Genomic DNA, 104,559 nt, shown 5'->3' with positions numbered 1-104,559 from the left:
CAAACAGGTATAAAATTGTTGTAAAATAAGAAAAAATTAAATTTAATTATTTAAAAACCGCAGCATTTCAGATATTTAATAGTTGTAAGATATTTGTTTTAATAATAAAACTATTTTCCATCTATAATCAACTTTTAAAAATATACAGATTTTATTGATTATTTAATTGTCCATTTAATATTGGTCCTTTGGAATTGAGCCACCCTAAATGACACTCACACATACACGCACACAGAAACACAGACACTGACAGACAGACACTGACACCGAATGTTACGCAGTCGGCGGTCTTGTAGGCAAAATACCGAAACATTTTGCCAATTGGCTGATAATCTTCGTTTATATAAGCTCGGGAAATTATAACATAAAGAGGGTTCTTGAAAGAATCCTTTTTCTTCATTTTATAAGTATTATTTTCTCTCTTCTCACCTGTTCAACAACTGTCGACATTTTGATGTATGTTTTTCTTTATTTACTGCACTTCTCGATATTTGTCTCACTTTGTCGCTGTACTCTCTGCACTTTTTGTTTTAAAAAGGATTACAAAATTTATTTTTTTACACCGCACCGCATTTTGGTTGTTTTTTTTGTATTTTGCTTCGATTTTAATTGTACGAGCTTAAGGGGAAATTCGCGAACTTAAGATACGCAACGAATCCGACGAGTTGCTGCTGCTGAAATCAACTAAAAATCCTTTTTTTGGCGAGCAGGATACTCACGGATTTGTATCCTGCCTAAAATTTAAGTGTGACCAACCTGAACAACATACCAAAATGTGTTAAAGGAGGTATTTAGGTGGAAAACTTCGATACAATACCGTTAGCTCTGTTAAATAACTGGAACCTTTTGCATTTTGCGATATTTATTTGGTAAAATTTTAAAATTGTAATAAATAAAATATAAATTAAAATACAAAACAAATATATAACAATATATTTAAATCTACAAATATTTAATATTTGGTATATTTCTGATTTCGTTTTTTTTTTATATTGCCGCATGGTATATTTCAGCACTTAAGCAACGGTCATACCAAAATTTTTCAGTGCCGTCGTGCCGCACGTTTTTCTTGTAAATAAATAAATAATATATAAAACACTAAGATGTTCCGCCTGCAACAATCCCAGCCCGATCCCGCCGAAGAGCAAAAACGAGTTGCATCTGAAGTCCGCTTCAATTTCATCCTCTTTGGAGCTATAATCGCAGCTGTTCGATTGGGTACATCGCAATTCTTATGTAAATTGTTCTTCCTTCTTACTAAATATTGGTTTTCTTTATTACAAACAGCGCCAGTGGTCCTACAGCATTTAAATACGGCATAGGAATAAAGTAAATAAAGGAAATTTAACTGTACCAAGAAGTTATCAATTATCTAGTTGTTCAACAACTGGCACGCAAAATGCATTTATTTAAAAGCACTTTGGCAATTGGATAGCGTTTCAAATTTAAATCAAGGCATTTTTTAAGTTTGGAATAAATTAAGGACGCTCCTAAAAAAATGATGTTATACAAAATGTAGAAAGTGAATAAAAACAAGACATACCCATTGGTTTTTAGTTTTCATGATAAAAAAGTTAAATAGCAGACGTTTTAAGATAATGACTCCTCTTACAAAATAACACTATTATTTATAATTCTATAGAGAAAATTATCTGCTTTATTAAGTTATCTATCGTCCTCAAATTAGTCAAAATAGATAATTTTTATTTAGAAACAATTCGATTCTGATATTTTAATGTGAACCTAATCAAAAAAGAGAATTCTGCGACAAGTCTTTTTCTTATTTGTTTCTTTTTTTTATATACAAAAACTTGAATTACTTTCAGAAAATATAACTTTAAATTCCATTGTTTTAAAATAAGTCTCAATATGACTTTTTATTTGGGCACCATAGAATTTTATTATTCTTATTTTGTTTTTAATTATAAAACAAAAACAATAAAGCTTTAAATTCCAGTGAAAGTTATTATTACTTAAGGAATTCTCATTATTATCATCAAAAATATAAAATAACCGGTAAACAAAATCTAATTAAATTAACCATTTTAGCTGCCAAATGCCATGTAGGGTTAAACGTAAATAAAAAATGACGAAACTCTCTTTGTTCACAAAATCTGTTTAAATAAACTGCCAAGTTGTCGCAATCGATATATATCGATGACCGCACACCCACCAGCCGCCAGAGCTGTCACTTCTAGCTAATATCGCTGTACTCGCGCAACCACGCAAGTTAAATCCTGCTAGAAACTAGCCACCGCGCCACCACTGCCTGTGTATAAACAGTTGGCAAGAAACGAAACCGAAAAACAGAAGTTTTTTTGGTTGAAATGGCAGCGTAAAACCCATTAAAACCATTTCCATTATTACACAAACCACCGGGAATATACATGTGTATATAGAAACGTAGCAGATAACAAACGAAGAAGAGGAAAAGGCGTAAAATATCCGGAACATATGGACGTAGACTTCAAGATAACAAGAAAGAAAAAAGAAGTAAAGTTGCCGCGTTTGCGTTTGCGTTTTCCATATGTATTAACAGTATTTATTATTATTTCAGGAATTCCCAAGCGTGTTTCCAATAACATATAATGGTGGCTGCCAAATACGAGCGTTTGAATTCCAGTGGTGAAGTTGGTGCCCTTGGAAATGCCAGCGATGCTGATGAGGAGGAAATTGAGCTCGATCTTGCCCAGAAATCGCAGCTAAATAATGCAAATCGCGTGCGGCCGAGCAACTTTACGTACAATGGTGCAAAATCTGGATCGGGAAATGGTCCGGAAAACAGGGAAGCCTCAACTATGGCCCAAGAAAACATGTTGATGCAAATGGCTGTGGGCACTCTGTTCTTCATACTGTTGTATCTAACGCTGTCCATTTCGCTGACATTCTACCAAACGGACATCACTCGGCAGATGCCATTTCCCCTGGCCATTGTGTCCTACCATCTGGTTGTTAAATTCCTGCTGGCCGCCCTGGCCAGAAATATCTATAGGATGTGGATGGGCAGGTCAAGGGTTCAACTGGACTGGCGGGTGTCCCTCAGGAAAATGGCACCCACGGGTGTGGCCAGTGCCATCGATATCGGATTCTCCAACTGGGGACTGGCTTTGGTGCCCATTTCGCTATACACCATGACCAAGTCATCGACCATTGTGTTTATCCTGCTCTTCGCCATCGCTTTGGGACTGGAGAAAAAGGTGAGCAAACCTGGAAACCCTTTACCGTAGATAAACTTTCTGATATAAACTTTCTGAAACTTTGATATAATTATAATATAGTATATCAATAATAACCATTTAAATAGCTAGTTTGCAACTTAAACTTTCGAGTTGAAGAACTTTTTTTGTAGACCTTTATCTTAATAGTTATGTTTTCAATTATATAAAATCAAACCTGAAAACCATTAACAATAGAAGATTTAATTATAGAGAACTTTCAGTTATATGATTTATAATAATATTTCGTTATGTTTTTTATTTTTATAAGCCTCAATAGAAGAACTATCTAATATTTACTGTTTAAAGTAATAATAATATGTGAAACCATTTTAATGTATTTATAGATAGACAGTGTTTTTTAATTATTGAGAACGTTTCATGATATGAACCCATTTAAATGTCTATCTTGCTACTAAAACAGTCGAGCTCAATATGTTTTTCTGTATAACAATTGCCTTTATCATTTTGGTTTCAATTATATTAATGAAAAAAAATCCTCATATCTATGAAGAACTGATAAAACTGCACAATTTGTTAAGCTTGTTATCAAATGTTAACGATTATTTTCTTGTGTGTCAACTCAACTTTTTCAAAGAGGGTACACCTGGTGTGATATGTAATACATTTCTTATTGACTTGGAACTAAAAGTTTACTGGTAAAAAGTTCGATTCTATTCTTTTCCTAATTATATTGATAGCCGTATAAAATACAATGTTTGAAAGATTATTTTACTATCCTGCTATTATTTTCTAAATCAAAACAAAATTCCAATTAATGAGTAATCATTATCTAAAGATAAAATGAAATCAATATGTATTTGTTACCAACTTCATATATGAATATAAGAAGTATGTTTTACTTTTAGATAAGGAATAATTTATTAATTTATAACCATGGGGTGATTTTGCTTTTATTTTTTAATGCATATATTTATCAGCTAGATTATACGAAGTGGTTATAAATAGCTTTAAACAGGTTTGATTTATGTATATTGTGTTTATCCAAATCAAGTTAGGTTTATGATTATAAAAGCATTAATGCTATTTTTAAAACAGGTTCAATTTAGTTCAATAATTTAAGGGTTTAATGATCAATATAATAAAGAGTAATAGGATTTAATTATTTTTAAAAATTCATTAAAACCTTAATAATGTCTCTTTATTATTAGGTTTATTCAAATCCTTTGCAGCATTTAATAATTATACAAAGTTAAAAATTATAAATAAATCCAGCAAATAATTGAGATATTCCCAGGTTTTCGAACGTGACTTAAACTTATTAGGGGTATAGTGATGTTTCTCCAAAATGCGTTGCAGCGAATGTGATTTTTTCGCACCCCCATAAAGATGATTGTGCGTTAATGGCATTATTTACTTTCAGAGCTGGTATCTGGTGTCGATTGTGGGACTGATAGGCACTGGGCTGGTGATGTTCACCTACAAGTCCACGCAGTTCAATGCCCTGGGCTTTTTCTTCATTCTGTTTGCCTCGCTGAGCAGCGGATTGCGATGGAGTTTCGCACAGTTCATAATGCAGAAGTCAAAGCTGGGATTGCACAACCCCATCGACATGATATACTACATGCAGCCGTGGATGATTGCCTCGCTGTTGCCTCTGGTTATGGGAATTGAAGGTGGGTTTCGAGCAGGTCTTATTATGTAGCTGATAAGAACGAGGAAGGCCAGCTTTGAGTATTTTTTTCATCGCTAAATATATTGGATATAAAATTAGTGAAAATATGCATCTAATAACTCCATATACATTTTACAGGTCCCAATCTTATAGAAGTGTTGGCGGATCTGCACAATCATACCTCAACTAAGATAACCTGGGCCATTTCGAGGATTACAGCTGGCGCTTTGCTGGCCTTCCTCATGGAATTCACGGAGTTTTTGGTTCTCTGCAAGACATCCAGCCTAACGCTCTCGATTGCGGGGATCTTCAAGGACATCTGCCAGTTGGCCCTGGCTGTGACCCTCAAAAACGATCACTTGAGTGTGATCAATTACATTGGATTGGTCATATGCCTGGCGGGCATTGTCTGCCACCTGCTGCACAAGTACACCAGTATGAAGGAGACGCAGCGGCTGCAAAAGGACCTGCAGTCCGACAACGATGTGGAGGAGTCCACATCGCCGGGCGAGTACAAATTCAACGAGGGCGGCAGTGCCATTGTGGGTGTCCATGTGAAATCGCACTCCACGCTGACGGTGCCATTGCTGGAGCAAACCGATTCCGAGGACGATTCGGGTAATGATCCCAACAGCAACAAACAGAACGCCTCCGATGTGATCTTCGATGTGCTGAAACGACGCGACATGCAGCGATGAAAGCCGATCTCGCTGCTCAGATGTCCCTGTAAATGTTGTATAAATTCAAACGAACTCTATGTTAACAAAGCCACTTTCCCCACGAGAAAACTACTTACGAAACTACTGGGATAGCAATGCAGGTTTAAGTATTCAGTTAGTTTGAGATTTTCCACGATTTTCCCGTCACGCATTCCCGCTTTGTGCATTTGGCATATATATCAAATTGAAAAGCGTGAGCTATCCTGGTACAAAAAACATTCCAAGGGACGAAAAGTTATCTTTGGACAACGTTAATATACTGTCATTTATTTTAGTTCATGGAATTTCAAGTTAAAATTACACGTTTTCCACTTTCTATACATATAAAATATTTTAATAAATCTGTTGCAATTTTTTTTTAAACTTCACTTCAATTTCCGTCTCATAAATTAATAACATTTGTCCAATTACGACTTCTAGTCCCAAAAACTATCTCGCTCTTTTTCGTAAAAACTCACCTCTTAAGTCTTAAATCCTATGTAAAAATAAGAATGCCTTAAAGACCTTTTTATTGTTCCTTAATCGCAAAATTTAATTGTAAACCCTCTTTTAGTTATAGAAAGTTTTGAATTTGAGCAGCTCACAAAAATGTCTGATACAATTAAACAAGGGCCATTGTTTTTGAAGCAAATTATAAATAATGTCTTTATTGTTTTTAGTTGATAATGCTTCTTTTTTGTTGAGTTTTTGACATTGTGTATCCATAAGTTTATAACATAGTTTTCAAATATATATTAAATATAATATATTAAAGCAGAGTATAACGATTACGAGATATGTTGGGTGGTTCAAATCAATTGAACGGAGGCATATCTTTGTTCGATTTTTGAAAGGCACCTTAAAACTATTTGGTTTTTCTCCAAATTGTATTGGTTTCGAGTTTTTTAGGTTACTAATCTAGGGAGTTGGGTTCAAATCAATTGAACAAGGAAATATTTGTGTTTTTACGTTCTTATTTAGGCACCTTGAAACTGGTTTTGACTTTTAAGGTTTCCTAATCTATGGGTTCATAATCAACTTTGGGTTGTTTTAGGGCCGGCTGTGTTTCGCCATTATCTTCGATCCGCGGACGTTTAAGATTCGTTTGAGCTTCGGAAGCCCTTGAATCCTGCATCTGAACAGTGATAATGTTATAGGTGCCCACTCCCAAGCTGACCACTTCATCGGAGACCACCAAATCCGTGCTTTCAGTGAGCGATTGCTCGAATCCTGAATCGGGACTAGATAAATTCTGATTGCTTTCTTGGCCAGAGGAGGAAATTTCGCAAATTGGCTGGATGGTTTGGTAGAAATGGTAGCCGGCTATCACGTCTATGAAGGGCTCCACCTGGGCCTCGGTGTAGGCGGTCAATCCGATGAGGTAGCCCGACCAGCGCTTCACGCCGCTCACCTGACGAACTGCAGCAATGCAGGCGGCGGCCAAAAGTGAGGGCGGTTCATTGGCAAATCTGAAAACTAAGGGGGGTACGTTCTATTATAAGTTTCTCACAGTATATCATCCACTCACTGGTTAATGTATAATCCGCCATGCGGAGCAGCAACTGCGCCAAACTGGCCAACATTTGTTCGAAGCTTCCATATCGCTGATATGGATGCAGATTCTGATTCCTCTCGAAATCGTCCAGCATCCTAGTGTAGGCCGCGAAATCGCAGCGAGTGAGGAAACTGCAGGCGAAGAGCTCCACAAAACTGGCCGTTGTGGGACGCACTAGCTCGAAGTTGAGGAAGCACAGCAGCTTCCGCTCCACAGCCTTGTACTCGAAGGCTGTGTAGGCATTCCTCACCAGCTGGTTCATTTCGCTGTAGCGCGGTATAAAGGCATCGGTGTTCTCGATCTGGGCCGCAATATGGAGGCAGGTGAGCGCCACCAAAGACAGCTTGTCCACACGGATTTTGTAGTGGTCCGAAAAGCGATCCATGTAGTACATACCTGAAATTATCAGGACATTTTAAAGAAATTTCACGGTGAATTCAATAGTTTTTGTACTTTAAAAAATCTTTAAATACGGCAATTTGAAAAATTTATTAAATTTCGAATTAGGAAGGCTTTAAAGTACAGTGCACATATAAGTAAGAAGCACAGCAATTTGATTTGTAACTTTTGTTTTACTAAATATATAATTTAATGAAGGTAATAAGGAATTTTACCTCTTTGATATTTTAGATAACATTGAGTTTACATTTTTATTTACTTTTCTATAAAAGTTAGTAAGGTTTTTCTGTACTTTTTCAAGCTTTTTAACAGTTAAAATGATTAAATTTAATTTAAAAATAGAGACTATAGCTGGCAAAATATGTTAGGGCCTTTTCCAATCCACATTTCTTAGAAATTTCTTGTATTTGCAGTTCGGGGGGCTCTACTGTAGTTGCTCACCCAAATGCAAGGGACATAGACTGAATTTGTAGGTTTTAGAAACCAATTTTGATCTACACTTCAAGGCTTTTTCCGAGCAATATTCCTTAGACATCTCCTCTATTTCCAGTTAGGGAGGCTCTACTATAGTTGCTTACCCAAATGCAAGGCACATCGACTGATTTTGTGTGTTTTGGCCACCATTTGGAGCAACTCCAGCATCTTTTGGCGTTCATCAATTTGCGGCGAAAGGAAATACATCGGCAGACGACGCTTTTCCTGCTCCCTCATTGTGAAAAATATATCCCGGGCATAATCGCTGAGCCAATGGGTTTTTGCCAGGCGCTAAAGTTTATGGAAATGTGTAAATCCATTGGAATATATTACATTCAATTAAATTCCTTTACCTCGTTTTCAGTTTGATAGCGATTCTTCTCCGATTTTTCATTGACCACGAAGATGTTTTCTTCGGCAGCCAGGTTCTGGTCCATTCTTTTGCAATTTCCTGATATTAATCTTTAATTATTTCACTATTTAACCGAGAAGTATGCGAACGACGAAGAGAAAACAAAACACCTAAAAATATGGCGAGGATAACGGCGCTTGCAAGTGCAGAGTTGCCAGACTTAAGAAAACTTGAGATATAACCTAATTTCCAAAATGACAATATTGCAGTAGTAGAATATTAAAGCCTGTTTACACTAACGCGAGTTTCCTATCGTTATCGGAATTAACGCAGAATGACCGTTGTCACTTAGCAAACTAAAGTATATGCGTTCGACTGAAGAAATAAAGCGAATTTGTTCTTTGATTTCTGAATTAAAACTCGAAATAAATTGAAAAAGGAACTGTAATGACAAAAAAATTATATTTCAAACTTCTCCAAACTCAACTAAACGCACTAAAAAATCTTTTGCGGGAATCGCAATAACGCAGTACAAGTGTAAGTGCGCTATTAATTTTTTGTTGTTGTTGTTGTAATTAGAAAATTATTTAATTTAAATTTAATAATATTAAAACACAACAAAAAATCAAATTTTACGTATTCTTCTGATCTTGTTGGTATACATATAAGCATAGAAATAGGGTATTGTAAATAAGTAATCCCCAATAAAATGAGTTTATCATTTCAGTAATTTTAAAATACTAGTTTTTTTTATTTGTTGAATCCACTTCTGAAGAATACAATAAACTGAGATACAATAAAGCCGACTGTATGTACCCAAGTTATAATACTCAAAATTATGTTTCGGTAACACCAATTTAATTTATTTGGCTTTTAAAAAGAAAGAAATTTCTTTTATTTTTAAAATCGGAGAATTAAAACCATCGTTTTCGAATATAAATATATATTTATTTGAAATCGGAGGTCACTTTGAATTCTTAGAAAATTATTTTATAAATTCGGCAAATATCTTTGATTTCTTAAACAAAACATAACCCTTGTTTCAATTAAATCCAACTCAATTGGAGAAATTGTATTGTATAGTAGGTAGCACTCTGAATGCAGAGAACACATTTTGTCTAGTAGTCTTAAGGATATTTGGCAATAATGTTAGGGCACGAATGTGTCAATATCTTCATCCTCCTGATTAACGACAGCTTGTGGCAATTCACATCCAAAGTAGGCGTTGTTGTTGGCACAAAACAAGATGAGTTGCCGCCAACATTCGTCGACGGCCAGGAGATAAGGATTTCCGAAGACAATCATCATGGCTCGAGCCCGGGAAATGGCCACGTTCATACGTTTGTTGCAACGTACGAATCCCAAAGACAAACGGGCATCAATCCGCAGGATTGATTCAGTCGATCGCACTGTAGAAATCAGCATTATGTCGCGTTCCTGGAAATTGGAAATTATTAAGAAGCAAATTCAGAAGTTCTCCGACACCCAAATCCAGACGTACCTGTCCTTGAAACTCCTCGACGGAGCCAATCTTCGGCATGGCCACATCGGTGCCAATGAACATGTTGCGCAGCATCTTCACTTGCTTCACATAGGGCGTGAGTATGCCGATCTGTTCCGGTGTGACATTGGCGCGATACAGGGCAATGGTCATGAGGAACACCTCCCTTACCTCTTGCGGATTAAACCAGGATGGAGAGTCCGGTTCCTGCCTATTCTCGCCAGTGATTCCATAAAAGAACGTGCCATGCGCCTGCGGCATATCCTTTTCGGGCTCGAAAACCACACGTAGTTTGGAAAGTAGCTGACATTCCCGCGAATCCTTTTCGGAGACCATCGGTATCAGTTCGTCGTCGTAGAAGAGCTTGCTGTAAGTGCTCACAATCGAAGGCAATGCCCGGTAGTTGTACAATAGCTTGGTCAGCACAGCGGGATTGTAGCCCGAGGTATTGGGATATCGCTGAAGATCCTTTCGATAGGGCGAACGGTCAAGCAATCGCTCCAGAAAGGACATCGAAAATCCCCTTTCGCCCGCAAACTTATTGATCACAACGGCCTGCAGCTGGCGAGGATCTCCGGCCAGAATGACTTGACTGCGTTTCTTGGTGAGCATCACAATGGGCACCATTGTCTCCGGTTCGGTGCATTGCCCAGCCTCGTCGAAAAGTGCATGGGTAAAGTGTCCCGTCGGGAATCCCATTTGCAAAAAGTTACCCAAAGTAGCGCATGTAGAGATGGTGATTCGGTGACTCCCAATGAACTTCATCTGACAGCGCAGCTTCAGTCCCGATTCGGTGGTCACCATCTGCGGGAAAACATGGTAAACTATATTTTGTGTCATGTAAAAAGGATATACTACTCACAGAAAAAAAAAACATATTTGAAATCAACAAAGAAAAAATGTTACAATACTTCAATTAGTAAAATCAAAAAAGAACTATTTTTTGGGCCATTAGAATAGGAAAAAAAATAGTTAAAGAACGACTGATTTGGACAATTACTATTTTTCTGTGTTCTTTTAAATTTTATAAATAAATAATATTTTAAAGGCAATTACCTACATTGCATAGGTTGGTAGAGTTTGTAATGGTTGACTTTGCATGATATTTTTCTGGGTGTACTCACACTGTCCTCGCAGCTGCCGACCATTCCGTGGTCCACCGTGGCACAGTAGCTCATCAATTCGGGCGGGATTGCATCCCTCTCCACTTGATTGTGCGACACAAGACGGATGAAATCTCCCGGCAGCAACACATTGCAATCGATCAATCGCTTGGTCACCAAATCCGCTGAGCTATTCGAGGGAGTTCCCACCAAGATCCGAGCACCTGGTAGATTCCGCACCAATTGCAGCAAAGTCTCCACAAGGGTCACCGTTTTTCCAGTGCCCGGTGGCCCAAAGATCACATAAGGAATGTCTTCTGCTTCGCCTTTTAAAATATTGTAAACAGCCCGCTTTTGGATGATATTGAGCGATGGATTGTACCAGGGCAATTTCGAATCGTACAGGTACATATCTTCACCATCCATTCGCACTTCCAGCTGGGGATTCTCGCGCTTGGTCACCTTGCTGGGGAACAGAAAGTGTTCGCCCATCACGCTTCCAATTTTCGATACGGCATGGTGCTGCTTGCGAAAAGTAAAGCGGGAGAAGTAAAACTCCAGTCGGTAATCCTCGCCATTGTATTTCTGCTGGAAACTGGCGTTAAATTTCAGCAGTACCCTATTAAAAAGCACCTTGTGGATGATGCCCTCGTAGCACTTGTTTTCCTTGGAATCGACATTCGCCCAGGGATTTATGGCCCGTACTACATCGCCCACGACCAGCGATGGACGACGCTCGGCCAGATTCTCGATCTGCAGCGACAGGAACTCCCCGTCTCGCTGGAAATGGGCTCGATCCCGGTCGAAGTTGCGGAAGCTCACAAAGCATTCGATCTCCTCCAGGTGCAGGAACAAACCCCAACGCTGCACATAGTTGCGAAAGTCCAGCGGTTCCTTGATGCTGGAATAGTGCTGCTCCAGAATATCGCACAGTTCCTGGCGCCGTTCAACGGTCAAGTAAAGTTTACGCAACTTCTCAGGAACCTTAAAATTAGAAAAAAAAAGCTTATTTAAAAATTGTTTGATGAAAATCTTAATTTACATTGCATACAATTTTCTTGGGTATATTATTGGGTAGATTATTATTATATTACAATAATAAACAAGTTCTCTCAAAATAAATCCCTTCTTTTTTAACATTTTGTAACACTTTAGAAACGTTTTCTTTTTTTATGACTTTCTGTCCTAGATTTTAAGAAAAGTTTATCCTAAACTTTGTAGTGCTCGGTTATTAACGTAAAAAATGGGCTGAAATTCGTGTTCTGAGGTTTAATTTTATGTTGAGACCTTCTCACCTCAAAGAAACCCAAGCGAAGGGCTAAAAATCTGCGCTTGGTGACCACGTATTCGCCAGGGACCACATCCATCTTGTTGCACCACACTTGGTTGGCATAGAAGCGGGATCTCTGGTGGATCGTGCGTCCGGTTGCCATCAGACTTTCGGCGGCTATTACTCGCCTCTCGGCCTCGGCGGCTTCCTCTTTGGTTTCGCAAACGATGACCGTGAATGAGCGCTTCACTTTAAAACGACCAAAGTTCAGCTCGTATTTCTCGTTAGCCTCGCCCATGAACTGGGTGTGAATCTCGAAGACTATTGTTTTTTCGCCGCCGCATTCTATGTCCATGGGTTCCAGCGGTTCCTTCACGCTCAACTGGGACTCACTGTCGTTGGAGACTACGATGCCCTCCAGGCGGATCATCCTGTTCAGATTGTTGCTCAGTTTCAGCGAAATTGTGTGTTTTTGCCAGAGCTCAGTGGTGATGAAGCGGTTTGCTCCTGTTATCGAGACTGCATGTCCGCTGCTCGAAGATCCTGAGTTACTACCCTGGGACATAACCCTCGTTTCTCCAAAGTTCTTCTCCAAGGGTGTAAGTTTAATGGCGCGTCTCGAGAATTTGGACTAAGAAATAATAAAGATACTTTAGTTAAGGGGAAAAGTCTTATGGAATTAAGTTCTTATTCCTGCAACTCACATACTGACACTCGATGAGATCGGCCAGAACAAAGTCACCCAGGTGGAGGTCTGTTCCCGTGGGCAGGTCCGTTTTTAGGACGTAAATCTCCGGACCCAGAACCGCCAGATCCGTGTAAACGCGCTCCACAACACACTTCTCAGCCTCTTCGATGCGCGTGGGAAAGACCTTGGTCACCTGCAGAATTTCACCCTGTTTGTCCACGAAACCGTCGTCCAATTGAATGTTGCACTCCAGGCGCACGCGATCACCTGTCTTGGGAATGAAGGTCATCTCTATGTTGTCCAGCTCCACAGTGAGTTGTCCATACTCCGTCTCCACTTCGATGGAGGAAGCCAGGCGCTGGCGAATCAAGCCCAGAACGCTTCTTATCTGGGTGTTGAAGTAGGTGGGCTTCTCGTCCTTCAGTTTGTCCACAGCGTCATCGATCTAAAAAGGATTCTTTAAATTTGCTTTCTTGTTAAACTATAATGAAGTGCCCACCTGGATATGGTTTGTATTCTCCCAGTTTTGCTCCAGGACGCGTTTCACCTTGACCACTCGTACGTTCTCCTCGTGCTCCTGCTGATAGGTCAGATATTCCACCACACAACCGACATGCAACTCCAGAAATATATCCTCTGCCACCTTACTATCGAAGAAATGGACCTTGTCGATGGCTCCAGTGTTGCTGGTCAAACTGGTGATCACTCCCTTTCTCGCTGAGCAGTTTCCTATTTCCAAACGTGCGACTCCCTGCGTGAGTTCACTCATCTTGTTGGTAATAACACCATCCATTTCGGATGGATTCGCCTGACGCTGCCGATCGATCTCCTCTTCCAATAGCTTTTGGTCCAAGAAGCGATTCTCCTGCTCCATACGCTCCTCAAGAAACTCCCGCTCGCGATCCGCATTGGCGAAAAGTTTGCGAACGAGTGTCAACATTTTGGGGATTAGGGTTTAGGGTTCTATTTTTACTGAGCGGGTTTCTTTTCCAGACTGTCGTACATCCAGTCCGTTTCGCTGAGGTAGCCCAATTCCTTGCGCAGATTCTGCAGACGTTTCAAATGGCTCTCTGTCGAATCCACCACCTTTCCGCCCTCGGCTTCGCTTAATTGCGCCTTGTCAGCGCTGATCTCTGGTTTCTTAGCCTGAAATTGGGGACAAGAGTTATTATAAACATTTGTGGGGGTTCTGCACATTGGCGTTTCGGAAACCGAACACTCAAGTACCCTATAGTTTTCAAACTTATAATCGATTCATAGATATTTTGAATTAACAATGCCATTAAGGTTCAAAAAATTATCCGTCCACTTAAAACTCGCTATTAAATGCATATTTTATAAGGCCTTTGAGCTGAATACAATTTTTAATCCCAAAAATAATAGCTATTCAAGGAGACTTCGAAATAGGGTACTTTTAGTTATGGACCGAAATCATTTAATTTAATTTTCAAGTTCCCCAATATGCGGTTTAAACCTATATTTTTTAATAAATTATTTTATTTTAAAGAGTTAAAACTTAGCAACATATTTTTTAGGCCGCGTGTTTAGTTTAAAATAAAATCTATGTTTAGTTTTAAACCATATTTAATTTTCAGTGTAATATTAAGACAACTGTAAAAATGTCAAAATGAATGTCAATGCTGCCGCTTTTACAGTTATCCCTTTCAATAGTCTTGTCTTTCGCACTCACACAGCAACATACAGATTACAACAACAAACCTCCGTTTCGGTGGATTCTACAGGAATATTGGACGCCGTACCACTCGTTGATGCTTCTTCTTTAATCGTAATACTTCCAGACGCTTCGCTAGACATCCTCCAACCCCCAATTCTCCTGGAATGCCAAGCTATACTTAAAAAAAAGGGGAAAGTAAATAGTTTCCAGCCGGCTTTTGCCGATTTTACTGCCGGCTTTTCATTCTGCCTTTAAGCTCACATAAATTTGCAAAGTTCGTGAATTAATGAACGAACCTTTATAGAATTTACTATAAATCAGATAGTAAATAAATGCACATTCAAAAAAATTCTGAATAGAAATTAAGGACAAACCGTATTCCTCTCCGCGAACTTTTTAAGTAGAGGAATTTTGGTGTGCCCGTATCTTGAAGTCTAGAAAATACCCATGGGGCTTTGCAGTATATACTTAAAAAGTATACCTCTCGTGTATACCCTTAGTGAGGATATTACAACTAAGTCATTTGACAGCGCACTGCAAATTATACCTTTTCTTGATCATCTCAGCGGTTTTAAATATCCACTTATCTGTTTTTAATTAACAAAAAACTGCTTTGCAGTATATACTTAAAAAGTATACCTCTCGTGTATACCCTTAGTGAGGATATTACAACTAAGTCATTTGACAGCGCACTGCAAATTATACGTTTTCTTGATCATCTCAGCGGTTTTAAATATCCACTTATCTGTTTTTAATTAACAAAAGTTATTACGAATTGTTTAACCCTTCATTTATTATTTGTGTGTCAACAAAATTTGATGATGCTGTTATTTTTTCACTTTTCTATAACTTTTAGGATCAAACATTACAATCAGTTAAATGTCATTAATGCATAACCATAAACCTGTCAGAGAAATTAAAATTATACTCCAAATTATTTAGACTTATACCATCGCTGAGATTTTAAGAGTTTAATATTATGTTTAAAACTTCCGACCATTAAATTCGTAAGGAGATCTCTGCGACACATGTGACGAATGTATAATATATGACAATTCAAAGCTAATAAATGGTCTACCATAGACATTGCACGTCGTATAATTTTAGTCGTCAATGAAGTTTTATAATATTTTCAAGCCAATCCACAAATAAATTGGTGAATCAAAAACTCAAGACGTCATCTTAATATATGTGATGAATAGAAATACATAATTACCACGGCGATAAATGGTCCACCCTAATAAGCGCACGCCGGCGCCTTGGCAACTTTGGTTGCGAGACAACTAAAAAGCGACGGTAAATAATAAATAACTTAATTTAAACATAGATCTAGAGTAACCCCATTAAACAATTGAAAACCTCTACTTATTTTAACAGAGTTTTTATAAAAAATTGTAACCCAACTTTAACAACACATTTAGTCTCTATTTTTGCAATGTGAATTTTTTACAATTATATATTCTTTAATTGCAATAGGAGGTCGGGGCTTACAGTCACATAAATAAATGATGCACTTAGAAATCTATACCAATAGATGGGTGAAATCAAATCAAATAACCAAATGTGGTTTTATTATTAAAATTATTTAAATTTTCTGCAGGCATTATGAAATCTTGATTTTTTAACCCCTTTAATTCTATATATATAAAATGGCAGGATCAGCCTGAATGATCGGGAGTTATACACTTTTGTAACATACATTTCTGAAATTCAATATACCTCGCATCTGCACAAGCAAAGGGTTTGCGATAATCGATAACTTGTTTTGTGATTTTCAGTTGATCCACCGAATGGTCACACTGAAACCCCCCCCGCGTCCACCCATTCGTCCAACGTGTTTGTGTGCAAAATTTCTACGGTTAAATAAAAACCGCTTGAAAATTGGCCAGCTACCGTGCCAAATTCAGGATTAGAGTGCCTCGAAGCGCAGGACTAGGATCACGATTAGCAGGATAGGAAGATCAGCAGATCAGCAGCAGGACAACTAGAAGCACCCATCCAGCAAAAAAGTCCTACTCCTCAGTTTTTTTTTTCTCTTTTTGACTGCCGAGGCGTCACTTTCAGCAGTGAATAACCCAGGGTTCTTGGTTTTTGGCCAGCGGAGGAGCATCGTGTTGCAGTCGCAAACGGGAAGATGGTTAAAGCTAAAAAGGGCAAGAAAGAGATACTGACCAAGGTCGAAGGCGGTTCCTCGGCGGATGAAATGTGAGTGTCTGCCAACCACCTGCCAAGTTGGCAAACTTTCTACACACCATTGCATTTCTTTCAGCTCCGATGTGGACAGCGACCAGGTGAGCCTCAACAACAAGAAGAACCAGCCCCAGAAGGGCAACAAAGCCGGCCAGGATGATGTCCAAACGTTGAGCAAAGGTGTTGGCAAGCTCAGTGTCAAGGGAAAAGGCAAGGCAGCCAAGAATGAGGACTCCGATGACGGGGAAGTGCTGGCCCCCAAGGGTAAGCCCGCCAAGAAGTCCGCATTTGAACTACTAATGGACGACGACGACCAGGATGAGCCGGCTGCCCAGGAAAGCCAGTCAGAGGAGGAGGAAAAAGTGGTTGCCAAACCGCAGAAGCAGGAAAAGAAGAGCAAGAAGGCCAAACGCAAGGGCAAAGACGATGACGATGAAGATCTGGACAAGGTTTTGGCCGAACTTCAAGCAGAATATGCTGGAGAGGCTACTCCTGCCACCGTTGTCTCCCCCGAAGAGCTGGCCGATGAGTTCTCTAAGAAGAAAAAGAACAAGAAGCAGGCTAAACAAGCTCCTGCCGCAGAAAATGCTGGAGAGGATGAGGGCAGCGATGATGGTGAGGAGGGCAGCACCATGAAGTCGGCTGCCCAGAAGAAAAAGGAGAAGAAGGAGCGCCAGAAGAGGGAAGCTGCTCTGGCCAAGCAAAAGGCAGCCACAGAACCCAAAGTGAAGCCTGTAGAGAAACCAGCTCCCGAGCCAGAACCTCCAGCTCCCGAGGAAATCCCAGTGGAAGTACCCGGCGATGAGGAAGATAAGACCAGCAAGAACCAGAAGAAGAAGGGCAAAAAAGACAAAAAGGCCGAGGTCGAGGAGGAGAAAAAGGACACCAAGAAGAAGGGCATGTCCGCTGCCATGGTGGCCGCCATGCAGGAGCAGCTGAAGAAGCGCAAGGAGGAGGAGGAGCGCCTGGAGCGCGAGGAGGCCGAGCGCATGCGCCTGGAGGATGAGCGCGAGGAGGCCCGCCTGGAGGCAGTGCGTCTGGAGGCGGAGAAGAAGGAGAAAAAGAAGCAGCGCGAGGCGGAGCGCAAAGCTCGCCTGAAGGCCGAGGGCAAACTGCTCACCAAGAAGCAGAAGGAGGATCGGGCCAGGGCACAAGCTCTGCTGGAGTCCCTGAAGGCCCAAGGATTGGAGATTCCCGATCCCAACGACAAGCGACCCACGCGACCAGGTGATTTGGCTTACTCTGCGCTTGTTATAGCAGGAAATTGCAATTTGTTACAGCTTTGTGGTCTGGATTTTTAGCCAGTTATTAATATTTTATATTAATATTAATATTGCTAGTGATCTCCCTTATTAGATTCGTTACTTAGTTATATTTGGTAGTGAAAGTTATATTTAAAATCTGCATAAGCTACTAAACTGAAACACTGAATAACATTACTAGAAAATTGTGCAACACTTTTTATATAAATAGTTAAACTTTCTCTTTAAATTTGTATGCAACTGTCGCCTCTTCTTGATTTCTTTGTTGCGGTGTTTAAAATCCTAAATTAACGCAGACAATAATTAATGGTAATTTAAATTACATAAGAATTACATAACTAGTAAATACACGAAATGTTTCTTAGAAAGCCACGGTGAAATATCTAAATTTTTAACATGTTAGGCAATAGTAATTTCAATTGTATTATTTTGTTTTGAAATTTTTGCTTTTTATAAATCAAGTTTTAAAGCAACCTCTTTTGACTGAAAGCTTAAACTATAAATATATTTTTAAATATTATCTTTACTTAGTATTATATTATTTTGGTTTTTAATCTTTTTATAACTTAAAACTTAAACTACTAATCTGTTATTAAACTTAACCTTTAGTAAGTAATATGTTAGTTTATTTTTATAAGCAACTGATCACAATTCAGTAAACACAAAATTTCACCATATTTAACCCAGTAATCCCTTCCAGGAACCCGCATCCGTCCGAACAAGAAGAAGGGTCCCAAAGAGGAGGTCGCCGAGGAGGAGGCTAAGGCGGCGGAGGCTCAAGCGGCTGCCGCTGCCGCCGCTGCAGCTGCGGCCCAAAAGGCCGAGGAGGAGGTGGTCAAGGAGAGCTGGGATGCTACCGACAGCGAGGCGGAGCCGGAACCCGAGGAGGAATCCTCTCAGGCCACCAACAATGGCAAGGCGGGCGACGAAGAGGATGAGGACACCGACGAGGATAACGATGACGATGAGGATGACGATGACAGCGATGATTCCGATGAGGAAAGCGATGACTCGCAGGAAAAGGAAACGGCACTGGCCAATGACCCGGAGTCACGAAGACTACGCGCCGAAGCCAGAATACTAAAGCGTCAGGAAGAGGCGGAAAAGAAGCGAACCACCGATGAGCTGCGGGCAGGCGTGGTCTGTGTCCTGGGACACGTAGATACGGGCAAAACCAAGATCCTGGACAAGCTGAGGCGTACTCATGTCCAGGACTCCGAAGCGGGAGGCATCACACAGCAAATTGGAGCCACAAATGTGCCCATCGATGCCATCAAAGAGCAGACGAAATATGTGAAGTCCGCTGTTGGCTTCGAGCATCGCTTGCCTGGCCTGCTGATCATCGACACACCCGGTCACGAATCGTTTAGTAACCTGCGGAACCGAGGTTCCTCGCTCTGCGACATTGCCATCCTGGTGGTGGACATTATGCACGGCCTGGAGCCACAGACCCTCGAGTCCATTCAGCTGCTCAAGAAAAAGAAGTGCCCGTTTATAGTGGCCCTCAACAAGATCGATCGCTTGTACGATTGGAAGCAGCTGGGCCGGCGGGATGTGAGGGATGTCCTGAAGGAGCAGGCGAGCAACACACAGCTGGAGTTCCAGCAGCGCACCAAGAAAGTGATTTTGGAGTTTGCGGAGCAGGGATTGAATGCGGCCCTCTTCTACGAGAACACGGATCCCAAGACGTACATTTCACTGGTGCCAACCAGTGCGATCACGGGCGAGGGCATGGGCAATCTGCTCTTCATGATCGCCGACTTCTGTCAGAACATGCTGGCCAAGCGTCTGATGTACTCCGAGGAGCTGCAGGCTACCGTGCTGGAGGTGAAGGCACTGCCCGGATTGGGTACCACCATCGATGCCATTTTGATCAATGGCAAGCTGCGCGAGGGCCAAACTATGGTTGTGGCCGGAACAGACGGACCCATTGTCACGCAGATCCGTTCCCTTTTGATGCCACAGCCCATGAAGGAGCTGCGCGTGAAGAACGCCTATGTGGAGTACAAGGAGGTGAAGGCCGCGCAGGGCGTCAAGATCGCTGCCAAGGATCTGGAGAAGGCCATTGCAGGCATCAATCTGCTGATTGCCCACAAGCCGGATGAGGTCGAGATTTGCACGTGCGTTTGTATAAAATATTTACTTCATTTTGTATTCAATTTGTTTTGTTGGAAAATATTTAGTTTTTGTTAAATTTGATATAATTATTAATATTGCTATTTTTCAAACAATTTTTTTTGTACTTTTTCATAAATAGTTTATTTAGTTAATTATGGCAGAACATTTTAAAGACTTTGTTTATCTATTTAAGCTATTTACCATCATTATAAATTTAATTTAGGTAGTTTTTTATGTTATAAATGTTGAAATTTGTGTTTAATGCTGTTCTTTATGTGTGGTTTTCAGAGATGAAGTTGCCCGGGAGCTTAAGAGCGCCCTTAGTCACATTAAACTTGCCCAGACAGGCGTTCATGTCCAGGCCTCCACGCTGGGTTCGTTGGAGGCACTCTTGGAGTTCCTGCGCACATCTAAAATTCCGGTAAGTATTTAACTACTTTTAACTTAATACGTTGTGTTTTAATTACAAAACTGGTCGGAAAAAATGTAACATTTTTCGGCACAAAATTTTTTGATCAGTAGTTTTGGGTGTTAAAGGTACGATCGTCACCACTTTTTTTTACCTTGTTAAGAAGTGTTTTTGTTTAATTTATTTAAGTAAAAAAAGGTTCTCTTCCCATTCTTATATTTAAAGAGTCATTATTTTTAAACTGTATGTTATTTTTAAAGCCATAATTAAAAATAAACACATACTAGGCATATAGATGCAAACCAGATTTGGAATATTTTCTGATAAATTGATGGAGGCCCTTTTAAATCATCGTTATACCTTTCTGTTCTCTGCCAAATAATGGACCACACGTGCGCATGCAACAAGTCCCAAATGAATAACAACCAAAACATGGGTGTAAAGAAAAATCGCCCAAGGGAAAGATCTCAGACGAAGCGCTAACATAATTTAGCACCGTTTGTTTAGACAATTAGCCAAAAGAATATTTTCGGGCCAGCCACATAGATCCCAAAAACGGAGGGAGAGATAACCTTTTAATAGGTGAGCTCTGCAATTTATGTACACATTATTTATTTCTGCCCATGGCGGGATATTTCTAACAGCTCGTAAGTCCGGCGATAAACAAAATCTAGTAGCTAGTCGGAGAAACGGGAAAACAAACTAGTACGCAGTTTGGAAAATTACCCATTTTCCCTGTCTACTTTTTGGCTATATGGCAAATGGAAATTGGTGCGGCGACAAAGTTGTAAATTGGAACTATAAATACTAAACTTAAATGCATACCAATGAATTGCATCAAACTCTATTATAAACAATGAAAAATAAGATTCTTCACAAAAATTCTTAAGCTCTATACGTCGTTTTGTTCAAAACATATATTACATTTTTGTTGCATACCAATTAATTGTGTCATTCATATGTGGAAAAATTCAGCCTTTTATTTTCGCGAATTCTTTAGCTTATTCTGGCGTTTTTTTCATGCTTACTTTTCGATAGCTGACAAAGAACTTTAAATATTAAATGCATTCAAATTAATTGTTTAAAATTCTTGTTTGAAAATAAATGCGAAATTAAAAAAAGATTCTTCTCGCAAATTCTTAAGCTCCTTCCCTGGCTGTTTTTTCGATAGCTGGTAAATTGAGTTTTGGTGCGGCGACAAAGTTGTAAATTTTGTCGCTGGCCAAAAAACTATTTTGGATTTGGGAATTATGAGTGCGTGAGAAGGCGGGGACGACGACGAGATTTCTATGCTTCTGTCTGGCAGACTACGCCGTAAACATAAAAATGCGTATTTTTGTAAAATGCAAACCCGGCCGTTCTAGCCACCAAGATGATCAAGATGATGATAATGATGATCATGGGTATGATTCATGCCAAAAGAAGCCGAATGGCGGGCGCCCAGCCAACTGAACACGCACTGTAACCATTTCATTTCGCTGTCTGCCCCCCAGTCTCAAAGTCTCGAGAAGATTGAACACCCAACTAAAAATACTGGCCGCTCTATATAGCCACTATGTAGATACGCACACGCATTCGCAGATATATGTTTATTCCTTTATATACATATATATTTATATTCCGTCGGTGTGTATATATGGAAGCAGCGGATATGACAACTCAAATTCCAATTTAGCAAATATTTATTTTCTAGCAACGCTTCTTGCCCCTAATCAATTTCACACGCCTTAAATGAAATGAATTAATCGAGTTTGCTTGGCTTTTTAATGGGAATTAGATAATCAGAAGTGTTCGTTCGCTTTATTTCATTTAATTTGTTTTTTCGCTTGCCTCAGCTGCGGAAATGTTGCAACGGAAGCGCGGATAAAGTGAACAAAACAATAAACAGACGAACACATATGGGCCATTTGATCCAAGACCCCGATATTTGAGCGTTCTGTTGTTTCAGCAATTTTCTGTTTTCCAGTTAAGTTTTGTTTCTGCCACACACTATTAGGGTGTTCATTTAGATTATTTCAAATAAAAATAAAGACATGTCTTTCATATCAAATGAATATTACATAAAAATTCAAACAATTTAGTTTCTTTTAATTATTATTTGGAAATAAATCCGGAATTTCTTAAGCATTTCTTTATTTAACAAGTTATAAGAAGATTCTTCTCGCAATATCTTAAGCTCTTAACTAAATACTTAGAATTTAACTGTATTAATTTTGTATTTGGATTTAAGAAATAAGTCTTGCATTTCCTTACCTTATTTTAATAAAGAATTTATATTTTACACGAATTCTTCAGTTTTGAAATCAATTAATTAAATCTTCAGGAAGATTCTTCTTAAGCATTTTTCTTGTGATTCTTAATATTCGTACCTTGTGGCATTAACTAAACACCTACCTACATTTTTTCTGTTTCTGCTGACACTACAAGCTCATTAGCGACAGCAGCCCACATTTGCTAAGGTTTCCCACAGTGTCATCATCATCTCCATGTTGCCATCATTATCATCGGCAGGCCGCAACACTTTCCCAGGCCTTAAGGTTCCAATACGATACCAATACGATCCGGGCCGAAACGCCAACGCAATATAAAGCACACGGAGCTGAAAAACTATGCAAATTAGCCACCAAATGCAGCCACAGGGCGCGTGGTTGTGAACTGAATGAGTAAATGACTGAATGAATGAATGAGCGACTGACTGACTGAATGACGAGATGAGGCCAGGGACGTTTCAAGCCGCAAAGGGGTCATCTTTCAGATATATATATTCTAAATCTGCCTGTGGTAACACCTTGTATTTGAGGTGGCTTATAAAGTGGACTAATGGAAGTTGGCTGTTTACATTTTAATGCATACTCCTTCGCAGTTTGTCTAAAGTGGTATTTCAACTACTGTTAAGATATGTTCTTGTATAAGATGTTAGTTATTGTGGAAACTACTAAGATAAGATAATACAACTCCGCTCCAGTTAAATTTAGACCATCTAAGCTTCCTTTTGTCTTTGCGGCCCACTGAAATAATTTCCAAGTCGTTTTTCTGAGTCGCGCCCATTAGATTTGGTATCGTTTTTTGGTGGACGTCCACTCGAACTCTTAATGAATGAATTAACAATTTCTGCAGTCGCATGCACATGTTGTCCATATGGCCACGACGTTTTTGTCGGATTTTGATCATTTTTTTTTTGCCCCACCACCGATTTTGTCACATTTTAGACGAAAAATTTGTCGCCGTCATGTTTACTGCGCTCGTTTCGAAAATCAATTATGGCCAGCTCACTTGACTGACTGACTGAGTGAGTGACTGAGTGAATGAGTGACAAACGGACAGAGTGACAGACTGTATATTCATTCATGATTTTAACCAGAGATGCTGACCATGTGGGCTCAAAATCGACGACCACCGGCCGGCTACGTAACAAGTTTCGCCTTCATTTAAGCCAAATTTAGTAACTGGCTAACAGCATTCACAGACACTCTCAGAGTTTACCTTTTTTTTTTTGGACCCCGACTATTGCTAATGCTATGTAAAATGCCATAAAATTTTATGGTTATCGCTGCCAGAGTCATTTTTCTAGGCACCCACATATACGGCCTTTTGGAATTGGATTCAAATTCAGATTCAGTTTCGGTGCTTTTGCTTTGGCTTTTTGCTTGCGTGGCCGTTGAAATACGAGCAGGGTTGCCAATTTATTGGCACTGCCAAACTGACGGCCGGAAATTGTCATTTGAGTGGTCGCTGCTGCTGCCGTTTTACAAACAAACAACAAAAATGTCTAAAAAAAACCGCGCAAAAGTTTTGTCTCGCTTAGCCCATTAATTTCTGACACGTCGCAGGTTGCGTTGATTGGCGATTTGGCAATCAATCTTACGCTTGCGCTGTTCCATTAATTGGTATTCCTCCGATCTGGACCCTTTACGTTATCCGAGGCGTCAAATAAATCCACTCATTCTAAGTGGGAAATAAAAAAGTAAAACAATTGTAAATTTTACAAAATTTATTTGAAATATCTAAAGAATGATTTTTTTTTAAATTTTTTAAAAAGACTCTTCAAGTCTAAATGGGATATGAAAATGTAAGGCAGATGATATCCTCTTTTTTTAGATTGAAACGTAAAACATTGCTTACCAAATTTCTTTGTTATTTTAAAAAAGCTTTATTCAAAAAAAGACCAGTTTTTTTAATTTAAAAAAAATATTTGTGTTAAGCTCATCCTAAACAATTGGTACTTGTTATTTATATTTGTATTTTATTCGACTGGTTCTACGCTGTTTTTAAATTTATACTTTCCTTAAGCCTTAAAAAAACTCAGTTTATTGTTATAACTTTATTTGTTTGTTCATTCAATTATTGGACAATAAAGCTGCAAAAAAGAACAAATGCAGTAAAGTAAGAGTAAGAAAAAACCTTAATAAGTTTTCAAAAAGCGCAAATATAAAAACAAACCAGGCAATGAATTGCATTGAAAAGAAATCAATTACAAATGTGTTGTTTTCTCCCGCTTTTATTTTATTTTTGTTGTTAATTGCATCCCACATATGGAGCGGCATTTATGGATGTGTTATATCTATAGTTCTTATTTGTTGTTTCATTCAATGGATGTCTGCTTGTGTTTGTACAGAGACACAAACATACACATACAAATGTGCTCGTACAATAATTCATTTCATTGATCAAATAAACATTTGCTATACATTTCGATAAATTAAATACACCCTGCCCTGCCCTGCCCCGCCCCCTTTTTTCTAGCCCCTTTGCACAGCAGGGCGTAACAGTAGCAATAACAACAAACACAATAAATGAAGTACAACAAGAGCAACTGACCATTCGATTCATTCATAAAAATTGATTGCACTAGTGGCCCAGCACTTCGTGGCCATGTGTTTTGCGCAGAGTGTGCGTCACAATCACGATTAACCATTACCCCATCTTTCAACAGCATCATTTTTGTAGACCTACTTTTAATTTGGATTAAATTATATTATTTTCAATTGGATTTCGTGTTTAAAAATGTAGTATTTAAAGATGTAATCTTATCCAAAAGTCTTTAACATCTGTTTCCACACTACCAACTGGGAAACTGGCTATCTATTAATGTCTAATTCTGATATAATTAAAATATAAAGTTAAATAATAACAGATTATCATCAAAGCCAAACCATATCAAATGGTTTGTTTTTTTATTGTTTGATAAATTTAATTTATTTAATAAATTATGCAGTACCATAAACATTTTATTTTTTCTAAAGCCGATTAAAAAAGTAAACTTTTTCATTTATACATTTGTTTACTCAAAATTAGTCAATGAAAAAACATGCGTTGTTTATTCTTACACATGTTTATACCTTATGTTTTTAGCTTGCGGGGAACATATAAATTATCAGCTTTTTAAACGCTTAAGACGTTAAAGCCAAATTTGTGTTGGCGTTTTCCAAGACTTGCTTTAAAATAACAATGTGCAAGAAAAATGTATTCTTTGGGCCAAATAACAGAACTCGATAAAAACTCCATGTTAAAATGCATTTTTCCGCCTCCAGTCAACAGACATTCCTCGGTTACGTCATGGAAAATGTTTTCGCCAGATTTATGGTCCGTTGGCTGCACATTTTTATGATCGCCTGCCGGAAAAAGCAAGCCAAAGACAACATGAATGAGCGGCTGCTAGGCTGCTACCACTCTCCAATCACCCTGTCTCCCTCTTTGGGCCATTGCAAACACCGTTATGCATTTGGCCTGCAACTTCTTTATCCGTTTTCAGTGATGGCAACACCTATATAATAATGTAGGCCAGAAATTTTAAATGACTTCAATTTTTTAAATTGTTTGAAGCAAGTACGCGAATTCTTCAGCAATTTTGATTGACTGATATATAGAATTGGTGTTTCTCTATAATTTTTTGAAGGAATAATACGCGAATTCTTTAGCATTTTTGGTTGATATATAAGAACTGGTTTTCCTAAGCAAGTACACCAAATTGTTAAGCACTTGTTGCTGGTTTGTATAAATTAAATTCTTCAAGTTAATTTTCCGGATTCCTCAGCCTTTTTTGATCAGAAAGGAACATATTGTTATAGAATTGTAGCTTAAATAATAGGTTCTCAGAGATAAGCTAGTTGAATATTTAAAAAATAAAATATATTTTATTTTTTGTATCCCATCACTGGCTGTTTGCCGTTGATGTTGCAGTGTTGGCTTCATTAACATTTGCACCTCGTAGCCATCAACGGCCAAATATAGCGGTGTTGCTGCTGTCTGCCATTCATAAAAAGACTGTTGTGTGTGCAACTCTCTCAGTTGGTTAGCTTGCTATTTGGCTTACACAACAGGCTGCATTTGCTTTTGCTATTGCCGTTTTTGTACACCCGCAACGTGGCTGGGTTCATGTTCATTCATTCAATTTTGCAATCTACACACCACTCGCTCACATTTACCTGTATTTTCTTTGCACAACAATGCTTCCCGCAACTCTTTTTTGTCTTGTTGCACCTTTTCTTCAATGCATTTTTTCATGAATGAAAAAATTGCGCACTGAAAAAATTGTTAGACTCTGGCTGCCTTCTTCTTTTTCAACTGCCACTAGTGTTGGCAAATTTTAAGGTCGAAAGGAGATGCATTTTAATTTTAGTGCTTTTGTGAAGTCCATTACCTAAAGAAGACAGATGTATTTTTTATAAGGTTAGGTATTTAATATGGTGATTGCATTAAATTACATGCACTAATTTTCTTTTATTTAGCTAATTTAGAATATACATAGTTGCTTTTTTTGTCATACCGCGAATTCTTAAGCACACTTAGCAGCATGTTAAATCTTTTTCTTTATGTTATCTTAGGTTAAAAATAGTCGATTTATAATAGTAAATTTATAAAGTAGTTGTCTTTTCTGGCTTAACGCGAATTCTTAAGAATCCTAAGCGACTTGCAAATACTTTTTTTTTAATCTTTTTTATCTAAGGTTTAAAATAAAAGACCCTTTTTATAACATTTTTAAAGCCGACGTATTTTAGAATTTACAAAATTCTGAAAAGATTTAAATTTTCTTATTAATTTTTTTATGGATTAAAACTGTGTTTTTGACAATATATATAAATGAATAGCCCTCATCACTGCCAGATGCCGTATCACTGCATTTGGGTGAAAATGTAATTATATGACCATCAACTGTTCCTATGCATTCATTGTGCTGCAGTTGCCTTTGCCATAATTGTGTGCCACTTGTTGTTGCTGGCTTTGGATTCGGTTTTGGTTTTGGATTCAGATTCAGACTCAGATCCGTAGTCGTATATGTATTCGGATTCGGATTTTGGTAGGTGGGACAGGTGGGCAGACAGATCTACGCGGCAGTCCCTCAGTCAGCCGCAAATGTGTATGGCCAACGTAATTTGATTCCCACATGCATTTTAATTAAAAGTAAACAACAGAAAGTTTCGCAAATACAGCTCGTCATGCTCGGCGACTTGTCGTCCGTTTGGGGCCGCCATTTGGCAGCGCTTTTGCACGTTTGCATGCGAAATGCAAAATTCAAAATGCCAAACGCAGAACGCAAAACTATTCGAAACTATGCGAATCCACTGCCAACGGTTGCGGTTTTTTCGCCCACTCGCTGCAGAAGCTCTGCAGTTAAGATAATTAGCCACTTTTTGGCCGGCATATTCGCAATCGTCTGGGTGGACATCAATGTAACAGCGCAGCAGGTGTGGAAATAATTAGCCGTATTGGACAGTTTTCTTTGCGAATTCTACCTCTTAAGTGGAACTTTTACTTCTCAAAAGAAAATTATTAAAATGTTTCATTGTTTATTATTTAGAAAATAATTTGTTTATTTTTTTTAATTTATAAAAACTTAATACAGATTTGTAAACATTACATCGCAGCAGGTGTGTTAATAATGGACCTGATTTTCGATAGCCGAAATCTTAGCTTTTTAAATAAAAATGACTAAATTTTATCGATATCAATTTCATGCGTTTATAAAAATTAAATAATATAAACATTGTTTTTAAAATTGGTTTTCTATTATGTGTTAATGAATTATATTTATATATTTTATTTTAATACAATTATCTGATATATTTTAAATACATTTCTTAGTCTGTTCTTCTAAAGTCATAACTTTATTTCATATCACACAAATGAGTTGCAACTCAATTTAATTGTATCCAATTATTTATTTACAACTCTGCTCTTGTTATTTCTCAAATATTTTAGGAATTTGTATAATACTAGTAAGTGTTTGTTTTTTTCGCTGATTAAATTACGTTTTTTATATGGCGCAAAAACTACGCAATTAATGAGAGAAAAACAAAAATACCACGCACATAACTTGGGAAAAAATGAAGGCATTTGTATGCCTTATGACTAGATCGAGTAGCGTGACGTCTTCGTCTTCGGAGGCCCATTCATGAATAGTTCGACGGAGAGGGGGGTAGAATGCGACCCCGATGAAAAGACCGGACCCAGAAAATGTCCATTGTTGGGTGCTAAACCCTCTCCTCCGCCTTTTTGTGTTTTATTTTGTTTTTTTTTTTGGACGCTCTTCGTTGAATTTCATGAATGAATTTAATTTCGCTGCGGTCGTGGTTCTTGTTTTTTTTCTCAGGTTTAGCGTGTTTCGTAGTACTAGATGGGCATTACGGCGGTTTGGCAGGAAGGAAGTGAGGTAAGAAGCAGACAATGCCAATGTTTTCATTAATGCGACGCAGTTGCCAAAAACAACAAAAACAAATTGCCCCCAGGCAAGAAAAGAAAAAAAATAAAAATATGTCGGGGAAGGAAGCAAACTGAAGTTTCTATACGCTTGCAAAATTAATTAGAAAATATTTATATCAAGATAAATCAACCAATTAATCCCTTAAAAATTCTTACAAATACAATCAATAATTTTAAATGCAAAGGTAAACGTATTATGTAAGGGAAAAGAAAAATTAATCAATAATTATTTTAATTAACAATCATTTTTTCTCCTTTATGACAAACAAAAATTTATTTTATTATAAATTTCCTGTTTTGAAATATAATAACATTAAAAGTTTCTTATTGTGCAGATCTTTCCTAAAGCAGATGCAGCATATAGCCTTAAGATTTTAAAACATTTAAAACAAGTAGCTTAAATCCTATTAAAAGTTATATCTATATATATTGATTAATAAAGTTATAAATTAAAATAGTAAAGTTTAGACCTTTAAAATGGATAGAATAGCTTGCGTATCGAATATAGGGAATATAAATGATTTGTTAAGTAAAAAATAACCTTTCAGTTAAACTATAAAACCCTCTTTAAGAGTATAAAAACAGAAGGAAGGAAGGAACGGAAAAAACAATGAATGAATGAGTGAACCCAAGTGAATGAGTAAATGAGTGAATGTATAAATGGAAAGACGAAAACAAAAACAACAACGGAAGCAATTCTTCCTGCCCCACACACACACAGTAACACTATCACTCGCACACAATTGCACAGAGTATCTCTCAGATACTTTCCAGAGCTTATTGCTTAATTTTCATTCATAAACACGTAGCGACCGCGTTTTTTTTGGAAGCAAAGGAAGTTCAAAATAATAGATATGTGTTTGCATTTAAGAAACCCAAAAGCAAAACGGAAGTTCACAAGGAACGTGCGGCATTTTCTCGAAATCAGTTCCAATTTTCCAATTCCGTAACGAAGGCTACCCCTCGACATTAATCAGCTGTTTAGGCTGTCTGTCAGTCAGTCGCGTCGACATATCCCATTAATTTAGTTGTTTTTCATCAAAATTGGCATCATTGACGGCGTTTACAAAAAAAAAACTATAAACAATCGATTTGTGCACTTAAAAAATATGTTTTGAAAAGAAAAAGTTAAATTTCTGATTTGGAAGTAGACTATTTTATCATAAATATTCAAAACGAAAAAGATAATGTCATAATCTTTATAAAGAATATTTTAATAAATACACTAATTATATTTCTAACAATGTTTTGATTATGTTTTGTTAATATTATACTTGTGTTGTATTTGTAAGTGAGTTTAAAAATATGCAAAAAACGTATTAATCTTCATCAAGAATATTTTAAAAAGTCCCACTTACTTAACTTTTACACTTTTTGGATTACGTTAAAAGATTATTCTTGACAGTGGGTTCAGTTTTGTTTCTAACCCATTTTTGTTTATAATACATTCTATCAAAGGAAATGTATTATTATTTTAAATTTAATTTTATACATGCTTTAATTTAGTATTTGTATTGGTCTACTAAATATTTTGTAAGATATTACCATTAAAGGGGAAAATACATAAAAACTAAGGGGATGACCCCTCAAAATGCATTTACATTTTCTTATTTGAAAACTTTTTGTTAAGTGTACTCACCTGTCTTTGGTTTTCGCTCGTGTCATCGATAACATTGAGTGGCGTTGCCACTTGACGTCAGCAAAGAAGGGGCGGCAGGTGGGTGGTGTGCGGTGGGCGTTGCCTTCCACCTTTGGCTTCCAAGCTTTCCTAATTAGCTCAACGTTCGTTTGCGTTGTCATTTGCCACTTACGCACTTCCCGCCCACAAATCCATGCGCAAAAGCACAGGCAAACCCATTTTCTCATCTCCGATTTCTGGCTTTTCTGCCCGTTTTGCTGATGCCGATTGGGGAAATTGTGAAAATGTGGATTTGTGGATGCTGGTGCTGCGTCAGTCACAGTCGCACGTACTGATTGTTCGTGCGAAACGATATTCAGCTGGAAATCGAATGCCGGCTGCCACGTGGGAAGCCCACACACCCACACCTTTTTTATCTCCCCTAGCAACCCACTGAAAAATGAACTCAAGTAAAATTTAAATTTAATTTTTTTTTTTAGAAATAATATAAGGGGAATTAACTATAATTTAATTGTTTCCCAATTAAGTCTTATTGTATTTTATTGTTCAAATCTTTCTGAAATTAAATAAAAATTGTTCTTTTCTAATTAGACTTAATTAGTAGGTCGTTTATTTTACAATCAAAAATTTTAAAATTGTATTAAATTTATAAAAATTTTTTTGTTAGGTATAAAATTAGGTTAATTGTTAATAATTTAATTATTTCCCAATATCGTCATATTGTATTTTGTTATTCAATTTTTTTTTCAAATTAAAAATACATTTTTGAGTGCAGAAATGGGGCCATTTGGCTATCACTTCCGTTTGCACCCGTTTTCCGCTTTTTACATGCAATCGACGACTGCTCTCGTTCTCGCCTCCTCAATTACTATGCGTTTTCTTGCTCGCTTTTGTTGCTACTGCTACCGTATGCCACGATTGCATACAACAATAAACTTCCGATTTCATTCATTGTTTTGCTGATTGCAAAACTCTTCTCTCGTATTTTTTTTCCTATTTTTTCCTATTTGCTTTCCGTTAGTTACACACAATTTCTTTTATAACAGCGTCAGCAGCTGTGGCGTTTCGCAGTAATGAATGAAATGCTCATGAATGGGTTAAGCTGTAATTGAATTCAATTTACAATCGAAACACTTGAGCAGAAAGCCAGCAATTTCATATGACGTCAGCGGAGAATCAATGGAGTCTCGGTATATATTCTTAACATTTTTTAAGGCTTTGAGGTAATTTTAAACATAAAAAAAAAGAAACAAGAGTCTTGTTAGCAGGCAAAGGGTATTATAAAAAAAGCTGCTGAGAATACATATTTTTTTTTTTTATTAGAAATGTTCTATTAAAAATGCATCGTTCTGTAATTTTTAAAAATAAATGTCGTATATTAATATTTATTTTATTAATAAATATTTTTAAAAATCGCATGCATATTTTGTTTTTGTAAAAAAATAATGTTTCTTGATACCAGTAGTTCGTTATAAGCAAATGGTTTTCAAACCATTCAGGTTCAGCCTTAAAATAATGTTTAACTTATGCCAAGCGATAAACTGACATTTAAATTAATCCTATTAATCTAGCCGATAAGCTGACATTTCAATTTATCAGCCAGCTGTAAAAGAGAGAGTAAAACGAGTTGCACTGTGTGTTTGCAGTTGTTAATGGGTTCAATCGGGAGCCACTCATTATTTTGGTCTTATCAACGGCGCGTGCATATCCGGTGGCGCAATTAAGTCGCTATCGACAGCGAATTCCATTTGCCCCACTCATTGGAGACCCCTCCCAAAACCATCCATACCATTCAGACCATACAGACTATACAGACTGTACAGACCATTCAAAACCATCCAAACCAGCCGACCATCCATCCATTCATTCATGTCAGACTGCTGTTATTTTTATCAATGATCATTTGTAATCATCTGGCGACGAACAAAAAAAAAAACAAATAAAATAAAAATTGAACATCTTCGATGTGAATGAACCCATCGTCATGGTTTCCCATCTCTTTCTACTGTCTCCTGGCCATTTTAAAAATGTTTCACTTTAGTGGACTGCTTGTTTAGTTTAGAGTCTGTGTTCCTCTTTTCGATTTTCGATTTTTCGATTTTTCTATTTCGTTTATTTTTTATGTGGCCATGTGACTAAAAATAGCCAAAGTTTTCTTTGGGTCAAATGCTTTTGGGCCAACAAAAAGAGAGGGAAGAACACACAAAAAAGGAAAAGGAAAAGAGGAAAAGGAAAATTATTATTATTTTCGTTTTCTAGAGAATGACAAGTTTTTAATTTGTTCACCAAAAACAAGAGTGCCACAAAATATTTTCTTAAATTCAAAATAAGCTATTTTATTAATGTTTACTTTAAACCAGAACTTATAACAAATCGGAACCCTTTCTATTTACTTTTTCCAGTACTCTGCCATTAGGATTGGTCCCGTAGTGAAACGCGATGTGACGAAGGCCTCCACAATGTTGGAACACGAGGCGCAGTAAGTAAACCCAAACTTATCGTTTCTATGTTCACTTTCCCCCTTTTGTTTTGTTTGCGGATGTGTCATATGAAATTATACAATATCAGAGTTCTTGGGAATTTGCTGAATGCGGAAATTTGTAAAGCCGAGTTCCCCCTCCAAAAAAAATACTTCGAAGTAGTGGAACTTCCACTATCAAATTCACTTTCAAGGGGGGTTTATTGAACTCCCCCATTGGGGGATTTCGCAAAACAGAAATTGTGTCGACAGCTGGGAAATTGATCCGCTGGTTGTTTTCTATGAATGGCAAACGAAAGTGATGAGTGGTAAATTCTTTTAAAAATTATTCAGCAGAATTATATTTCATTCAATTCGGATAAGTATACTTCCTGGTTAAAAGATTACACAAAAAGTAGGGGAATTAACATTATAATAATCGGACTTTGATTTATTTCTTTGTGCTAAGAAACGGAAATAAAAAGTTCAAAGTTCTTGAACTCACTATCAGTAATTTAATTTTAACAAATAAAAACATTAATTTGTACTCAAAAATTATGAATCAGGGTAATACCGAACATTGATTAATTTCTGCGAATTATCAAAGTTCTTGAGTTTATTATTAATTACTTGAAAAAAATGATTTTTGGAGAACCTTAAACAAATAAAATTAGTTCAAATACATATTGTTTATTTATTTAAATGAAAAAATAATTATTTTTATGTTTTTAAATAGGATTTAAATATTTTCGTTTAATAAATAGGTATTAAAACACATATATCGAAACATTTTTTTACATTAACCTACAAAATTAGTAATGCTTTTTTATATACTTTGGATTATTTCTTTTTTGTTTCCTATTGTGTGTCTTATATTTATCTGTTAATACCATTTTTTTTGTTTATTAATCAGACTATTTCTTTCTTTCTCCATTCAATGAACCCTTACTTTTGTTGCCACCTTTTCGGTGTATATCTTTAGCACTTCCTCTCAAGAACGTGCCTAACTTGCATGTAACACCTTCCCCTGTCCATTTGCAATGGCACACATACACTTCGACAAATACTAGTAGTACCCGCAGTATCCCCATCCATTTTCGTCTACATTGTAGGCCATTGCCGCTTTATATTCGAACACTTAAAGCAGCAAGAGGTCCGCGAGACAGCGAGAATAAACGACTTTTTGATATATGACAACGGACAATGCAATTTTATTGCCGCTTAACTTCATTAACACAATTCCCCGTCACGGAACGCCCCGTATTCCACCCGCCACTCGATAAACAACGCAATATGGTCGGATCTTTGAAGATTGTGTGTGATATTAGCCGACCAAGAGGAAGGAGCTGATGCCGATGGTCGGGTTAAGTGATTCATTTAGCGGCAGCGGCAATCACAAAATGCACTTTACCGGGGGATAAAGCTAAGCGGGATGCCCATGATTTATTGTAGAGAGCGAAACCTTTGGGCCGGCAGCTTTGTCTCATTAGCGGGCATTAAGTGGTGCCAAATAGTCCCGTCCGAGTATCTATGTCTTTATTTTTTTTTTCTACCGCCAGTCCCAGTCCTGTCTCTTTTACTTTGCCGATCTCCAATTGCAAAACTATTTTCGTGCTCTGCTTGGCAACAAGAAAAGCTGCAGATGCAGATACAGATACATTTACGGCCCACTCAAATTACGCTGTTACAAGCGCGAATAGAAATGTAGGCGAAATTGTATCTGCGTATGCTTGTATCTGCTCTTAAGACATTTAAGAGCATTTCCGTTTCCGGCCCTTCTGCGCATGTGTGACTTCTCCCCCAAGTTATTTCCACTTTTAGGCACATATCCGCCCATCTGAAATATTTATGCAAGCCCCACTATCTTTTACTATGTGTGGCTGGGCTACTCTTCATTTATTTATGATTTTTACGCGTGTGGAATTTTCGAACCATAAAATTTTGCATTTTACGCTGCTAGCCAGTGACCATAAAAATCGTCTGTCCCACGGGGGAAACAAAATGAGTGTCTTCAATGGGTTCTACTTTATATGTGCATACGTATCTCCCTTCTGTCGCATTTACGAGTCCCATAAAATGTTTAACTGCTTTTATGTGATCTTTTATGCATAAAATTGGCTCGTCCACTCGAAAGTGATCTGATCCAACAAAGGTGGGCTATTTATTACCACTTGAGTGGTACCCAATCGATCCTCGTAAAAGATATTTATAAATTATGTTACTTATTAATATATAAACTACACGAAAGTAAATGGATTTTAGCTAAACGAAAACCGCTTCAGATTGTACAATTTTATAAACCATATTTTCTAAAATATCTAATCAATGTTTTTAATTTGGATTTAACTGTTAAGCCGTTCCCTGCATTCAAAAACTTACTGCTTAGTACTTTCAGTTATCTTTTTCTTATTTTAATTATTTGGGAAACATAGGGATCTATGAATTCGATGACTAATAAATTTGTTAACAAAATGAAAACCTCATTTTATAAACCATGTTTCAGACTATTTTTGATAATCGATTTTTTAATTGGAAGGTGTTTAACAAATTGAGGCGTTCCCCTGCACCCGAAACCTTACTGCATACCTAACAGATAACCCATATATCACAATTTAATAGTGTTCTCAGTTCTCCTTTTATAAATCTTCTCCATATTAGTTCCCCTCCACAAATGGCCCCATAATTCATAGATCGATTAGTCGTGGGTTCTATCCTAAACTGTTTTCGCCTCTACCCGAATAAATTTTAATACCCAACCCATTTTCATTCTTATATACGAGTATTTACGGGAGAGATCCCAAAAAGTGGTGCCCCTCATTAGCTGACTCCACTTTGGATTGGTACCCTTTTCCTGTCGACGCAGAGTTTCGATTCTCGAAATGCCAACCATTTCCTGTCATTGAGAAAAAAAAAGCCCCACACGGCAAAAGTTAACCAAGCTAAACAAACAACATCTTGCGTTGCGTTGCGTTGCTGGTTGTTTGTGATTTCAATTATTAACGCTTCCTGGTGCCTCACGAATCGCCATGTGGCCCGATCATTAGGCCAACTCAACTCTTCTGCAGACAGGAAGACCAGAAGAAAGCGACGAGGCAGTGTCATTATGCTTATTGTTATTATTATTATGCTCGTTGGATGATCGCCCCCCTCTTCGCTGATTGCATACACTTTTAATTGTTTTAAATCACTGTTCTTCATTTGTCTTTTTTGTATTAATCGGCTCCCTACAGGTATGCAACAATTCTGGCATTCGACGTTAAGATTGAGAGGGAGGCGCAGGAAATGGCTGATTCCCTGGGCGTCAAAATATTCCAAGCGGACATTATCTATCATCTGTTCGACAAGTTCACCGCCTATCGCGAGGAGCTCAAGGCCAAGAAGCGCGAAGAGTTCCGCTCCGTAGCCGTCTTCCCCTGCAAACTAAGAGTAAGTACAGTCATAAATTATTAACAAATTATGAAAAATAAATAAGCCGGTACTTAGACTGGAAAGTAAGGATAGAATTAAAAATTAGTATTTAAATCCAAGCTTAAATGTAAAGTTCACTTTACAAAGGTTTAAGTTATTTTTAAATGCACTCTAAAATTTATTTGAGAACTGAATAGTATCTAGAAATGTCGTTTGAGCTTTAATTCATGTTTTATCTTGGTTGCTTACTAAAGTATTTGTTATTTGAAAGTGCACTCCAAAATTAACTTAAGCTTTACTACGATTTTTATTTTGGTGGATTATGTGCTTTACTAAGATTTGTTTTAAAAGTGCACTATAAAGTTTAATTTATAACTTAATAGTATCTATTATGTTTAAGCAAAGCTAAAACTTCAACTTAACTTAATTAAGTTTTTAAAAATGTTGTTTTTTAATGCGATAAAGTGGACTAAAGAATTATTCCTTTCTTAAGGATAATTTTAATGTTGGCTTAGACCCAGTTTTTATTAAAGAAATTTCTATTAAAGACTACTTACTAGAATAATAAATTCATTAGTCCGGTATTAAACGAGTCTAGGTAACTAAAAGAATTATTTTTTTTTCAAAAAGCTAATTGCCAAATTAATAGTTTTTGTTCTTTTCGAAAGTTGCAGTAATTTTCTAGGTGTAGGTATCAGTTGTTACGAAATAAGGACGGAAACTGAAAAGATTCGGTGTCATTATGGGCATTATTTTAATGTACCCATGTTCGTGTTCCATTTCCTCCCTGCAATTACCCCCGAAAGCTACAGGTGTAAAATGCAATCTGCCGCGAACGGAAAATAAGATTGAGAATGAGAATGAGAACGAGACCGAGACTTTGCCTGCAACTTAAAGCCAGAATGGATCTCCAGCTGGGGCATGTCTCGTCTTGACGCTGGCTTAATGATGCTGGCCAACAAGAATGGAGCGGGCCTAAAGTCCGATGTAAACTGTATAAGCCGGGCCAAGACATCCACTCAACAAGCGATTAAAGCCTTAGATCCCAGCAGACGCCTGCATCACGTCCACACTTCCTGCTCAAATAATGTTTAAACAGCGTATTTGATTTATAGGCAATCATTAGATTTTGGTCGTATGCAATGTTGGGACCCAACACGCCACACTCCACTCCACTCCACTCGACTCTGCACTCCACTCGGGGCCACTTTGGTCCACTCTGGTCCACTGTGGTCCACTCTAGACCACTTCTAGCCACTGGGCTCCCACTGTGTTGGTAATTGGACACACAGCGCACAGCTGTTAGTAGCATTCGTTCGATCTTTTACACTTGAACTATTACGTTTTGAGTATTGAAAAATTGTAAGAAATTTTGTTACCTTTCTAATATCCTTTTAATATTCTTTATCAAAGCATATAATTAAATCATTTTTAGAGCAAACCATTTTTAAGGGCTACAATGGACAAAACGTCATTTCTATTGTTATTATTAACATTCAAACTAAACTATGTTCCAAAAAGTTTACAATTTATTTGTTTTACTTATTGATTTTAAAAGGTCGGTGTTTTTATCAATTTAATCAAATATAAACGCAAATTTTTTTTTATAATTTTTATAAAAAACTACTGTATTCCTACAGTTTTAGCATGGGCAAACATTAATTTCTATTAAAATTTTTTGTCTAAGCGTTGTAATTATGCATTTTTTACTACAATGCTTAGTAGTCTAATAAACATTTTCTGATTAATAAATTTGAGTATTTATTAAAATTCATTATAATAAATAACCTCTTTTTGGACGCCTACGGCTCAAGAATATTTTTTTTGAGTGCATACTGCCATCTGAAAAAAACAAAGATTCTCTGGAGTTTAAGTCGCAGGTCTTGTAATAACAATGACGTTGTTTAGTTTGAGTTATTAACTCGCCTTCTGTCTTAAGAAGTTTTAGCTGTGGAGCTGGGGAAATGTGGTCATGTGCATGTGGATCTGAGTCTGAGGCTTGAAGCTGGAGAAACGTGTTCTCTCGGCCACTTTTCGTTTTTCCCGGCAACGTGCGATCCATTTTCCATGCCGGCTGATTCTGATTGTGCCGCTTCTTCAACTGTTCAACTGCTGCTGCAGGCGGCAACCCATTTGAGGCCTTCTTCAACAGTTGACGCAACGGAAATTAAGTTGTTCTTGGCGTAGTCAAAGTTGTTTTTGGTCGGAGGTTGCTTGTGCACTCTACTGGGCCGCAACGATACGAAAATGCACTAGAAAAAGGAACTTTCTAAGATTTTATTCATTTTTAATCTTAAAAGAAGTAAAAAAAAACTTATTGGAAGTAGGGCCTTTAAATATTGAAAAAAATGGTGGTCAACTAACGCTAGAAAATAATGTTTGAATAATGTTTTCACTTTCAATGTGAAAATTTATTAAGCCTTAATTCATTTTCAGATTAGTAAAAATAACCGTAAAATAAAATATGTTCTTAAAAAATATTTAATTAAATAATCGAATAGGGCTTTTAACTTCTATGGTCAAAATAAGGAATTTAAAAATTTATTTAAATATTTAAAATTATATCTTGGTATAAGAAACAAATTAAAAATAAAGCAATGTACTTTCATTTCATGTATGAATCTAAAATTCAAATTTAATTTTCAAGATTAGACCCATAAAACCTAATACCCCATTTATAAAGTACTTCAACTGACATAAAGTTGTTATGTTATCTTACGAAATCCGTTGCTGGCATCGCCTTAGCCTCCATAATTATCGGGCATTATTTAAAAAGTAGTTAAGAGCCGGCCCATCGTTATCGATCGTTCCCGCTTCCCGCTTCCCGATTGAGCCGCTTATTAGTTATACCCCACAAAATCATCGTCTATCTAACAGTCATTGATCTAATTCCCCGTACTCTGTATCTATTTTTTTGTGATTCCATCCCACAGATACTGCCACAGTTCATATTCAACAGCCGAGATCCGATCGTGATGGGCGTGATGGTGGAGAACGGCATTGTCAAAGTGGGCACTCCAATTTGTGTGCCCAGCAAGGAGGTAAGTGCACTGAGAAATATTTATAAGTACCATATACCTATACAGCTTTGTTCGAAAAGATAGAATATTTTAATATAATGAGGTCAAATATTTAACGTTTTTCCCAACTTGATTGCAAGTCTTAAGAGATTTGAATAATGTATCATTAGTGTTGCCGGTGGGTAATATATATATTTTTAAAATGGAGATTAAATGGAGATATCAATACTTTACCAAGTGTTTAATTATAAAATAATTTAAAAACTGATTTTTATGGTGATAGTCATCGAATAAGAATAATATATATAAAGATGAAATATTCACATGAAAAATATTGTCTTAATTTAATTAAATTAATAGTTTTAAAATTATAAAATAGATTTCTAAATTTATCCTATTGTTTTTTATGTCTTAAAGTTAGTTATACAGTTTTTTTTTTTTTTTTATTGAAATATTTTTTAACAAATATTGTCTACAATATCTCTGTGATTTTCTGTAACCCATTGTTGTTTAAATCACTTATTTATGAGAAACTCATTTGATAGGATAAAAAATCTATTAAATTGTTAAATTTTCTTTCTGTGTGGCTGCAATTTGCTGGCAAATATTTGACTATTCTGCGCGTTTCCCTCCACAAAAGGTTCCGTTCAATAGGCACACATTTATTTAGGAGTGCTGCAGATCGCGATTGCTGGGGACCTGGGTTCTTCTATGCGCACAATGAAAGTCCTTGTCTCTGGATATTATGGATATATGGTGTGTTGTCTTGGAAATCGTGTCAAGTATTCTCAGGTATACAATAAGAAGGAGGAGGCCCGACGATGAGTTGTTTGTTTGATTTGCTACCTTTGGCTGGGCAGCTTTTCATTGTTGACACAGGTGGTGCGGCTTTATATTCATTATTATATTATTCTCTCTGGATGTGTGATGTGCGTGATGCACAAATAGTTATTAGCTCATCGGCCGAACGAATTGCGTCGCAAAACGTTTTCTGAATTCCAACGTAATAACAACAAGCCTTCAATTATTGTCCTTCCGTTGATGGGGATAAAAAAAGAGGAAAAAAAAGAAACGACGACGACACTCATTTCAATTTATGCGCCGACATGTCCTGTTTCCCGTTTGCCAAAGACAACAACTGTTTCCTTTCCACCTCGACTCAGTTGCTTTTTGTCGCTTCTTCGATCTTGTGGCAAATGGCAAATGGCAAAAGGGTTTATGTTCTGCTTCCCGTACCGCTCTTGACTTTCAACCAGGAGACTCAACAGCAGGAGGACCGACCATTCATTGGCAATTATAACATCCTCAATTATCCAAGAGAAGCGCTGCTAAGCTGTGCGCTTCCCGTCATTCATCGTCATTCTTTTTAACGTCTTCCTTCTCCCTCTCCCCCCCACTTCCAAACGGGGTCTCCCTTTTCACTTTTTGTCCAAGAAATACCCTTCGATTTGTTAAGATACATCACTATATTTTCATAGTTTCGACATATTCATTTATTTTTATTTTTTAGAGGATTAAAAGTGTTTTTAAATTTAAAAAAAAATCTGCTTACAGAATTAATATTTACTACAATTTACTTATTTTTAAAGAACATTTATTACTTGGTCTAACTTTTAATATTAACTTTTGTCCAGGAAATACACTACAATTGGTTCAGAAAGATCACTAGATAGTTAAAATAGAATTTTAGATAAAGAGAATTTTAAGAAAATATAAAGTGGGTTTTTTTAAATTCTTATTTATTTTGGATGCTTTTAAAGGAATTGATATTCTGAATGAATTCTTGACCATTTCATTTGTGATCCTTATTTATATAAACAGTTAATATGAGTATATTTTTTCTCTTAATCCTTTAAGGCCTGTGAGTTGAATTAGCCCTGAGTTAAGCTGAAAGTTTCTTCATAACCCTAGGGTAGTTCATCCACCAAGTCCCCACAATCTGCGCTTACACTCCGCGGACAGACACATGTGATCGTATGCTATCCCCTGCCCCAGACCCATATACCCATTCCCATTCACAATCCCCATTCCCAACCCCCCATCCTGATCCAATTCTACTTTAGATCTGCACTTCATTTCTGCCCAAGAATGCTGGGCCATCGTCGTCGTGGCTGTTTTGTCGCTTTTGCCTCGATTTGCCTCTTCTTGCCCAAGTTGCTCTTTTGCCTTTGCGATTTCCGTTGACTTGCAGCTGGGGGAGCTCTTCTTCGAAAGGGTTGGGGATTTATCCAGTTCTTAAAAACCATCTTCACTGATAAAAAAAAAATAGAATAATATAAATAAATTTTTCCTTATATAAAATGATAAATACGAAGCATATTAAAATGTTTGCTATATTTGAATTAGTAAATAAATAAAATATTATTTATTAGACTTTAAATGGGAAAGGTATATTTTTAATTATCTAAGTAAGGTAAAAATAATAAAAAAGGTGAAAAAAATACATTTTTTTATTAAATTGAAGTTGCAAATAAAATATAATATTTTGTTTACGCTCCGGCAAATAATTATGGTCAAAGAAACATATAAAAAGAAGCATCATTATATCTTGCTTATGCAATGGATTTAACTTATCTTTAAATGGCAGTGAAATTATGCTTTATATTTACGTTTTTAAAATAACCGCATTTTTTTTTTGTATTTTTATTATATGGTTAAACTCACTACCTTTGTTTTACCAGTGTCTTTTCTCCCGGCGACAACTTCCTTTCGGTTCTGCTGCGCATGCGTGCCGGTCTTTCCACCAGATGGTCTTGGTCTTGGTCTTGGTCTCAGTCTCAGTCTTTGGCCCTTGTCTTTGCCATTGGCCGTTGATTACATTTATTAATTATATAATTAAATCTGTAATAGCAGGCCACTCCGATCACTTGCTTTGCTGGCCTTTGTTTTTACGGACCGCGTAATTGTTTCGAGCTGGCCAAAACATCCGTTCTCACACACGAATGAAACGAATCCAAACCACTTCCACTTCCCGTTTTGGGGTTTGCCATTACATTTTGGCCACGGGGTTTAAACAGGTGACCAGTTGACCAGGTGACCAATTCAACCCTTAACCCCTGAGAATTGGGGACAGCAAGTGTCAAAATGTGGTAACCCGATATGCCCGCAGACGGTTCAATGGGGTTAAATTAAGGGTGAGGGATCAATGGTCGGTCAGAGGGTTCGTTGGATTTGGGGTTAAGCTGGGGAAGTAATTGGGAGTAAACTTTTTCTAAGGGATGTACCAAAATGTTCCACTTCAGACTTCTAACATTTTATTTATTTCACTGAAAAGTTGTAAAACCTTTAATAAATTTAACAAAAACCCATAAACTCTGGAGAAAAGATTTAATATTCTTATTCATTCCAGATTAACAAAATTAATAATGTCATAAAAGTGTGTTTATTATTATAGTAGGTATTAAAAAATACAAAAGGTAAAATCGAAAATGAAACCATTGCTTGGTACATTTTATCTAGGCAAGTAATATTCATTAAGAAATCGTTTCTCTTAGACAAAAATAACTTACTCATCGAATTCAATTAAATTTCTGCTTTTCCCCATCGATAATCTAAATGGTATATTTTTATTTTAAACAAATTTCATAAGTAAACACTTTAAATGTAGTGTTTAGTGTTAAGGGAAATGTTGTTGGTCTGAGGATCGTTTTCTTTTTTTTTATAAAATGAATTTCCTATTGAATTCAATTAAAATGGTATATCTAAAATTTATACACATTTTATTCAACCGTAAGAAACTTAAAAAACACTTTGTTTGTTGTTATAAAATTTTTCCCACTTTAAGGTAAACCATTTCCTGATTAATAATGTTAAGGGAAATGATGATGATCTCAGGATCGCTTCCTCTTTTTATTACAAAAACCTTCCAATGAATTCAATTAAAATGTGTACCGCATTTCCCCCGATTGCCAATCCAATTGTTCATGATCATGCCCACCTTTACATTAGCCTTGAGGGTCGCCGTGGCTAATTAAGCAGCGATCTGGGCATCTTGGCTGCTCTTTTATACCTTTGTGGCCGTTGTTTATCCTCCGGTACCATCAGATCCGCCTCGATCAGCCCCCGTGCTCGTACATCAAAGAGTTTCACTTTATCGAAGGCACAATCTAAGCCAAACACGCCCCACTCTCGCACATCCTCATCCGCGATCCGCGATTCGCGACTCGCTCCCACTGACATCACCATCATCCAAACCACCGCCGAATGGAGGTTCACCATCAACATCACCATCACCATCAACAGCAACATCAACATCAGCGATCATCTGCATCTCCATCTACCGGGGAATACATTTATTTCGCTTTTCCCTCTCGCGACTGCCTGCCTGCACTTAAAACCAAAAACCAAAAAGCAAAGCTAAAACCAAAACCAAAACAGCAAACGGAAGTTGGAGGCGTTACCCAGCGCCAAATCCAAATCCGTCAGTCACTTAACATATGGACGTTGCGATTTGCGTGTGTACGTGCTCGTAGAGCAATTTATACGGGGGAATATCTAGCTAAGGCTTCTACAGTCCCAACTCCATAAAGCTGAATTTTCTAAATCATTAAATTACCATTACCAATAAAAAATGTCAGTTGAATCGAATTTTTTTAATTTTAATCGCATACGCTTCAAATATACAGTATTATAAAAAGCATTAACAATTTAATTTTTGTTTTGTGATTACGTAAAGAATATATTCGTTTTCCCTGTAGAGTCTTCACTGTAATTGCCTGCAATCTTGTTGCCTCCTAAAGACGGTCCTTAAAGCCGGGCAGACAGACTCTGGCCGATCACTTGCAGATCGTCTTGCATATGTGTATATAGATATTATGTTGCCTTTGCTTTTCTTGTTTTTATTTTGCCCAAACCGCATGGAAACCAGAAATCTGGTGGCAGAAAGAGTTTGAGTTTGAGGTTGAGTTTTCGGTTGCAACCGGGTGGAGTGGAGTGAAGAGGAGTGGAGGGTGAGATCGAAAAGCGATCGATATCTTTTAATATTTTCATTCATGCCCCCAGTGGTTGGCTGCTGTAGCGGAAATGAAAGCTCATTCAGTGCGCTGCTACTGCTGGTTTTTGTTAATTAAATGGCCTCGGGGCTCTTGCACTTTTTCGATTTATATATACACGTTTTGTATTTATATAGTAGCAGTTTGCCTTGCCTCCGCCCATTTCGTATATTTTTTCTTCATTCTGCTGTTGATCTTGCCTAATTTATGGGCTGTGAGTTAAGTTTAAGTAGGTAAGGGTGTTGTGCCCCTCTCTTTTCTTCTTCTCAGACCTGCTGGGGCATTTAAGTGCGAGATTTAAGTATTATTTTTTATTTCGCCGGTCGCCTCAATTGTTGAGCCTTCATGGCTTACGACTTCCGTTGTCGCCGCAATAAGAACCGAGTTGATCTACGCGTTTCTTTTTCTGTGAATGAATGATTCTTCGCTGAGTGAAAAGAGTCTTATGAGCTTTGGCATTTTACTGGGGAAAAATGGTATTAGTTGGGCTTTCTGTGGCATTAAATATAGATTTTCTTAAAAAAACTTACAATTATTATTTTTTGCGGAGCTTATGAGACTAGCACTTCAAATAACCTAAATCTCTAATATCTTTTCTTAGAAATTAAAGTTTTGTTACAAGTTTCTGATTCTATTCCAATTTTATAAAACTTAAAGTAATATTTTGTCTATTGAAATAACATAAATATAAGAATTTTGATACAGTTTGAGGTATAAGTTTTTGTAATATCCTAACAATTCAAAATTAAAGGTCAAATACTTTATCTTTTGAAATAATATTAACTTTAATATGAAGTACAAGTTTTTGTAATGTCCCAACAATTAAAAATATAAATCTCAATATAACACTCAAGATAACACCTTCGTTATTTATTTTTGAAAACCCAAAATCTCTTAAGATCTTCTTAACCATCGAACTTGAGAACCCTTGAAGAGTATCTCACTATTCAGATTACAATCGATGATTTCCGGACACTTTGCCATAATTTTGGGAACTGCGTCATCTTTCGCCATTTGGAATTGCTAAGAATTCAAATCGGTTTTACGGATACGTGTGCGACAAAAGACTACTTTAGACAATGCAACAACAAGGGGCTGTAATAATAATAATGGTAGGGCGAGGATGGTGATAAAGCGATAGAAACAGCGCTAAGAACCGGAACCAGTAATTAAATACAAAAGAAGTCGGGGTGGGTATGTGTACTATAGATGGAGAAAGAGCTGCGGAAGCGGATTCTCGGCGTTCCAAAGACGGCCAGCCAGCTGCAGTTTTTTCCAGTTTTTTCAGCTGGCTGAGGCAGAGCGGAAGCAGAACGGAAGTGAATACTTCCGCACGTAGGAACCATATAATTGGCTCCACCAAGAAAAATAACTAAATTTCATATTGAAAAAATAACCTTTTGATACTAATTTAACTTTATAATTAAAAATTATAAATATATTATAAATATAAATATAAATGTAAAATAATGTGTACAATTACAATAAAACTATAGTTTTTTAATTTCAAGTTCGACCTGACATTATCGTTCCAATAAAAATGAACAGTTTTTTAAGAATTTCTCCAAGTGTATGCCCACAACTTTATGAATGAAATAGGTAGAGATAGCGAGCGGAGTTTAGTGCTCATGGCAGAAGTGTGCTGAGGTTGCCAGCTGGTCGGAGTCGAGGGTTCGGGTGTCAGGGGTCAGGGGTCAGGAGAATCCTCAATCGGAAGTGCAGGAAGGATCCGAGTAGGAAGTGCCACCGAATGCCGGTGAATAGTGGTAAGTGAATGGGCAGAGGAACTATCCCCGAGATAAGGCAGGTGTGCTCCTCTGAACGTGAACGTGCCGAAACGGCGGGAAAGCGGAAATTCTGCTTATGAATGAAATCGGATTTTTATGAATGGGAAATGGGCGGCCAACCCGGCTCTCGCAGCAGCAGCTACGAGATACATTTGTATCTTATTATGATAAGCAGGGGCAGGGTCGGAGATTTCATAATAGAAGAACAGTTGGAAGACATGTGGGCGCACTCTGCCGTGCCGAAAAAAATGTATCTGAAAGTGTGTGCGCCTGTATCTATCGGATACGGCCGCAATAAAAGCTTTTAATATAAAATAGAGCAAACAGACCATAACAAATAGTGGCAGCTACAACACGACAAAGCGCCCGCAACTCATGAATGGAAACTACAAATACAAATTTATACAACAAAGTATTTTCCCAAAATGGAAGAAAAATATTATCGTTTGGGTGGAGTGGCAAAAGTGGGTAGTGTGTTTAAGTTTTTGTAGCCATACTTAGATACGGGGATTTTAAGATTGATTTTTATTAAGAAATGTTTTTAAAATACGGTTTATAAAAATAATTAGAAAATAAAAAAAGGAAAATTTTAAATTTCATGCTTCTTTAAATGTTTCTTTAAATTTCTTAAAATTGTTTTACAATTTAATTATTTAAATTCTAAAAAACTCATGATTTAAATGAATAACAAATACCATTTCATACTAAGTTAAATACTGTATTTTAGCTAAATATTTTGCGCATAACTGTAAGTGCATTTGGCCATGTATGGGTTTAAATAGGTGTGTACATGTGTGTCTCTCTGTTTGTTTGTTTGTCTGTGTCTCGCTTTCGTTTCATTCATAAAAATGCTTATTTCCTGTTGTTGCCTTGACTATTGCCTAGGCCATTTGCGAATGTGGGGGGTTTTGGTGGGTGGTGGGGCGAGTTTCGTGTTTCGACGGCCATAAAATACATACACACACACATTAGGATAAACGACACACACAGATACACATATAAGCATTCAGGCAAAACGATAAGATAGTAAAATCCGCTTAGATACGCGCTTTTTTTGCCTTGTCTTCATGTGTCTGCATCTACACAAAAAAAAGATAGTTGATTTCAAATCAAAATATTGAGAAAGTTTTACATATTTTAAATTTTGTTTGATATTTTAAAAAATAATAATCGAAATTAACTCTGTAACTATGTCTAAAACAAAAAAATAAAATATATTTTCTGTAAATTTTAAAGTAGAAACAAAAAAAAATTAACTTGAAAAGAATTCTTGATGAAAGACTTGTTCGAATACTACTGCTGCCTAATATTTTATTTAAATCTTTTAATATTCATAGATTTAAATTAATAAGTTAAGTTTCGGTACCAAAAATTATAAATTAAATCTTAAAATTTATAAACTTGTGATATCAGTTTTTTTCTTTCTGTGTGCGCTTGCCTTACATATTTATTTTACTATGAAAATAAACAGGCAGAGGAACAGCAACAATGGCTGCGATTACAAATGGCAATTGCAATAAAAGCAGACCGACCAGCAACAACAAAAGAAATTAGCGTAATTAGCAAATTACTCGCCGCTCTCTGTTTTTTTATTTATATACTTTTTTTTGTATTTTCTGTCTTTGCCTTTGTTTTTGTGGCTTGACGTCGTCGTTTTCTGCTGTATTCTGTTGGTTTTATTTCGCTTTTGCTCGGTCAGTTGGTCGCCTTCGTCACATTTCAGTTTTTCTTAGCCGGAAATGCTGAATTTGCACAAAAACCGACGGAAAACTGGCATATAAACATTCTTATTCTCAGCTGCTTCTTCCCCATTTCCACCCATTTACACGCGCACCCAAAATAAATACAACTAATTGACGTTTGTTTAATCGCTAAATGTTCTCGGGCTGCAGGCCATAAAAATAATAAAAAGCGTTCGGTGTGGGGAGTAAAAAAATACAAAATGAAAAAGAGAAATATTATAAAGAACAGACATAAAACACCTACGCAAAAATTTTCCAACTAAGTGGAACAATAAACCGGCAGCAGAAAAGGGCTGACAAATTGTCTGGCAAGATTCAGCTGATGACTTTTTCCTTAATTACGATTTGTTTTCAATTGTCGTAATAATTCACATCTGCTTGAGAAGGCTGATTATCTTGTGGGAGGCACCAGACTCAAAGATAAATATTAAGAGAAATCAGTTGACAGAGAAAAGGGTTAGTATAGGTCAGGATAAAGAAATTGTCTACAAATACTGGAGGGTACACCCAAGAGAACAAATTGTTATAGAAACTAAACTATTGTAAGATGAATTTTAAACTATTGGAAATAACAATTTTTTCAATAAGATGAATATTAACTTAATCCCACGAAACTGTCAAAATAATTCCTATGTGGATTAAAAAATAAGTTTTAAACTCTTCGGTAAAAAATGAAACAAAGAGTACAGGGGCTATATTATTTATTATTGAATTAATACTTGTACTTTATTACTGTCTGTAGTTTATTTTCACGACACAAGACAACTTTCAGTTTTTTGTTTATTCAAGATTTATTTTACTTTAAAACATATATTTTAATTAATAAAGCACAAACAAAATTTCGATTAGATATAAATACTTTTATAAAATTTCCATAGAATCCCAAACAAAATGTACTATTTGTTTCCTCAACTTCAAGTGGATGGTGAAATAAGCAAGTTCCGCACTCTCCACTTTAAACAAACGGGGCAAATCTACTTGATGTATTATTTTATAAGGCGTGGAGGGAAAAAACCGTCGATGGAATAATATTTTATGGTCGCTCAGTGAGGCGCCAGAACCTTAAAGACGACTCCTAGGCCAGCCAATCAAGAAAATATTAATAATAGCCATTAAGTCAGGCATTGAACTTGATACGAATTTGGCTGATAACTCACCTACTCAACCTCAACTACTCGCATTCACTTCCTCCAGAGCAGAGTCCACATTGGACTTGCATTTACGATTTCTTATCGCATTTGGTGTATTTTCATATATTCTTTGTTCGATTGCCATCGTTGTTCATCAAACTGTTGCATCAATTTCATTCACCTGGCCGCATAATTGATTGTTTTGCACTCGGATTAATATACATTGGGGCGAGGCTAGAGGATGGAGCTCACTTTATTGACACAACTGATTAATGGCCATATGCCGAGCAGCTGGCCGGTATCTATCAAGCATTTCCGATGTCCGATAACACACGGCGTTAACCCAAACAAATTAAACAATAATCAATGGGCTTTAATTTTCGCTTTTCGAGTGGCGCAAACTACGAAATTAATAACAACAACCAGATACAGATATACTCTACTCCGTCCGCTAATCATTTCTAATCAGCGGAGGTCTTTAGCACCTTAGCAACAAAACACCCACCTGGGTTTTGCCTAGATTTGAATTTTGACGATGACGATGATGATGAGGTTTGCCCACCAACTTCCTGTGAGTGAAAGATTTTCTTTTTGGCCTCCTACGAGTTCTGCTTACCAAGTGTTGATTGTGGGCGTCCGCTGCACTGGAGTTTTGAGATTTGAGTCTCAAGATTCGAGATGCTAATGAGCATGACTAGACTTCTGCTGACGATGACGATGACGATGATGGCGTTGAATGGATGGCTCAGAGCGGTCTGTTTTGGCTCATTTGGTAGGTGTTGTTGGCATTGTTATTGCCGTTGAAAGCCATGTCGCTGGGCGTTGCATGACTCCAGATGGGCCCCGGTCGAGACTGCCAAGTTTGGGAGTATTTTAGGGATGGGTAACGACAGAAATACCTTATCGACTTCATTTCATATAAACTTAAAAGTAAAAAGATTGTTTGCAATTGAAAAAAAATGATAATTGCGAAAATGCTTTTGTTGAGAGTTAATCAACATTCCGTTTATACTTGTAACTGTTCAACACTGTTTGTTATCTAGATGAATGAATAACTTGCGGAAACATACAATCTCTTGGCAATAACATATTTTGAACACTAGATTATGATTAATACATACATTTTTTCAACTGTTCAGTACTGAATCACTAAAAGCTTTTTAACACAAGATAATGAAAACTTAAAATTTGAGAAATGTTTAATGACTAGTTAAATTGTTATTCTTGATTATATATTTATATTTCAAATACCTAAAAGTTTTAATGTTCCTCGACACAAAGAGATTTAAATATGGAAAGCATTTCTATCATATTTTCTTGATTTCCAGCCCTGTTGCACACCTACTCTTTCCAGATTTCCCCTGCCAACTTATTCAGCTACCAAGATCTCACCAGGTTGTCTTGCATCTTCCATCTGCCATCTGAAAACTCCTCCTCCTTCGAATGTTGTGGGCAGCCAGATGTGTGGGGTTATCTGGTGGTCCGTGGACGGATGGATCGTGATCATGTTCGTGGCGATCACGGCGATGATGACTATATAAATGCTTCCTCAAATTGTGGGGGCTTGCGGGCTTAACTCGACAAGTTCTTTTTCCCTCTCTTCCTTTGAAAAGCATGACGTAGGCAAAAGTTTGTGGGCTCATTTGAAAAGCGTAGATTAGTTGGTTGGGTAAAATCCAAGACCGGCAGCCAAGATTGGAGGAATTGATGTGGCTACTGTTTTTTCTTTTTTTTCCTTCGGAGGCCACTTGAAGTTGCAGCTGCTCAGACTGAAAGGCCCTGAAAAAAAAGCAGATAATAATTTTTTGGAGTCACCCCGCTCGACGGATGTTGCGAATTTTCGTCTTTGACACATATACATGTGTGCATATATATATATATATATGGGGTAATTCCCTCTACGGTCAACTAATTTAGTGTTTCCTGCTGACAACAGCATAAACAAGCTGCAAAGAAATCAGAGAATTGTGTCACTAAAATGTTTGCGCTACCCGAAAATGAAAAAAAAAGAAATAATGATATCAGAGACAATCTATTTGTTTGTCTCTCTATCAAACATTTCACAAAAAGCCAAATTGTTTTCAATCTCGTTTTGTGTTCGCTTTCGATTTGTTGTTTTCATACGTTCATTCATACAAGGCAGCGCTTTTTTTTCGAAAATAGACGACATCCGGTCTGCACGAAATATATAAATCATATTTTTAGATAAACGCCGATACACACACACACACACACACACAAACTAAGTCAAACGATCTGCCAGCCAGAAAAGTTGTAAAAAAAAATATACAAAATCGAAACGAACCGAAAAAAATGCTGCATGTAAAATGTTGTTTTTGTAGTCAACTTGTTTGGGATTTTTGGCGACACGAGACCGCCGCATCGTCATCGAATTTTTTCTCGATGCCCAATAAAGAATTTATTTTCTTTGGCATCGAAAACAGAAAATATATCCCGATTTTGTTGGGCTATTTTTGGTTGTTCTAAATTGTGATTAAATAGAGTAAATATGTAAAAATGGGTTAAAAACTTCTTTTATTTGATAATTAAAATATATTTAGTTAAATAATAGAAAGAGGATCGTTAACTATTTTATAAGTATTCTTAATTGTGGTTAAAGCAGACTAATTAAATGAAAATGGGAATATTTTTGTATTTTTTTTATATTTTTTTCTTAGCCCTGCTTAATTATTAAATCATCAATTATAAATATTTTCTATTAAAAGCTTTGGGCTTTGTTAATAGTCAATTATTTTTTTTGAGTCGTTAAAACCTAAATACGTTTCCTTTGTTCTAGTACAGAATTAAATGTGTGTAACAAAATTTGAATATATCTCCTTTTACGTCGTTTTTTTTTTGCCACTTGCATCAATAGGCCCATCAATTTCTCCTCTCATCATTTCGTACGATTTTGGTATGGGCCGGGTTGTTTTTTCACCCCATTCCTACGCGCCACACACCATATCTATCTGTATATCATAAATATCCCCCACTGGGATGATTTCGTTGCTCTCATAAAAGACGAAAATTGCCGGCTCGCACCGCAGAAGCGCAATGTTGAAAGAAAAAAATTGTGTGGAAATGGAAATAAATTAACACATTTAATGAAAATTTTTCGAAAAGAGCGCGCGCGAAAACGCGAAGACGCCGCGACAGCAGCGGAAGACGTGGAACGGGGCGTATGAGTAATCAACGACAGGAAATGGTGACAAATGCTGCACCCCCTCTCCTCTACTTCACCCTCCTTCTAGAGGGTGTGTAAATGTGCTATGTAGCTATTTGCACCGATAGCAACAGGCCAACAACAACAAATCCAAAAAAAAAAAGAGAAAAAAATTTCAATAATTTATTTGGTTTGAATGAAATACGAACTACGAACGAGGGCAGCGACAGCGACGTCGACCGCCATTGGGGCGCCCACAGGAAACGCGACGTTGGCAACAGTTTCCTGTTTTGTTTTTGCTTTCTGCTCTTTGTTTTTGTCGAGTGCAAACGGGTTACGACAACAGACATGTTACAATTTGGTTCAATGACTTTGTTAGGCCATCGAGATAGGAACGCAATGCACATTGAGAAAACTAGTGGTTCTAGAAATAATTTAGAACTAATTTAACTGACTTGTCAAAGCTTAGAATAACCATTTCTTGCATCAATATTTTTTTTTGAGTTTTAAGATCATAAAATAAAACTAGTTTTCTAGATTCAGAACTAATTTATATTAGTTAATTAAGTTTTAAAAATGCCTATAATTTGTATAACAGCTTTTACTGACAAAAATAAATACATTTTTCTTATTTCTCCAAAAATATTTTAATATATATTTTTAAAGGGAAGTTTGATTTTTGTTGCTTTGTTTTTTAGCAAGGAGTTTGTCAGAGTTTGGTTTAAATGTTATCTAGTAAACCCAACAAAAAGCATAGAAAAACAGAGCAGTGTACAGACAACTATCCACCCACAAGTTTATCAGTGGAATTGAGGAAGTGGTCACCGCACATGAAACCCGCGCCAGATGCGCTGATAAGGCCCACCCAGCCATTTACCCACCCACTCGGCCTATTCTACTTTTTTTCCCCCTTTTTTTTTTGGCAAACCTTTTATTTAGCGTTTAACGTGGAGTTATTTTACGGCTTTGGCATATGAAATGAGCTGGCAAAACTTATCAGCGATTCAGTCGATGACATGCGGAAGTCCCCAGCCCATAAAATTTCCCTCTTTCTCTAGTTTGCCGCTATATTACACATACGCCCCTTAAGCCACGAATGCAAAACACTTTCAAAATTTCTCTGACTAATTTCTTCTTTCTTTCCTTCTTTCTTTCCTTCTTTCTTTTATGTGATTGCAGTTTGTGGACATTGGAATTGTGACTTCCATCGAATCGAATCACAAGAACATCGAATCGGCGCGCAAGGGTCAAGAGATTTGCGTCAAGATCGATCCGATTCCCGGTGAATCGCCCAAAATGTTTGGTCGCCACTTTGAGGCCGATGACATGCTGATCAGCAAGGTAAGTTTAAATCAAAATCTATCGTTTTTGAAGAGCCAGCCACTTGAGGTTCCTTGCCTGCAAAACAAAACACCAAAGCCTGGCAATAAATTTATTAGTATACGGGAGCGGAAGACTCAACTTAGAACTCAAGATAGACTCGACTCGACTGCGTTATTGTTGGGAAGTTGAGAACGGCAATATCATTGCTTTGTGGGGCATGTGGTAGACGTTTATGGCTGGATTAGATATCTGGAGTGGGGCTGTTGTAACCTCATTTTTAATAAGGCGCTTTGTTGTTTATCAAACAATGGGTAATTGGTTTTTAAATGCTTTGAGTAAATTCTAGTTTAAACATGGAACTTGCTTAATGGTTTAAGCTGAGAAGAGTTATATTCTATAAATTTAAGTTGATTGAGAAATGTAATTTATTGCGAGTAACAATCATATTCATTTAAAGCAGTTGCTGTTTATTTAGATTAATTTTTTTTTTAATATTTAGGTATTCACAATAGGTGTTGTTTTTATAATCAATACTTTTTAAAGATTTAAAATACAATCGTTATTCTGCGTACACCCTTAAAGTATCTAATTTTCCCAATCAATTTCTCCAAATTAATTAAAATGTTTGCTATAGATAAAGGTTGTTAGAATAATAATGCATTTAGGACAATTAGTTTAGAAGTTCTACTATTAAATTTAAAATAGATACAAGTTTAATATTGAATAAAAGCCAATTAATTTAGAAGCTCTACTATCAATTTACTTTGATTACGGGGAGAGTCTGGCTTATATTCGGTACAAATTCGGGTGCAAATCACTTAAGTTCAACAGCAGTTGTCAATTGAAAGGGTGAATGTGAATGGGTGGTTTTGGTGGTTGGATGGAATCACTGGCCAGGTGCAAACCCATCCACTTCAAAAAAAAAAAAAACACCTCACCTTGGGCACTTCCACCCCGGCCAGTTTGGCTTATCAAATTACATGGCCAGGTTGTGTGTTAAGTGTTAAGTGGCTACAATATCGAAACGAATCGAATCGAATGCCATTCGACGACTGCCATTCGACGAGATGACTTAACTGGCTTAAGTGGCGTTGAAAGGTCTTTGCAACTTCCTTTCATTCAATCATTTGATTAACAATTACTTACCAGCTCTGACGTCAAGCGCCCTTGATGAGAGTGGGCGATTGGGTGGAAAAAAAAGGAAGGTGGTGGTGTTTCGCTGAAAACCAAAATCGATAGCTAACTTAATTTTCGATTCATTTTTTCGCCCCTTATCAGCGGGTGACATCGGTGACGTCAAAAGACCAGGCGTCGCTAATTGCCCATTGAGTTGCCAGCCAGCGCGCTTTATTCAATTAATGCTGCGTAAAAATAAAGATGAATAGATGTATTTTTAGGCCCACAAATTTGATGATAAAGTTTGCACTGCCCAAAAATTGTTACGTTTATCAGCTGCATCTTGTAGATTGTAAAAATAACCATACAGTTTAACAGTTATGTGTTTTGTGCAGATGGGTATAAATAACACAGGAGTCATAATTCCTTATTCCTTAAAATAGTTCCTTTTAATATTCCTTATTAATTATTAATTGCAATTGTAAAATGATGCTTCAAAAATTTATTGTATTATTCAATGGCTGTGGCTTATTGCTGGATTGTGGTCTTGTCGTTAACCTCTTGGGGTTTTCGCAGTGCAGTTTCCGTCAAAAGCCATCAAGTTGGATGCCACTAGCAGCCACCACCCACCACCCAACTGACACACTCTCCGTCTATTTATAGAACTCAATGCCTTGGCAAGAACCTGGGAGCCATGAAAGGGTATTATGTCATGGCTGACCTGATGATACGAACTTATGCATGCGGCCATGTCTCCCAGATCCCATCACCCAGATATATATATAGTATGTATATGTATATATATATCTCCGCCATATAGCGGTGTGTATTTGACCCGAGTCGAATCGCCCGCTGACGTCACGTTTTACCTTCCACGGCGAAATGCACTTGCATAGTTCAATGACCTTTTGAGTTCTGAGTTCCGAGCATCGTCACCACCATCATCGAGCTAACCCAGTTTCCTCGGATTTCGACCCAGTTTTTGTGTGTGTGGTGCTGTGTGTGTTTTTGCAGTGGGTTCGGTTTTCTTTTTTCCACTTATTTTTTTTTTTTTGGCTTTAATTTGTGCACTACTTGCCTTTTATCAGCTATGACGCATTCGTCGACCCAAAATGGAGCATAGTGCAGAGCACCCAATCCCCCCATAGCTCCATTGAAAATTGGAGCTGAGGTCAACCATAGACGACTTTGGTTTCGGCCTTGCGGCTGCGGGTTAAACTCGCCAAATTGGACAAGGCCTTTGGCCAGAGCTAAAAATAGCAGCAATTAGCCGAGCTTAGGATTGTTGGGGGGGGGGGAGCTCTACTAAATGGGCTTTCAGTGGAAACTAAGTGGGGTAAATTTCATTAGAATCGAGAAAATGCATTCATTATGCGGAAAATCTGTTCTTAATAACAAAGGCCATTGAAGTCCTATTCTGCAGGGATAAACCTTTAAACGTTTATGACTTAATTCGCTTTAATTTTCATTTAAGTTTTGAATTTGAGTTTGTCCTGATTAATAGTAAAATATATATAAAAGTTTCTGATCTTGTTCTATATTTATCTGCATTAAGTGCGTTAGTTTAATATATATTTGTTACTATTAAAAATCTTCGTTTTATTTATTCGAAAAATCTGTTCTTTATAACAAAGCCTTTTGATATCCTTGAAACGTTTATGGTTTAGTTCTCTATTAATTCGCATTTAAATTATGAGTTCAAATTTAGCAAACTCCTATTAAAATCCTATTTCAAAGAAAAGAATGGTTTATTGGTTTATTTCTACATTAATCATGTATTAAATTAAGATTTTGAATTTTGATTGTCTTTTTTCGGTATTTGCTATAAAGATTAAATTTATGATCCTGTTCTCTGTTTATCTGCATTAACTGCAATAGTATTTTAATTTTGTATATTTTTTTACTTTAATAATCTTGGTTTAAAGCTAAAAAAAATGATGTTTTTGTAACACACATTTAGAAAATTGTGAAAAATTATTTGTTTAAATAATATTATTGTTAATTTATTAATTTCATGTAATAATCAATTAATCTGCTATAATTAATTTAATATTTTTATGTTGTATAGAAGTAAAAAAGTATTTTAATTTTGTAACTTTGAAAGCATGCTTTCAAAATTAAAACAGAACTATGCTGTTTTAATTGAATATGTTTTCAGTTTCATATGCATTTTTCTTACGCAAAAAATTCTCTGAAGCCCAGAACTTGATGGGCTGTAAAACTAAATCAGCAAGTCAAATAAATTTCCGTATAGACTCTGCCATTCTCTGGCATAGATAACCAATCAATATCTACTTAAATTCAGGCTCTGTCTTTAACGATATCCTTCAACTCAGAGACGGCGGACAAAAGACGCGCCATTTAGCCATTTACCCATTTAATATGCAGGGCCATAAATGGGGACTCCTTGAGCGGCATTATTCCGCGCTTATCGTTTAGAGAAATCTTTTGTACATAAATATATACGGCTCCAATAATCAAAACCATTGATCGCGAGCCTAATTAATATGCGTTGCGCCAAAAAAAAAGAAACAAAAATCGAAATATAAAAAGGGATGAGAATGAAAATAAAAATAAAAATAGTAATTAAGCGGGGGAACAGCAACAAGACAGACAAAGGACAGAGTGCTGTCTTTATCAAGGGCGTGCTGTAATCAGAAATCAGACTTTTGGGGGGCCTGAAAGTGGAACTATTCATGAGGTCTTCAGACTTCAGACCATAAATGCCAGGCATTAAAAAACGCATTAAAAAGGCGCCATAAAAAATGGCGACACTAAAATTGCTTCGATAAAGCGTTGCCAAGAGGCGATTCGGTTTGAATCGGATATGAAAAAAATTGAAAAAAAGTATTGTTGAAAATGATTTTAATTGTTATGCGCCATATGTCGGGATTGCAGAGAGGAGGGGGCAAAAAAAAAACTACTGGAGACACGTGCCGCCCCGTGGTTTGATTGATGGAGCAGACATCCCCGGTTCCCGATCCCCGATCTCCATTTGGAGTTACGACAATTGGCACGTTCCAATTTTATACATTTTTGCTGAATTCAAAATGCAAATGATTTATGTGTAGCACAGCGTGTTATTAATATGCATATTAATAAAATTTCACTTTGGGTCTGACTTCATGAGTTTTAATGGACTTTTAATTATTTTGGTTTTATCAAATTGACAATCTGCAAGCATAGTTCGTAGAAAATTCGGTTTATTGGTAACCTAAATATAAAGTAGCAGAATTGGTTGGTCTACGCTAAATACAAAATATCTTAGATTATCATAAATTATTTAAGGTTTTAAAAAAAATTTATTTAAATATTTCTATGAAATATTCCTGTTTGGCATGGAAAGTGAGTGAAATTCAATTTTTCTTTTGAAATCTTTAACGTTAGTTTTTATAACTTCTTCATACTGTATTAAAATTCAAGGTTTTTACAACATTTTTTTGTCTTTTCCCTTGCAGATCTCTCGCCAGAGTATTGATGCCTGCAAGGACTACTTCCGCGACGACTTAATAAAGGCCGATTGGTCGCTGATGGTGGAACTGAAGAAGCTCTTCGAGATCTTATAAGCGAATTCGCTTGCCAAATTTTGCAAACGTACAACGGGACGAGAGATTTTTGCTAAAAAAAAAAACTAATTTAAAAAACTACAGACTGTGCGCTTGTGGTGTGTCCTTCTTTTGAAAGAAAAGAAGAAGGATCGTTTCTCTTAAGCTTAGTTTCATTTTTATGGTTTACAGCTGTGTAGCCGTATATTGTCATATCGCAGTTGTCGCTTGAAGAACTCTGTTATAATGGTTTTAAATCAAATTTTTGTAAAACGCTTTATGGCGAATATCCATTTTTAGCCTGCGATTTTTGTTAGAGCCAACTTAGAATAAAATGCATAAAAATGTTGTACAACGGATAAAGAAATGAGTAGACTATGCAGACGGGTTTGGGTTCGGTTGGGTTGGGTTGGGTTAACTATGTCACTGGTGACGTCACGGCAAAGGATATTGACCTAGTTGGCATGCGCACAGGTTCTTTTTTTCATTCATAGCGCAACTTGTGCTTGGTGTTTTGTGTTTTGTGTCATTGAACGCGACAAGGATGCCGATGAATGGGGGAGAATCTGCTGCTGCTGCTGCTGCTGCTGCTGCTACTGCTACTGCAGCCAAAAAACTGGGTCATCCGTCGAGCAGGTTCATTCACCCGACTGCCGCTGGAAGGACAATTGTGTCGCAGGGCTCTGCATACTCTTAAATGTATGTGGCAAAGTTACGAGCCGCAGTTTTGTGAATGACGCAAATGCTGCCAGTGCAAGTATCCTTCAAACTGCTGGGCTGAATGGGCTCAAGTGCCCTGAGTTCCAAGTTCCAAGTGCTCTGCTGCAGGATATATGCATCCATTCGTCCTCGAGGTAATGTTCTCTCAAGTGCCAGCCCATTACATTGGGCTGTTTCAGCCAGATATTGCTATTGCCCGAGGGCTGGACTTTGTCAAGGAGAAACTGTCTATTGGAATTGGATAAGCGACTTAAACGTGTCAATTAAGGACCAAGGTAAGATGAACTAATGACATATTAGGCTTAATCGGATTTAAAATAAAACGACTTTCTATTGCAATAGATAAATTAAATATAATAAAAATACTATTAAAAACTTTCATTGCGCGAAATAAACTCAGTATGTTTGTTGTGATAAGAATTGCTCAACAATTCCCCGAAAATCTTTTAAAAGAATTGTAATTAGTAATTTTTTGGTTTGTTAAGCCACAGCGCAGAAAATTTTATTAAGCGACTTACTTTACTGCTGTCAATATCTTGCCTACAATAAAACATTTGAGAATATATTTGTAAACACACAAACAAATCAGTCTAGTTTAGAGTTATATTATTAACATAGTTTATTTCATCTTAAAAAATTTTACAGTTAACAATAAATGTGCAATCAATAGCAGTACTATATTCTAAGAAATAATTCAAATAGTGTTAATGGTTTTTTTTTTTTGCAAATTTGGCATTAAAAGTCTGCTATTAGATTGTGTCTCTCAATTGATTATATTTTATATCCAATTCACCTGCTAAAAACTGATTCTAGGAATTATAAAAATGACCGGACGTGTTGCCCAAATGAAATAATCAAAATCGATTCGTAAAAAGTGCAATAAAGTTTAAAGCACCTAATGTTCGTAGAAGTTTGCAAGTGCCTTCGTATCGCATTACGTTATTTCTGGCACGTAATTGCGTTCTAAATGGCAAGAGGTGCTGTAAAAATGGCTAAGGAAATTATATTTTCTTTGCTATAAGTAAAACTCAACGTTCATTGAGGAAAAATATGTAGAAATCTAAACATATAAACATCCTTCGCTGACTACGTGTCTCACTCGTGGTTCATTCATTGATTTTCTTGGCCAACTTTTGCCACTTTTGCCTTGGCCAAAACGCGCACACACATGCGCGAAGATGGATGGAGAATTCAAGAATGGCATTCCCCGTCCGTCGTGGCTAAAAAAGGAAAATACACCCCAGTGCGAAAGCGTACAAGGATTTTCATTCACAAGCCGAACCTATATGGCCAAAATGGCATCCACACGAAACACGGGCTGTGTGTGGAACTAGGGCAACATTCTCTGCGGCTGTGGTAGGTAAGTACTGGCCCCCTTTATCCTTTATCCTTCGTCCTTTGGTGTTGCTGATGTTGCTGCGGGTTGCCGATGTTGCTGCTGCTGCTGCGTTCGTGTTGCTGATGTGTTTTTCGCGTGGGCGGCTTTTGGTTCATTGAGAAAAACGAATCGCAGGGCGAGGGACTCCATGGTCAGTTGAATGTCCTTGCTTGGATTTCTCTGATGAGGTGAAATAAAAGTCAAATTGCAAACTGACATGGTCTTTACGCTCAAACTTATATTTCAGCTTAGAAATGTGATTTACATGGAATTAAAAAGGTACAGTAATTATACAATATTTTAAATGCCTTTACATTCTTAATTTAAAAGATAAAAAAATTGAAAGTTGAAGTTTTAAGTAGTTTATAGGTTAGATATGTGATTTACAAAGGATAACAAGGACCTAAGTATTTTCACAATATTAAATATTTAAAAGAAAAAAAAAGGTACAGTAATTGTAATGTAAGTAATGTAATGTAAGTAGTTTTTTAGGTTGGTTTAAAAACTTTACATTTATGTCCTTTTCGAACATCGATTAAATATTTTAATAATTAATTTATTCATTGATATAAATTATTTAATTTTATTTTAATTTAGCTTTAACTTGTATTTAATAATATAAATGTCTTCAAGTCTGGAGGACAATTTTAAAATTACAATTAGCTTGTAATGTTGTAAATGCTTAAAAGCGTAAGTGTAAGTGTAAGTGTATTAAGTGTATATTTTTTGTTGAACGGTATAAATATCTTTGAAAATTTGTAGATAAATTTTGAAATTGAAGTTCCCATTATAAGCACGTTAATTATTTACCTTATTTAATGTTGTCTTGAAATATTTGTAAAAATAAATATCTAAGCAATACAATTTCATTAAAATATAGTTTTAAAAATGAATCCAACTTATCTTGTCTTTCTTTTTTAAACAGTTGATTAACTATTCAGCTAATTCATCACTACTTTTTAACTAGCATGGAACATTTGCAACCTCCCATTATTGCGCAAAAGTTTAAAAATAATTGGAAATGGTTAAATTGCCTGACCGCTTTGGTTCTAAGAATAAACTTTTTTTCCGGAAATTGAAAATTAAAACTCCGAGTAATTGGCAGAAGCCATCAATATCAATCAGCGGACGGAAGTGGGATTGGGAACGGATTTGCTTAGGCGAAAATAACGAAAATAGCAAATAACAGCGACGTCAATTGCAGACGGCTTCCAAATAAATATATTTTGCACGTGCGTTTCGCTGCCACTTGTGCTGCTGAGATTTTCGGTTTTATTTTGTTTTTATTTGACTGGCTGTCTGAAATCGCCCCCCAAAGTTCATGTTTATACATTTCACCTCGAGGCCGATGTGTTACCTCTGCCACTGCGGCGATAATCTAGGACACTTGTGACGTCAGGCAGGAAAAACTGATGGACTGGGGTAGAAAATTTATCGCGGAATGGGTGGCTGCACGAAAAAAGCCATCGCCATCAAAGCCAACAACATTCATACTATTCTCTCGTTGAGCATTTTGCGTTCAATGAAATCTCACAATGAAATTTCATTTATTTTTATTCTGTCCATTCTGGCATTCATACGTATTTATTTGTATATGTTTGCCCAAAATGTTTCGGCCCATATATATGTGTGGATGTTTTGTGTGTTTTTATTGAATGGCAGACCGCTTTTTGTAGGCCAGTTCGATCTGATCAGATGATTCACATTTTGTTGGCATTTCAATTTGCGGGCCAAACAATGGGAGATGTCCAGCTGCCCAATTCTCCAGCAATTCGAATGAAATTCCAATCGAATACTCTTATTTAAGTAAAATACATAGTTATAAGCGGAATTATAGACATTTAAGCATTGCATTGAAATCTATATTTATTTTACAGAAAGTTGAGGCAATTGTTTTAATCTTGACTTTTTTGGGTACCCCAACTATATTGATGTAGTGAATGTAGTATTGTATTGATGTAGTAAATGTTTAATTTTGTTTTGTTATTCTATTTTTCAATATTTAGTAGAATTTGTAAGTAACATTTTTCTTACCCAAATGTATAATATTAAAAAGTTCTTTAAGTACTCATATATGTAAGGATGGTTTTTGTTACTTTTGCTATTCGGTATTCTTGAACCATTACAAATTAAAAAAAAACTATGCTATAAGCAGAACTACAGAATTGTCTTTAAATTTGTAATTTTGTTATATTAAGTTAAGGCATTTCTTACTATTATAGTTTTATTTTTGGGAAATATACTTGTATATTTTAAATTGCCGATAATGATATATAATTTTCAAAGACCAAACCCCTTGTAGTCAGTGCTTTTTATTTTTTTAACTTTAAGATTGTATATTTGATTTTTGCAATATTTAGTTAATATTTTTTACCAAAATGCATAAGACTTACAAATTTTTAAAAACATGTTTTATAAAACTAAATTTTATTTAAAATTAGCTTTAGGAATCGTTTATGAACCTTGAAATTCGAAAATAATTTTGTACATAATTATATTATAATAACCATCTAAGCAAATAGTTTTTTGATTAGGCTTGTTTTAACTAATATTGTATTTTTAAGGCACCTAAGACACCAGCTTTATTGTCAGTATTTTTTGATCTACGTTCTGACGCTCCATTTTTATACGTACCATATACATATATATATGTATAATATATATATATATATATGTATAAAGATTTGTTGATGTGTCTCAACCAAATGTGGAGCTTGGCGAAGTGGCTGCTCTCCGCCAAATTTGGTGACGCCTTCGACCGGATGTCGTTGGAAATTATATTGAAATCTTTATTGTTTTCACTGATTAATTTATGGGGCACTAAACGAAATGAGTTTGTTGTGCCAGTGAGTGATCTGTTCATTTGGTTAGCGGCAAGTTTTGAATTTATGCGGCAGCAGGGCAACTCTGGCCGAACAGCTGATGGCGAAAGGATGACCTTGGGGGGTAATTGCAACAACCCCCAAGTGGAAATTCACTGCCAATGCCATTGTCAATGCCAATGTCGAGGCGACGCCTACCGAAGGTCGTTGCCAAGGCAACTGAGTGGGCTGTAGAGGCCAGCTCATTGGGCCAGGAAATGCAGGCGTGTGTAAGTGGGTGCATTCAAAATGGCCGTCAAAACGGATGACCTTGAAAGCCGAGCGCCCATTGGTGGTGTCGGCCAAATGGGGGGGGTGGGCCATGCAAATAGTTTGGGAGCTCTGGGAACAGGAGCAGCAGCCATCAGCCAGCAGCCAGCAGCCAGGATTAGTCCTGCAGAAATCGGAAATATCGCAAACGAATGCCACACGAAGCACACGAAGCGCACGAAGCCCACACAATTCGTGCTTTTTTGGGGACTTCGGCTGACGAATGGGGATTCCCCTCCAAAAAACGAACATCCTGTCGGCCATCTTCGGCCGAGGCTGCAGCTCCGATGCAAAAGTCGTGCAACTTGGGCTCAGTCACTGGACGAGAGTCAGGCTGCATTCAACGTGCAATCTCCGAGATATATATTCCACTTGCAGAACTATCCACCAAACATATATACAACCGATATATATATAGCTAGCTGTGTAGTTGATTTCCCAGACAAAAAGACACAACGCAATTAGCGTTTAACCAGGCGTATGTGTAATATTTAATGCCTACAAGTGAAAGTGTTTTTTGTTTGTTGGTTTTGTAATACTAAACTATCACCCCTTTACATCGGGCAAATAAATAAAAGCTGAGATTGCCATACTTTAATTCGACTCAATTGTGTCATTAATCAATTAACCAAAAGGCAGCTCATCCAGTACAGTTGCCACCAAAAAAACAAAACAACTCAATCAACCCCAAAAAGCAAACAAAAACGAACCGAAGCGAGCAGTGCCGAAACAAACAAACAAACTCTAATCAAATTATCTGCATTATCTGCAATCGAGTCGAATCGAATCGAACGAGCCGAGAAAACTTTTTTAACCAGAGCTCATCCATCAACGAACTTCAACGAACCATCCGCTGGTGAGTAGCTTCCTTGTTGGCCGTCCATCTTTATCAATACAATACACCTTCTTGGGTTCACAAAAAAACACAAAAAATACAATGGCAGTGGTCTTAAATGTCCCCAGTCCTTCGAATTGGCAATTGCAACTTTTGATCTTGACTCTTTGTTTCACTGTCGAGTGCTTATGGTTAAGTGGCCAATGCTCATCAAGCGAAAAGCTATTAAAAATAATGTAACTGCACTGGTTTTAGAAGCAAAGGTTTAAATAAATAAAAAGTATTTCGAAATAATTGCAATATTTATTTTATAAGCTACCTGCTTTTAATAGTATAGCACTTTAAACTGTTGCTAATTAAACACTTAGGCAATTATTTGTATGTCTATTAAATTATGAAACATATTCTTTAAAATTAATCAACAATACCCTCAAAAAATCAATATTGATATAATGACACACTTCACTTAGAAATTAGCTCTAAGCAAAAACAAGCAATAAAAATTTAGATACAAGCCTTAAGCTTATTTTGTTTAAAAGTAAATATTTTTAATATATGTTCAATAACATAATTAATAATAATTAATTTTACCTTATTGGCTTCCTTTGTGAACCTGAATTATTTTAAGCTGTTTCTTTCTATTAAAAATATAAAACAAAAAATGTTTCGCTGGTATACTATTAAAAGTATTTGCCTTAAATGGTTTCTTTTTATGGTTAGTCTTTAAATAACATCTTGAAATTTTTGTTGAAAAGCTATTATCTATAACTGTTTTATTTTCGCTTAACTCAAAGGCAAATCAGAAGCCGTAGCTCTCAAGCTTAAGCTTTTTGGAATGCCATAAATCATTTTCACTGCCCGAAATAAAAAGAAACAACAAATTCGGAGAGGATGAGTGGGGTAAAGTGGATTGAAGAAGGCTCTTAAGTTAATTTAGTACTTTGTGCGCTGTGCCAGATCATTAAAATTATTTGGCGACTTTGAAAAATTCGAAACAGTAGCCCACAAATACCGACAGCTGAACGAATCTCGAAATGAAATTGGTTTGGCTGATGAGCATGGAGTGAAGATGGAGATGGAGATCGTGTTTTCGCCGGCTACCCGCTGCGTTTTCTGCAGATGTGTCTCATAAACATGAATACCCAACCAGCCAGACCCTCCAAATACTTATATATCTTTTTACGAAATTTGTATAATCTGTATGCGAATCATAATGACGCAAAATCCAGATCAGTCTGAAGGCTGAAAGCCGAGACACACTTTTGCCTTTTATGCCAGCTCACACTGAGGCTGAGGCCCGCAAGGAATTTGATGATCTTAACCCATATTAACCACTACTTTTATACAATGAATAATATTTTATTTTAATTTTAAAAAGGTTTTTTTCTTTTCCAGCTTTAAGTTTTTGCTATTAGAGTTTTACTTTATATTGTAAGAAAAGTTTTTCAAACGAATCGAATGTATTTAAATAGCATCAACATTTTTATTTTCATTTTATAAAAAAAGAAAAATTAGATGCTTTTCCTTAAACTGTTTAATATCTTTGACAATTACTATCATTATTATAATTATTATATAGATTAATAACCTGCTTTATTAAATTATTAGATCGAAATAATTTATAAAATATGAGATTAAGATTTCTCTATAAGTCTTCTTTGGATATAGAATTTATATTGTAGATCTGGATACTTTTTAATAATATAAAATAATAATTTCAAAAAGGTATGCTAAAATGATAATTCCTTTTAATAAGGAACTCAACATTAAAACCAAATATTTAAATAATTTTTGAGACATCTTTAGATATATTCAATGCTTAAAATGTGTTATTAGGATATAGGCTTTTTAATACTAACAATTATTTATAAAATAAAATACTAATTTTAAATGGGAATTCTATGAAGATACTCTTTTGGCAGAAATTGGACTTGTTCTGTTTTTTTTAGGAACCTTAGTGGGTTAAGGTTTTCGCTGTATCTGTACCGTTCAATTAGTTATTTTTGGGACTGGCGTTGACCAAGACTAATGCGCACATTTCATGCTGATCGTCGCTGGAATTCCAATTCCCTGCGAGTTAGTTCTCCCTGGGTTTTCGGTTTTCTTTTTTTTTTTGGGTTCTGGGTTGGGATGGGCATTTCGGAGACCTTTTCTTCAGTTCGGTCGCGTAACATAATTGCGTGAATAACTGCGTTAATTTCCCAAAAGACTTGACAGCGGATGTGGCTACTGGTCTGCATTGGTGACTCCTTTTGCCTTCGGCCCTAACCAAAATCAGCAAAAGTTGTACCTTCTGCTTTGCATTGGCATTCCACATCGATCCTCGGTGCCCTGAATTTGTGGCATTTTTAGATGGGTGTGCCAACGTCTTTTTTTGTATTTTTTTTGTATTAATTTTTACTTATTTTTTGTGCCATAAATGGTTTTCGCCGGAGTGTCCAGTTTTTGGCGCATATGGAGCTCCATTTAAGGTGGTTCCGGGGGCTGGGGCTCTTCCAATATAATTATGAATAGGCCAGGTCATGTGGGCACGGACAACTCCCCCGCCTTTTGTGGCCACAACTACTCAAAACCAAAATATGAGCTATGCGTTCCAGTTTCAGCAGTGGGCTTTTCTCACATCTCCACTCGGCCTCTCTATTTCTATAGAGATTTACACCGCTCGAAACCATAAAGTCTTTACAAGTTTGTGAACTATGTTTTTTAATAAAAATAACGATATAAAGTTTGGGTTAAAGTTTTGGATTAGATTTGAGGTAAATCAAAACTAAACTAAAAAAAATAAAACAAAAGAATGCGTTGACTATTAGTTTTATTATTATTGCACAGTTTATGAGTGATTATTTGTATTTCGATTTTGGTTTTACTTAATTTAATAAAATTACTAAATAATGAAAAAAAAAAATTCTAAGAATATAATCGAATTTATATAAAACTGTTATATAAAAAATAAAAGTTTTATTTACAAAGATTTTTTTATTCAACTTTTTTAATTGTAAAAAACGATAAACCTTAGAAATTTTTGACTCACATTTTTATTCAAATATCAATCTGAAAAATATTACAACAAAATGTTCTTTAAAAATATATATTTATTTACTTGTTAAATTGCAGGAAACGATAAGCATAATATATTTGGTCATTAACTTTAGGTTTTATATTACCTAACAGAAAGTTATTATTAACGGCCACATTTTTACTCGAATATTAGTTTGAAAAAATAGTTTTTAAAAATATTTTTTTCTTTTTGTTTGTTTGATTGCAAAAGGCAATAAGCTAGTTTTTTTGTCATTATTGTTAAGACTTTTAGGACACAACAAGAAGTTATTAATAACGGCCTTATTTTTATTTGAAAATTTAGTATTGAAGCTTGAATTCCTTGAAGTTTTATATAGAAAGAGCATTTTAAATATATGAAATTCTCTGAAGTCAGACGTTCAAATTTTTACATAATATTAATGAATACGGTTTTATTTTAAGTTCGTTGCAATCAGAGATATTTTGGTTTTTATAAATAGGTAAGGCCCTTATAAAACTATACAAAATTTATTTAAAAAAAAAACAAATTCAACAGTTTTAAAAGTATGCTTGAGATTAAATTTAATGTAAAGATTTCTTTCAAGCATTTAACTGTTGGATATAATTTAAAATGTTGATAGATAGCCTATTTGTTTTTAATAATTATTTTATTCTCTTCTTAGTTTTATATATAACCCTTTATTTTTTTGAAATGGATGAATTAAATTTTATAAAAATCAGATTCTGGAATTATACCTATTTATATTATATATTTTCTTAAGTGTACTTTCATGCTTTATCGATGGCAACGGAAGCGAGTTGGCGTTGCCGTCGCTATTGCGTTTGTCACAAATTTGTTTAGCTAAAACATTGATAGAGAGAAGACAGAAAAAATAAACACACATTTTAAATAGTTTTTTAGTTTTTCATGTGGGGGTTCCGACGGCATGTGTTAATGATATGCAAAGCTCCGACGGGAGGGAAAGCCGCGGCTTCCACTTTGGTTTTTGGTTTCGAGCCTACTTTGTCCCAATTTGCCCATAATTTAAACATGCATTTATAATTCCTTCTCAGCAAATGTATGGCGTAAAGTTTGACATTTTATGTTGACATTTTCCTGATAACATTTTGGCTTACGTTTCATATTATAATCTATAGCTTCCGTTGGGTAAATTTTAAACAAAGAACTTGAGCAGATTAAATCTTTTGAACAAATTTAAGGAAAACAAATTATGACTAAGAACTGTCATCATTTATTGTGACCTTTCGTGTTCCTACAAAATCGCCGTTTAACATTTAATGCATGGCTTTGTTTTATTATTTCCGCTTTCGTTTCCGCCAAAGATTATTTTAGTTATATATTTTCTGCATAAGTACTTAATAAAAATGAATACTTGTTAAATTTGTTGATTTTATTTTGCTTTTAAGCTGGTGTAATTTTTGAACCATGAAAATTACAAGTTTTTACATAAATACAACATTAAATAGTTTAAACCAATTTTCTAAAAAATAATTTCTTTTTTCTTATGGTATTATTATAAATATTATATATTTTTAAAAAGGTCTTGTAAAAAACATAACCATTTTTAATACAATTAAAAATGTTTATAGATTTTTTTACATCATTCGATTAACCTTTTCAATGAAGCCATCAAACTAATTTCATTCATAACTTCTACATTCTACTTCTTCATTCTACAGAAATCTTTCCAAGGAAATACATTTCCCACAATAATAAATATTTACCTGCGGTGTTATCAATATTGGCAAACAACAAAGACAACGCCAAAACTGTTTGTTGTTTTGCATTTGGTCAAGTCACGAGTTAGCCCCGTGACTCAGGCGACTGATAACTGATAAACCATTATTCTTATCTGTGAGATACAGATACTCGAAATGCTGTTGTTCTGGAGGAAATTTGCTCAGTGCGAAGAAAGTTTCGTTTCTCCTGATTCCAGATGGGGTAGATATTCGATTTACATACGGCCTGGCCCGATTCCCAATTCATCGGGCCATGTTTGGGGGACTACTGGGGAAAACCTGAGCAACTTGCTTCAAATGAGGCGTGTTATGTAAATGTTTCTTTTTTTTCCCATCTCCATTTGATTTTTGCTTAGTTTTTGTGACTAGATCTGGCCAAATGTTGAACGCCCACATAGGAAGGCTGGAATTTTGTCAAGACTTCATTATGGCAGCCAGTGGCGTAGAGTGGATCTTGCAGAAGTTTTTGATCTAAAAAGGGGGTTTTATTTTATCTGTATATTATCTGAAAGATAAGAAGCTTGGGAACTATATGTATATACCTATTATTGGCTTAACATTTAAAATACATTGTATACATTGTGAACCAGATTTTTGCAAATAAATAATTTCGGTTTTTAGCAGGCAAGTAAACATTTTGCGTTGCGATAATTAAACATATATATATATATATATATATATATAATTGACCTTTTGACTTATAAATGCATGCATTTAACTTGGGTTCATAGTGAAAATATTTATTTATTGTAGCTTTGCTAGCTTTGACTTGAAACTTATTCTTACAATCACCTACTCAATTCCTTGATGAGCTATGATGGCCTTAAAAATCGGAAACTAAGCTTTCCTCTTTGATAATTATAACAAAACAAATTTCTTAAATATTTTACGATAAATTTTTTAAGTGTTTTTAATCCCCAAATCGGCAATCGCCACCTACGCCACTGATGCCAGCCAGTCTGCAAAATCTGGTCGAAAAAATGGCCATATACGGTGTATTTTTTCCGTATTGTAACTCTGATTTATGGCGACGACTCGTCTGCGGCGAAGACATCCAGTGAATACCTGCCTTAAGTACTCTTCAATGGAGTTAACTCGACAAAAAATTGCATGCTAACCAATATTCGATGAAAATACTTATATATAATACATGTTATAGGGCAGAAAAAAAACAAACACAAGATGAACAATATATATATTTAATTTGTAAAGTCAATTTTTGTGTTTGCCCACGAGGCCAGCGGCGCAGTCGGCGTCGACGTCGACAGAGCATCGGGCAGACCTCCAATTCCATTCATTATAATCGCGGCCCGTTCATTTCATTCATAAAAAAGACGAAGCGAAACGAAACGAAGCGAAGCCGAACGCCAGGCGAATGTATCTGTATCTGTGAGAGACAGACAGAGAGATAGAGAGAGAGACAGGGAGAGAGAGCACTTGCCATTTCGCCGCAAGTCGAAATGTTCTCTTGAAAAGAGTTGAGAATTGAGATATTTTTATGTGAGCGAGAAATTTGCATGGCAAATACGTGTATCTGTGTATCTGCGCCTATTTGGAATATGCCATTTATTTATTTTGTATTCTACAGATACTACGCCCCATAGTAACCGAAAAAAGGCATTCACTTCCCCGTTGGTTTCTTCTTTCGGGAAAGTTCAAACTTATCTCGGGATTTCAAATCCCAGAGATACTTTACTTTGTTTACTCTTCGATTGGCTTGGCTTATTAGACAACACCCATACCGATTTCATTGTAGTTTATCACATTTTCCTCTCGACGCGTTGAGAAAAATGCTACTGGTTTTTTGAGTTTGAGTTGGAGATTTACAGGCCAGAGTTGTCGAGCTTGAAAACCGCACGCGCCGCTTCAGTTTGGCCGCGACAACTCTGCTCGAGAGCAACAACAACAACAACAACATCAACTTGTGGGGGGAAAACAACAAAAACAACGACAACCAGTCGCGTTGTTGTGTTTGCTTTTTCAACATCATTTACACTCAAGATACACGAGTTGTTGGATTCGTTGGTTTCGTTTTGTGATATGTCAGCAGTTTAGAAATGTTTAGAAACTATTGTTCGGCTAAAGAAATATCAGAAATATGTTTGAATTCTAAGGAAATACATCTTAGTGATACTAAAACATAGTGATATTTTAAAGACATTCAATAATTTAGATGGAATACCTAAAAACAACGTCCGAATCTTCTATAAAAACTGTACCAGGAATTAAAGTTGTGTAAACTTTTTTGTAGATCAAAATTCGTACTAATGTTTGATTTACTGTTTGTTTTGAATGACTTTTGGTCAATGAATTTACCTTTTGGTGTGAATGATTTTCCACCTATGTCTCACCTGAGCCCAGCATTTCCACGCACACACGAACACACGTGGGCACAACATCTTGTGCTTACCTCATGCAACGTACTCACGTCCACACACACCATCTCAGTGGCTGGAAACCCAATCACACACACATGGATGAACATCTTGAGTTGTCCACGCATAGATACAATCCCCCACCCCCCGTTCGACACCACCCCTCCCCCAACTTTCTCCCTGTGTGTGCGTATTTTTCATTCATACAAAGCCAACGCGGCGCAGTTAGCAGCGCAGTCAGCGTTTCTTTTTCATACCTTTTTCTGTTTGGAAAATGAACTCACTATTTACAACGTTTAAAACATATCATTCAGTTTATTGTATTTGTTTTTAAAACAAATACAGTATTTGTTAGATATATTTTTTAAATTCTGGCTGCTACAGTTTGGGTGAAAACTTGCGTGGTGAAAAATTCATTGAGGGAAAAACGCAGATAATATGGAAAATGAGCCGAGAGCCGAGAGGTGATTGGCAAATTGGCGACGGGGAAAATTACCAAGTTTATGCACGCAACGGCCGGAAAAGCGACGACGACAGTACACCCATTCGTGGAAAACTTGTTCGGATCGGGATTCGCCGCGTAGGCAAGTCAGCTGCTTAACCCCATACAGACAATGGTTTTGGGATGACCAAGATCGGGTTGGTGGTCAAGATTTTAATTTAATATTGAAATTGGCATTACCAATCATTTTAGCTCTAAAAAATTGTTGTTTGTATAAAAAAACTCTTTCTTGTTTATCACTAAAACAAATTTATATTTACAACTGCTGGAATGTTAATTTTTTAATTTATTTTTTTAATATTAATCACCTAATTTAAAAGAATAAACCGACTTGTTCTCAAACAAATAAACCAAGAAACAGGTGGAATATTTATTTTTGAGTGTTTCAACCTTTCTTAGAGCTAACTTAACTTAACTTTACTTAACTAACTTAAAAAATTCGAAAAAAATGGTATTTAAAAGCAAAAAAATTCTTAGAGTCTAGAAGGGTTAATGGTGTGTTGAAGGCAGAGGCTGTGGGCAGGGGGGTCGTGGAGGGGCTTGAACATTGCGGGGGGCCCAGCTGTCGCTTGACTTTGCTGTATTTGCTATGGTTTTTGTATTTTTTGTATTTGCCGTATTTCGCTGTTGTTGTGGCTGCCTTTGCCTTTGCCTTTGCTCTGTTGTTTGTTTGCGCAGCGAGCTGTTCGCTGTTTGCATTTAAATTTAAGTGAATGAAAAAGAAACTGGCATGAATTCGCCTCGACCCCCCGCCCCACAGCCCCCTCTCAAAATAAACCCCCCTCGCCACCACCCACCGCTGAAAACGAACGAGCGCGCCTACAAGTTGGCATATTTTCAATTTCCGTTTTTTACACAAACACAAGAAAGCACACAGACACAAAGATAGCCGCGATGGGGGAGGGGTAAGAGGGGAGGGGCTGGTAGTGAGGAAGGGGGCGGGGAATTTGGGGGGCCAGGGGCGGCAACGTCCGGTTGGTTTTTAGTACGAAAAGTCGCTGGTGCTCTCCCTCTCCCGTTCTCTCTTTTTCTCCCTCTCATTCTGTTTCTCCCTCTCTTGATAAAAAGTTTGAGGGGGGCTTTGGGGTGGCGGGGGGGAGCTTGGGGGTCTCCAACTAAGGCCGTTCATCGCCTGCCATGTGCCTTTACAACAAAAAAACCGCTGTATTACATACGAATTCGCCGCCCGAGAGCGAGAGATACTTGCTCTCACATATACATTCGCTGTAGTTTAAGTGTGTGCGTCAGTTCAATTCGCCGCCAGCATTTCCTGTGCTTGTTTTTTAGTCTTATAAAAGGTTTCTAAAGTATTTTAACAAAAAAATAAATTTTAAATGATTTTATATAGTTTTTCCTAAAAATTGTATAGGAAAACTCATGAGTAACCCCTTAAAAACACCCGTAAAACACCCATTCAGCAAATGCTCTCTCACACACACCCGTAACTTATTGAGAATGAAAAATTTCGTTCAATTAAGAGGCGAAAAAAAAGAAAAAAAAGCGACTAGTGATCGCCGGTTGTTAATTCAAATTCGCCGCCTCTCTGAGTTAACAGGGGGGCTCATTTCGAGCAACAGCGCCTTAGCAGCGCGCCCTCTCTCTTTTCGCTCTCCCAAACCTGTTAAGAAACAATAATTTCTGTACTTCTGCCACAAAACGCTGTGTTTTAACACTGCTGTTGGGAAATCGCTCTTTCGGCTGACAGCACTCGGCTCTCACCCAAGTTCCCAACCAGCGGCGGCCCATTTCGCTTCATTTCGCTTCATTTCGCTTCAAAACCTCGTGACGAGCGGTTGCCGCGACTGCCGCGTTCGCTGTCTTTCCGATTTCCTCAAAAACCAAGCCACTTTTGTATCAAACTGCAACATTTTTTTTCGAAGCAACACAAACAATAACCTGTTAAGCAAAACAAAACACTACAAAGCCGCGTTAAACAACCGCATATATATATTTATATATACAACACAACACAACAAGCCGAAAATCACTTGAAAAATATTCTGTGTGTGGTGAAAAGTGAGTGTTTATTTTTGGGAAATAGAAATAGTTTACCAAACCACAATCGCTTCCAATGGAAATCATGTGCCTACAAATGCAAATTGCTATTTGAAAAAAAAGAGAAAAAAGTCCAACTCAAGCCAATCAAATACAAAACGTGTTGGTTAAAAGTCAAATAACAAAAAAAAATAAAATACAAATTCAAATAACAACAGTCTCTCTCTCGCGCACACAAATATTTTTATATATATGTACGTACATATATAAAATTGCATAAAAATATTTTTTACTCAAGACGAGACACACAGATACAGATACATTCGCCGCACACAGGCGACGACGACGTGGCCCCCGCTTTCAGTGTGTTGGTGTATCTGTGTGTGATTGTGCGACGCCAGCAGCGCAGTCGACGTCGCTGCTCCAACAACAACAGCAACAACAACTACTACAGCAGCAGCAGCAGCAGCAGCAGCAACAACAACAGCAACAGCAATAGCAACAACAATATACCACCGCCGGTCGCCAAAGTTGATTATTATTATTTTTTGGCACGCCAAAAATCGCAGCGAATATAAAATAAAACGAGGCTGGGCGAAAAATAATAACAAAATCAAACAACCGTCGCCGGCGTCGTTTTTGTGTTAATTAAATTTACTTTTGTGAATGAAATGCGAAAGAAAGCAAAGCGAAAAATCATCGTTAATAAATGCTAAATAAATCGAGCAGTCGCGATCGCGAGTAAGTCGAATCTAAAGAACCCCCGCTCCAAAACGCCATTGGATTATAACCAAAAATCTTAAGCTACATATTTTGGATACACGACGAAGCAAAAAAAAAAAAAAAGGATTACACAACATAAATTACAGCACACACATTTATGGTGATAAATTACGGAATTTGCACCACGGATTGCTTTTGAAAATCAATGTAAGTTTCGCCCCCACAGCTGCCAAGATATATCCCTCGGATACGTAGATACGTAGATACATAGATACATAGCCGCACTGAAATGCAGCAGCAATTTCAGTTAATCACGTTTTGGCGTCTAACCTTCGGCCAGATGGATTGCCAGGAAATGCACAATTCTTGATAGAAATAATTGGTGTATATGTTTATATTCCATGCAAATATCTGATTAATTTATGACTGCATCGTGACATGTTTTTTCTTTTTTGAAAATAAACATAATTGGTGTTCAGCGTTTAGGAAGAAATATAAAGCATCACAAGCACTAACAGATCTTCAAAAATCGGGAAGCAATATACAAATATTTCAGATGCTTTTGAATATTTTATGATTAGGTACTACTACTTGAATTTAAAAAATTAATAGATGCTTAAATCTAACAGAAATAAATAAAAAAACTGTTAACTATAAGGTAAACTGATCTTTCGTTTATGAATATTATTTTATAACACATAGTTTCTGTTCCACAGTTAACAATCTTCATGCTTATAAATAAAACAAAATTTTATTTTGATTCTTCATCTCTAAAACGTAATCTGTTATATAGTTGGACAAATTGATTGCTTTTCCTTCTTTCATATATATTTTGCGCACTACAAATCATACTGCCCTCTAGAATTTCATTGAAGAATACAAAACATTCTATAGATAGAATCGCTTTGATCTCGCCAGAGAGTGCTAAATATAAATATATATAAATGCATTAACTGTCAAAGTAAAATCAAATAAATTTTCCTGTTTTTTATTTGATATATTTTTTTTCGCGTCTGCTCCGAACAAAATGTTTAACTGACATTTCAAGTTGTTTGTTTGTCTGGCCTCGTCTCCCATCAGTATTCGGTATTTACTGATCGCACCAGACAGATAATCCCCCCAACACACTCGCATACAGGAGAATATCAGTAGTATCACTTTTTATTGAATATAAATTGCTCTCCAAATCAATTCGATTCGGCTTGCATCTGCGGAGAAATTCAGAAATTCTAGAACATGAATTTATAAAGTTGTTTCATTGTTGCCCAGCGATCGACTGATAATGGCCAGTCGATCCGATTCGATCCGATCTGGCGATTTAAACGATCCGACGAACCAACGATCCAGAGATCGATCGATCACAGAGAATTCCATTCACAAATCAGTCGACTGACGACTGACTTTAGCTAAACCCTTCTAATCAGTTGCCCACTTTTTCTTTGTACACTTTTTGTTTTGATGTGATGTGATGTGATGTGATGTGTGTTGTGCTGTGTTGTGTTGTGTGGCAAACCTTTGGACACTTGAGCCTGTTTTTCTACTCTATTTTTAAACACATTTTCGATGGGTTTCGATTTGGTTTTAATCTAGCCAAGCCAAAGAGTGTGTGAGGTGAGGTGAGGCAGTTTCGTCATCGATGTAGCACTTTTTTGTGGCTCGATAAGAGACCCCCAGAAAGGTATTAGGCTCGTTTTTTCGGGGCTTTGCCTGCTGCTTTTGCTTTCTTTTCACGCTGACACACGCTTAAAAAATCAGGAAAAAAAAGAAGAAAAAGAGGAAGACGGGGAGAGAACTGATAAACCAACGAAAAATATTTAAGTTTATTTACTTTTTGCTGGCTGTTAATTTTTGGGGCTAACGGAAACGAGAGGCAGAATAAATAAAAGAGGCGTAAAAACTTTTCAAGCGATAAGTTAACATTTTTTTGATCGATCGGCCGAGGGTTTTACCAATTTTCAATTGAATTAAGTGGCCTTCTTTTGCGTTTTGCTGTGAGTTCTCTCTCTGTTTTGCTGTTCTGAATTTATGTCATAGCCAAAAATACACAAATACACAAATACAAATTTCATTCATAATGGAAAGAAGGAATTCTCGCGTTTCGTATCTGCCAAAAACATGTGCACACAAACATATCTGAATAAATAAATTAAATGCTTAATTTTTATTAGCTAAATAAACAGCTAGACACACAGATCCACAATGACGTTGATGACGCAGACGGCAAATAGACAGCCAGATAGATGGGAAAGTCGTGAAGGTTTCCGAGATTTCTGAGGCTTCCGAGGGGTATATGCCATATAATATATACTATATACAATTTTGTTGCTCGTCCACAAAACTTTGTAGATCACCTGTAACTTTGTATGGTAGACTCGCGCCGCCTTTAACCAACCTGTGCTGCCAATTCCCGCGCACCTGATTTATAGCAATTCGTCTATATATATATCCATACCATGCATACATCTTCCTCTGTCTTATTCGGGATGTATCAAGAATAGCCAGCAGAAATAAAATTACACGAACAACAGGCGAGGGGCCGAAATGACAGCAAATTAATTGCATTCGCAACACTAAGAATAGATAATCACGAAACAGTTACCAAATGTAAGGCATGGGTATATATTCTATATACTATATGTACTATAAAGTACGCTGCTGACGACAACAACCGACGACATAATTGAAGCAACGGCTCAACTAAACATAGAAAACCAACTGCAAAGTGTTTATTATAATCTATGCATATGAATACCAGAATATATATTAGAACGATGGCAATTTTCACCCCAAGTGACATTTACTGAACTCAAAAAAAGGTATAGAATGGGTTGAGATTTCAGATAGGCTCTATATAGATAGTCATGGCGCATATATAGTAAAGTATCTATAAGATATGTCTGTTGTGCTGTGTTGTGTTGTGCTGCCAGCAAAGCAAAACGCCAAATGACAGCCCAACAAGAACCAAAACCAAAACCAAAACCGAAAACTCAACTCAACTGAACTGAACTGAGAGCAACAACAACAAGCATTTTTATGCCGCAAGCAAACATGTGATTTTCATTATTTTTGTCGTCGCACCGACGCTGAACAAAAAAAAAAAAAACAAATAAAAAAAAAACGCCAGCGAAAAATGGCCTTTTTATTTTTGAAAATTATAATTTTTAAAAATAAATCCCACAACAACAACAACAACCAGTCGGGTGTTTGTTGTGGGGGCCAAACACACAATTGCAATTGAAAGAGCTGACGACTAGTGGATTTATAAAGCGTACGAAGTAAATTCAAAGGGGCTTTGAGCATATAAAACATCTTTTTGGGGTTAATCATTAATTAATGGGTCTACGAAGTAATTACAAAAAGGCTTTAGGCAAATAGGAAAATGATTTTGATGTTGATTCTTTGCGTTTATATTTTTTGTGTAACTAAGTTTGACTGAATTGTTTAGTGAAGTATATACATTTAAAGGGATTATGACTTTGATGCAATTAAGTATTTTGTAAATTTTGGATTTTATATTTTATTTATTTTATTTTATATGTATATATATATAGATACATATTCATAAAAGTATTCCGAAAAAGTAAATTACAAAAATATTTGTTCTACACACTTTAATAAGAAATATAGTTCAATAAAGTTAATTAAAAAATAAACCAATACTTATTATAGATCTATTGGTATTACTAAAAAAAACAATAATTCTAATGAAGGTTTAAAGACTTTGGCTTTGCCCTACACTCTATCCCTGCAAATAATTTGCGATTTGATTACTATTACTATTTTTGCACAATTCCTCTTGTATATTCCCCTCGTTTAAGCTCTTTTCCATGGCTCTAACTACGTTTTGAGGCTTTCCTGGAAAATCTTGTCCATTAGCAAACTAAGACAATAACTGCACCCCCTTTTTGTTCATGGGCGTGGGGAAGGAGGGGCGTTTCCAGATCAGCCCACGCTCACTTCCGTTTATTTAGTTTGAAAACGAGGGTTCTGTTGACCACCCAAGAGGCGAGGCGGTGGTCGAGCAACGCATACAAAACGCTCATTAATCGAGCGTCTTTAGAAATGGCCTAAACACACAGGCACAGCTCGCTATAAATATATATAGATATCCAACCATCGGTATATATCCGACTATATGTGTGCGCAGCTAGCAAAAACAAATCGTTGGCCCATAGAATTGTCGTCAATGAATGGCTGACGCCGACAGCCCATGATAAAGCCAAAGATGTTGATGATGAACATGCTGATGATGATGATGATGATTATGATGATGCACAGAGCAGTCAGCATGGATATAGTGAGCTAAAGATGACATTCTTGTGGGGAATGGGTGGCGGCGGGCGGTAACTGCTTATGACAGCCCTTTGAATTGGACTGGCAACTCGTAATGCAATTGCTTGGGCGTGACCTTTGCCACCAGCAGGTGACAACTTGGACACGTCCAAACAAATGCGAAATGCTGCACTCACCCTTCGTCCTTATCCTCACTTCATATGCAAAGTCTGCACGAGTGCACCGAGAAAAAAAATAGTTGATAACAGAAAATCATTGAATATAATGATCTTTAGAAATTGAGTGACTTTGGAATTTATTTTCAGAATTTAGTAATTGTTAATAACAAGATAGACTTCATAACTAAACATAGCTCTTTCCATTTTTAGAATTTAAAAACAATTTATATACATCCTCAGAAATTGAAAAACTTTCGAATAATACTCGCAGAAACATAGTATTTTAATATTTAATAATAGAATTAAAACATTAATTTTTCAGTCTCAGGAAATTGGAGGAATATTAAAATAATATTTTCAGAAACAAACATAGCTTTTCCTGTTCATAGAATTTAATAAAAGACAATTTAAAGTAAAACTTATAGAAATAATAATTGCTCTTAAAATTGTAACATTTAAATAATACTTTTAAGCGGTGTATTCCCAAAGCCATTTAATAAATAAATATTCTACAATATTAAAATTACTTAAAATTAGTTGATAAGGAACTGATTTGATAGTGAAGTGATTAAAAATAACACATCAATTTAAAAACTCTTTACAACGCACATCCGAAATTCCTTTTAAGTAAATTATAAAATGGGTATAATTACCACGCTTTTAAGTCTAACTGGTATGGTTTTTTTAATTTTTCTCCACGTGGGGTCGAAAATAGCTGAGCGAGCGTGGGCCAGAACTTTGTGTGTATTTATTATATCTGCGTGTGAGCGTAGGTGACCTGAAGACGAGCCCACGCAGCCTTCCTTGGAGACCTCAACTGGGTGGAAAACCCATCCCCCAAACCACCCACCCCCCATAAAAACACTTTAAGAGTCAGTTTTCCCCGTCAGTCTTATCTAAAAAAAAAAATTTCAGGTGGGGTAGCGAAGCTCTGGGGATATGGATATTATGCACTACAAGACTCTGGCTTTCCGCTTCTCTTCCCCTTTTTTCCTTTTATTTTTTTTTGTTGTTTTTGTTTTTGTTCGTTGGAAAATCCGTGAGCTAAAAATAGATTTCGGTTGCCACGCTTCGTAGAAAATGAGGAAAATTAGGAGCGAGGCAGACGAGTCAAGTGCGTGTATCTGTGCGGCTTTTGTGGGCGGTTGGGTTGCATTGGGTTGTCTTTTTGCTGGTGTGTCTGGCATTTTGGGGGTGTGTTCGTGACACGAAAAGTTGTGGATTTTAATTGGGGGGAAATTCTTTAAGTTCTGTTATGCAAGAATAGCCCGATTTTGAAGTTATAGTTATAAAATTGAATATGTTCTTAGGATTATATTGTTTTTATTAAGAATATTTTTCGGCAGTACAAATACATATAAAAATATGGCATTAAAATACTCAGCCCCTAACATATATTAAATTTGCTGTTAGAGTTTTGTCACATGTTTTTAACCTGTAGTTATGACATTATCTCTAAATAGCTGATGATATTGATTGATTTTTAATAGGACCTTAGGTTATTCCGTCCAAACTTTATTGCAGTTGTTGAATTTATTACTTTACTATAATATATTTGTACCTTATTATTAAATTGATAAATAAACTGTAGTTAAGACAGTATCTCTAAATAACTGATTTTATTCATTTTTTAATATGTCTTTCGAAACTCATTTGAAGTTGTAACTATTTAAAATTTTAAACTTTTTCAATATATTTCTTCGATATTTTTAAATAGGTTCTCTTGACATCTCTAGCCATTGAGACAAAGTTTCCTGCCAAAGTCACGCACTTTTAGCCTCATTCTTTGATCAACTTTGGCTTTGCCTTCGCGTTTGTGTGGGTGAGTGGGTGGCTGGGTGGTTGGGCGGTTGTATGCTTCCATTTTTTTTGGGAAGATGTGTATATGTGTTTGTGTCTGATTCTGTGTTGATTCACATTAGGGCGGGTCAGGTTGTTTACATTGCCTTCTCGCCAATTTGGACTTTCTCTTTCTTTTTTCGGGAAGTTGAGGGGCGTTGGAGGCTTGAGAAAATTCGGGTGGTTTTTGCGGGCCTATTGGGGACCCAATTGTTGTTGCTATTTCGGGGCAAGGACTCTATAAATAGCAGGGAAATTTATATAGCAGACACAGAGACAGACAACCTGGCATTCGTTGTCTGTGTGTGTGTGTGTGTGTGTGCGTGTTCCATTGACGTCATCACCAGCATGTCATGAGTTTGCTGTGCAATTCTTATTATTTATTTAGTCTTCTTTTTTTGGGCCAACCCAATGAGTGTTGTCTGTGTGTGTGTGTGTGTGTGTGTGTGTGTGAGAGAGTGTCGCTCTCACAGATACTCACCAACACTCAGGCACTCGGCCAGCTGTCGCCTGTGTGTGGGCGTTTGCGCGTGTAAGGATGTGAGCGGAATTTTTGAATAGAACACGCAAATTAGATATAGAAAATTATGTGTATGCTCTATGCTCATGGCTCTATTAGTGTGCCTGTGCCTTTTTGCCCTGCCTTCATGATACATGGTACATTGTACATTGTACATTGTACATTGTGTGTTATATTCAGCATTCCCCGCTTTTCACGTTGAGAGGGTTGGGCCACAATGTCTAGCAAAGTGTGGGCGTTGCTCGGGGATCCGGGAGTTGGAGGTTGGTTCACGGGTTTCTATGGTATCATCGTATCTAGATATCGCCGGCAGGAAGGTAACTGTATTATCATGTCGAAATTATAATGCCAGACGAAAGGAGGGAGGCTCCACTGCGTGGGAAAACTTAAAGAGTTGTGGAAAACCGACTTCCAAAGCAGTAGCTTCAAAATGTGCTCTCCAGTTTGATTAACTAAAAAATTACAACCTATTTATAACATTCACTGTTAATAATCAAATATAAAGTTTTGCATAAAAACTAAATCCTATTTAAACGATGCTTTTATATTTATTTGTTTTTGTTGATTTGTAGTGTACTAATAAACTTCTGAGAATTCGCATTAATTTAAAAATAATTTAATATTGTACATCACATAAGATCTAAACAATATTTGACAGTTAAAAAAGTTTTTAAGGTCAGTAGGTTTTGGATTAAAAATGAAAATGGCTTAAAATTGTATAAAAAATAAGTTTAATTTTATTCCTAACATAAATTTGTATTTAGGTTGAAACTTATTTTTAAACCACAAAAATCTCAAGTTTTAGCCCAAAGCAAAGAAAACAGTCTTTTTCGAAGCATAAACATAACATTTAGGTGAAGTTTTTTGTTTTCGTTTTCATAATCTGATTTCGTTTGCCAGACGAAAAGCAAATAAATCATCCCACATATCATTCCCTGGCAATGAAGCAACCGATCATTCAGTTCAGTCTGTTCTGTTATAATACCCCATTTACTATGCGAGTGCACCTTTTTCAAGAATGAACCGAATGCAGGCGATTGAGAATTATAGTACAACAAAGGAGGACGGGCAAAAAATAAAAAAAGAAATAGAAATAGAAATCCAAAATGAAAGGAGAGCAATCACCCAAAGAGTGAGACGGCTAGATAAGGAAAAACAACCTAACCGTTGAGAAAAAAAAAGAGAAAATTTTTCACAATGAAACATAGAAAACATCTGTTGGATGTGGATGTGGATGATTTTCTATAAGGCTGAGCGACGAGAACTGGTGGAGTGGAATCTCAATCTCTTTGGACCGATGTTGCTGCTGTTGCAATAGTGTTGCTGCTGCTGCTGCTGCTGCTGCTGTTGCAGACAAAAGGTGCAACAACAATGGAACACCACTTACGCACAGTGGAAATAAGTAAGGCAGAATGGCAGGGTAACACATGTTGCAGCTTCCTTTTTGGCTGCCACTTAACTGCAACTCACTTCAGTCATAATGGTACAACAACAACTTCAACTACAACTACAACTACAACTACAACTACAACTTGTGGTGTAGAATTCTACCTGAAATCTACCTACTTTACGCACACACAATCATTATTCCCATTCGAAATATTCGGGATGCTGGAGTCTAGAGAAAACACAGATCGTGTGGCACGGAGACAATCAGCCCGAGAAAATCTTAAGGTCGATCACTTGTAGTTTATGGGCTTCTTCTTCTTCTTCTTCATCTTCTTCTGCTGCCTCTTCTTCGCGTTCTCCAGACCTATAGACCAGATCAAACCAGACCAGACAACAGAACAGACCAGCATTGTAAACCCAGAGAAATGTGAGGGGGGAGAAGAGTTGAGCAGCCTCGGGGAACTAGTTCTCATCTAAAATTGTTTATTTGTTTTATTACACATGCTACCTATTACATCAGAAACCATATTGCATATGATATCTTATTATAGTTCAAGTATTTAACTGGCAGATAAATTGAGTAACTTTATAATAAACTCAAGTAGCTTCGGGATACTAGTTTGTTTGCTATAAGATCTTGTTTAAAGTCGTTTATTTCCCTACTACGTTTTAAACTTTTACGATTGCAATATCTTAACTTACTGAAATTGTGGGTTAACGTTATTCCTTATCTTAATTACACATTTTTTAGATTATTTTCTCAATTAATTTTATTAAAATATTAAAATTATAAAAAGTAACTGTTAAACTGGTTAACTTGCTAGGAGTTTCAAGTAAACTTACAACTATATATGTTTGTTTTGATAATTAAATGTTGTTGTATAATATTATAGAGGGAATCAAACTAGTATTATTATTCTCGTCTTCTGAGAAATTATAGTGGTTCTAAAATATTTATAGTAGCCAATATAAAGCTTAACTTGTAGTAAAAGCTACAGCTTTTCTTTAAAATAGGAAACGTTTTATGAAAGCCATGCTTTGTTTAAAGTAGTGTACCATTACATTTGTTTATAATGATTTACTTTCAGTATTAGCAATATAGTATTTCCTACGAATAGGTATCCTAATAATAGACATACAATTTTTCAGAACCAGTTTACAATATTCGACATGTTCTAAGGAACTTAAAGTATTCCTTGTATATGAAAATAAACTTTGAGGAAAAGCCATATAGTTTTTCTTAAAAACAGGTAACCCAATAATGGAGCTACAGTTTTCCCGAACCAGTTCCCATATCGGCGACATCTCTGAACACTCCACCTCCAGTCTGGGCCTCCGGTTTGATGCCATCTTCTTGGCTCAGCTCATTTGTTGGTGATTTGATCTTTTGCCTCTTCTCGGCTTCTTCTGCTCCCCTCGAGAAACCCCCACTCCGCCGATCTCGACCAGAGTTGGCTTCAATGATTTCTACAAAAATTAAAGGAAAACCCAAACCGAACCAGACACAAGAATGAACATAATCATCATTATGATAATTATCATTCAGGCCGACTTTTGAGTATACTAGTCAGTATTTGAGTATGTATGCGTGTGTGCCTTCATTAACACACACTTTCGAGCCCTTTGCCACATGTGCTGTTCATTTGCTTTGAAAACTATTAGCTGATGTTGCTGCTGTGCTGTTGCTGTTGCTGCTGCAGTTGCTGTTGCTGTTGCTGCTGCTGCTGCTGTGGCTGCAACATATGGTCGGTTGGGCATTTAAATAGTTTAATGATCTGTGCTCTGTGACTGGGTTGTGTCGCTGTTGTTCTTGTTGTTGTTGTTGTCGTGGCAGCAGCATCAGCATCAGCAACAGCAACAACAACAGCAGCAACATTAAGCGATTCCCGTTTCAATTTCAGTTTTCTCATTCGCGTTTTGTTCCCTCCGAGTTGAGTTGAGTTGAGTTGAGTTGAGTTGCCTGCAGTCATTAGCGTTTCCTGTGTAGGTTTTTCATCTGTCGCTCTTCGCATTTTATTTATCTACTCATGTGTGTCTGCCCTCGAAGCGTGTGTATCCGCACAAACTGCATATATTTAGCAGGAGATCGGAAACCATATTTTTAAAACCGGAGCCCAAAAGGGAGATTTTAAATTCAGCATAAAAAACAAAAAACAAAGGCATTACTCCTAAATAGTTTGATTAGAACCGGTAGATTTAAAATTTAGCACTAAACCAAAAAAAATTCAATATTTTTGATAAAAACCTATCATTGCTTAGTGCATTTATTGCTAATTTCAATGTCATCATGATAAATACAATTTACCTAGAAAAAACACAAAAATTTCCAATTTGCGATTACAATTTTATAACAATGCTTCTACTTTGAATGTAAGAATTTACCGACAAGATATTTCCAGTTTTTCTATACCAGTACTTGACACAAAATCTGAATGGGAGCAAAAAATTAAACATTTTTTACACATTAAGTTTAATGCACGTTTTTCAGACATGATAAAATGAATTGCAAGTCGTACTTTTTGTAACGTCAATGCTGACAATTCCAAAAATGGGTCAGTTAACACTAAATCAGCATTAAAATAAACTAAACCATAGTAGGCGTAATGAAAAGCTCATTAAAGCTCCCTAGAAATATTTTAAATTTGTATTTTAATTTCTTTTTTATGCCTTTTACTTTTGCATTTCAGTATATTTTCTTATATATTCCATCTAAAATATCCTAACAAAAAAAATACAAAATAAATAATTTCTTTAGTAAACAATTTAAATATCTTAGCTAAGTTAAGCTAAAATAAATTATAGGTAGCTGAATCTTTTTATTTAAATTTCACTGAAAAATGCCTATTGAAGCTGCAATTAATTTTCCCTTATTTCTGTTGTTTTTTGTTTAAAATTTAATTGGGTCATGCTGGCATTACTCGTTGGGCAATAACTTTTATTAATTCATTTGACAATTGGAACGGTAAACGTAGCCGCTGATAAGGCAAAAGATCGGACATCTCGTTCGCCAGAAACATTATTCGCCGGCTTATTAACCAGAATGGCAGCGAAAAAACCTGTTTGCATTTGATTTTTGCCAGAGTTTATTTTTATATAAAAACGCTTTGCTTTGTGTTGTTGTTGCTGGGCTATCCGCCTGCCTTAAATAATTTTATTTAAATCGCAACTGGCAGTGACACTTGTTTGTGCAAACAACCAACCAAACAAGCAAACAAGCAAACAAACAAACGCAAACCAACAAAGGCGAATCTCTTCGAATCGTTTGAATGAATTTGCCCGGCGACAAAGACCTTCAGCCCCCCGTCGTATTTTCACTTATTAATGAAAACGTTTCAAATGCCACATTTCACATTTCGTGCGCCATTGAATCACACTCTCTGCCAGCGAAATAATTTATTTTTTATTCAGGCACTGCCGTTGCTGTGATCCAAGGTCAAAGTTTGCTTAACGTTAACGTTAAAACGTAAAAAAAAAGAAAACAACGAGGTAAAAGAATTTTAGCGCAATTAAAAATAATCGAGTGAACGCAAAAAAAACAACAAATTTGTTTGTATTCTATCTGCTGTGCCCAATTAATTTAAGAATGAAATCGAAATCTTGGCATTACTTTCGGGTGTGCGTCAAACGTTGTATGATGTTTATTTATTTTTTATTGAGCAATTTGAATATGTTTTTTATGGCCGCATTTACACCTTTTAATTGGAATTTTACTGGCTCAAATTTATGGATAATTAAGAACTCAACTTCGATTTGGAACACAATTCATTGGACTATATCTATAACTATAACATCAAAGCCTTTGCCTTTGCCTTTGCCCCTTAAATTCATTCTCAAAAAAGCTTAAAAATAGTTTACTACCTAGAATTTTGTATATCAAAGAACGAAAAAAATTGAAATGACGCTTACAGTTCTCTACACACCCGCTCCTTCGAAAAAGTCGATTGCCAAATATATAAAGAGGAGGGACCTGTGCCGCGATTTTCTTATTGGCAATCAGTGGCGATCTGCCACTGCCACAACCCAAAAAAAAAGAGCTCCACGACGTGTGTTTTCGTTGGTTTTCTATTTTGTTTTCCCCAATTGTGATCATTCTCGAAAATTGTTTTTGAGTACCGGACATGACGTCAATAAGTGGGCGTTTGTGTTAATTTTTATACCCCCCGAAAAGCACACACTCGACCCACTCGCATACCTATAGTATAGTCTATATGTGTATATTTATTTCTTTTCGGGCGGAGAAATATTCGTTGGCGCTAAAAACCAATTTTATGCGGCACAATAATAATAATAATTCGTTGGGCTTTTTATCGCCAGATATAGGCGCACATATAGATGGGGTCACAATAATAGTGGCAACCGGCAAATGTAAAAAAAAAGAAACATTTGTGAAAAGAATACAAAAAAAAAGATTTTGTTTTATTCTAATGTCTTTATTTGCCAAGTTTGCCTTTTTGTTTGTCCTTTTTGGCTTTTCTAAAATGGAAAATATTTAGAAAGAATTTCATAAAAAAAAGAAAAATTATTTTTAATAAAATTATTAAAATTGCAAAAAATAATTGTTGTAACTGAAACTTTGAAATATAATTGTCTTACTATTTTTAATGGTAATGTGATTATTGCCAATATCGCTTGATAGTTTTGCATACTGCTGTTCGTTTGGCTGGCTCTTTTGTTAATTTTTATGGAACAGAGACGCCATTTATTAATTTCCTGTATTTCCTTATTTGCCAGGGGCCACCTCGTGCCTTGCCTTTAATTATGTGTAAACAAATATTTATCTAAACGCGACGTCTGGCGGGCGGCTTTTCGCATTTCGATCTTCCCTGGGCGATCGCATTACTCATACGCCGCGTTGACCAGATTTACTGCTGCATCGCTATAAAATCGGAAAGAACATGCCATAAAAATACAGTTGTTTTGCCATAAAAATGTTTTATTTCGCGATCGCGATTGTGCCATAATTAACATGATCATCATCAAAAGCCGAAATATGTACCCAGTCAAAGTTCAATTAGCATTATATTCTTTATTCATACGCTTCGTTCTTCGCCCTCGATTGGTACTTACTATATATACATATGAATTTATATATATATGCAAATGAATCGGGAATCGAGACTCTCAATCTCATTCTCATTCTGAATACGAATCGCTAATTTCCTTTTGATATGCCAAATCGAACAATTATGAAAGTTATTCCCATTTGTTTTTATGGCCCTACGTAATACGTGGCGGAGCGGAAATAAGTGAAAAGCGAGAATGGAATTCTGAATTTGAATATTGCGGACGAATCGGATCGGATCGGATCGGATCTGATAGGCGGGGTGAAAGCAATTAAGGCAGATAATGGGGGTTAGCGGTGTCGAGGGCGGCACATTCGTTTGTATTCGTTTGGATCCCAAAAAAATACTACTACTACTCGACTCCAGCATAAATAAGCAATTTGATCTTTAACATTTAGCAGTAGGGCCAAGCCCAGTTTCCCTAGAAACTAGAAACTACGAGCCACAATCTCCGAAACATCATGTCCCGCCGATTCGAGTGAACCCGAAAGCATTATGAACCGCAATAATAATAATCATAAAGCCAGTGTGTTGTTGCCCTATGATGTTTACATAAAAATACCAAAAAAAAAACAAAAAACAAAATAAATGAATAAGAAACCGCCTTTATCTGTACATATATAAATGTGACGGGGCGACCTTCTCTCACTTTTTTGGTTTCCTAGCTGCGGAATTAATTACAAACATTAAGAAAAGTTCACTTCTTCTTCTGGCCATTTAATCCAAACAAAAGCATCTGGCACTTTGGACCCAAGGGGCACGCCTCGTGCTGGCTGGACTATTTTACTATTTCTACTATTTCTGGGCTCTTATTTATTTTGTGTTTATCCATAAGCTCGGCGAACCCATCTACGTGCCATTTTTGTGGCTGCGGAAAACTGCAAAATCAATTCGTGGCGTTCTTGCATTTTCTTTCGGGGTCGATAAATAAACGTGGATTACTTTTAGGAGATTTTTTTACTAGTTGTGTTTTCTAAAAAAAATGAAAACGGTTTAAAAATAGGCAATTTTTTTTTAATATTATTTACATTAAAAGCAGTACCAATTTCCCTACTAATTTGCCGTGTTTTTCCCTCCTTTACAGAAAGCAATCGCTGCATTCAGCTGTCTGAATCTGCGAAAGGATGAAGGCAGACCGAGCTGAGTCCGGGCGCAGCAACTACGATCGGCGGCATTGAGGATCGCGGATCCGGATCCGGAGGTGGAGGTGCGTTCTCGATTCCGAGGTGGAGCGAGGAGCGTGGAGCGTGGAGCGTGGAGCAGCGGAGGAGCCGGAGGAGTGGAGCAGTGGAGCAGTGGAGCAGTGGAGGAGTGCAGCTGGGGGAGGAGGAGGAGTCCTGGTTACAACACTACATGGATCGCAGAAATGGCGGCGATCCCTTGGCGCCACCCCGGCCCCCGAAGTTATTACCCCGTGTGCATCGACCAAGGGCGCCGGAGCCGACATTGAGTGGCGTCGTACAAGGAGTGGGTGCATCATCATCAGCAGCAGCAGCAGCGACAACAATCCATAACAACAATTCACAGCAGCAACAACTTAGTATTACCGCGAGCAACAACAGCAACCACAACAACAATAACAATAACAATAACAACAATACGATATCGATAATACCCGCATCGGCGGACTTCGACGACTATCAGATCCACCACTTGACCTTCCTGCCGCAACGTCCCAGCAGTCTGAGCCGCAACAGCAGCACGGCCTCCTCGACGACGGGCATCAGTTCGGGATCGGTGTCTGGTTCCAGTTCGAGTTTCACGCGAAGACGACCGCCGGCACCTGCTCCGCTGCTGGTCAGCAACAACAGCAGCAGCCTAAACAACAACTTCCTTAGTCATTTCCAAAGCGCTGAGCCGGCGAGCAACGCCCTGGGCCAGCCGCCCGCCTCTCCCGTCACACTGGCTCAACCGCGACCCGAATCCGAAAGGCTAACCAACGAGTATGTGGACACGCCGCTGCAACATGCGACGCGGTCGCAGCATCCGGCTGGCCAGCAGGATAATGGCCAGACAACCACCCACCATCTATTGCTGCTGCCGCAGAGGAACCAGCACCTGCAGCAGCAGCTGCAGCAACAGCAACTCCTGCAGCAACATCAGCAGCAACAGCAGCACCAGCAACAGCAGCACCAGCAACAGCAGCACCAGCAACAACACCTGCAGCAAAATGCAACGCGACTGGCGACGACGACGCAGGCGACGTCCCTTGGAAGCGACCACACCGACGGCTTACTACATTCGCACCTGCACACTAGCCCTAAAGCACCGCCACCACCACTACCCGCCTCGAAGCAGCCACCCAGATTGGGTTTGGGATTGGGTCTGAACCAGCCCATCATCACCAAACAGCCGGGTGTGGCCGCGCAAAAGGAGCACATGCATGCGTTAGAGGAACTACTCCAGAACGGAGGTGGAGTGTCCGGCAGCGGGGGACCCCTGGTGATGGCCGGCGATCCCAGCCTGCTCAACCCCAATCCCATAGTGTGTCCCCGTTGCGGACGCTGCCGCTGCGAGCAGTGCCAGAGCCCCCGGCCCTTGCCACAGACATGGGTGTGCAACCAGACGTGCCTGTGCAGTGCCGAGTCGGTCATCGATTACGCCAGTTGTCTGTGCTGTGCCAAGGCCCTGTTCTACCACTGTGCCCGGGACAACGACCTGGACTGCGACGATGGCAACGGCACGCCCTGCGTGGACAATCCCTGCTCCTGTGGACCCTACAAGCGGACGCAGCGATGGGGCTGGCTGGGAGCCCTCTCCATCTTCCTGCCCTGCCTGTGGTTCTACTGGCCCATGCGGGGTTGCATGAAGCTGTGCGAGAAGTGCTACGGCCGGTTCGCGGGCCGAGGATGCCGCTGTCAGGGCATCGGTGGCGGCGGCGGTGGGGCAACAACGGGAGGAGCCAACGGCATTGGGTCCACCAGCAGCATGCTGCCCATAGTGCCCCTGGCCATCAATGGCAGCAATCTGGGCGGCAACGGGGTGAGCCTCTCCGGCGGAGCGACGGACGGCGGACTCGGCCAGACCAATGGCAAGGCCATGGAGCACGGATGCAGTGCCGCCAGGAGCATACTGCGCAAGGGGGATCTCACGCCGGAGAAGCGACTGCTGGACTCCAGTCCCGACTACTAAGTTGAGCCACGTTTTGTGCCCGGTTTTTCCACGAGCAAAAATCACCAAAGCACAATAAGGCAAACCTAAAGAACATCGAGGACATATACACCCCCATATATATATATATATATGTATATATATACGGAAAATATTTAATATATGATTTAAAAAAGAGAGGATACATAAAAAAGAGGAAGGAAAGATAGAAAAGAAAGAAGAAAGAAGAAAGAAAGAAAGAAAAATTAAATAACCAAAGACTGCAAACAGATAATTATTAATTATTAGAAATGTTATTTAAAAAATAATTTTTTGCTTAAAACAAAAACAAAACGAGTGGCGAAAGAGTGGAAAAACGAGGAAAAACTGACGAAACGAATGCGATTAGGAATTATTTTTCGAACGATTTTTTGCATTATTTGATTTTGTTTTACTTCAGTTCAATGTTCAATCTCTAAGTCAAATTCTTACTTTATAAACATAAAATAGTTGTATGCAAATAATTCCAATTAATTTTCCACGAATGTAAAGTAAACCGGGCGAAAGTTTTTTTTATTATTATTTTCATATACAAAATTGAACAATTTGGGGCAAGCGTAACCAAACACCAGATTATATATACCTATATACACACACGGGAGAACTTTTAGAGAAATATTCAATGGCGTAAATTAGTCAAATATTATATATACCAAGTCCAGTCCATTTTTGATGTTGTAGAAAGAACAGAAGCCGAAAATTACACAACAAATATTGTAGAACTTTACGAATTTAAATCTTAAAATTGATATGTGCGCGCGTGTGTGTGTGTGTGTGTGTTGAGGGCGACGAACTTTTCGATAAATTTAGAGCATCCTATAGACCAGTCTAAATGTGCTTAGATGTCGTTATAGATGTACTGCAAACCAAAAGTCAGTTAGTTTACTTTACCAACTACGAAGCCGGAACAAATCTTAGGAGCGAAAATATGGGATTACGAAATCGGTTGCTTATGAACGTATTTTACTACATAGTTAAAGATGAGTTAAAGATGGGTGGGTTCGTAGTGGTGCCAGCCAGCAGCCCCAAAAATGTGAGCAAGATTGTATATATGATGAAATTTTTAAGCAAAGTGCGAGATACAGAATGCAAGCAAATTCCAAATAATAGAAAAACAAAACAAAACAAAACAAAAAAAGCAAAACTTAAGTGTAAAGATAAATCCACATCTAAGTGCAGCAAAAATACAAATAAACCAACATTTTTTGTATAGAATATCCATATAAAATATGACAACAAAAACAGTGGCAAATTAGCAACTTAAAACAAATTTATACATGTAAAAGCAAGAAGCAAGCGAAAAAAGTAAATTAAAGATTAATGTTAAACACTAAAACCACATTACTATATTGCTATATATGTAATCTGTATATGTACTATATATAACTATATATATACGCCTAGATATACAAACCAGAAAACTATGCTTAAAAACTCCTAACTTCTAAACGCAAAAAAAAACGCAACAAAAAACGAAAAAAGAAAAATCCCAAAAAACAAACTAAAAGCTGGAAAAACTCCTTAAAAGCCTAGCCGTTAATGAAAAAATGAAAAAAATTCAAGAAGTGCAGACCTACAAACAAAAACAGAAAAAAATTATACACACGCATAAAGATAAAGATAACGATAAAGATAAATATTAATATTTAAGGCACTCTATACATACAAAAAAGCTATGCATAATGAATATTTATTTTATTTGTACATTTCATTATAATAAAATAAACTGAGTAGAAAGGAGGAGACGCGATGAGTAGAGAGTGCGGGGTTTTGATTGCGAAACCCCGGAGAACCAGAAGAACTTTATGTAATGTTTTTAGAATGTATGTTCCGTTAAAAACTACAAAATAAAAAAATCATATAATACTAAAAAAAATTAACAACTTTGACTGAGTTTTTATTGGAGGCTTCTAATTGGAAAATTACAATTTGGATAATGAAAACTGGGTTTTTATACCCTATAGCAAAAACAAATTTATAGAAAATGGCACAAAAATGTATATTAAAAATGTTATAATGATTCATAAAAATTTTTTTTATTGCTAAATAAATTTAACTGAATTTTCAAGTGCTAAAAACTTATAAAATATAAAAAAATGGTCAATGCAAAAGGGAAAATATTTGAAAATGCTTAAATTAAATTAATCAATTAAGCTGAAGTTTTTTTTTAATTTTGAAATCGAAAATTATTTTTAGGGATAGGCAGATTAAAAACATTACTTAAGTTTAATGAGTCAACTCAAAATGATTCAGTTTTCAAAGTGCACGACTGCCCTACAATCATTTGATACTATGAAGAGTGATATTTTGTTCCCTCTAACTTACGATCCCTTTTTTCTCCCCCGATCTTCTGTATCTGTGTGTGTGTGTGTGTTTTTGGTGCCGTCTGTGTTGGTGTGCCAAATGGCTATGGCAAAACTAAAGCAGCTGTTTCCGGTATTTGATTGATAGTGAACTGGCAGTTTGTTTATCTCGAGCGCACTCGGACCGACCGGAGGCCCCGAGAACAGAACGCGATTCTCGTTTGGCTTCGGATTGGGGCTGCTCACACAGATACTCACCAATACCAACACATGGCACACTCGCACACACAAACACACAAAGCCATCCAGCGGCAAACGAACGACGATGCTTTTGCTGCATTTTGCGGATGCTATTTGGGGCCGCCGTCGGCGCACTTATTTTTAAATTACTAAAAACTGAAAAAAAAATAAATAAAAAGAGAAAAAAGAACAGAATGTTGCTGCCGTCGCCGATGTGTTGCTGCTGTGCTGTTGCTGTTGTACTGTTGCCGTTGTACTGTTGCTGTTGCTGTTTTACTGTTGCTGCTGCACAAACATTGCGGGCGGCGGCATCTCGCCGACAACCTACGATGAAAATTTACAACGGAAGGCGCGCATCAAATGTTGCAGCCACATAAACACTCGAACACACACACACGCAGACACACACACATTGGCCCCTGTACTTAATTTAAATTTAACTGCAAAATATTTTCACTCACACTGGAGGGAAGTCGGAAAAATATTTCGAGATTTCCTCTAAGCTCTTCACATCTTTTTTCCTTTGCCGACAGTCCACAGCTGATCGAGCTAAGCCCAAGATTCTGGCTCAGATTAACCCATTTTAGAAAATTACTCCTTAGAAAACAGTTCTTAAGACTGGGACAACATTTCATAAAATATTTAGTTTTGAAATAAACATAAAACATTGCAGCTATAATCAAAAAAAAAAATTGCTTAATGCATGAAATGTTTTTTATAAATAAATAAATAAAAAAAGGTAACGCTGTAGCGCTACAAATGACAGTTATTTAATTAAAAAAATATTACACAATCAAAAGAAAAGTGTAAATTCTTAAACCATTCATTGAGTAGCCAAGAACAATGACTTTAATCTAAAGAGGAAATTATTTTGTAGCCTCGTACAGAAATGGGTTAACTTAGCACGTGCAAAAATTGTGTCAGCTGCGCGAATTTCGCTTTGTTTGCCCGTTTGTTAATTAATGCAAAGTGCAGTAACCGTTTTGCATAATTGAAGGCAGCGACTGACTGCCCATTGCCCATTGCCCATTGCCCATTGCCCATTGGGGCATTTCATTATTCAATCATAATTCGCGCGCTCAAACGCAAATTACAAACAGTCGGTCTATATAGTATACTATGGTATGGTGTGGTTTTTGTGTGGTGTGTGGGATGCGAGGGGCTGGTGATAATGATAACCCAGCGGATCGACCGGGACTGTCGGGGTCATCCGGGTTTTTGCAAAAAATAAAAAAAAAGAGGAGGAGCACAAACAAATGGAAAGAGGCACAAGAAAAAGAGAATGAAACCGAAAGAAATAAGCGCAAATAAAACATGACATTTTTCAGTGCTTGTAATCAGTGGCGAGGAGGCGGCCGCAGAACCCACAAGACTTATAGAGGGGCCCCCGACTCCGATTCAGATTTGGATTTGGATTTGGATTTGGATTTGGATTCCGGATCGAGACTATCCCCCGATAAGCCTTGCTGCACGAGACCTGCCAATTCGCCCGAAACTCGCTCCGATTGACACACATTAAGTAAGTTCACCAAGAAAAATATCACTTATATCTTAAACTTGAAGAAATTATTGTTATTACAATTTTTTGATTTTCCTCATTGTTTCTGCAATTGTAAAATGTTATGGCAATTGTTCTTAAATGATAGAGTTTTGACTTCTTTACAATAATAATATCGAAAAAATTATTAAACACATTATTTATTTTCAAGTTCAATGCCGAATGGCTTTCTTATTACAAAAAGTTAATAAGAACATTTCATTATATTAATGATCCTCAAAACCTTGAATTTAAAAGAATTTTTTATAAAAAAATAGTTTATAAGCACAAATTTATAATGTAAAATTTTTCCCTTTTATTTTGATTAGGTTAAAGAGAGTAAATTTTACATTTAAATAATTTCCAATTATAAATTGATCATTTTGGACAATATTTCCTAAATACAAATTTCTATTGTGAAATTCTTTTAATTAATTTTTATCATATTCAATTGAGCAAAGTTTTTCTCTCTCTGTAGCGAATGAATGAAGCAGCAGCACTGAACTCGAACTCGAATACTCGCCGGCAGACGCGAGATGCAGTGCCTCTGATTGAAGTGTGCTATATTTAACCAGCGAGCCGATTGCGTGCGATGCAAGTCTGCCAATTCGAGTAACTCCCTCCGAAGAACCCCCCTCTTTTTTACACCCACCCACCCCCTTCTCCGTTTTGGGGCTGTTCCACTGACAATTCCTCTAATGAATGAAGTTGATAAGAAAGCACATTGCTACGAATCCAGTGCGAAATGGCCAGTATGCCAGAGTGAGCCAGCGCTATCTTTCATTGATCGTTAGATTTCCGAATAAACTATTATTATGCACGCCGGCATTTCCATTTCCATTTCCCTGCCCCTTTTCGGCGCTTTCCATTCGCATCGATATTGCCGTTCGGGCGAATTTCTTTGAAGATGCTCTTATTCACATGCACGCAATGTATCAACATTCGATCAATTCGGCGATATCTTTGTGGGACATGTGATGATGTTTGTGATCGCTCTCTAATTAGAAGGATATTTTTTTAGACATATATTAAACATAATTTACGTAGAAATATGTGTTGGTTTTCCTTTTTTGGTTCAAAAATTATTTCAATAAAGAAATTAAAGCAATTGTTAAACAAAGCTCACCTTCATAATAACATAAGTCGTTTATTTTCTAAAAAACCCTGGTGTCGGAAAGATCTATTCTTACATTACAATAACCATTATTTGTTTGCCCATAGGATCTTAACTACATTTTTGTCTTTTTTTTTACCAATAATTAGAGTTTAAATTTCTAAAAATTTTCAGGCATCTGAAACCTTTATTTTCCGAAAGCAAGTGAGGCTGTCAGCCGACCTGTCAATTTGGAATTTTCAATTTTTAAGCCGTGGCATGTGGTCGTGGTCGTATGGAGTTACCATTGGGACTTCTCCGGGTGCTTCTGCTGTCCTCCATCCGTCCATCTGTCTGCCACCCGGCTCACTGTGAATGGATGAAGGTGAATCTCGAATCTTTCGGATGGCCGGAGGAGAATCACTGATACGATTGCCGGCGGAGCTGCGCTAATGAGCAGGGAAGCTGCACGGTGATAAGCTATCAGTGTCCGTATCAGTATCACCATATTTAGACATACGCTGCCCGGAGACACTCACTCACAATGGCACATGGTCATAGTTATTCAGACTCCGGTTCGGATTCAGATTCAGATTCACTCGCACTGCAGACATGCTGGAAGCTCTTGTATGCTTGAATGACAGATCAATGAAATCATTATGAATTCGCTGAAACCGAAAACTGCAAGCACACAGCGTTGAAAATCGCTGGAAAAAATGCCAACTCATGGCGGCTTTCGGGGAATCGCAAATCGAAAATCGCACATCGCATCTTGCATCTTACAGAAAATATGGAATGGAAACAGGTTCGAGTTCGAGTTCGAGTTCTCGGACTCCAGTTCTTGGCTTCTCTGATCCTGCGGCGGCGGAAGTTGCTTGTGGTTCTGTATTTGTATGCATCGTCCGTCGATCGTTATACGTTTTGTCCCTGCACATAAAAAAATACTATACTACACTATACAATACAAGTAAAAAATTGAAAAGAAAAACATATATGGCTTATATTTGTAGATCTTACCAATTATATATCAAACAACAAACAATATTATTTTTATAAATAAATATATTATTATGTTATAATAGTTTTAAATTTTATTTGTTTGCTTAAAAGTTTTTACTTTAGTTATTAATACGAAAATATATTTGTATTGCATTAGTTTCTATTGATATAATAAAACTTATAATGTACGGCTGTAAATTAAAAATACTATTGATTGTTTTCACTTTATTGTTTGGAATTTTTTTTTATTCCCATTCCGTGGGTAACTGAGGATATGCATTTGTTTGTGATCCCATTTCTCGCCGTGTTCTTTAGTGTTTGCTCCTTGACTGCTGCCGAGGTGCAACAGGTGCAAAAATCACAACAAATACTCACATCCGCTGCGAGCTGTTTTCTGGTTTTCTGTGCGCCTCCGTCTACAAAAGGGAACGGAAGCACCTGTGATCCGGACGCACGGATCGCACGTGATTTCCTTGGCCTTCCGATGGAGCACCTCCACCTCCATTTCCTTCCTTTTGGTTAACAATTATATTTGTTTTTATGGCCCAAGTGCTGTACATGTCCGGAGAGTTCGAGTTCGAGACCGAAATTCGCCCCCTCGAAATCTGACAAATTCATTTGACACTTTGCCAGCCTTATCGTTCCTCGCGATGTTGCTGCCGTAATTGTTGTTCTTGAACGTAAAAAAAAAAACCAAGGAGTTATATAGCCACGGAGCTATAGAGCTATAGATCTATAAAGCCCCAGCTAAAGCTGAAGCTGGAAACTTGTTTCGGCTTTCGGGGCTTTTCGAGTCGCATACTCAACATGTTTGCCATGTTGTCTATGTTGCTCGCTTGTAGTTGTTCTTGCTGTTGCTGCTGCTGTTGTTGTTACTGCTTGAAGCACATAATTACCGCAGCGCGTATTTAATCCGACAAATGGTTTCAACCTTAGTTGAACTTTGTCTTTGGGCCACACTCAACCCCATGTAGTTGCCAGTTGCTTGTGTTGCTGCTGTGATGTTGCTGCTGCCGCCTGGCATTTCTAATATTCCATGACAGCCGCTTGAAGCTGAAGCCAAAGCGATTTCTGTGGTTACAATGTAATAAACCTTGACAAGCTTCAGATGGTTTTTTTTTTCTTGGTCGCCGTTGGCGGGAGGGGAGCTTAACCAAAAATCTTTACTCGCATGTTGGATGATGTCAAGTGCTTGCGGTGCTTAAAAACTAAGTGTTCTGGGGTATGCACTTTTTGGCCATTAAAATTCAAATAATTTTAAGATGCTGACAATTTAAATAACAAAACCGCTTTGCACTTTTTTAAACATTTCAATTATTTTAGTTTCAAAGCCAGACCGTTTAGCAAAGTTACCTACAAAACTGCATTCAAAACTTTGTTTGTAATTTTGGGTCGATTTTTTGCAATTTTAATGATGTAACCCCTTTCAAAATTTTCAAAAAAGTCGTGTTTGCAGAAAAGTGACCAAAAACCTGCAGTTCTAAATCCACAACTTTTCTTTCCGCCATCCGATTTCAAAGTGGTATATCTTTAAAGTTGTATGGCTTAAGCCTCTAAAAACCTGCATTTAAATTTTGCTTTAAAATTATGAGTTGTTCTGTATTACGAAATAACTTCTTAATTAATTCCGAAAAAAATCGTGCAGAAAACAGACCCAAATCCGGCAGTTTTAAGTCTATAACTTTTCTCTTAAGTATCCGATTTCGAAGTGGTATATCTTAATCGTCTTGGTGCTTGGTTACCTACAAAACTGCATTCAAAACTTTGTTTGTAATTTTGGGTCGATTTTTTGCAATTTTAATGATGTAACCCCTTTCAAAATTTTCAAAAAAGTCGTGTTTGCAGAAAAGTGACCAAAAACCTGCAGTTCTAAATCCACAACTTTTCTTTCCGCCATCCGATTTCAAAGTGGTATATCTTTAAAGTTGTATGGCTTAAGCCTCTAAAAACCTGCATTTAAATTTTGCTTTAAAATTATGAGTTGTTCTGTATTACGAAATAACTTCTTAATTAATTCCGAAAAAATCGTGCAGAAAACATAACCAAATCCGGCAGTCTTAGGTCTATAACTTTTCTCTTAAGTATCCGATTTCGAAGTGGTATATCTTGATCGTCTTGGTGCTTTGTTACTTAAAAAACTGCGTTCAAAACTTGATTTGTAATTTTGGGTCGATTTGTTGCATTTTTAACGATGTAACCCCTTTCAAAATTTTCAAAAAAGTCGTATTTGCAGAAAAGTTACCAAAAACCTGCAGTTCTAAATCCACAACTATTGTTTCCGCCATCCGATTTCAAAGTGGTACATCTTTAAAGTATTATGGCTTAAGCCTCTAAAAACCTGCATTTAAATTTTGCTTTAAAATTATGAGTTGTTCTGTATTACGAAATAACTTCTTAATTAATTCCGAAAAAAATCGTGCAGAAAACAGACCCAAATCCGGCAGTTTTAAGTCTATAACTTTTCTCTTAAGTATCCGATTTCGAAGTGGTATATCTTGATCGTCTTGGTGCTTGGTTACCTAAAAAACTGCTTTCAAAACTTGGTTTGTAATTTTGGGTCGATTTTTTGCATTTTTAACGATGTAACCCCTTTCAAAATTTTCAAAAAAATCGTGTTTGCAGAAAAGTGAACAAAAACCTGCAGTTCTAAATCCATAACTTTTCTTTTCGCCATTCGATTTCAAAGTGGTACATCTTTAAAGTATTATGGCTTAAGCCTCTAAAAACCTGCATTTAAATTTTGCTTTAAAATTATGAGTTGTTCTGTATTACGAAATAACTTCTTAATTAATTCCGAAAAAAATCGTGCAGAAAACAGACCCAAATCCGGCAGTTTTAAGTCTATAACTTTTCTCTTAAGTATCCGATTTCGAAGTGGTATATCTTGATCGTCTTGGTGCTTTGTTACCTAAAAAACTGCTTTCAAAACTTGGTTTGTAATTTTGGGTCGATTTTTTGCATTTTTAACGATGTAACCCCTTTCAAAATTTTCAAAAAAATCGTGTTTGCAGAAAAGTGAACAAAAACCTGCAGTTCTAAATCCATAACTTTTCTTTTCGCCATTCGATTTCAAAGTGGTATATCTTTAAAGTCTTATGGCTTAAGCCTCTAAAAACCTGCATTTAAATTTTGCTTTAAAATTATGAGTTGTTCTGTATTACGAAATAACTTCTTAATTAATTCCGAAAAAAATCGTGCAGAAAACAGACCCAAATCCGGCAGTCTTAGGTCTATAACTTTTCTCTTAAGTATCCGATTTCGAAGTGGTATATCTTGATCGTCTTGGTGCTTTGTTACCTAAAAAACTGCGTTCAAAACTTGGTTTGTAATTTTGGGTCGATTTTTTGCATTTTTAACGATGTAACCCCTTTCAAAATTTTCAAAAAAGTCGTGTTTGCAGAAAAGTGACCAAAAACCTGCAGTTCTAAATCCATAACTTTTCTTTCCGGCATCCGATTTCAAAGTGGTATATCTTTAAAGTCTTATGGATTAAGCCTCTAAAAACCTGCATTTAAATTTTGCTTTAAAATTATGAGTTGTTCTGTATTACGAAATAACATCTTAATTAATTCCGAACAAATCGTGCAGAAAACAGACCCAAATCCGGCAGTCTTAAGTCTATAACTTTTCTCTTAGGTATCCGATTTCGAAGTGGTATATCTTGATCGTCTTGGTGCTTTGTTGCCTAAAAAACTGCTTTCAAAACTTGGTTTGTAATTTTGGGTCGATTTTTTGCATTTTTAACGATGTAACCCCTTTCAAAATTTTCAAAAAAGTCGTGTTTGCAGAAAAGTGAACAAAAACCTGCAGTTCTAAATCCATAACTTTTCTTTTCGCCATCCGATTTCAAAGTGGTATATCTTTAAAGTCTTATGGATTAAGTCTCTAAAAACCTGCATTTAAATTTTGCTTTAAAATTATGAGTTGTTCTGTATTACGAAATTACTTCTTAATTAATTCCGAAAAAAATCGTGCAGAAAACAGACCCAAATCCGGCAGTCTTAGGTCTATAACTTTTCTCTTAAGTATCCGATTTCGAAGTGGTATATCTTGATCGTCTTGGTGCTTTGTTACTTAAAAAACTGCGTTCAAAACTTGATTTGTAATTTTGGGTCGATTTTTTGCATTTTTAACGATGTAGCCCCTTTCAAAATGTTCAAAAAAGTCGTGTTTGCAGAAAAGTTACCAAAAACCTGCAGTTCTAAATCCACAACTATTCTTTCCGCCATCCGATTTCAAAGTGGTACATCTTTAAAGTTTTATGGCTTAAGCCTCTAAAACCTGCATTTAAATTTTGCTTTAAAATTATGAGTTGTTCTGTATTATGAAATAACTTCTTAATTAATTCCGAAAAAAATCGTGCAGAAAACAGACCCAAATCCGGCAGTCTTAGGTCAATAACTTTTCTCTTTAGTATCCGATTTCGAAGTGGTATATCTTGATCGTCTTGGTGCTTTGTTACTTAAAAAACTGCGTTCAAAACTTGATTTGTAATTTTGGGTCGATTTTTTGCATTTTTAACGATGTAACCCCTTTCAAAATTTTCAAAAAAGTAGTGTTTTGCAGAAAAGTGACCAAAAACCTGCAGTTCTAAATCCATAACTTTTCTTTCCGGCATCCGATTTCAAAGTGGTATATCTTTAAAGTCTTATGGATTAAGCCTCTAAAAACCTGCATTTAAATTTTGCTTTAAAATTATGAGTTGTTCTGTATTACGAAATTACTTCTTAATTAATTCCGAAAAAAATCGTGCAGAAAACAGACCCAAATCCGGCAGTCTTAAGTCTATAACTTTTCTCTTAGGTATCCGATTTCGAAGTGGTATATCTTGATCGTCTTGGTGCTTTGTTACCTAAAACACTGCGTTCAAAACTTGGTTTGTAATTTTGGGTCGATTTTTTGCATTTTTAACGATGTAACCCCTTTCAAAATTTTCAAAAAAGTCGTGTTTGCAGAAAAGTGAACAAAAACCTGCAGTTCTAAATCCATAACTTTTCTTTTCGCCATCCGATTTCAAAGTGGTATATCTTTAAAGTCTTATGGATTAAGTCTCTAAAAACCTGCATTTAAATTTTGCTTTAAAATTATGAGTTGTTCTGTATTACGAAATTACTTCTTAATTAATTCCGAAAAAAATCATGCAGAAAACAGACCCAAATCCGGCAGTCTTAGGTCTATAACTTTTCTCTTAAGTATCCGATTTCGAAGTGGTATATCTTGATCGTCTTGGTGCTTTGTTACTTAAAAAACTGCGTTCAAAACTTGATTTGTAATTTTGGGTCGATTTTTTGCATTTTTAACGATGTAGCCCCTTTCAAAATGTTCAAAAAAGTCGTGTTTGCAGAAAAGTTACCAAAAACCTGCAGTTCTAAATCCACAACTATTCTTTCCGCCATCCGATTTCAAAGTGGTACATCTTTAAAGTTTTATGGCTTAAGCCTCTAAAACCTGCATTTAAATTTTGCTTTAAAATTATGAGTTGTTCTGTATTATGAAATAACTTCTTAATTAATTCCGAAAAAAATCGTGCAGAAAACAGACCCAAATCCGGCAGTCTTAGGTCAATAACTTTTCTCTTAAGTATCCGATTTCGAAGTGGTATATCTTGATCGTCTTGGTGCTTTGTTACTTAAAAAACTGCGTTCAAAACTTGATTTGTAATTTTGGGTCGATTTTTTGCATTTTTAACGATGTAGCCCCTTTCAAAATGTTCAAAAAAGTCGTGTTTGCAGAAAAGTTACCAAAAACCTGCAGTTCTAAATCCACAACTATTCTTTCCGCCATCCGATTTCAAAGTGGTACATCTTTAAAGTCTTATGGCTTAAGCCTCTAAAACCTGCATTTAAATTTTGCTTTAAAATTATGAGTTGTTCTGTATTACGAAATTACTTCTTAATTAATTCCGAAAAAAATCGTGCAGAAAACAGACCCAAATCCGGCAGTCTTAAGTCTATAACTTTTCTCTTAGGTATCCGATTTCGAAGTGGTATATCTTGATCGTCTTGGTGCTTTGTTACCTAAAACACTGCGTTCAAAACTTGGTTTGTAATTTTGGGTAGATTTTTTGCATTTTTAACGATGTAACCCCTTTCAAAATTTTCAAAAAAGTCGTGTTTGCAGAAAAGTGACCAAAAACCTGCAGTTCTAAATCCATAACTTTTCTTTTCGCCATCCGATTTCAAAGTGGTATATCTTTAAAGTCTTATGGATTAAGCCTCTAAAAACCTGCATTTAAATTTTGCTTTAAAATTATGAGTTGTTCTGTATTACGAAATTACTTCTTAATTAATTCCGAAAAAAATCGTGCAGAAAACAGACCCAAATCCGGCAGTCTTAAGTCTATAACTTTTCTCTTAGGTATCCGATTTCGAAGTGGTATATCTTGATCGTCTTGGTGCTTTGTTACCTAAAACACTGCGTTCAAAACTTGGTTTGTAATTTTGGGTCGATTTTTTGCATTTTTAACGATGTAACCCCTTTCAAAATTTTCAAAAAAGTCGTGTTTGCAGAAAAGTGAACAAAAACCTGCAGTTCTAAATCCATAACTTTTCTTTCCGGCATCCGATTTCAAAGTGGTATATCTTTAAAGTCTTATGGATTAAGCCTCTAAAAACCTGCATTTAAATTTTGCTTTAAAATTATGAGTTGTTCTGTATTACGAAATAACATCTTAATTAATTCCGAACAAATCGTGCAGAAAACAGACCCAAATCCGGCAGTCTTAAGTCTATAACTTTTCTCTTAGGTATCCGATTTCGAAGTGGTATATCTTGATCGTCTTGGTGCTTTGTTGCCTAAAAAACTGCTTTCAAAACTTGGTTTGTAATTTTGGGTCGATTTTTTGCATTTTTAACGATGTAAGCCCTTTCAAAATTTTCAAAAAAGTCGTGTTTGCAGAAAAGTGAACAAAAACCTGCAGTTCTAAATCCATAACTTTTCTTTTCGCCATCCGATTTCAAAGTGGTATATC

At 36.8% G+C, this 104,559-nt stretch overlaps 7 protein-coding genes and 1 pseudogene across 11 annotated transcripts; 4 read left to right on the top strand and 4 right to left on the bottom strand.

Moving 5' to 3' along the window:
* The first annotated feature begins 1,014 nt into the window (after positions 1–1,014).
* LOC128259208 (uncharacterized) lies at positions 1,015–1,546 on the top strand. The gene is made up of 2 exons (XM_052991456.1): positions 1,015–1,218; positions 1,288–1,546. Exons 1-2 carry the CDS (start codon positions 1,104–1,106, stop codon positions 1,320–1,322), a joined length of 150 nt encoding a protein of 49 aa, XP_052847416.1. The 5' UTR covers positions 1,015–1,103; the 3' UTR covers positions 1,323–1,546.
* A 584-nt stretch (positions 1,547–2,130) lies between these two features.
* LOC128259262 (solute carrier family 35 member C2) lies at positions 2,131–5,924 on the top strand. The gene is made up of 4 exons (XM_052991553.1): positions 2,131–2,493; positions 2,558–3,197; positions 4,600–4,852; positions 4,990–5,924. The coding sequence occupies exons 2-4, from the start codon at positions 2,589–2,591 to the stop codon at positions 5,547–5,549; spliced, it is 1,422 nt and encodes a 473-aa protein (XP_052847513.1). The 5' UTR covers positions 2,131–2,493; positions 2,558–2,588; the 3' UTR covers positions 5,550–5,924.
* Positions 5,925–6,478: 554 nt separating this feature from the next.
* Positions 6,479–8,588, bottom strand: LOC128259263 (cyclin-J). Its single transcript, XM_052991554.1, has 4 exons — positions 8,331–8,588; positions 8,082–8,268; positions 7,078–7,500; positions 6,479–7,025 (listed from the first exon to the last, which is right to left on the bottom strand). The coding sequence occupies exons 1-4, from the start codon at positions 8,412–8,414 to the stop codon at positions 6,565–6,567; spliced, it is 1,155 nt and encodes a 384-aa protein (XP_052847514.1). The 5' UTR covers positions 8,415–8,588; the 3' UTR covers positions 6,479–6,564.
* A 703-nt stretch (positions 8,589–9,291) lies between these two features.
* Positions 9,292–13,831, bottom strand: LOC128259224 (probable RNA helicase armi). The gene is made up of 6 exons (XM_052991475.1): positions 13,391–13,831; positions 12,908–13,336; positions 12,229–12,834; positions 10,955–11,917; positions 9,831–10,634; positions 9,292–9,766 (listed from the first exon to the last, which is right to left on the bottom strand). The coding sequence occupies exons 1-6, from the start codon at positions 13,829–13,831 to the stop codon at positions 9,479–9,481; spliced, it is 3,531 nt and encodes a 1,176-aa protein (XP_052847435.1). The 3' UTR covers positions 9,292–9,478.
* A 29-nt stretch (positions 13,832–13,860) lies between these two features.
* Positions 13,861–14,999, bottom strand: LOC128259225 (uncharacterized). 4 transcript variants are annotated; one of them, XM_052991477.1, is made up of 3 exons: positions 14,863–14,999; positions 14,611–14,738; positions 13,861–14,037 (listed from the first exon to the last, which is right to left on the bottom strand). In XM_052991477.1, the coding sequence occupies exons 2-3, from the start codon at positions 14,704–14,706 to the stop codon at positions 13,861–13,863; spliced, it is 273 nt and encodes a 90-aa protein (XP_052847437.1). In that variant the 5' UTR covers positions 14,707–14,738; positions 14,863–14,999. The 4 variants fall into 4 exon arrangements, with proteins under 4 accessions (XP_052847437.1, XP_052847439.1, XP_052847436.1 ...); XM_052991479.1 differs by having other exon boundaries at positions 14,611–14,725; positions 14,863–14,989; XM_052991476.1 differs by having other exon boundaries at positions 14,611–14,743; positions 14,828–14,977.
* Positions 15,000–15,487: 488 nt separating this feature from the next.
* LOC128258986 (eukaryotic translation initiation factor 5B) lies at positions 15,488–58,916 on the top strand. The gene is made up of 10 exons (XM_052991043.1): positions 15,488–15,862; positions 16,345–16,771; positions 16,836–17,983; positions 18,719–20,138; positions 20,425–20,557; positions 33,287–33,363; positions 36,573–36,768; positions 39,684–39,791; positions 53,763–53,924; positions 58,481–58,916. Exons 2-10 carry the CDS (start codon positions 16,701–16,703, stop codon positions 58,586–58,588), a joined length of 3,423 nt encoding a protein of 1,140 aa, XP_052847003.1. The 5' UTR covers positions 15,488–15,862; positions 16,345–16,700; the 3' UTR covers positions 58,589–58,916.
* Positions 49,949–51,441, bottom strand: LOC128258987 (uncharacterized; annotated as a pseudogene).
* A 5,454-nt stretch (positions 58,917–64,370) lies between the features above and the next one.
* LOC128259277 (protein sprouty) lies at positions 64,371–91,598 on the top strand. 2 transcript variants are annotated; one of them, XM_052991577.1, is made up of 2 exons: positions 64,371–64,652; positions 89,352–91,598. In XM_052991577.1, exon 2 carries the CDS (start codon positions 89,621–89,623, stop codon positions 91,397–91,399), a length of 1,779 nt encoding a protein of 592 aa, XP_052847537.1. In that variant the 5' UTR covers positions 64,371–64,652; positions 89,352–89,620; the 3' UTR covers positions 91,400–91,598. The 2 variants fall into 2 exon arrangements, with proteins under 2 accessions (XP_052847537.1, XP_052847536.1); XM_052991576.1 differs by lacking the exon at positions 64,371–64,652 and adding an exon at positions 74,039–75,212.
* Positions 91,599–104,559: the final 12,961 nt, after the last annotated feature.

Source organism: Drosophila gunungcola (genome assembly GCF_025200985.1).
Source record: "Drosophila gunungcola strain Sukarami chromosome 3L unlocalized genomic scaffold, Dgunungcola_SK_2 000005F, whole genome shotgun sequence".
In the NCBI taxonomy this organism is placed as follows: domain Eukaryota; kingdom Metazoa; phylum Arthropoda; class Insecta; order Diptera; family Drosophilidae; genus Drosophila; species Drosophila gunungcola.
This window is presented reverse-complemented; position numbering and strand designations above follow the sequence as displayed.

Bases quoted from the DNA above. Each gene is read 5' to 3' on its own strand.
- LOC128259208 (XM_052991456.1), top strand. From the start codon at position 1,104: ATGTTCCGCCTGCAACAATCCCAGCCCGATCCCGCCGAAGAGCAAAAA. The intron at 1,219-1,287 runs GTACATCGCAAT...TATTACAAACAG, and splicing joins AATCGCAGCTGTTCGATTGG to CGCCAGTGGTCCTACAGCAT.
- LOC128259262 (XM_052991553.1), top strand. From the start codon at position 2,589: ATGGTGGCTGCCAAATACGAGCGTTTGAATTCCAGTGGTGAAGTTGGT. The intron at 3,198-4,599 runs GTGAGCAAACCT...ATTTACTTTCAG, and splicing joins CTTTGGGACTGGAGAAAAAG to AGCTGGTATCTGGTGTCGAT. The intron at 4,853-4,989 runs GTGGGTTTCGAG...TACATTTTACAG, and splicing joins TCTGGTTATGGGAATTGAAG to GTCCCAATCTTATAGAAGTG.
- LOC128259263 (XM_052991554.1), bottom strand. From the start codon at position 8,414: ATGGACCAGAACCTGGCTGCCGAAGAAAACATCTTCGTGGTCAATGAA. The intron at 8,269-8,330 runs GTAAAGGAATTT...CATAAACTTTAG, and splicing joins GCTATCAAACTGAAAACGAG to CGCCTGGCAAAAACCCATTG. The intron at 7,501-8,081 runs GTAAGCAACTAT...TGATAATTTCAG, and splicing joins TCGATGTGCCTTGCATTTGG to GTATGTACTACATGGATCGC.
- LOC128259224 (XM_052991475.1), bottom strand. From the start codon at position 13,831: ATGTTGACACTCGTTCGCAAACTTTTCGCCAATGCGGATCGCGAGCGG. The intron at 11,918-12,228 runs GTGAGAAGGTCT...TCTAATTTTAAG, and splicing joins TTCGCTTGGGTTTCTTTGAG to GTTCCTGAGAAGTTGCGTAA. The intron at 10,635-10,954 runs GTGAGTACACCC...GTTTTCCCGCAG, and splicing joins TCGGCAGCTGCGAGGACAGT to ATGGTGACCACCGAATCGGG.
- LOC128259225 (XM_052991477.1), bottom strand. From the start codon at position 14,706: ATGTCTAGCGAAGCGTCTGGAAGTATTACGATTAAAGAAGAAGCATCA. The intron at 14,038-14,610 runs GTTTGTTGTTGT...CCCCAATTTCAG, and splicing joins TAGAATCCACCGAAACGGAG to GCTAAGAAACCAGAGATCAG.
- LOC128258986 (XM_052991043.1), top strand. From the start codon at position 16,701: ATGGTTAAAGCTAAAAAGGGCAAGAAAGAGATACTGACCAAGGTCGAA. The intron at 16,772-16,835 runs GTGAGTGTCTGC...CATTTCTTTCAG, and splicing joins GGTTCCTCGGCGGATGAAAT to CTCCGATGTGGACAGCGACC. The intron at 33,364-36,572 runs GTAAGTAAACCC...GGCTCCCTACAG, and splicing joins ATGTTGGAACACGAGGCGCA to GTATGCAACAATTCTGGCAT.
- LOC128259277 (XM_052991577.1), top strand. From the start codon at position 89,621: ATGGATCGCAGAAATGGCGGCGATCCCTTGGCGCCACCCCGGCCCCCG.